At 43.1% G+C, this 142,124-nt stretch overlaps 4 protein-coding genes and 1 long non-coding RNA gene across 7 annotated transcripts; all 5 read left to right on the forward strand.

The window, feature by feature from the left end:
- The first annotated feature begins 3,331 nt into the window (after positions 1-3,331).
- LOC133275309 (uncharacterized) lies at positions 3,332-15,746 on the forward strand. The gene is made up of 3 exons (XR_009745463.1): positions 3,332-3,707; positions 11,924-12,055; positions 13,804-15,746. It is a non-coding gene; the product is annotated as an uncharacterized LOC133275309 (long non-coding RNA).
- An 8,940-nt stretch (positions 15,747-24,686) lies between these two features.
- Positions 24,687-76,404, forward strand: DDAH1 (dimethylarginine dimethylaminohydrolase 1). Its single transcript, XM_061465201.1, has 6 exons — positions 24,687-25,102; positions 60,528-60,627; positions 61,805-61,878; positions 62,449-62,568; positions 74,860-75,003; positions 75,393-76,404. Exons 1-6 carry the CDS (start codon positions 24,797-24,799, stop codon positions 75,507-75,509), a joined length of 861 nt encoding a protein of 286 aa, XP_061321185.1. The 5' UTR covers positions 24,687-24,796; the 3' UTR covers positions 75,510-76,404.
- A 6,606-nt stretch (positions 76,405-83,010) lies between these two features.
- On the forward strand, positions 83,011-87,811 carry BCL10 (BCL10 immune signaling adaptor). 2 transcript variants are annotated; one of them, XM_061465188.1, is made up of 3 exons: positions 83,011-83,089; positions 85,972-86,260; positions 87,314-87,811. In XM_061465188.1, the coding sequence occupies exons 1-3, from the start codon at positions 83,069-83,071 to the stop codon at positions 87,679-87,681; spliced, it is 678 nt and encodes a 225-aa protein (XP_061321172.1). In that variant the 5' UTR covers positions 83,011-83,068; the 3' UTR covers positions 87,682-87,811. The 2 variants fall into 2 exon arrangements, with proteins under 2 accessions (XP_061321172.1, XP_061321171.1); XM_061465187.1 differs by lacking the exon at positions 83,011-83,089 and adding an exon at positions 84,465-85,220.
- A 2,875-nt stretch (positions 87,812-90,686) lies between these two features.
- On the forward strand, positions 90,687-93,544 carry CUNH1orf52 (chromosome unknown C1orf52 homolog). Its single transcript, XM_061465189.1, has 3 exons — positions 90,687-91,133; positions 91,220-91,427; positions 92,977-93,544. The coding sequence occupies exons 1-3, from the start codon at positions 90,732-90,734 to the stop codon at positions 93,060-93,062; spliced, it is 696 nt and encodes a 231-aa protein (XP_061321173.1). The 5' UTR covers positions 90,687-90,731; the 3' UTR covers positions 93,063-93,544.
- An 18,666-nt stretch (positions 93,545-112,210) lies between these two features.
- SYDE2 (synapse defective Rho GTPase homolog 2) lies at positions 112,211-137,979 on the forward strand. 2 transcript variants are annotated; one of them, XM_061465192.1, is made up of 8 exons: positions 112,211-112,490; positions 116,073-116,798; positions 126,089-127,182; positions 129,796-129,922; positions 133,277-133,458; positions 134,167-134,398; positions 136,308-136,366; positions 136,949-137,083. In XM_061465192.1, exons 1-7 carry the CDS (start codon positions 112,385-112,387, stop codon positions 136,316-136,318), a joined length of 2,478 nt encoding a protein of 825 aa, XP_061321176.1. In that variant the 5' UTR covers positions 112,211-112,384; the 3' UTR covers positions 136,319-136,366; positions 136,949-137,083. The 2 variants fall into 2 exon arrangements, with proteins under 2 accessions (XP_061321176.1, XP_061321175.1); XM_061465191.1 differs by lacking the exon at positions 136,308-136,366 and having other exon boundaries at positions 112,213-112,490; positions 136,949-137,979.
- Positions 137,980-142,124: the final 4,145 nt, after the last annotated feature.

The raw sequence follows: 142,124 nt of genomic DNA on the forward strand, positions 1-142,124 counted from the left end.
TGGAGGCAGAGCCCAGGAAGGCGACTAGCTGAGGGGAGGAAGGATAGCCCGCTGATGCCCTAGGAGAGCTGGTGGCCTGAGCACAGCTCCAGTTAGAAGCCAGAGGAAGAATCCATGATGGGGAGGAAGAGGGAGAGGCTTTGAACACCCCGACCGCAGAAAGTGCCTCCTTGGTGCTCATACGGTCTTCAGGCACTGGAAAGTCCAACCGCAAGATACAAATTCATAGGAAACAAGGTCTCATTAATTCCGCTGCCCACAACTTGCTTATGGCTCCACCAGTGCTTCCAAGCGTTTGGTTTGGTCAAAGGGCTATTGGAAACTGGGTGGATGCCTTCCCTGAGTCACCCTGCCTTTCCACCTCCCCAAGGTGGAGGTGCTCCACAGGCCAGGGCGCTGGTAGAGGAAGAGATGTTCAGCTGTCAAGCATCATCCAACCTGCATCTAGTGTGCTCGAGCACTGAAATCCACCTTTATCTTCATGTTTTTGCCAGAGATTTTGCTAACTAGAAAAATGTGGCATTATAAGAAGGCTGTACCAGCTTGTTATTCATATCCTCTCCCTGGTGAGAAAGAGCCAGAGAGCATGTTTTAAATGTAGCCCATGGTCAGACGGTGCGGTGAGTGCTGGAAGCCTGGGATGGTCTGGCAGGAAAATAATTTCCCCTCTTAAAACCACTGAACAGCTCTTGTTCCTCCACACTCCACCTGGTTAGGTTGGCTGTGCAGCCTGGGCATGGAGATGTGGCCGGATACATTCCCAATGCCTCCCAGCATCCCTGGGTCAGCTCTTGCTGCACCTTTGCCACTGGAGGTGAGGGATGGACCCTGCTCTGCTTTTGGCTGCCAGAGAAGAGGGGATGGGGCAGGAGATCCAAAGGGATGTCCTTTCCTTTTCCCTTGCTGGCAGATTTACAGCCTGTTTGTGATGCAGAAGAAATGGTGAGGATGTTCGTGTTTTGGAGGGAGGGTTTGCGTTCACAATGGGAGCAGAGGCAGCAGAGATGGCCAGGGGAGAGGACCAGGGGTGCTGCCTGGGGTCAGTGCTGCCTTGGGGCTGGCCTGCTGTTGTGGGGTTTGCTGCCAATCCATCACGCTGCTCCGAGGGACATGATGGGAGATGGTAACGCAGTGCTTGGAGAGGCTGTGAGGAACAACCCCTGGTTTAAAGGAAAAATAGTCTTTTGAAAGCATCGCTAGGGAAAAATTACCTGAATCCTTGGCAGATGCCATTCGGTTACATGCAGCAGCTCAGATCTTGTGGAGCTTAAAGCACTACCAAGCCTTTTCCTCCTGCCTGTGTAACGCTGCACCTCCGCCTCCCATCTTCCCTCCCTGGATCACAACATCCCTGTGACACAGAGTTTTCCAAATGGGATACGTTTCTCTCAAATTGCCCTCAAATGTTCCTACCAAGAAACTGGGATACTCTTTTTGCCTCTGGCCCTGCACAATCACCAGCAGCATGGTGAGCTCAGCAGGGTTGTGGGTAAGGCCTGGCTTGGTCCCCATAAACACAGTGTCTTCCCCAAAGACGGGTTAGTGCTGGGGAGGTGCTACTGACACCCTTCCTGGTGCTGCCCAAGCCGTCCTCTCTGGCAGGCCTCCAAGCTGTGGTTTGGGTGCTGTGCCCAGCTGAAATGGACAGCTCAGTGGCCAGCTGCAGCCCAGAAAGGTCACATCTGGAAAGAGCATTTGAGCTGCTCCTGGGGATGAACCCATGTGAATCCTGTGGCTGAGCAGCTTTTCCCTGCTTGCGGGAGGGGTCCCTGTGCTTCCTGGGGCTGGGAGGGTTTGGGAGGCAGGCAGGCAGGGGTGACTGGAGTGAATCCACACAGCTTGGAGGAACTAAAGTGAAATGCCAACCACATTCTTTGCTTCTGCCCCTCATCCTTTCCTCCTGGCTCTATAAATAGGCTCCTTCTTAGATGGGAGGGGAAGGCAGCACTTCGATATCAACTCTAGTCCATTAAAAACAGAATATGGAGCAGTTTGCCTCCTCTGAGTCCACCTGTCAGTGTTTGCAGTTTTACTATCATATTTTCCAGCATCTTCCCAGTGTTTTCTCTGCTCTGTTGCTGTACACAGAAGCAGAGGAAACTTGACTGTGCAGAGGAAAAAGCGAAACAGTCTTTCTCAGATGTTCTCAAAAACAGCCTGAAAGAGCTTTACACATTGATCCCACGCCATTTTAGTCACCGGAGGTCTTATTTACAACTGAAGTGTGCTTAAAATAACCAACAATGCAGAAGCACTGCAGACCTTCTGCAAGTACAGATCACCTGGCTGCCTGAAGAAATGGTCTCTACAGAAAATTGTAAGTTCCAAAGAATATTGGTTTTGTTTGGGGGTGGTTTGTTGTTGTTTGGGTTTTTTTAACCTGAATGTTGTCTTTAGGAGGAGATGGTGCTGTTTAAAAATGCTAAATGAGTGTAACAGCCCTAGCAGCCTCTGCGTGTCTCCTGGCCTCATTCTGTGATGTTCATTAATATTTGAGCCCTTTGGTGCATTAATCCTTTACAGCAAAGCTGTTAGCCTGGGAAGGCTGCAGCTATCTGAAAACCCCTGGGATAGTCTGAGAGTTCACATGGAGGGATTTTAGGGGTTGATTTGTTTCTCTTTGCAGATGGGTTTGAGTGGAGGGGGATGAGCGGGATGCGCAGAAGGCAGCAGTGTGGTGGTGCTGGTAGGGTGTTGTGTAACTGCCTGCCCTTGCCAGGCTCTTGCACAGCTCTCCTGACACCTCTATAGCCTGCACATGGAGTTTCTTGTTTGCTTCCCTTGTTCAAGGGCAAAAACTAAACTGGCTTTGCCAGAGAGGACTGATGAGATGGGTTCTGATAGCCGCAGCAGCGGTGCAGCAGGGAGGATTGATTTGAAGCAGTGATAATAATTCTCCAAAGTATTCAAGCTATTAACAAATTGTAGGAGTTGCCATCCTGGAGTGTGCTGGAGTCCAGCCAAAACCTTCTTGTGTCCGGTGAGCTGCTGGCAGGTCCCTTGCTCGGTGATGGCGCAGAACATATGGGGTAGAGGATCACCCAGGGGTGGGCAGGGACACTGCTCATCTGCCTCAGCCACATCTGCTTGCCCCAAAACCCCCCCATGGGGAGGGTGACACGGGAATTTTTAGGAACAGTTTTGCTCCAGCTGGAGGAAACAGGAAAGGTCAGAAGGCAAATGGACAAAGGAATATAACATCTCTCTCAAAAAACAAGGTGAGAAGGTGAGGTGATTGCAACATGTTTGTAATCAGCTGTCACACTGAAAGGAGGCTCTGAGTTCATCTGGAGTACAGAGCAGCAGAATTACATGCGAGTGTTTAATTTCATTAGGCAAATTAGCATGTAATATGTGCGGGAAGTGGTAAAATTTATTTCCACAGAAGTCCCACTTCTTAAAATGCATTTTTTTGTTTGCCATTGTACACAGTGTGTTGGTTTAAGAGAAGTATTTAAGTCAAAGAAAACACGATGCAGAAGGTTCAGGGTGCCATTTGATAAACAATGGGCTGCAAGCTGTCAAAAAAAAACCCTAAAGTGGCAAATCTGGCACATGCTGAATCCATTCCTTTCTGTGCAGGAAGAAAAATAACAATCTATTTCACATCCAGCCAAACTCTTTCACAATCTGCATTGCTCAAAGCTGGAGTCATAGCCAGCAGCAGCAGGGATGTCCGTCTGTTGTGGCACTCTTTGCAAGCAAAGGTAAGTCTTGGTATGCTTCCAAGCTCCCAATGACCCTGTGGTTGATACAGTGAGTTAGAAGCAGTGTTGCCTGCATCTTGATACAGGGTTAACTAGCTTTCCCTGCCAAATAGCAGTGGGCAGCATCTGGAACACACTGAATGGTTTTTCAATTTGGGCCAGGTCTGTTCATGGTGGTGGTTTGGCTAATTTTGCCTCAGGAGGCTAAAATGAGTTGTTTTACAGCATTACCGATTACTGACTCAAGGTGGTGATGCAAACAGTGCGAAGTTTGGATCTCATCTCAACATCTTTGTGTTGGCTGACCAGTTAATCTTAAAATAGCAATTATCTAATGGGGAAAATCCCACAGATCTAGACAAGTGGATTATAAAAATAGCCACCATCATTGGTAAGAGTCCCAGAGTAATTTTTGAACCATGCTGTGGCTAAGGGCCATGGACATGTACCAGTTATCAAAAACAGGAGCAAAATGCTGGCAAGAATTCATCTTTCATCTCCCTGGCATCAGTAAATACCTGCAGGTCAGCAGAAGATGTATTTATAGTTGTAACCACATGAAGCAAGAAAGCCTTATACTTGCCCTGTATTTTTCCATGAAAGAGGTGAAGTATTCAGGGTTTGTGAATAGAGCACTGTTCTTGGACCTTCTTTTTTGACCGTGATTCCCTTTATATAACAGTCTTCTGTTCCTCCTGTGGATATGTTGGGTTTTTTTTGTCAGGAAAGTTATTTTTGGAATGATGGTTTATAACTGATGTTAAAGCCTGCTGTAAGGCTTTTATATGTATTGTGTGACACTTGTTTTATGTAATTGCCACCAAAATTCAGCACACTTGCTTTCAATTTTCTTTCCATGTTTACATCTGCTTTTGTTTCCTTCCCATTATTAAATTGTTCCAAACACATTGTCGGAAATCAAGGATTCCATTCAAAGTCCAAAACTGCAATAATATCTGTTCCATTTGTTCAAAAGTTGTAAGTTAATTGTCACATTTTGTCATCTACTTAGGCTTTTTCTATTCTGAGGGGGAAAGCTAGTGAGCTGTTTTAACATACTTATGTCCACTCAGAAAGACAAAGTTATGAATGAACGTATATTTAGCACCTATTCTGCTTCCCCTTAAACTCAAGAGGAGAGGGGTAGAGTAGGGAAAGAATCCTTTCTATTCAGTTTATGGAAACCTAAATCTGGCCTTCCTACAAATAAAGATCAACAATCCCAGTCATAAAACTACTTATGTACTGAAACAGCTGAAATTTTACCAGGTAGTGACATCATAGCATGAGGCTGCATCATTCCTACATAAGAGTGCTTTGGCTATCTGCATTTTGAGACGCAGGAATCAAAATGCATCCTGGCAGAATGATGTGGAGACTGGAAACTTTTGCTGGGAAGGTGCTGCTGAACAGAGGCATGTTTTCTTTACATCATTTTGCTCTTTCTTGGGATAAAAAAGAAATAAAAAGGCTAATTTTGATGAGGGAACAGATGCAAGATCTCCTTGCAAAGGTAGTTCTCTTTTTACTGTAAACCACACTAAGACTGGAATGCTTGCCAATATTATTATGCTCCTAAAATCTTGTTTAGGCATACAATCAGATTGGCCTTGCCTTTTGGAAGTATTGAGCATGCAGGTTTTCAAATTAATATGTGCTTCAGAAGCCTTAAAAATCTTTTCAATTCTAAGCTTCTGTTTAAATGCATTAAGTTCTGAGCCTGGAAAATAAATGCAAGGAAGACTCCACCTTACTCCTATTCAGAGGGATGCCTCTTTTGAACAAATTCAGGTTCCATAACCCACATTTGAATAAGCCCTGGAAGCTTGTGGTGTCAGTGACTCATCCCTGGGGGTGAAGAGTGCTGGGGCTCGTATTAGTCTTCTTTAAGGGATATTTTTACCCTTATTTTGTTTCTCAACTCAAGAGCTTTTTTATGAATGAGATAATATGTTATTTTCAAAACTACAACTAGGTACTTTTTAGATTGTTGATTTGATGCCATTTTTGGTACCCATTATGTCTTTCCTGTAACTCATTCCCAGATCTGAACAGATACTCTCCAACATGTGGTAAAGTAATTTTGTCTCTGAATTGTATATAGATCATTACAGACTGCATCCCAGAGCAGGTGTCCATGGATGGGGATGACCATTTTCCATCTGTTTGTTTTATACCCTGGCTTATTTGTCACTACTAAATGATTGCTGCAGTGACAGAACTCCCCAAGTATGCATTACTGAATTTCTATTTCAGCTGGGAAGGAAGATGATAGCCCTTTGGCATGCACACAGCCAAGGGAAGACAAATATGAGTAAAGTGGGGTTTTCAGTTCCCACATCTCTGTGAGACTGGGTTTTTAGAATAACCTTGTAAGGCTTAGTAATGGCTCAGCCGCAAAGCCAGCGAGGCCAGAAGGGAACTAAGTGGGAAGAGAGGTGGAACTGGGGTGCCCAGGAGAGCTCTGCAGGTGCCACCATGCCCAGGGACCAGACAGGGGATGGGCATAGTAGCTGCCTTCTGTGCTGCCAAGGTCCATTCCTGCCAGTGATCCATGCTTCAAAGAGAAGCTAGCTCCGTGCCTGCACCGGGGAAAGGCAGGGATTGTGAGCCGCATTCAAAGTCCAGGTGAAGGCAGTGAGCATGAGCTCAGACCAGTCAAGTTCAGCTCAGTGTGTTTATTAAGCTATACTGATGAGGGAAAATTTTATTACCAAACACTACTTTTTTCTTGGTTACCAGTACTGAGTCAGTTAATAGCATAAGCTGAACTTACAAAGTTTATTTTTATCCTATTGCTCAATTCCATTTAACTATAAATGTTCCACAGTCTTAAATAAATCCCATCATAAACTGAAGTTCTGCTATAAAAGCATGGCATTATTAGGGGTTCATCCTGATCCCTTGTCCGTAAAAGCATTTGGTACTCCCAGAGTGTAGGTAAGAAAGAAGAAAGTTACCAAAATACGTACCTGATTTAATGACCAAACCTTTCAATTAATGGTTTGACATGTTACTGAGATGATCTTTAAGGTCTCTTCCAATCCAAACCGTTCTATGATGGGGCTACAGGTTACAACAAGTCTAGGCAGGCCACTTGCCTGGCTGACAAAGCACTGCAGAAGCTGTGGCTCAGTGCAGCATTAGGGCCAGGAGATGAAGGAGTGCAGTGACTGAAGCCAGGCTGCTCTTAATTTTAGTTTCCTGACTCTGTGCAGCCTGGAATGATAAGGGCTGGGAGGTTTCCCACTGACAGCTACAGGCTCCCAGTGGAAACTACAAAGCAGCTAAGAGAAGCCTGAACTCTCTCCCATATCCCAGCACGCCTCTGGTGCTTAGAGTGATGGTGCTGGTGTAGCAGAGTGATGGGAGCTGGTTGCCTCTGACACCCATCTATAGCTCCCAGAGGTGTATTTCTGCTTCCAGAAGTGTGCTTTTAATAAAACTTAAATGTTTAGAAACTGCAGCATAAAGGTTGATCTCTGTGCAGCAGCCTTCTCTATGATGCTCTTCCATCCTAAGTGTGAAAGCTGATAGGGCATCAGGAGGGCTCTGGAGCTGGGAATGGGCACTGGGAGCAGCCATCTCATGCTGGTGTCCAGCACCTCTGCGAGGAGAGCAGGGAAATGAGGGAGCTGTGTGCTCTGGCATACCGTGTGTTGGAAATGAACAGCTGAAGGGAAAAATCACTGTAAAAGAAGGTGTTTGCACAAAACACCTAGAAGCCTTTCAGGCATTTTTTTGAGGTGGGTACAGGAAGGTATTGGGGAAAAAAACCCTGTGGGTTGGAAATGTATTTCCAACTATTTTTAAAGTAAACAAAATCCTTCTGAAGTTGTGGGCTTGTTGCATAAATTGTGCATTTGACAGAGTAAGTGGTGGGATGTTATGGTAATTACTAATGTCCCTTGAATATTTGGTTAACCACTGTATATAATCCCACATGCAGTAGCCTTTCCAGGGAGAATTTATATCTACCCTTTGGGCAGGATTAACTGTTACTCTCTTGTTTTAGTAACTTTTCAATTATTTGATTCTAACACATGGAGTTTTCCATTTTGGGAGGAAAAAATAAAAGGTGTCCTTTTGACATCTGACTTTAAAAAACAAGTTCCATCTTGTACCTGCGTGTGCTGAGCTGTGAGGTGACTGCCTGGGCACTGGGCAGGAGGGGTGGGAAAGCTGTCCCAGCTGAAGACCCTTGCTGTGTTGCAGAAGTGGATTTGACTTCTTTCTTGCCTAGACCCAGACACACAGAAAATGCATTAGAGCAGTGCTGAACCCTGTGTTTCAGGTCAGATTCTTGCAGGGTTATTAATGCTTGAGAAGGTACCTAGCCCTAACCTGCTTCTCCTGATGGCATCTGAAACATACCAATCCTGTCCCCGCAGTTTTGCTTCTGCTGGTTATTTTAACCTCACCTTCCTGCTCAGTTCTTTCCTAGGAAAATTCCCCTTGGTTCAGCACCAGGCTGTGTAGGCTCAAGGCAGAAAGGTGATCTGCTTTCCCTAAGATCAGTTTTCCTCTGTGGGGAATGACATGTCCTTGGGCTACCACCCTTGCTTTGCAACTTTGAAATTTGAAGATGCCAGCATATGCTCTTAGGTGATTGCCCAGATCAGAGTTTTCCTTTGGTGCATTAAAATACAAAGACCTATGCTTCCAGAAGAGTTTCTAGTCTGAATCAGCTTGCCTAGACTGGATGTCTAATAGTATCAGTACATCTCTGCTTAGCTTTACAGCATGTATTCAGCGCTTGTTATTCATTTTCAGCTCATTTATTGCCTGGTGGGGATGCTCGTCTTATTCCTCATTACTGAGGCCATACATGTCTTGCAGTATTCCAGCCAGAGCTACCCGATGGTGTGGCTTATGTGGATGGATGCTGAGCACTCTTCCTGCACTGCCTCACTCATCTTCTTCTGCTGATATTTCTTCCCCCATTTTCTCTCCTGATGACAATTTATCTCATAAACACACTCAGGCATCACCAGCACAGCTCCTCACTGCTGCTCTGGTACCAGAGGAGGAAACAGGCTGTGTAATTGCTGTCTTTGATGATACCTTGTTTTGCAAGACATTAACTCCAAATAGAATAACACATTACAGCCACATCGCAAAGAAATCCTTATAAGCAAGTTAAAGTAAGATCTTAGCTCATTGGAATACAATTTGAAGCTTAGGAAAACGTCAGCCATAAGCCTTTGCACTCTTCTGTATACAATAAGTCCAGGTCTAGTTTCCAAAAACGACTTTAAATACAAATGGAATACATATTTCACAGGGATAGGCCTTTTTATAATCTGCAGAAGTTACAAGGGCAAACTTTAACAAGCTCTCAAATGTGGAAATCATGACAATAGCTCTGGTGCATTTTTGGGTGTAGAAACAGGTTAGCAGTATGGTGCGAGGCATTTTGGTATTTAGATATCTGCAAGAGAAATTCAGTAGCCCAAATATTTTAAAATGTGTATAATTTCTTGTTTTAATTTCCATCTTCGTATGTTCACGTGAAGGCTTTGAGCTTTGGCTCTTTATATTGGTCCAAGAGTCAGTCAGCTAAAATGATACATATGCTAATCACGCTCTGCAGAGTTAACTGGGCATAGGAATAGTATCGTTCCTAATTGGTGCAAGTAAATATTTATCAAATGCCAGAAACAAATATTGCTAAATCCACTCATTTTCATACCACTTGGAAAAAGAAATGGCCTTACCTTTGGTAAACTGGCGGTGCCCAGAAATCTGCTTTAAGGGAAATTCTCTTATTGGAGATGGCACAAGTTTCCTGGACAGATTGCTTGATAATCCAAATTTAATCAAGGCTAACAGCTGATTGTTTCTGGCAGAAGAGGGGATGGAGAGCAGGGGCCAGACCACAGGCAGCAGCTCTGGGGTCTGGGCACTGTCTCTGGCTGGGGACCGTGGTGGCCATCATCTGAGCAGGGCAGATGGGGGAAGGTGTTTAGCTCCTCCTCAGGCTTTCCATATGTGCAGGAACCTGTCCTGTTGCCCCAGCCATCTCCTCTGGCAGCCCTGCCTGCATGTGCCCAGGAGATGGGTTAAGATCCCTTGCAGTGTGACATAATTTCTTGAGAAGCTAAAGCAAACAACAGGGCATTACTTTGTTTTCATTGTAAGCAGGCTGGCGAGAATGAGTTTGATGAGGGATTTAAAAGACAAGATGTGGTAAACTGAGCGGAATTAGCAAAACATTTCCTTATGGAGAGGTGGTGCATAGGAAAGGTATAAAAAAATCGGTCTGGCTGAGCCTGAAAGGAGCACCAGGGATGTGTGTGTTAGAGATGGTATTAGAGTCTGATGAGACCAGGGCTGGGTTTTCAAAGGAGGAGAATAGAGTAGATCTGCAGATGGTAAAAACGTTTATACCTAGGCCAGAGAGACCTAGGATGGTTCCCCCTGGCTTGCTGCAAGAAACCCAAATCTGATGAAGGAGCATAAGGAGCTACGGTTTTGAGGGATCCCAGAATTGGTCAACTTCAAAGCAACATTTTAAGGCAGTGAGGTGGGGTGGCTGTGTGCCAGAGTGACAGAAGGGACACCATGCATGACCAGGTCAGCCTAGACTTCTTAGAGTTGTAGAGAAAGAAATATTGGAGCCTAGATGTATTCTGGGAGGACAAAGGGGTAAGGAAATGAAGGAACTGAAAGTTATCCAGCTTTGAGTGCTTGATTGGAGGAAGAGGTGGGGAGGCTGCTGACATGGGCAAAGCAGGAGGAAGGGAGTTAGGAGGAACATGAGGATCCATTCGTTGCACATGAGTGCTCTGCACAGCTCAGCATTGCCTTCCTGCTCTCACTCGAAAGGCTGGAGACAATTTCTCTCCACTACTGCGTGTGTCAGCTGAGTGGACTTTGGTTTCTGCCTGTCAACCTTTAGCCTTTCATCAGCTCCAACTCCAGTCATAAAGTTTAAAATCTGTTATGGCTCTCATTCAGCACAACCCCATGACACTCTTTCTATGTATTTCTAACTTTTTCTAATTTTACTTTCATAAAAATAACAAGTTCACAGTGAATGCTGGAGTTCAGGTACATGTACAAGGGAGCTGTTCTCAACTAAGATGCACACAAAACCCAGCTGTGAAGGTGCTATATCATTTAGAGTAGACATCCACACTCTTTAATGGGAGACAATCCCCTGCACACCCAGACACCATACTCACAGCTCTGTGTTAGACTGCACTGGGTTCTTAAAAGTTATGATTACTCAACAGAAAATAGCACAACAGTTTCTAAGTAGCTCTGGATTTTGGGTTGGGTATGGGAAGCTCATTTACATTTAAATACCCTTAAGCCCCAGAAAGACTTTGAATTCTTCATTATCTTTGGAAAATAGTTTGTGTTTCTTTTCTATGTCTCAAATGTTATTCTCTTATTCACAGCTGGCTCTTGTGGTTTCACTGCAAGGCTTCTCATTCACAAGCTGATCCTTTGCATGTTGCTGCTTCTTTCCTAAGCTTACCTCCTGTTGCAGAAGTCAACCTATTCTTCCAATCATTTGTCAGGCATTTCTGTAAACTCTTTCACTGAGCTATGGTATGTGAAAAACATCACAGATTTTCCTAAACCTTTCCAAGACCACCTTATCTCCACCACCTTTTCCTGTTTTGGTGCTGCTCGTTGTAGCCTGTGGAGTAGCAGTCTGCAATTATGCAGTTATGGGTGGAGTGTTTACCATGGTGGGTTATTTGTGATATGTTTGGATTTGCCAGGATGGTTCTGTGTTAACATTTTTTTTTTCACAGCTGACCTTTAAAGTCCAAAGGCCATATTTATGAATGACTCAGCCTACTCTCAGTGTGGCTGAAGATTACAGTATGCCAACAAAAGCCAAAGCATAGCTCTCCCATGTAACGTTTTGAGAAAGTAGTATTTGCCCCTGGCATTCACCAAGGGACCTTTCCCTTTGTGTGCAGGAGGAAAATAGGGCAGGCTACAATAAAAGGCATTGTCGGTCCCAGCATGCAAAGAATGATGATCCAAGAACTGAAATAATAGAGAAGTGTCGCGAGGGAATTTAGTTCACAAACATGTCAGGATAGCCTTAGGCTTACTCAAGTTTTGATTCAAGCTTCTCATTCTTCTAAAATTCTTTCCAGGCCAAAATGGATTAAATAGTTGCAAATCTTCCATCATTCAGCTTTTCCCTGGGATCAGTGTTTGAGGATGGTCTTGCTGCGTTGCCATTTCAGCCGCCGGTTCCTCAATGACAGTAAACCCCGGGGAATCACAGGGTATGTACTCCTGTGCTATGATTAGGATCTGTCTCCTCAAATTCCATCCTTGAGGTCTCTGCAGGAGGGGGCTTTTTGCTTTGTGTCCTGGTGAGTATCTGTCACAATAGACAGCAAGTATGACCAAGTATCGCACCCAACATGTACATAGCAGGTTATAGGCTACTGTTTCTATGGATCTGGTTTCCAGACCAGAATATTGCCTGACAGCTGTGCTTACAAATCATTGCAAACAGGAGAAGAAAACTGGTCTTATTCTAACATACCTAGAGATATGCTGCCAGAAAAAAATGTTCAATGGTGTAGTTTTTCTTCTCTTGCTAGTCCTATTGGGATGTTGCCCAGCTGAACTGACAACAAAGTAATAGTGGTAGCAGTAGTAATAGTAGTAATAATAATAATACCCCCACATAGATATTGTTAATTTTTCCCCCTAAACCTCTTTTTTAAAAATAGTCTCTTTAAAAGATCAGACTATATCTCTTTTTCCCCCCTCTTTATCCCTACTAAAAGCTCCTAGGAGGTAATGCTAGGCAAGAATCTGTGGTAGCAGCTAAATGTAAAAACTGTGTAATTTATGTGCCGTGGCCCAATCAAATATAATTACAAACCATGTTCACAGCGCAGCAAATTACAGAGCGCTTCACCAGTGTGGGAGATGGCACATTGCCTATTGTGATAGATGATCCCACACCTAGAATTGACTGGCAGCTTTTATAAGATAGCAAGGCATCCCTTTTGTGCCTGGTTGATGAAGGACAGATGGTCTTTTTCACCTGTAAGGAAGATTCACATCAGGCTTTATTTGTGGTAGTCTATGTGCATATGAATTATTTGTATCAAAAGAAGAACATATATGGCATTTGTTGGTGAACTATACTGCATCTAGATGAAGAGAAATGTTTAACTATTTCTTGCATCAACAGTAGTACCAGCTGTTCAATAACTTCTCTTTCTTTGATGACAGTGATCATTTTCAGTAGCTCTAAGGTGCCCTTCTGCTTCTCTGGCCCTGTAAATTCATTTATACCTGCCTTTAAGGCCTCTCTGCCCTTCCAGAGCAGTGCAGCAGGGGCTGAGGATAAATAAGAATCAAAGTGCTATTAAAGAGACAGGGAAAAAAAAAGAGCATAACACAAGCTAATACTCTTCAATTTTCATAATATTCTTTTTAACCTTCCTCCTCCTTAGAAGTTCATGTGTAAATTGAAAGGTTATGGATGACTCAAGTGGAATGATGGATTCTGTCTTACCCTTTCTTTTCTCCCTTAGCCTATTTGTTCATTGGTGAATATAGATGGAGGCTGTTCAGCTTATCTTGTGGCTTGATTAAGATAATCTAACTATTTTGTGCAAGCAGAAGGTGATTTATACAGCACAATATTTGGGCATTGTGGTCTTGAGCTTTCAGGCTAAGTAGGATGCTATTTTACCTTTGTCTTTTGGAGGCCTTGCTCTTGGATCCACGGGTTCTTAATGGGTTTTCCCAATTTAATTCATAATAAAGTGATAATCATGATGATAAAATAAGAGGCCTGAGCTTTTAGTGGCTTTTTTCTTCACTATACTTTGCACGGCTTCACTAATTGCATTATATTCAGACCTGAATTATTAAAGGCTTCTGAAAAAAAAACACATATTTTGGTCAAGGACAATTAGGAGTTGTACCCGGAAACTGTTTGCACTGCTCAAGGTCTGCTGTCCATTAGTTACTCTTCTTTATGCTGCACCAAAAATGTGCCAGTAACATTAAGGAGATTATGAAGCTTTCTGATAAATTTTTGCTATATTGTCCCTTACAAGGGAAGTAAAATCTGTTCTTTCCTCTTAGAACCCAGGCCTGCTTCAGTTCACAAAGGATGGATGGATGAACACTGTATTGACAAAATACATTGAAGATAGGGTTTCATTTCCCATGGCTGGAGAGGATGTGGGGAAGTTTATTGCGAGTAAAAGAAACAAGTGGCTGAAGAACCGGTAGCAGGAGGCAATAATTAATGGAAAATGCCATGTGCAGGGCAGGGTGGGCAGAAAAATTCAGTGGGAGGTGGAAGAGGGAGAGGGGAGATGCTACTTGGAAGGGTCTTGTGAAAATCCCTGTGTGGCACAGGGGCTGGTGGCCATTGTGGAGCATCCATGAGGCATTGGGAGGATCACTCACTGGTGGAGCCAGGTGCCAGCAAGTGTTCGGGGTGGTGTGTTAAGAAAAATACCTGAGTTCCAGCAACAGCAGGAGGCCTGACTGTAATGAGCTTAATGAATGTGACGCAAGGGATGTTTCAGGTAGAAGGAGAAATGTGTGATTTCTTGTATGTGTAATTAGGACACTTGGCAGCTGGGTAAGCTTTAATTGCCATTCAAAGCTCCCAGTCTTGCCAAAGAATGAAGAGAGTGAAGAGAGCTATTGATTTCCATCTGGGCAAACAATTTACTTCTTAGTGCTCATCAGCCTGATGTGTATCTTCATTCCCTGTCACTGCTGTGTGCGAGCTAAAGCTGCTTTCATCGGCAGATTTCAGGTGGGGGCTCAGTTGAATATGTGGCTAGAATTGCAAGGCATTAATAGTAGAAACTGCCTCATTTACCACACTGGCAGTGCACAGTGTGCTCAGAGTCTTGGAAAATCTCCACATTTCTAGATCTTTATATAGAGCGTCTCTCTGCTGTAGAGTCCAGTTGCTTCCCAAAAATAAAATGGGCACAGAAGGATCCTTCTTCTTCCTCTACTAAATGGGAGCAAGGCAATGTTTGTTTTATATGATGCATGTTTGTCTATAAATGTAGCGTTACTGAGCAGAGAAGTGGATTTTGCATTTCACTTTGAAGACACAGATGTCCATAATCAATATGATCTCTTTTGGGGGCAGCTTCCAAATTTCGTGGGCTAAATGCCACATTTTTGCCCTGTTGTTGGCAGTTTCATTGTTTCAGAGGCATACAGCTAGTGCAGGTCATGATTTTGAAACGGAGGCAAAATGATAAAACTTATATGTAGACACAAAGTGTAGCAATTTAATTAGAAAAAAAAAGTTAAGTGGTATCTTGGGGGAAAAGGTTAAGAAGAGAGAAAGAGGAGGTAAAATTGCCTTTGCAAAGCTATAAAAAAACAGACTTGCTGCAATTTGCAATATGCAAAAGCATCATTAGGCAGAAACAGGTTTTTATACAACTAATCAATCTCACATTGTGCACGTAATGGGGATCGATGTGCCCATGCAGCATAGACATGTCTGTATGGTTTTGTGAACTGCAAAAAAAAAAAAAGGTTGGAATAATGATTTCCCTTCTGTTAAGGAATGGCTAATTAGCCAAATGGTAATATCCAGCAGATGCATGTAGGAAATTCCATCATATAGATCCCCAGGGGCACTGGGCACTACACAGTATAAAATAATCAATAGTCAATTGTAAAAATTTTTAGATGTACCCAGTTCTGACAAAATTATTTGTACACAAAATGGGAAGAAATATAAATGCACAAAGGGTTGGTTTTTGTTTTGCTCATGTTTTGGCATGGAGTGATTTCACTAGAATGACTCTGCGCTCACAGCAGTGACAGGGTGGAATTGGCCTTCAGTTATACATTAAGTGGGGCAAAGTTGAGTGATAGCCTGTAAACTAAAACGAAAGCAGTACCTGACTAATGTCTAAAAAGTATTAATCTAAAAATAATATTGTCTAATGTGTTTTATATTTTAAAAGTGTTTTTTTCTGATTTACAGGGGAAGAAATGCCTAACATGGGTTAATATGGTTATTGACTAGTTGTATCTTGATTTCTTTTTTTTTTGTTTAAGAAAGTTTTAACTTGATGTACTAAGACCAAAAAGAAAAAATAATCTTAGAAACAGTGATTTATTTCCTGTTGACTTCAATAACTAATCCTGTTAAAACAGCCTGTACTGGAAGGCAAGGCTTATGTGTGGATAAGATAGTAGAGATAAAAAAGGCAAGTTTTACATTCATACCTGCCAAATTTAAGAAAGGAAAATGATGCATTTTCTGTTGGTTGGGTAGATCTTGAATTCCATGTTGCGCTATTAAAGTATTTTTAAATCATGGTGTCACTGCTTCATTACTTTTGTATGTTGATATCTCCCTTTCTTATCAGGAGATGACAATATATGCAGCAAAAGTCATCTGGTACTTCAGACAGCTGTTAAAATATGACAGTTACTGATATATGCCCTTTGGTTTTCAGTGTTGGATTATACTCTTGTTTTATACACAGAGCAGTTCTCCTGTTTGTAACAAAACACTTCCCACATGACACTGTCTTGTCACCTTCACTGCTTCTGGAGAGATTGTGAGAAATGACTCATGGTGTGGTGTGCCCTACTTACAATACTTCAGATACTGCTATTTCCCAGGTGCTTCCCCAAGCTTTTCTCTTTCATATCTTGAAAGAAAAGTACCCATAGGTGGAAGTGACTGAAACCATTACTTATCTTGAAAAAGACATCTTTCTCTTGTGAAAAATAAATAAGATAATGCTTTTCCTCCTGCTGTTAAAAAAAAAAAAAATTGTTTTATATTGCTTGTAACTGAAAGGCATAAAAAAGTACAGAATTCCATTCCTGTCATTAACGCATCTGTTAAAGTGAGCAGATAATTATACTTTAGATCTATCTATGCTCTGAAGCTATGGCCATAGCCATTAAATAATTGTATTTTATCTACATGCACAATAGAATTTCTTCCATCTCCACTTACTGTGCTCATTACCTTGTGGTGTTTCTTCTCTGATCCTGAATGGAATAAGAATATGAGCATTTTGAGGTGCTAGTTAATCTATATATATTTATAGCAGTAAGAAACAGAAGTGCCAAAATGCATGAAATATACTTTTCTGTTACTGCTTCCAGAGAAATCAAGGACAGCTATCTGCTTTCAGTCCTGATTTTATCTTTGCAGTTATACTGTGAAAGGCACCCTCTTCAATTGATTTCACAAACACATTTCAAACAGAACTGAATTTATGTGGTCAGAAAAGGTATTGGCAAGCATATTCACTATGTGAATGGACTTCTCCTAGCAATGTATCAAGACAATGTTCATTCCTTTCCAGTAACGTGGCTGCCAGTGTTTCTTTGTCTTCCTAAAACCAAAGCAGTTGGATTTTCACAAAATAATAAATTGCTATCAAACGTAGAATGACAGAGATTTTGAAATATCAACAGATCAGACAGAAGTATGAGCATCGGTGCAGAACTGCTGCAGGACATAACAAATAGTAATTTACAGCTCATCAGAAGTCCTCAGGATTTTGGGGGGGAGAAGAGAGGGGAAAGAAGAGTTGTACCCACCAGTTTCAAGACAGCAGAGGAAAAGGTGGACAAGATCTTTTACTGGTGTAACTAGGCATAGTTTCCTGGAGCTGAATAGAGCTGTGTGATTCCCATAGAACTAAATGGGAGGAGCTACTTTTTGGTAGAATTCCTGCTAATCAGGGGAAAGGATAGAAGGGTTTGTGTTATGTGTAGAAGGTTGCTGTTGTTTTTAACGGCAGTAATTCAGTTTGATCTACCTTTTTGCTCTTTGTGCTTGGAATATGCTGAAGTGGTAATCTTCATTTTGAATCATGCTGATCTCTGGAAGAATTTAGACCAACCCGGTGAAACCTGAGCCCTGGGCTTCAGTGCAACTGAAGCAGCAACTCCATGAAGGTCAACAAGGAGAACTGCAGAGATTTGCAAATGTACAAACTCTACATATGTACGCATGAAATAGGAACCGACAAACTAGTTTCACAGTCTACAAATAATATATTGGGCTGCACTAGGATGATCATGGCCAGTAAATGGTAAGTAATTATTATCTTCCTCTAATGGATACTGGTGAGACCATACCTGGCATATTGTGTTCAGCCTGTGGCTCCCGGCTCAAGAGAGACATTGAGAAATTGGACATTGGGCTGCGAAGGATGACCAAGGTGATTAGGGGTCTGAAATACATGGCATGGAAGGGGGTTTAGGGAGCTAGGCTTGTTTGGTTTTGAAAAGAGAAGGCTAAGAAAGAGCTAATAACAACTTACGGGTACTTGAAAGGCAGTTACAAAATGGAGACAAATTCTTCTCATCAGGTGTTGAGGATAAATCAGTCAGAAGTTGCAGCTTGAGACGTTTGAAGTGGACATCAGGAACAGCTTTTGCACTACAAGGGTACATGATCCTAACAGCGGATACACAGGCTCTGGTCTTCTTATTGACGTTCAGAAAAGAGACATTGAATTCCCATAGAAGCTTCAGCTCAGCGTTCTCTCACCATCAACAGTTAGGTGGTATCAAGGGTGCTTCATCTCCTGCTGGTTTATCTGGCGAAGGCAGTGCCCTCTGTGCTGCCTCTGGTCCCCATTGTATGCGGTGGCACTACTTGTCAGTGAAATCGTGGGGAGTAGGAGTTCTGTCCCTTTCTAAACTGCACCTTAACTGCTCAATGTCTTCATTTGTTTTCAGCTGGTGCATTACAGGCATCCAGAAACCTTTCCGCTGAGTTATAAGGAACGGCGCAAGTTCAAATAGAACAAACCGATCACCCACTGCCTCCTCAAGCCTTCCAACTGGTGTCACTCCCTGTATACTACCTGTTTCCTGTGGAAGCGCCTACCCATTGTTCCCCTGTGGAGGGGCAAACAGCTTTTCTTTTGAAGAAAAAAAGATAATTTCGCATCTGTTCTGTGAGGAATGGCCACCAGCCTTGGAAACATCAATACTGAAGTAAATCTGTGTATCTTTTCATGTTTTATAGCTTCTTAACTCTGACACTTAGGACACCACATTAAGATACTCAGTAAAAAAGCCTAGCACAAATCTTTCACTTTCATAGCTTCATTTGTGATGTATTAATCTGTTTGTCTCTAGCACTAATCTTACTGCCAAGGAAGCTGGCAAAAGAGCTGCTTGCCCTTTGCTTGCATACAAGGGAAACCACAAAGTTGTTGACTCGTGTGCATACATAGACATACAGAGATATGCGTCTCTCCATAGTCTCTTTCTTGTGGATGTAAAAGCTAATTCCACTATAACAAGTTTCATATAAAGTTAACACCAAAAATGCATGAAGCATGTACAAATCAAGGCAACAGATGCCTAAGTGATAAGAAAAGCTGGGAATTCATTCTCAGGCAGCTGGGTCCTGGAAGAAATGGGAAATACAAACTAAGAAAGCAAGAAATGCTACAGCCAAATGTCATTGCCTCTCACTGCTGAGCTTGCAAGGGCTTTTGAGGCAATGAAAGACAAGGACAGCCTGCCATACCTGCGGGTGCTGCCAGCTGGTCAGCTGGCTCCATAGAAAAAGGGGAATGGAGACTTAGGATAAATATTAAAAAGCAACTCCTGTTACCCTGCAACAGGCTTGGGTTGTTTAGAAAATACTAACCTGCATCAAACCACGTTTTCAAAGCTTTTTTTTAGGGAATAAAAGTATAGTTTTGGTAAAAGACTTGAAGGGGAGAAAAAAAAACAGCACATGCATTATACCCTTTGTATCAATGCAAACCAATTTAACAGCTATCATTCACCAAAGACTTTATCCCACCCTTCCTTCAGGCAACCTTTTTATGCTGCCTATGGGAGCACCTGCAGCACCTCACAGCAGCTGGTTTTAGATCCATGAGACCCACTGAACAATAGCTGCGTAAGTGCAAATGGCATGAGCCATCCTCTCTTCTACTGCTGGAGCTGATGCTTTCTTGCCAAGCTGATAAAATAGCATACTTTATTAAAAACTCTGACTGATAGAAGGAAAAGTCTTATTGTCTAATTTTCCCAGGGCAGCCACAAAAAAAACAGTTTACAAAGCACTTATCCTAGCCCTGTCTCCCCTTTCTCTCCTGCCTGGCATACCATTTCTGGCATATTTCTGGGAACGATGTCCATCAGGGAAATAAATGGTGTCTTTCTATTCTTTACTGTAAGTGAGATGGCAGCTACTGTAGTTCAGCATAAATTTCCAGGCAGTACTAATCTGCCTGGGAAAAAAATAACAATTTTCAGTCATGGTCATCTGAACCTGTGGTAACCAATCCATGCTCCTTTTACAATTCAACAGGTGCCTTTTCCCCTGTAGAGAAGGAAGGGCAGAAGTGGATGTAAGTCATGGTGAAGATGAGGAGGTAGGAGCACATGAGGTAAATGGTAACAGTCCTGCAGCTCCCTCCCCAGTGATCTGTTTGCTCAGCCAAGTGAATCCAAACGTTGTTCTTGATTGTTCTAGTGCAACATATTGTAACAAAGCACGTGGGAAGACTACAAATGTGAGGAATGTCCTGCGCCTCTGCATGCTGTCCAGGCTCCTTGGTACCATGTCCCATGGCAACAATGCTGCCAAAGCTGGCTTTTAAAGAATCATCCTTTGACAGCTCGGTCTCCCAACAACTGCATAGCTGTCAGCTCATGGAAATTCCTCCTTCTCTGGAGGATGCAGAATGCTAGCTGAGAAAGCACCCTATCTATCATCCAGTAGAAGACAAAACAAATACTGTGTTCTCCTGAACTATATATAGGATTAATCTAACCCTAGCAAGACTCTATGAGATAGCTTGGGTCCCACTCAGGCAAGGGAAAATGCTGCTTCCCAAAAGGATTTCTCTACAGGCTGGCAGATGCACTCTTGATTTCTGCTATCCAGAAGAGGTTGGTCTCCTCTTCCATGAGTGATCTATTACCTAAAGGATAGATGGTGGGCAAAATCTGTTCAGCAATGCAAAAACACACCAGAGTTTGTCCATGCAGTAGAGTGAAGTGCCTTGCTGCCTAATGTCTTTAACTCCTCTAAATGAGGAGCCCAAACACTTGATTATTTAGTATAAATACTAATTCACTGAATCACTGTGGAGTTTTGTATTACAGTAGTAGAGCAGAAATTGAAAACTTCTGTCAACTACATGGGTGGAAAATTCTGAGTTGCTTTTTGTGTATCTAAAGCATTATTAAAGTAACGTTTTTCTTTTTTATGGCTGTAAGGCCTGATCCTATATCTTTACTGAGAGACTGACCCATTGATGATAATGGGAGCATTTCCTCCAGAGCAGTGTTTGCTTCTATTAATAATGGCATTTGGCTATGCAGTAGTTGCATGTTTTTTCATTGAGCTGAAGAAATCACTTAAACCCATATTCCTTTAAAAGGTGAAATTCAGTATATCCCCATCTTTCTGGTACAGATTCCCATTGCCATAGCAGGACGTACTGGTGATTGAATGGCTCAGTTGCTGTCTTGTCCTGGCTTTTCACTGTCTCAAGTTTCAAGTAGCATTTCATTAATAGTGTGAGACGTCCATTAAAGCTTCAGAGCCAGCAGTGGTGTTCCAGCACCTGCAAGTGATGGGAAGTGTGTTCAACCTTTGCAGCCAGATATTTCTCTAACTTCTTAAGAAGACCTGGTATAGAGGCCGCATGTTCTTCCCAGGCAGTCTTTTACTGTGCTGTTTATTGTTACACAGTTTTCCGTACTTCTGCTTGCTACAATTGAGGTCCCTTGCTTGCCCCCTTCCTTATGGAAATTACTCCCTTCATCTTTGTGGTGTTTTTTTACTTAGCTGCAGACTTTCTCAAGTCATAGGTGTAAGATAAAAATAAAGAGAATCTTACCAATATGCTGCTACTGACTGTTAAATGCATGAAGTTCCACTCAGTGTATCGGTGACTTCCATCATAACTTTTAAACCTTATCTCCAGTTTCAATGTCTATCCTTTTCTCCTGACAGTGAATGCGCTATTCACATATGCATCCTCAAGAGCATTTTGCAAGGCAATTTTCATCTCACTGTCACTGCCAGCAGATGACTCTGTGTAGTGTCAGTCACAAAACACCTGGATTTGCATCCTTTTCTGTATGAAGCATTTTATCCTTTCTATATACAGCTTTTTGTGATACTGCTGAAGTGTTCTGCAGTCCATTTTCTTTTACAGGCATAGTTTTCATTGCTCTTCATGAATTCCATAGCATGACACAGCTTTTCTTTTTTTTTTGCTGGGGGCAGCTGTGCCCTTTTACACGAGCCTTTCCAGCAGGACGAAATTACAGGAAAATACTGGCGGTAGAATCATAGAATGGTTTGGGTTGGAAAGGACCGTAAGATCATCCAGTTCCAACTCCCCTGACATGGGCAGGGATGCCTTGCACTAGACCATGTTGCCCGAGGCTCTGTCCAACAGGGCATTGAACTCCAGGGATGGAGCATTTATCACTTCTCTGGGCAACCTGTTCCAGTGCCTCACCACCCTCACAGTAAAGAACTTCCTTACATCTAACCTGAACTTCCCCTGTTTAAGCTTGAACCCATCACCTCTTGTCCTGTCACTACATTTCCTGATGAAGAGTCCCTCTCTAGCATCCACAGTAGACAAGCAATATAGAGCAAGGTAGACAATTAATACTATGTGGATAACTGTAGCTGACTCATTTTGTATTACTGCATATGATGAATTAAAATAGCATTCCTGCAAGACTGTGTGAGCACATTCCATTATGTAATGTTAATTTGTGAGTAAACTGGTATTTTATTAATTTTGGTTATTCTTACTATAAATACAATCTTCTTTTAGGTGCATCTTGTTCCTACATTGTTAATGACGCCTTTCTGTTTAACATAAATAATAGAACAATCACAGTCAGCAAACAGATCTTCATTTGAATTTAAACTGCACTAATTTATACATTTATGGAAATACAGATGACTTTTTTTTTTCTGTTACTGTACTCATTACTTCTGTAATCTTGTCTAAATAGCTGATGTTTTGTATTTCCAAAACACACTGTATTTGTAGCATACCATTATCTCATACCGCGGAATCTCATAAAGAAATCCTTCTTCTTCCAGCCTTATCTCCCACAATGCAGAAAGGTATTGGAAAGCTGTCAGAAGCAATACCTGACCAGCTCCCACGGAGCAGCCTTGGCCCCTGAAGTCAGCCTGAGCTGGTGGCAATGCCTCCAGGCAAACCCCACTGTTCCACTGTACCACATGAGTACAAGGTGACTGTGGCATTACTTCGGAACACATACTCTTGTAATCTCTGTGAGTTCTGAAAATTGCCACCACTTATACACTCATAAGGTATTTATAGATGGCAAGAAAATCCGTATTAACTAGAACTTTCTGATCCATTGGCTGCTAGAACAATTATTTTCAATGCCTTTTCAGATAGGAACCCTGGCAATTGTTTTTTAACTACAGAAAGATAGTGGCACTTTGTCTTCTGGCTAAAAGTCACTCTAACAAAAAGCAAACCAAAGTGTGCCAATGGCCATTTCTCAAATGTGTAGTTAGTTGAAATAGCCTTTAACGACTGTGGGAGGACTACGCATCATACCAGTCTAATAGCATTTGTAGTGGTTTCTCAAGGATTTGAAATGTCCTACGTGATAGCAACTCAATTATCTGTCCATTTGTTTAAGAGTAATATCTGCACATTATTGAGTGAATGACATTACTCAAATAACTGTGCTTATGCACCTTAAGTAAAGGCAGCCTTTACCAGATATTTGGAGAACTTGTGGAAAATGCAGGTGAAAATAGTCTGCTGCCATTTTGGAAACACATCTTGGTATTTCCTTTGTGTTATTCCCTAGCTATATTCCCACATGATGACAGTGTGCTGATGTCCGTGATAGCCAAAGGCAGCTGCCTGGGTTTTTTCTGAGCACTGAAGTGGGCACATGGAGCTGTGCGCTGCTGGCATCCTCCCGGTGACCAGGGCAGCATTTGGAAGAGCCCTGCTGGTGAAAGAAGAGCTGGAAGGAAAATGAATGCTCCTCCTCTCTCCCTGTCTGCTCCAGCGAGAAGAGACCTCAGAGGTACCTGGGAGAGCGCCCACAGCAGCGACCCGGGGCTGGTGCTGTCCGTGCATGTCTGCTGCCCAGAGCTTCACTTGCCTCCCGCCTGGAAGACAGATGTGTGCGCCGAAAGGGCTGGCCCTTGTGTGGGATGACTTCAAGTCAGGATAAAACCTGGGGAAAATGAGATAGGGAGAAATAAGGGTTTCTTTTAGGGGAAAGAGTGGAAAATGTTCATTGTTTCAGTCTCTGGAGCAAAATACTGCTGCCCCCTTTACCCCACATAGGTGGAAACTTTGGCAGGGTGAAAGAGGTGAACAAGCTGTGCCATGTAAGAAGCCATGACAAGAGATTGGGATGTGATTGGGCTTATCTCATTTGGATCTGTATTTGGAACTGCTTCCATAATGGGATGTTCTTTGGCCGCATGGATAGACAGCCGAGCTGTCTGCTCTGCCACTGGGAAGCCACAGGCAGCCAAGGCATCAAGCCTAAGGCACACCCAAGCAGGAAGGATGAGCAACCTCACCCCTGCTCGGACCGAGCTCGAATGAGCCTAGAAATGCTCATTCAAGGCAGGTGTTTGCACTGTGTGAGTGCAATTACGTGTTTATACACAGCTATGTGAAATTACTACGTGCAAACGCGCTGCCTCTCAAGCCGTGTTGTGGTACCGGAGCCCTGGGGCACGCATGGGCAGCCCCAGCGCCCTGCCCTGGGACAAGCGCCTCGACCTTCAGGTCGAGGTTCCACCGTCACTACGGGGCTCGCCCCCGTGCCGGGACTGAACCAGAAGTGCCACCGCTCCCGCCCGCCGCCCAGGTAAGCGGCTCCCTGAGGGAGGCTGCCAATGGCGCGGCCCGGCCGCCGCCGCCAGCCAATGGGAGCGCGCTTGGCGGCGGCCCCATGGAAATGTGCCTGGTGGGGAGCCAATGGGGCGCGGCCGGGCCGCGGGCGGCGCTTTATCAGCTGCCAGGGCCGGCGGCGGTTGTGACCGCTCGTCCCTTTCGCTATCCCTCCCTCCCTCCTTGCTCTGCGCCCCGCCGTGCAGCATGGCTGGGCTGGGCGGCGGCCCTGCAGCCTTCGGGCGCTGCACGCACGCCGTGGTACGGGCGCTGCCCGAGTCCTTATGCCGGCAGGCGCTGCGCAGGGCGGCGGGCCCGGAGGTGGACTTCGCCCGCGCGGAGCGGGAGCATCAGCTGTACGTGGGTGTGCTCCGGGGCAAGCTGGGGCTGCAGGTGCTGGAGCTGCCGGCCGATGAGAGCCTCCCCGACTGCGTCTTCGTGGAGGATGTGGCTGTGGTGTGCGAGGAGACCGCGCTCATCACCCGCCCAGGCGCGCCCAGCCGCAGGAAGGAGGTACGGTGCGGTCCGGTATGGCCCGGTCCGGCGGAGGCTACGGGAGCGGTCCTCGCACCGCGCAGGTGGGGTTGGGGCGGCCGCCCCGTCGGGTGTGTCCCCGGGCCCGCCCCAGAGCCCCGGCGGGAGCGGTGAAGGGAGGCAACAGCGGCAGCGGTCGGTGGCGGAGCGGCTGCTCTCAGCGGCGGGCCCCGGGCAGCGGCTCTTGCTGGCCTCCCGCTGCCGTCCCGGCCGACGGAGCCCGGCGGCGCTGGGGCTTGTCGGGGAGCGGTGCTGTGCTCCTAAGAGCAAGTGGTCAGTGAGCTGTGACTCATCCTTTCTGAGGGGCGGCTGGCTCGGTCCTGGGGGACGGATTGTCGGTGGACTGTGGGGGTCTGTGTGTCCCTGCTGCAGCACTGCCCCATCCAAGCCTCGTTTGCATTACATGAGCTGGGTTCCAGGCAGCGCGTTACTGGTACCTGAGCCAAGTGCACCTTGTCTGTGTGCAAGAGCTGGTGTCTGTTTTGGTGGACTTGGCGTTAGCATCAGTGCCCTTGAATTTGCTGTGGCCTTCCCTGGGCAGCCGCTGCAGGCCCCGTGGTGAGAGGTGTGGGTGTATGGGGGATGCAGGCTGCTTTGTTGGAGAAGGGTGTGAAGGGTGCACAGCCGTAGGAGTCCTACTTTAGGTATTCTTGGGGTTTCCTTAACATGCTCAGCCCATTTATAAGCTAGCTCAGGCAGTGTATGCGTTTAAGTGTCACCCAGTTTTCTGCTCAATGAGTTTTAAGTAGCAAATTTAACCTTACTCAGAAGCTGCGAGCTACTCCACTGGCAATCTGCCTTCCTTGTAAGCATGCTTTAACATAACCCTCTTTCAGTTCCCGTTTTCTCTGTGGTACCATAGCTCATCTTGTGATCCACAAGCACATACTGTGCCTGTGGGACAGAGTTGGGCTACAAGTTGTAGTATAGCAGTAGTTGTTGCTCTTGGCCATTGAGTGCAATGCACGAGTGTCTCTACTTGGTATTTTTGATATAGTGCTCTTCATGTAGCAATTACGAAGCTCACCTGAATTTTGCCCAACAGTGCAGGAGTCTGCGACTCTATACACATCCTGTACATGTGCATTTCTTTGTGTGTACCCATGTGTGTTTACCCTTTGAAGTACATCTGAGTGCTCTTAAAGGTGATGGCATCAGAGGAAAGTACGTTTGCCACATGCTACTCTCAGAAGCAGCTGTTTCTCAGCCAGAGTCCAAGTGAGTTTTCACTGGTCCTTCCCATGACTCACTGGTATATAGCTCTGGGACTCCTGCTGCTGTTTGCAGTTTGCCCTTTATGAGAGTAGATTTACCTCTTTCCATGGGTGACTTGTCCAAGCACAGTCATGAATCAAGAAAAGAGAAAAAGATTTGAAGTGTAATTTGAACCTCTTTAGTTTTCTTGGATAATGGAGCAAATCCCTCCCTTGAGTCTTCTGAAGTAGAAAAAGAAAAGTAATTGAACAAGTGTCCTCTTAAAGCTATAACAATGCACTGCAGTGTAGTGCTTGTCTGAACATGTTGTTCTTAATTATTTACAATTGGTTCTTCTGGGAACATCATTACAGCAGTGTCTTGCAGAGAGGGGGAGAAGGTGCACATTTGGGTGGGATGATGCCTGTCTGCTCCTAGTCCTTCTCCCCTTCAAGGCATCCCGTGGCATAGCCTCCCATCTCCAGCATGGTAACTGAGTCAGTTGTGTTTAGCTTGTGAGTCTGCTTTGTCTGAGTAGTGCCCAGAATGTCATTTTGAAGCCAGCAAGATAGTTAAGGCTTTAGAAAGCAGAAATACATACATGACTACTTTGTCTAGAGCTCTGCATGCCGTGGTGGAGGGCTTGGTGCGCGTCTTAGGCTTCTTGGTGAACATCTATGATGATTCTGCTGTCAGAAGGAGCCCCCCAAGAAGCAGCAGTGTTTCTTGTAGCTTCATAAGAGGGTGTTTTCTATTGCAGCCAGAGCTTCTCTGCTTTTGCTGTCTCCAGCCCTGGTTCTAGAGGTTCCAGCTGCAGGCAATTCAGCCACTTACTTAATCCTGTGGCCACCTAAGCTGAGGGAGTTCAGTGCCTGCCCCTGACCCTCCTGTTCATCCTGGTGGGTGTCTATCAGTAGCCTTTTCTGAGGCTTACGTTCAGTCTTTAAATTCCCTATGGGGATAATTCCTGTTCTCTGGTGGCAAGAGAAGTTGCTGTGGGGTCTGTTCTAGTATCTGCCCTGTTAAATGGCTTCACTAGAGACCTTTAGTGGAGGTGGAGGCATCTGTATAAAGCTGTGAACTGCCCCAGACAGGGGTGAGGGGGACAAGGGTGAGAGGTCCAGGCTGAAGGATGGGTCTGAACCGTGGGATCTTGTGGACTTAAACAGAGACAAATGCAAAGTCCTGCCTCAGGGAAGGAATGTTCCCTGGATGGGACTGAATGGGTGAGGGATAGAGCTGCAGAAAAAACCCTGGGTGAGGTCTGGTGGGCAGCACAGTGGCCATGAGCCAACAGTGCGTCCCTGTGGTAAAGAAAACCAATAGGACCCTGGGCTGTGTTAATGAGAGCAGGTCCAGTAGACTGAGGGAGGTGATTACTCCCTTTACTTAGCACTCACAGGCTGCATCTTACCAAGAGCGTGGAACCAGGCTCTTCAGCTGTTTGGCAGGAGGGCAAGGGACAACAGACCTGGATTGAAGTATGAGGTTTTAATGGGGTATAAGAAGAAGCCTTTTCATGGGGACAGCCAAGCCGTGGAACAAGGGTCTGGAGAAGCTGTGCATCCTTGGAGGTTTTCAAGACCCAGCTGGATAAAGCCCTGAGCAACCTGGTCTGTTCTTATAGCTGCCCTTGCCTTGAGTGGGAGGTTGGCCTAGAAATACCCTGAGGTCCCTTCCAATGTGATTTTTTCTGTGAGCAACTGTATGTTACGATATGTGGAGTCAGGCATATGTCAGTTGAACTGCCATGAAATCTCCACTGTCAAGAGAGCAGACAGTATTAAACCTAGATTGCTCCTGGCCTGATGGATCTGCTGCTAGAAAATCAGGATGAAGCTCTGTGAAACCAATTTCTTCATGCTGCCTCTGAAAAACTGCACTCCTATTTCAACTGCCTTTGTCAGCCTGGTATGAAAGTAAACCAAGGCTGTTGCAGTGCATTGTCACTTGCATGGTCAATTGGGTAACAGAAGGAAAGAGTGAATGCAGCCTACCTACAGCACTGGCTTCTCAAAGTGAAGTCTCGTTTTATGTAATGTGTAAGTGCAAAGCCATGAATATTTTAGCAGCACAGTTGGCACATGCCTGGATTAACCCAGTTAACATAAAGCCCAGCTCCTGAGCATGCACTCCTGACCTAAGCCTCCCTGTAAGGCAGGACCCAGCCAGGCTTGTCTTGCTGATTTCAACTGTGTAATGGATGTCTGTACAGAGCAGGCAGGAGCAGTTGAGGAAGCGGATGAGGAAAGCAGGGTTGTAGAGTATCATTTCTGCAGAGAATTAATAGAGGGAGGGATTGTGTCCAGGAAACATGTCACAAGGCATGCAGTAGGTCAGGCTCTGAAGTCTGATTAGGCAGTGAAAGTTGAAGGGCACAGAGGGGCTGCCAAGATGCATCCCAAAGACAACAACCTGGTTGAATGCACAGCTGGAGCTGTGCTGTTTCAGGTGTGTTATGCTGCCTTACAAACTGCCCCATGCATGAACTGTCTCCATCTCCCCTGTTTCATGCTCCTGAAAACCCATAATGCAATATTGAAGAACTGATGCAGTGTGTTCTTTCACTGACTAGACTCCTTGTTAAGAAGGCTTGTTGTCAATTACTATAACACGGTATGGAGCAGGCAGATTTCTGCAGTAGTTTGCAATAGCATTGATTGAGCTTTTGAGTTTGTGTAGATACTGTTTTTTACCCCTCCAGTACTATTGGATTTTTTTACTGATTGTCTGGAACAAACCAAAATAAAACCTGAAGTTCTGTCTGTTCTTGCTCCAAGTTATTGTAGGGAGAAAAAAAGAGTTGGATTAAATTTGGTCATGGTCAGTCAGTACTGGGAAAAAGCCCAGTATTTTTGTAGTAAAATAGAACCATTAGTCATGCATTTAATGATTTGCTTGCAAGAGTGAGACTTAGTCCAATGTATTATGTTTCTGTGTTAATCAACTTCTGAACTTACTTTAAAATTCATAGTTTCTTGAGTGTTGGGTTTAGCAGAAAGGTTAAAGGCTTTTGAAGTAAGCCAGAGGTAAACTGTTAATGTGGATAAGCTGGTGTTCTGTTGAGCTGTGTGCAGTCACCAGTATGCTTGATGCTCAAGTTGAGTAACTCCAATGGAAAGGTTGTGATCGCTGATAAGATTGCCAGTTCCAGCACCTTTTGTTCCAGCAGTATGTTCTCAATTGTTTATTCTCTAGTATAAACTCTTCACGTCACCTTCTGAGCACAATAGAGTTAGTTGCTGAGAAGAGCCCTCATCAGCACATTGCTCTTGTTGCCTAAGTTGTCTTTATGTGCTTGGGGTAGCACATAACAGCATTTCCACACTTTTGTGCTTATGCAGATAGATGGAAACCCAAAAGCTCAGCAAAATTCACCCACAGTGATCTGGCCTCTTCTCTGCTGCTGCAAAAGGAAGGGAGAATATCTGGTGCTCAGGAAGCTTCAGGAGCTGCTGCAGAAGAAATCAATGCAGTTTCTTCCTCTGTTATCAAGAGGAAAATTCCACCCAAGAGTATTGTTGTTTCCCATTCCCCCAGGACACACTGGGGACAACTGGCAAACATCTCTCATTTCCATGGAGGATTAACACTTTCTGATCATTAGAGGGGCAAGAGATTACACATTTTAATACCACTTTAAATAATTCATAGTTCTTAAAACTGTTACAACAAATTGTGTCAGTCTTGTACATTTGCACTGGCCCCTCTGCATGTCCTTATTGTGCTTTAGCCTTTAACTTTGGTGTTCTGCCTAGAAAACTCACGATAAAGCACAGAGGTCACTACTGTAGTGGTGCTTAGGGCTTAAATAGTGGCTGGGTAAATTTAAACAAAAACTTTGTGAAGGCTGGCAAAACTTAGCAATTGCACTAAGTACCTTTCCAACTTCTTGCCTGATTATGTTATGTTTCCTGTTATACACTGTGCCATACACATGCTCCTTCAGCCTATCCTTTTCAGCATCTTCTCAGTCTAACCTTACAACTGGAGTGAAAGCATGCAAGATATTGTCAATGTGTTGTTTTGTTATATTGAAAACAAGTTGAGAATTACCAGCCAGACATCAGATAAGATGTATACCCGAGTTTTAATGTGGGTTTTGATTGTCTTTGTGCAGAACCAGGTGTAATGATCTTCCACAAAGTGTGTCACTTGGAAGCTTTCTGCGGGAGCAAACGGGATGTTCATCATGGGTAGCAAAGTAACTCTTGTCAGCATCTGCATCAGTGTTTTCTATAATATATTTCATTGGCTTTCATTTTTGGTGGTTTTGTATTGGCATATAAATTAACTAAAAAGCTTGCAGTAGAGGAGCAAAGGTCCTCAAAAAAGTACTTAAGTTTGCTCTTAAACAGTATTGAGAAGTCTAAAAAAAACCCCAAATCATTTGGACATTATCAGGTAGACATATCAGGAGCCTATGTAATGGTAGTATTGGTAGACATGAGGAAGGATCTTTTGGCCTCCTGAAGCAGTCTGATTTCTTTCTGTGGCTCTGCTTTCCACCTCTTTTGCAGTTTAAGTGCTGCCTCTTGGTTTGGGTGGGTTGTTCTTTGGTCTTGAGGTTCACTGCTAATATAGCTCTGACCCTACATTAATAGGACTGCTCCTTGGGTGAATTGGTTACGCCAAGAGCTGTATTTTTTCATTTGCTATTTTGCTTCTGTGATCACAGATTTAATGAAAATGTTAGGAAGTAGCTTCTAGTCAGATCAATGAAAGTGGACTGTATTCATTGTAATTGATTTCTATCTATAGAACTGCAAAACAATCTTTAAGGACAGTCTAGGAGCAACTCGGATTTCATGCTTTTCTAGCAGAGGCAATATTTAGACTTTGTTATTAAATTGTGGTGTGAAGTTCCTCAAGGATATCCAATTTTCTGACCAGAAGGTTTAAAAAAAGGCAGAAGCCAAATTAAATGCCTGGTTTTTAATCTCCTGTGGACACTGATTATTACTGTGCAAGCCTGATGTTGGCTTTTGTACCTTGTTAATCACTGTTCTGTTAGCTGTGATAAGTAGCCCTTGGTGGGCTTATGGTTCAGTGCAAATGCTAAGTGGTTAAAGACTCCAAATAACCTTAAGCATTTCCTTAAGAAAGTGCAAAGAGCGTTTTCGGCTGCTCTGGCACACATGGCTTGGCGTTACCCTGCTCCTTCCCCAAGAGATTTCTGCCCAGGCTTTCAAATTGAACCTAAATCTTTGGTAGCATTGTAGACACTAGTTTATCACAGTCACTGCTAGAATTTTGGATTTGGGATCCAAAGGTGTGTTTGTAACATCCCCAGTGCAGGTTTCCTGATGGCTTTTGCATTTGTGTTTTTTAAACCCTATGCTTCGTACAAGCCTGCAGCTCCCTACGCTCTCTGCAGAAGAGAGGGCTGGTATGTAGACTGCAGTGCTGTCTTGCTAACTGTGGGATCTGACAGCATCTGGGGAGGGTGGTGGAGCAGAGAGGAGCAGAGCATTGTGATGCAGAAGAGCTGTGTGCTCTGCTTCTGCCTGGTGGCTTCTGAGATGCTCTGATATGGAGAGCGCAGCCCCCTGCGAGGTTTCCCATGCTGTACTGATGGCACAGGCCGCAGCTGCTCCCAGTGTTGTGCTAGGACACACACAGAAGCTTACATCTTCATTTTCCCTCTTCTGCTTCCCATGTGCTTCCACTTGCAAACTCTCCTTCAGTCCTGTGTCTCTCCATCTGGGCTGCTCCCTTGCCCTCCGTGTCTCCAGATTGGCCTCCCATAGCCCCTGTGTACTTGTCTCCCAAGCCAGGGTCCTGACATGTCCTGCCTGCCATGCTCCTACGCAGAGCCCAGGCTATAGTGCTGCTGGGCTGTACTGTACTTCCCATAGAAAGAACAGGAGCTGGGATGGCATCCCCAGTGGCAGGGCACACCTCTGCTCTTTGTGTAGCTATATATATAAGCCAGTGGGGTAGATAGTCCTTAATATTTGCAGGCCCTACTAGCAGGTGGCTTTATGAGGGTAGTACTTTCCACATTCTGATACCATGTTCATTGGGTTCACTTGTTGCCCTAATGCTACATCTTGCCAAGCATCCTCCAGTTTGAAGGTCCTAATTATTTTATGTAAAACCCCTAATACTTCATATAAAACCAGTGGGATTCCTTTGGTGCTAATTTAAGAATGTGAGTCTCTGCTCTAGCTGTAGACAGGCTTTTTCCTTCAGGAAAAATTAAATGACTTGTTTTATGGCTGAGATGTACCTGAGATGGGTTTTGCAGTCATCCAAGGCCGCAGTCAGTGGCCACACTGTAATGTACCAGTTCTACATCATTTTGAGTAAAAAATAAACCCAAACAAGTACTTAAGAAATAGCGTGCTCAAGACTTGGAGAATTCATTTTCATTTCAGTAGCGACTCAGTATTTGGCACTATCTTTAAAAAATAATTGTGATAACTTGTTTCTGGAAGGTTTATGTATGTTAATAATATAAGAACTGGCTATCCATTTCTGGCTCTGGATGCCAACCAGAGTTCTCTGGCAAGATGAAATCATCTGTCTCATCTCAGTCCCAGCTGGCCACAGAAGCAAACTGAAATAAGACTGCCACATAATTGGATGCTATTGGCAGTGTTGCAATTGATTTTGCATTTCTCTGTTCTTTTTCTAAGGCTTAATGTAAGAGCTGTCGGGGAAGCTGAATCCCATACCTCATTGAAAGAGCACTCCTACAGAGTAAGAATAATGCTTGTGCATATGTCTCTGCACTAAAGTGTGGTTAATGTCCTTTGAGTCAGAGAGTAGTGGCCATGGAAATAGTCATCTCCATGCAAACCCAAGCTAGAATACAAGGGCTTTAGAGACAGTTTTTGGCCTGTTCTCCAGAAATAGCAAGGTACGTGTTTTAAAATTCTTTACATGGTCAGCAGTACACTTCAGACCATGCGTCTCTGCAAAGTTGAGTCATTTACCAGCCCTACAGAGTTAATTTTGCAAACAGCACAAGTACGTTACAGAGTTTCACCTACCCAGATAGCCGAGTGTGCCTGTCATCACTGTGCTTAAAACAGTAAAAGTGATGAATGTCAATATTTAATGTTCTTCCAAGACTGTACAGAGAAGATGTGGTGTGGCTATTGCTAGTCATTAGGTATTCACTTAAGTTTAATGCAATACTTCATGGCTTTGTATCTGTTATAAGCCTCCGATGGGAATACTAGTGCCTGTGCAGCAATCTCTTATGACCCTTAAGGCAAGTGTTTGCTAATTCTCTGTGCTGGGATGTGACCTTATTGTGGCACTGTAAAACAGCCAGCTTGCCTTGGCCACAGGGCTCTGGGTTAGGGCAGTCCCCTTTAGGTGTCTGTTTCCAGAACTCCTAAATGCTGTATTCCTCCACTGTTGCTGAAAGGCCCTTTTTACTGATTATTCATCTGGACCTGAAATGCTGTGTGAGGTTCTGGTTACCCAATCTGGAAACGCAGTGTAAGCGGAAAAGTTGGAGGTGGATGAGAAGACCTTGCTGCAGTATAGGACTGCTGCAGTATGGAGTGGTGCTAATTAGGTAAATGCCTTCAGCTCAACATTATTTGGGGGAGTGGAGAAATAGGAGAGCTCTACAATATTTCAAATGGTGCAGAGAAAATTATTTGGGAGCAATAGTGTGAAACTTGATGATGTCCAGAGAAATAACGGCAGCTAATTCAAACAGAAGCAAGTACTTTTGTCATGCAGTGCACAACTGAACTGTCAGATTCATTGCCAGGATGTTTCAGGGGCCAGAAGTACAGCTGAGCATCAACTAATGAAAGAGAGATCCATCAGTAGTTGTTTAACACTTTGATGCAGATGCACAGTATCTGGCTTTGGAAATATGTACACTGCCTCTTACAATAAGCTGGGGAAAATACACTGGTGACAGCAGCACTCTATGCTAGTCCACTTTGTTATTCTTAAGCTGCCAGTACTGACTGCTGTTGGAGTCAGGCTGCTTGGATATACAAGTCTCTTAGATCCACTTAAGCTGTTCATGTGTTATAAATAAGCTGTAATACTGATAGCTGTTTAGTGTACTCATAATGAGTCACTTGCTGTGATCCTGAAGGTCACGAGTTCCCCAAAGAACCTTGCAGAGATCTTGCTGGTGTTTCCATCCCACCTGGCAAGGGGGACCTGTGTTCAGACTTTATCAGGATGCCTGATGGTGTAAGATGGGCCATCACTAGCATGAGATATAGCTGCTCTGAGGTCAGATATTGGTTTATTTTTTTTTCTTCCCTGCCACAGTAAATCTGTCTCAGTTGGCAGAAAACAAAGATTCCACCATGAAGACAGTCAGAGATATTTCATGTCAGTATTATAAAAGCATCCCCCCACCCTGCTCTTTAGCAAGTCAGATTGACCCTAAGAAACAGTGCACACTTTGTAAAGCAGAGATTTCTCATTGGGAAATGTTTTTTCTAGCTTTTCCACATCAGCTGTGAAAACATATTGCCATCCAAGCTTTGCAAAATTATTCATAGAAAGGCCTAGCAATGAATACTTGGCATACAGTGGTTTGATATATTGAGAGCCAGGCTTAATGTTATGGAATGGAGTGTCCTAGAAGAGCCTTTGCAGAATGGTGCCAAGGGAAGGACAGACTCCCATGAGCCCTGCTGTCTATGTTATGGGACAGTTGTTGGCAGCTGATAACGTGCCAGTTTGTGCTGTGGAGATGGACAGGCTTTTCCCAAATAGCCTGATAGAGATTGATTGAGCCTGAATATACCAGCATTGGTGATAGGAAATAGTAGCTCATTTTCAGAGTGCAAGGAGTCTTTTGGAAAAGGCACCACTCCTTTCTCTTTTCTGTCCCTATGCCCTGCTTAACAGCTAATAGCATCACTGAAAACTTGTGAAGTAGAACTGCTGGTCTTCTTTAAACTGCAAAAGGCAGAAATGGGACTGATGGGGGGGGGGGGGGGGGGGGCAGGTTTGAAATGGCAGGCTGCCAGGAGTGCATCCATCTTATCTGAGGTAATGCCATGAGCAGCCTGAAAACTGTTTCTGACAGGAGAGCATCAAACCAGCCATGCATTGCATAGGGCTGTCTGGAGAGCTTCAGAGGAGCAGGACTAGAAATGGTTTGGGCAGGGTTGGATGGTAAGCACTCTTTGGCCGCCACGTTTCCAAAAGTCTTCCCAGCCATCAGCCCTCTGCATGGAAGCCTGGTGTGGACCCATGGCATCAATGATGCGCTGATCAAATGGGCTATGGGAGTCTGGATGTGTAGGTGTTACATCCTGCTGGGGAGGGAGTGAGGGCTCTTGTGCCACATTTGTTTGCATTGGTGCTGGTCACTTGGCTGTAGTAACATTCCCAATGGGTTTGCCTGACCCGGTAGCTGGAGCCATGACTCCCCTGCTGCCTGGATGGCTGTGGCATTGTGTCCTTGCCATGCAGGATGACTGGGGAGTAGAAAAGGTAAATGCCAAGAGAGGTGAAACTAATACAAAGAAGGGTGACTGCAATGCATGGCTCTGACAAAGGCAGCTGGGTTTGTGGTCCTGGCAGGGAAATACTCCAGCAACTGTCCCCTCCGCTGGTTGCAAGCGTGTCCTGTCTCTGCTGGGACTTGCTGTTTCATGTCCTGGCTTTGATATTTCCTGAGCATGGCTTTATCTTTCTCATTTCTCCATCTTTAGGGTAACCTTGGCACAGATGTCAGCAGCCACCAGAAACCACCAAAACCTTTTGTGCGGTTGAAATGTGCTCTGTCTGTGCTTTGTCTTAAGGACTAAAAGCACTGCTTGTAATTCTGCACCAGGCTTCTCTGATTTTAACCTAGTTTCCACTCTGCTTAGTTCTCTTACCCTCTTTACAAGATTGCTGCACACAGCCAGAAGCTTAGTGGGAGCTCCTAGATGTCTAGCAGTCCTCCAAAGTGCAGCAGTATTCCTGAAACTTTGTGAGAAACAGGTTTGTATTTCTCCAGGGTGGAATGTAAACAAGGGACTGCTAATAAAACAGTGTGTAAGGTCTGATTCAGACATATAAATCCAGGGACCGAGTCTAAAAATAGTGCCTTGCTTTGCATTCCTGAAAGCAGATTCACTGCTTACCTACATCTGCCATGAAGCGCTATGATGGTAACAAACTGGACTTCTTGGGAGCAATATGAAAAGTGCTGAAAACCCATTTTAGTTTTATTATCCTTACAGAATACATATTGACAGTCATGTTAAATATTTAAACACATGGAATGGGCTACATCTCCCTGAGCTAATCTCATGATCATGTTTTTCAATAGCGGAAAGTCTGACATAATGTAACATTCATCAAGATGATATGATTTTAGTTTAAAGTGTTTCTTACCCTTTAATATTGACTAGGAGATTTTAGACTGTAGTGTGGTGCCTTTGAAAGTATGTGGCTAATAGCACAATAGAACTTGCATGCATAGTATTAAATACAGCAATATATTATATTAATATAATTAGCAATATTAAATATATCCCGCAATGAGTTTTAAGAACAAGCTAAATCCATGTGGAGCATGGATATTTAAAGAACACTTAATCTTTGCCTTGCTTTTTACATGCTCCTGCAGGGCTGGGAAAGCTCTCTCTTCATTGCTGATTCATAAAGCATCTGACAAGCCTCCCGTATACATTGACTGCACTAGTAATGAGATTTTCTGTAGGTTTGCCCCTTTATACCTAGTGGAAAATAGACGCATTCATTTAGCTTGTTGGGAAGGCACTCCAGAGGAGCAGAGGATGCGGAGGTGGCTTTATCAGTCCCAGCTTTCCTTTTCATGCGTACCCTATCTGGTGCAAGGTATTAACCCCATCCCTGCACAGACACCAGCATAGGTGATAATGCCTGTAGATAAGATCAGCAGCAGAATCTTCTCAAAGTGTTTTAACATGCCTGAATAACTGCTCACACTGTGGTATGCGTCCTCTGACCAAAGCCCTGAATGGGAAGTGCAAGCTTTCCTCCTGAGCCCAGGTTTGGTGGTTTAGGAGCCAAATGCAGCTATGAGCACTTGTACTGAGAAGTTTGGGCTTCTGTTTCTAAACTCATCCTTGAAAACTGAGCTGTCTGTACCCCTGGTTTTGGTGCTGTAAGAAAGCTAAGCATGAGGCATAAGGCAGGAGTGAGCCATTGCATGCAGGAAGTACAGAAAATGTGTGTTGGAAAGTATCTCAAGCTACAACTGCTGCTGTATCAGCATAGGCTGTAGGAGACTGCATTTCAGTGAACAACTAGAAGGTATGAGGGTGACCCCTCTTGAAAGGAGCTAGGACTCTCCACAGTGTCCAGCATGGTCCATCATGCCAGTGGCATGGGCATGTGTTCAGGTGAGACCTGGCATGAGAAGAGGGAATTTGTCTGAGTGCATCTGCATGTGGCCTAAGTCCTGAATTTCCAGCAAGGCTTTTTCCCAAGCTGATCTGTCAGTGGAAATTGCATTGACCCAGAAGTGATGCCTAGAAAGATGCTCCCTATGATGAAGCACAGGTGTGAACTGTAGCATCCTACAAGTATCTGAAGTATTTACTGCAAGACGTTAGTCATACTGAGAAATCGTCCAGATCAGCTGTAGTGTAGGCTTGCATGGTAGCTCAATCAATGAGACTAGAAAACATGGAAATACTTCATCCATCATGAATTGCACTCTTAGGAATATACCTGGAAGAACTTGGGTCTTGCCTGAGGTTCCTATGCGGAGTTTTCACCAGCTAGATTGCCTTGACAGAAATGCTTGCTGGAAGTACCTTGGGACTCGTGGAAAACCTAATTCAGTGTACTTGGAGGGTCAGTTGTTTGTTGTTTTCATAACACTTGCTTCTCTGGAGTAAACTGCTCCAGTGCCTTACTGTGGTGGTGCCTTACCAAGCGGTTTTTCTGGGAAGCAGATTTTTTGGTGGAACCTTCAGCACTGTACTTTCCAAATCCAGTTAATCTTGGTGGAAGCAGTCTTTTAGCATGGAAGCCAAGCAGACACCCACGGCAGCAGAGGGAAGAGCTATTTTAAAATGCTAGAAATTAAAAAGTGGGGTTTTTTTTCACTTGCATTCCTGGGTCTTGGCCTGAACAAGGAGTGGAGGTGCCAAACTACTGCAAGAGCGTCTGTTGTTGCAGTATGTCTGGCTGAACCAGAAGCAGGAAATTCTTGTGAGAGCCTGTCTCATGAGATTGCCAGCCAGCTCTGAGCCTTACAGGTTGCAAGTGTGAGCTGGAGGGGTGGGAATGTGCTGGAGAGAGAAATTTTTGATGTAAAATATTCATAAGGTAAAATAGTTCAATGGATGTGATAGCAGAGTGTATGTGTGAGGTGTGGGGGTGATTTTCTGCTCTGAACATAAAAGCAAGAAGTGAATACATGAAGCAAATGTGCATCACCCTCCTTCTAGAGGAGGAGTAATAAGGAAGACTCTGTCTGGGTTGAACACTGGTCTGCTGCAATGTGGTGCTCTGCATTTGGGTCTCCCTCTGGTTTGAAGGGGTCCAAATCCAGCCCCCTGGTTCATAACATCCTTCTTAAAAGCTGTAGATCAGGAGTTTTTTCTTGCCCTAGGCTAGACTCTGCTCTAAAACTTTCCATGTTGTCGTGTGCAGAGCTGCCTTGGCTAGAGCAGGGATGCAGGCGCTGCAGTCAGAGCCCTGGTGCTTTAACCCCCCTGTCCAGTAGACTTATTCCACCTTGGCTCCATTTCAAGACTATTTAAAAGTCTGTAACCAGTCTATGCTGCCGTTTTCAGCATTATTGCTCCTGGTGGAGCTGTAACAGTGGGAGACTTTAAAGGAAAAGAACATAATGGAAACTGATTAGAAAAGTGGAGAAAGTCTTGGGGTACAATAAAGCATTGCCTAAGGGGGAGGGGGGAGTGAGGTGAGGCCTTAAAAGGCATATATTCAATCACAGCAGGGCAGGAAATAGCTTTAGGAGCATTTTTTCTTTGGTCCATTCATAATGTGGCTTTTACCTCATTAACTTTCTGTTAACGCTTTCTTCTGAAATCCAGGGTAGCATATTCCCACTGAAGTCAATGTGAAGAGCTATTGAGTGCAGAGCACATGAATCCTCTTGTACAGATTAAACAAGAGAAGCTCCCAGTGTTGCTCTTATCCTAAAGGGATGAGACGCACGTTGAGGATGTGCTGATGATGCGTGCTTTATTTACTCCATTTCCGTTGAGCTACAGTAAGCTTCCCAGAGGTGCCTTTTCTAGAGCCCTTGCACTGATCTTCTGTAATTTGGGTGTGCTAATGACAGTCCCTGTGAAACAGGTTGTGCTCCTGTTAGTGGTTGCATTAACCCTGTTAGATTGTTAGAAGCTCTTGGTTTATGAAGGAATTGCCATAAAAGCTGCATGGCTTAAACTGTGCCTGATTGGTTAAGATCTTAGAGATTTTTCTCCTTCAGTCATTCCCTGCTTACCTAACAAATGAAAATTGTTGTTCTGTAGTGCTAAAATTGCGTTCCAGGTATTTTAAACTGTGCTTCATTATATCCTTTGTAATATAAAGGATATATTTTAAATATACAAGTTAAAATATAAGTATTTTAAACTTGTAAAGGATAAAATTATATCCTTTAAGAAAGACAGCTGGGGTTTTGTCTTGCTGATGAAGCCCAGTTTGAATGACTTTCCTCATCAAGCCCATTTAATTAAAGATTCATTACATTCTGTATAGTGTAATAGTGAAAAGGCAGAAGTGTCCCCTGGGCAGCCAGCTGCCGAAAGGGAGGGATTAACTATGAGAGGGGGTAAGAAGTTGTGGAAGTAAAACGCAGCAAGCAGGATACAGTTTTGATACTAGAGGAAAAGGGGCAGGATAGAGAGAAAAGTGGGGGGAAAAAAGAGGGAAAAGTGTTAGAATAGATTGCATGTGTGTCTGGGGGCTTTGCAGCCTGGAGAAAGGGTAGGTGTGCATCTGTGGGGCTCATTTACCCTGCCTGTGAGTAGGAAGGTAGACCTCTCACTGTCCTCTGCTGCCCTCTAAGAAGGTTTATTGTAGACAGCACAAAAGACAGAGGATGGACTCATGCAGCCTTTTAAAAACTGCTGTGGTTTGCAGTTATACCATCCTCACTAGGGAATTAGGAAGCAGCAACACAGAAGGAGAATGGAAATCCATGAAGTGATGCCTTGAGCTTGGAATGGGAGCACTGGTTTTACCCCAGCTGCTTGGCTTAGTTTTTGTCCCTGTATCACAGCTGTGTTGTATAGGGAAGGAATAGCTTCTCAAGTAGCTGCTCCTTAACAATCACTTCCACAGACACACTGAAAAACCTTTTGTGCCAGTGTCCTTAGTGGTGTTCAGGTCTGCACTGGAGAGATGCTTCATACAACTCTCCTCAAATGGTGCAGCGGTGCCACTGGAATATCCATACATGCCATTAAGTTGTAGATCAAACTTCTGCTTCAAGGTAGGGATGAAGAGCTGTGTATTGGGTTTTATTTGGAGGGGGTAGGGTTGGTTCTGCTTGAAATAAGAGAAGATTTAGTGGCTTATATTTGTATTTGAAAAGAGGACTAATTTGCATGGAGAGGGACATTTCGTGTAAGTCTCATGAGCCCAGAAAACATCCAGGCTACATTTAAAAACCTTGTTTGTACTCCTGAAGTGCCTGTTGATATTGTTTGCTCTGATTGAGAGGAAAAATCTTAAATGAAAAGCTAAGCCGTCTGAACGCCTGGCATGACAGACCAGACTTACTGTTCTGTGAGCAGCCTGCTGAAAACAGCACTAACTGCTTCTGGTCCCAGTTTTCCACATCTGTTCAGGTTTGCTTTTTGCTTAACTGGGTAGGGCTTCCTGTGTTCAGAGGAACAAAACAACCCATGCAGGTTCTTCTCTAACAGGAGTTTAGTGACTCTCACTTGATTCCTTAGTGTTTGGAGGCATTTTGGTTCTCTGCCTGCTGCAGCCACTGGTTGGTGGCTGGGCTTGGCCTCACCAGCTTTGCTCAAGCACAGCTGTGCCACCAGGGAGCTGGGCCCTGGCACTGCCATGCCATGTGCTGGGAACCCAGAGGCAAAGCTCCAAAGAGCACCCATAGCTTCCCTTGTCTGAGTGGCTGGGCAGGGATTTACCACTTTGTGTCTGTCCACAGCAGATCATGACCCACTTGAGCTGCAGAGGTGTGGGAAGGATTCCTTCATTTCTGTAAGAGCACTTGAAAGGTGTTGTTTTGTGTACCACGTGTCTGTTGATGTGAAACTAGGTTTCAGGGAATGGGGAGATGGAGTAACACCTTGGTTCTGTAACGTGGGCCTTCCATGGCTCTGTCAGAGTTCTGTCTCAGTATTTCCACATTTTTGGGAGGTGTACCTGCACATGAAACTGATTAGGTTGACCTGTCTGGTTTTGCAGTTAATCCAGAGGGGTCCCAAAGCACTGTAGTCTGGATGGTTTCCTGCACACCAGGGCTCGGCGTGGCATCACTCCCAGCTCTGCTGAGCCAGAGTGCATCCGAACGCATTCACAAACCTGAATATGACACAGTCTGTTTCTGCTGTCCTGTTACATTAGCAAAATTCCTTAGAAATAATCATGTGAAGGGATGATACAAGTGCTGAGCTCTTGCAATCCGAGTCCAAGTCCCCTTTGCAAGAGAGCTTGATGCACTGGGATTAAAGTGTACAAACCATGATGCAACACATGGAAATAGAAGTGCATTCTGGGTTTGAGTTTGCTTCCTGCTGGTTCCAAGCGAAAGTGTGCACAGGTTCTTCTGGGGCCTTAGCATATTTTGGAGACTGGTGGGTGACAGTGTTGCAGGTAGCCCAACATTACTTTTAATACTGCAAAAGTTGGTATCTGGGGTCTGATTTGCTCTACCACAAGCTCCAATAACTCTGATAGAGGGCAGAGACCATGAGCTTGTCCAAGCATAATTCTTTTTTTCAAGGAAAGCCTACGTACAACATGGAAAACAGTGTGCTGGAAAGCTTAACCCTCCATACATTTTAACTGAGATTTTCTTCATCTTATTTCTAAACAGATGCATGGAGGCTGCTGGTATCCCAGGCACAAGTGCTGTTCCGGGTGCCACCCCCAGTCAGAGGGGGGAGGTGGAAAACTGGGCATCTGAGACTTTTCAGGGCATGACCTGAACTTAGAAGTTTCAGTAAGAGGCAAGGGAAACACAAAAATAGTGTGTTTCTGTTGAAGGCCCTTGGTGTGGTACAGTGAGCCAGGTAAGTGTCATGAGGAGCATCTCTGCCAGCACAGGGTTATATCAGTTCTGCTCTGTCCTGGGCAGACCTTGCAGAGCAGTCTGTTCTGTGAGGTGGGAAATAGCTATTCCAGGAAATACTGAAGATTATGGCAGATGTCCCTTCGCTTTCAGCAGTTTGCTAAGCATCACTATCCCCAGCTGGGTCTCGTACCTATTTATGTGTGTAGATGTGAGTGTATAGATACATAGTGTGTGTAATTACGTGGTTGCTTGTTGATTGAGAATGATGCTACAGGAAACTGTAGTGTCTGCTGAGAGTTAAGTCCATTGTAGGTCTTCCTACTACTTCCTTCCAGAGGTAGGAAGAAGTGTCCTGAATGATGACCCTGGCTCAGTCTCCGAAATAGCATGGTGCTCTTGGTGATCACCTTTCTCTTTCATCCTTCTCCCCGACTCTGTTCCAGGACACAAGATGTCCTATTCCAGGACATATTGTGGACAAAAGAAAAGTAGTTTCCTTTAGAACTGGCTGTTTTTCTTCCTATGGATGTAGGGTTTTTTTTCTTCCCCCTCCTCTACTCTCAAGTTAAATGGGAAAACAAAGTATGCAGTATTTCTGCTGCAGAGTTAAATATTGATGAAGATTAAGATGCATTAAAAGACAAGGAAATCCATAGGACAGGAATAAAAATAAACAAAACCCAGAAAATTAAGAAAAGTTCAAGTGTATGAATAGCTCTTTATCTTCCCACCTTCCTGCATGACTTCCAGTATGCTTCAGCATCTTGATGCAAACATTCCAGTTTGACTGAGCTGGGGACAAGAAAGTGCTGTACAGTAATAGTTGGGGGGGGGGGATGATGATGTTCTGTGCTGTGTTGGTCTTGGACTTCTTTGGAGTATGGGAGTATTTTGATTCCAGATGTTAAACTGTTGTTTTTTTCAGTAGCTTTGTTAAGTTGCCAGAACGTTGGATTTTTTGAAGGATTTTCCGAACCCCAGCTGATTATCACAGCACGCAGGAATCCAAGCTCGGGCTTGGTTTTGCTGTGCTGCAGCAGCTGTAGAAAATCTGTGTGAAGGCACAGGTTTGCAGCACCATCATGGAATGCCCTTATAGGGTAAAACAGGGAGCGAGGGAATTCTGCTCTGCTGCCTCGTACAACACTGGGATTCACGTCAGCCACTGAGTAACATCGAGTTCCCCAAAGCAGAAATACCACCACACATGCTCTGTGGCTGAGCCAGTAGCTGAGCTCCTAAAAGAGCTGCAGCAGAGCAACTTGGGGGTGGAAAAATGACATCACATCTGCCCCCATCCAGGCACAGGATAGCTTGCTTGGAGCAGAGGCGAAATCAGTCCCTGGTGTGCTTTGTTTCTAGATATAACAGCCCTTTTTTTTTTTTTTGCTGGTGGAATGTGATGATGCCGGTAGTACATGGCACAGATCACACACTGCTGCTGGATTGAAGTCTACCACCAGATCCCCCTCCTGCCCAGGGCTCCCTCCCTGGCCAAGGCTCCTGTACCCCAGCTCCCTGCAGCTCTGCTGCTCACATTCTTTCAGCCCTTTGATCTAATCCTTATGGAAATAGATGGAAAAATCTCCGAAGCCCTGTTTTGTCTATTGAGTGTTGTCAATAGGATGCTTCTCTTTATGAAAGCAATAGATGCATGATCGCCTACTTTGAACACCTCCTCTCTTTACCTGCCTAACTTTTGTCTTTGTGCATTTACAGAAACTCAGCTGTGCTATTTTTGCACTTAATGCATCTTCCTAGCACTCACTGTGCCTCCCCTGCTGCTGCCCTTTTTGCTTTGAAGGGTTGTCAGCCCATAAGAGCAGAAACCTGTGACTATCCTAGTATTAAAACAGCATGGAGCTCAATGTGTTCAAATTCCTTTCCCTGACCACAGCCTTCTTTTCAGAGGTAAAGTCTGCCAATTGACTCGGGTGCCCCGCTCTCCCATGCCAAAGCAAGCTACTTATTTAGCCAAGGAAAAGGGCTGCTTGAGGCTGCTGGAGCAAGGCTGCTGCCTGCAACAGGAGTGATTCCCCAGGCTGCTGGTGGCTGGGATGCATCACCGAAATGGTAAATGGATTTAGCATGCTGCAGCTTTTCATTGTCTTGGGTCTGCACCTGGTCTCTAGGGACCATGGTGCTCTTTCCTGGGAGCAATGCGGAGTCAGAGTGCTTGTATGGGGCCTGGATGGAGCACCAAGTGTCACTGAGTTGTACCCAGATAGAGCTGGAGGACAAGACCTACTGAAAAGGTGGTTAGATGTCTATTTTTAAATGGGGTTTCATTCCACTGGGTACCAAGTGAGCAGCAGCTTGAGGCAGTTAAAGTAGAAAGGGCAACAGTGTCAGTTTTCTTCCACTGTGAAAATGGCTGTCTTGGAAGAGATGGTGAAAAATAGTCTAAAATGTGAGATATGAGCAGATGCAATAGATAAATCACTATAATATAGAGTGAGAGCTTTTCAGACCCTCAGAGCTGAAGTTAGTGCTGGAGTTCCAAAGGGATTCTTTACTGTAATCACATTAAGATGAGGCTGGGATGCTAGGGGAAGGCCATCCCTATCTCCTTGGACCAGACCCTGTTACTCATGAAGGGTTTCACTCTGGTGTCCAGTGTACCACAAGAAAAGCTTTGGTCATGATTCGTGGTTGTAGCTGAAAGGGAATGGTTTGTGACTTGTTCTCTGTCACTCAGTGCTCTTGCTGTGTGGGACTGACCCAGTACTGCTTTTCCAGTTTTGTTTATTTTTTCAATAGTATTTCACAAAGGGTTTGCTAGAGTCTGGCTTTGTGCAGGAAGATATCCATATGGAGAGCACAGAGGAAATTCTTCCGAAGCAAAACCTGAAGCTTGGAGTGAAACTGCTCAATAAAGGTGAAAATTTGGCAGCAGAAATACAAGCCATCTTGTGTCTTTTGTGGCAGCCTGGCCCTCAACTGGGCTTTGGAGGGTAATAAAGAGTATAGCAATGTGTTAGGGGGTATATTTGCACTCTCTCATGCTGCTTCCTGCTATTCCCCTCTGACTCACGGATTGTGCAGAGATATCTATTTTAAATGCCACTGGGCCCCACAGCAGTAGGTTGGGATTAAGCCCATCTTTTAATTGATGTGACTCTGGATAGACTCCTCCCATTAATATCCTCCAGACTCTTCCTTCCCCATTTCGGAGCAACGGAAACAGAAGAAGTCATCTCTTATTTATACAAACTGATGGATTTCAGCAGCTTCCCTTGAAAGGTACCATTATCCTAATTAAGTGAAAATAACCACTGAAAAGTCTCGGTTATCATAAAATTGAGATGTTGCAGTTCAATTGTATTTCCAGACTTGGGTGAGCTGCTGGAATGCATGCAGTTTAACTTTCCTCTATGATATAATAGTTTAAAAGAGATCAGGGTACATTTTACCATAGTGTCTAGCAATGTGAGTTTATTCAGACTTTTGGCAGGCAGTTCTGCACACTCTTGCTAAAACTGTGAATCATCCATTGTTGGCTGATTGCACCCTAGTTGCTAAGAGATCTGTCAAGTGCATACTGAGGCTTAATTCTACATTTGCTCTAAGAAGGGCTAAATGTATTAAATTGGAACATGTCACATCCTTCCTAAACAAGTAATTAAGGCACTGCTATGAGCCTGTCTGATGGAGAGAAGAGAAGGAGCTGGGAACAGCTGGAAGATTTAACGTGGGTCGAGGTTGGTCCCTTCTGTCTGGAAGTCTTATTGCATGTTGGGTTTTCACAACCTGATGCATAGTGGAAATAGAAAGGGGAGGGAGACATTAAACAAATAGAATTTGCAAAAGGACTTGTTTTTTGGTGTCCTTATATAAACCTCTTAAAATGATATAATGCCATTTCACAAAGTGTAATTTTTAGTAATGGAAAGACAATATGTCAGTGTTTCCCAAGTTGCCTTGTCCCCTGCCCCCTCCCAAGTGAACTCTGCTGCTCACACTGCTCCTTTCCAGTTATCCCATCGCTCCACGTGCTGCCGTATGTATTGCAGATGCCGTGTGCTTTCAGTCAAGATCATGCCGTTTAATGCTCCTTATTGCTAAGTACACCAGCAGAAGTGGTGAGGAAGCAATGCTGTGAGATATCTTTAACTGCCTTTTCTGTCCTAAATAGCCTCGAGCTTTTCCAGGGAGGCCTTTTACTACCTGCAAACTGAAAATGGATCCATTTGTCAGTAGTAAACGGAGTACGTCATCTGTTTCTGCGAGTGTCCTCCTGCCTGCATAGGGATGTGTGACAGCAATGCAACAGGGTAAAAGTGTAGTCAAGATTTTCAGACTCATCTGCTCCTCAAATTACATCATTTGCACTGGCATTAGCTGCTGTCTGAGAAGTGCCTTAGTTTCTCAGCAGGCTCTGTATCTTCTTCCCCTTTACTGAACAAGGAGAAGTTGTGAAGTTGCAGTTTTTCCATGTTCTCTGATGCCCAGACTAACAATAGGCTGCCAGGTTCAGCCTTTTGCCCTTCGTCTCCCAGACCCGTATTGTCTGCACTGGGGATGGGCTGCTTGCTGTGGAGCTGTGTGTGTCTTCCACTCGGGCTGCAAAAAAGGGAGAGTGTTTAACACAATCCTTGCTAAGTTGTGTAAATGATAAATTTCTTCCTTTCAAAAATAAAACCACTATCCCTGCATCAGCTGTGGCTCCTGGTTTGGATTCAGCTCCTAGGTGCTGTATTTTGTCAGAGTTTGTTACTGAATTTCTATTCCTTGAATAGGTCTTTGCAGACATGACTGTAGGCCTTTATAATCATGTCTTTTGATCAGCAGAACAGATTGAGCTCTGTGAATGCTACTTTGATTGAGGTTTTGGAAATGATGCCTTCCTCTTGGTGGCTCCTCTCCAAGCCCTTCGTGACTGTTGGATGTTCTCCATGTGGTGGATGTGGTGTACTGGAGAGCAGCTGTGGCAGTGTGTGAGCCAGGATGGTGGATCTCTGTCTCTACAGAGTGTTCCCCTGCTTGTCTCTCTTTGGTCAACAGGGTCATGGTTAGAGCCCACATGCAGATGATGCTCTGTGGTGGCTCAGTTTACAAAACTGAACAGATGGCCCATCCTCTGGCTATGGCCTGACGTCCTCATGACAGCTACTCGGCCTTCACGATGCCGTATGGCAGTGTGGGCTGGTCACTTGTCCCTCTAGTGCTGTCCTCCCTGCCTGTGACCTGGTTTGCTTGCAGTTTAATGCTCCTTTGGTTGCTGACCATTGATAGTGTACCTTGTGTGGAACTGGAGAAACTGCATCAATAGGTTTCTGTTTGAAACATACCTATTCAGCAATGATTTACATTCTCATTGCATGAAAACATTTTATTTGCATACCAGCAGCAGTGTCCACTTGTGCACATCTTAACCTGGTGCATCAGTGCTATTGCTGCTATTGACTGGAGTTATCCTTCATCCAAAGCTATATCAATCTAGATGAGACTGACTTTCTGTAAACTCATTCTGATTGCTATGCTTTTATCCTTTAATTTCTTACTACTCCTGTAGTCATTCTGCAGATTTTTGTGGCATGCCCATTAGGCTGTGAAAGACTATGAACACTACTGGATTTCTCCTTAGGTGGAAAGCATCCTGACCTGCTGTTCTAAAAGTGCTGTTTAATAACTGCTGCTTAACGTCCTCCTGTGTTACAGCTGGGATGAAAATTACTCTCCATAATACAAGCTGAATATTTAACTGGCTTTTTCCCCTATGCAGAGCAGAAATATTTATTTAGCACTTTTACCCTTTTGGTGTGAATATTGTAATTTTCACCCTTTTCATGTACTAATGAATTGGCACCTCTGTTGCTATTCCTGGTTTCCCCAAGGTAGGAAAGTAAAGAAAGCCCTCATGAATCTTGATTCTATCCAAAGGTTTTCACTACGTTCTCTTGCTTTTATAAGTCCTCTTTATTTCTGATATATTGCACTCAAACTTACTTGTTATAATTGTTTTGGCTTTTATATCTGATTTAATTTCCCCTCTATACCAGTTAACTTAGCCATTATCTTTGATCCGTAATCTAGTACAGCGTTCTTTCCCACATGTAAGAGTGAGCTTTCTGGGCATGTAATGACATTTTCTTAGAGCTGCTCCTGGGCATCACTTATTTTTAGCGGGCAAATTAGCTGCTTAATGATTTGATTCAGCTATTCCAGCTTTGTGAAAATAAAGCTTTTGAAAATTATTAATCCTGTGTTTGTTATGTAACTGCTTTTACTTATTAGGGGCATCCATTTTGTCTATGAAATCTGTCACTTGTTTGGTGCATTTTAGCTTCACCACTTTATCTGTAACTGAAGGAGCATGGAGTGTTATCTGTATTCTGAACAAGTCGTTATGCCTTTATAAATTAACATCTGCTAACCATGCATTAGGTTTTTCAGGAGCATCATCTTTCTGATCATTGTAGCAAGTGGTTTCTGAAGAAGCAGCTGTATTTCTTCCTTTAGAAACAAGTGAGCACTGAAAAGACTTGGTGTATTCCAGCGCATTGGAGATTTGCTTCCTACCTCGCCCTCTTTTCAGTGGAAGATGAATGTGGCACAGGCCAAACAAAATATAATATTCCTTCTGCTCTGACCTTGCCGGCTGTATTTGTTTCTGCAGAGTCGCTTCAATGTTGTGTAATTAAAGTTATAACTTTCTTTTGCCAGCCAGAACAGGTAGAAGAACAGGCTTTCTATCTTTCCCCTTGAGCGCTTACCACTTGTAGGGCATCAAAAGCATTCAGCAGTATTTAGCGTTGTTCTTAAAACTTGTCTCTAACATCTACAAAGAATATAGCAGTCATTATTTTCCCAGACTTCCACTTTGTTGCTTGACCACAGATCTGTAAGCATGTGCAATGTGAAGTTACACCAGATAGCAGATGATCCTTCCTACTGAAGAACCTAAAAACCTTGCTGTTTTTTAATCTAATATAACTAAAAAAATATATGCTTGTCTCTGGTGTTCCTAAGTGATTCTGAGGAATGAGTGAGGAACTCTTGAGCATCTTCCATACATGAGATGCATAACTTTAAGGGTATCCTTTTTTCCAGGATGCTTGCCGGAGATGCACTAATGGCTCAATGCCAGTCAAAGGTGGTTGTTCCATAGACTAGGTGCTCACAGCAATTTCCCTCATGCTTGCCACATGGTGCAGGTATTATTTTACTCCTCCCAGGCTGGATGACATGGCACATCCACAGCTGAGCCCTCTCCATAGGGCTGGAACTTGCTTGGCTGGGGCTGTGGTACTTGAGGGGGCTCAGCCACCCTATGCAGCAGTGACACCTTCTCCAGTGGGGCAGGAGCCCCCAGCTGCCAAAACCAAAAACAGCAGCCAAGGAAATACCACAGTCCAGCTTGTCAGTAGTAGGAATGCATTAAGTGATTTTTAATTAACATTCACGATTGACTGCTGCTGTAGCCTCAAGCTCACCTTTTGTTTGCAGTAGGTCCTGCAGGTGCTCACAGGCTCTTGCATCACCTTTGTCTGGGAGTGCTGCAGCTATAAGCTGTGTCAGGCTACTTCCACACCTCTGATATGTTGATAGCACCTGGTGAGGTAATAGTTTCCATTTAGTTACAATTTAGTATATTTCCATATTTCACGTTATTTCTGTATGGCAGTGAAGTTCTGTAGTACGGTGTGGAGAAAGGAAAAGACATTAGGTTGACTATAAAGTAATACCGGAGTCTGCTGTATTATCAACTCTTGGCTGTTATTCCAACAGACATGCTCTCTATTCCCACATGAGTCTGGAAGTGGGCTGTTGTTTTGCAAGGCAACTGTTGCCTTGCATCTGTCAGTCATGCCACTGCTGCTCACTCTGTGCAGTGGTGAGTTTGGGCCAGGCAGGTATCGCTCCAAACATGAGACATGTTGGGAGGGTCGTGATATCACTGCGTCCCCCAAAGCAGTGCCTCATGTACACCAGGGCAGGGCTCAGATGCTCTGATTCATAACCCCTTGGGAGCTTCGCTGCTGCTCTGTGAAGAGCACTGTCTTGGATGCAGTGAAACATGGGCATGTGCTTGCTGCCTCAGATTCAGAAGGCCTAATTGGAATTAAGAAATGTAGGGTATCAAATTAAATTAGCCCAGCCCTGTGTAGCTGGGAAGAGTTCTTACTGGATTTACTGCCCCTTCAGAGTAGCTCTTATTAAATAATACCTTAAGTGAAACTCTAATTTCTAAGTTATGTTTAAAAGCCTGCAGAGAGATATTTCCTTCCCATGTAACTGAAGATACTGAAGCAGAACACCTTGCTAAAGGTGCCAGTTGGATTAGGAGTCTGACATCTAGAGTCTTTCTACCAGAAGAGCTTTAGTTAAATGGAATCTTTGAACAGTTACTCTTTGCTTAGCTGTTATTTTGCAATCCTTCATTTTCCCCCTATCACTGTGTGTTACAAGTTTCCTTTTGTTTAAATCCACTGGTATCTTACGCATGTACAAGTGAAAGATACTTATTCAACAGCAAAATGCAGAGTAACTAAGTTGCAAACATGTCAAAGAAATTCATTTCTTTTGAAAACATAACAGCACACCCCCCATTTGACTCAATTCCTAGCTGAGCACAGTATGTAGCGCTATTGAAAGAATATGGTCTCAGGATATGTAAACGTGTGTAACAGCTTGTTAGGCAGGGAAAAGAGCAAAACAACCAACCACCTTGCATCTCTTAGTGCTCTTAAAATGCTTTTCTTCCAGGCATGCTGACATTTGTGTTTTTGCATTTATTGTGTAAAATATAAAGGGACGTTTGGATGGAGAGGATTCTCGTGTTGGTTGGGTCTGGATTTCATCTTCTGCCACCTGCCTAGAACAGGCTTAGGCCGTGTGTTCAGGTTTATCCTTCCTAATTCCGACCTGCAACTAAACGCTCTCCTGGCAAATGTGTGTGAAGTTGTGTTAATGATGCTTGCGGGTGACCAAAGCAACAGCATCCTCTGAGATATGAAACCATCATGACTTGAACTTAGAATAAGCACCTAAGCAATTCCTGGTGTAAAAAAAAAAAAAAAATATTTTAATACAGGTTTTGGTTTTAAAGTAGATGAGTTCTCATCCATCAAGTATTAAAAGGGTGTGTGTTGCTGTGCTGCATCTTTGTAAAAGGTTTTAAATTCTATATCCTTGCACCTATGTTGCAGAAACGGTTTGGAGGAGTGTGTAAATGTCAATGCACTGAAACCTGTGTAGTCTTCAAGGTAATTAAATGCCTTGAAGCATTGAGGGAGGCCTTAAAGGAGTTCCTCACTTTATTAATATTTGTTGCACAGATTTGTTTGTGTATAAGAGTTTGGATGTGTGCTGGTTTTGTCTGGGTGAAACATCACCCTGTGAAGGGCAGGTGGCTGTTACCTTTCTCCAAGCATTTAGGTGTCTGTCATAAACAAATTCACAATTTTTCAGGACTTTTGGTGGTGCATTCAAGGTTGGAGCTTGGTCACAAGGTGGATGAGTGCCTCTCACAGCACTTCTGGTGACAGGGGTTTGGGGTCGCTTTGGGGGGGAGGTGTTTGTGCTTCCACATCAGGGCTGAGAGCATGGTTCTGTATCTGCTGGGTCATTGTCCCCTTTTGGTCAGTAGTATTCATTGTTGTCACCTAGGAGGCTTTTGTCATCTTGCATTCAAGGAGCAATAGCCAGAGATGGAAAATGGCTTATGCTTACTGCATGATTTTCTTTAAAGTTGAAGAATTTATTAGAACCTATCAATACAGTATTAGATAGCTAAAGGCTATTTTCAGGTTCAAATGCATCCACCTAGCAGTGTGATGGCCAGTTTAATCAAATAGGTGACTCCCAGTTTGCTTATTTGTATCTAGGTGTATTTTTAGCTACTTAAAACTGTTGGTGTGTCTTCAAGGATTTAATCCCATGTTGTGTATATCAGCAAACTTCTGTAATCCTACTGGGATTTCTTACCCGGCAGTGGGGAAGCTTACTGGAACTAGTTGGGAGATGGAAAATGGTCAGAATTTGCATTTTCTGCCATCATTATTGTTGTATGTGTCTAGATGCTTCAGGGCACTCTCACAGGATGTGTTAGCATAGCTAGAATAAGACAGGTCAACTTCTCTGAGAGCATGAATGAAACCTATTATTAGAGGGGGGAAAAATGCTGGGTTAGTATAACCTCTGCCCGTGGGGCCCTTATTATAAAATAACACAGTAGCAACCGGATGTTCCTCAGTGAAAGGCCAGTTATTGAGAGAATTCAATGTGAAGGAAAATATTCTTTGCTGCCTGTAATGATGGTCATTGCTCCTTGAACTGATCTGGATCCAGGCAGCTCTGGGCAGGTGCCCACTGGACCAATTCCTTCTCCTTCATCCTTGGTATGTGGCAAGGGGGGGCCTCGTGATGACCTCTGGATCTTGTCTGTAGCTCCTCAGCAGACAGACTAGATGGATCAGATCTTTCTGATGATGACTCTTGGCCATTTGGACAGGTTGGTTCCCACACACCTTGGGGAGGTGATGGGAAGAGTTCAGAGCTAGGTGATGATGATGGTTCCCTGCTGGGATGGAGCTGGGTGGGAGATGGTTTTCAGCAGTATTGGGTTAGTTTAATATAAGATTAAAGCTTTCAAACCCCTTTCAAAAAGGAGACTGATGTGCTTTTCAGTATTAGAAATTACAAAATGTGGAGTCCTATTGGCACAATGACATGCGCACACAGCAAGATCAGAAGGCAGCAGCAGGCATACCAGCAGCTTGATGATTAACTGAGAGGAACTGAACAAAATCCATTTTAATACAAAACAAATGCTCTTGAAGGTTTTTTCCAGAAGGCTTTTTTATATATATATTTATTTTGGTTGATAAAACTAAGATTTGGTGGAGGGAGGAGGAAACAAGTTGCTGAACTGCAAACTCAAGTGAAAATTCAGACCAGATCAAGCTTGACTGGGTGCTAGGGAAGCAGAGAGTGCTCATGCGATTTACCACCATATTCAAATTCTAAACGTTTTATTCAAGAAGTCACAAAACTCCAAATATCCTGGTAGAGGTATAATTATTTTTCACTTCTTTAGCATAGATTTCCCCTGGAAAAGAGTCCCCTACCTTAAAGTAAGCAGAGTATTATCCTTGCCAAAGATCTTTCAGCCTGTTTAGAATAGGGCATTTAGATTACCGGGGACAAAGTGAGTATCTTGAATGCTCTGTGTCAAGGCACGAACAAACGGCACAGAAACAGTAGTACAGTACAGAGTGAAACCTGACAACTTGGTGTTAAAGGAAAGGAATGCTACTGTATGGTTTGATTGTGATCAACTTATCTTCAAGTGGGTTTATTAGCAATTTAATGGAATATTGGTTATTCAAGAGCCATAATAGCCCTGGTTGAAATGTCCCTTCTGCGCGGTTTTCCCATACCCTGTGGAATGAGCAGAATGTGACAGTCGAGCTTTCAGCAGGCTTCATGAATTTTAAATACTTTTCAGCTGTGAAATGGGGCACATGGCGTGTGGTCAAGGGTGGACAAGGAGCTGGCAGCCGCTGGGGGTATTATGGGATATTGAGTGTCTGGGAGATAATGAATGCTTGGCTTATCCAGGTGCATTCTTGGCCTGCTGTGCATGTCCAGGCAGAATGGAATATATTTCTCTGTCCAACACTTAACAATTGATCATTTTGTAATTGTAAGCAGAAAGTATTTAGAACATTACTTTCTCAGCATGCCTGCGTACGGCTTGAATTTCATGTCATCGTCTTTATCCGGCAAAATCTCCACTGTTCTTCTGTAACGACACATTCATGCCGCTTAAACTTTTCCACTAACCTGATTTTATGCTTAGTGGATCTTAGTGAGCCTTGTTTTCTACTTTCAATCTCCATCTTTTTAAGCATCCCTTTTTCTTCTGTGATGTTTTTTTATACCCAATTGAAATGATTTCCACTTGCTGTGGGTTGAAATTTCACCCCAACTTTTTGCAGCAAGTGAGCAGGTTGCTGGCTTCTGTTTTGTGGGAAACAGCATCCCTGTATTTTAAAGCCTAAGTGGTGGAAGAGAATAAGGGGAAACCCAGGCACGGTTTACTGCTGGTGAACCATGTAAAGCTGTTCTCATGTGCTTTGGTTCTGTCTAGCTATTAGAACACAATATGCTCCAAGGACATTCAGATTAATTGTGACTATTTTTTAATATTTTTCTTTTAACTGCATGTACCTGGAAGAGGAGATGACCTCCTGAGACCTGCCAGGCTCCTGCATGGCAGAAAAGCTTTCCTGGGACAAGCTCTGAACACCACATGCCACTTTCTGCTCCTTCTCTGTGTGCCAGTCCCTCTCTGTGCTGCCTGTGGTCAGCTCTTCCTATGCTTCCCCTTTCCCAGTTAATCTCTATGTTGCTGTCCAGGCCATGATCTTAGATCATTCTCGGGGCAGTGGACATTCAGCATTAAGTACATCAGCTCTAGTCACACACATTGCAACTGTTTCAGTAGTAGGGCAATAAGTGGATTTGGATCCATAACTACCAGTGTGTGGGCAATAACAAGTGGGGTAATTATCCATGTGTCTCTTTCTGAACACCACGGTTCATAAACTACCCAAACTTTGCCAAAAGCAGTGCCTGCTTGGTGCAAGGTTTGCCTAAGGAAGAAACTGTCTCAGAGCTGCAACCTGAAAGTGTAGGCATAGGATCTGTGTATCAGGACCAATTAACAAGTTATCTTCACCTTGAAAATATGGCTTGGGAGTACCTCAGTGTTGCTTCCCAGCCCTCCTTGTGGACTCCTTTAATGAAAAACAGTTGAGAATGAGCTATGCTGCATGCACACTGGATGGCACATCTGCCTGAGCAGATTGGAAGGAGCACCATATCTGCCAGTGGAGTGTGGTGCTGGCTGTGTGCTGATACTCTGACACAGCCACCGAAGCACTACAAGTCTGATTGATGCTACAGAGCAACTGCCCCACCAGTTGGCTGAGGACCTGGCCTTGGAGGTCTCTGTTGGCAGAGAGTGGCAAGGTGGGATCAACTGAAAGTCCCAGAAAGGGTTCTCTGTATGTTCTAAGTTTTCCACGTTGTGATGCACAGCTTAGTCTGAAGTCATCAGATCACTCTGAACTGAGCAGTATGGATGAAATCTGGATGCCCTTGGAGCAGCATGTCCACCCATATCCAGGAACACAAAACTTGAGCAGCTGGCCATTCTCTTCAGGCCCAGGCTGCTGCCACTCTTCACCTTCTCTCTCCTTCCTGGAAGAGGTGGTGGGATGAACACAAAGGCCCTGTGTGGCTGTAAAGGGGGATCTATTGCCAAAGCAAACTATGGTCTGTCAGCTGCAGGGGTGGGAATGCAGGAACGGGATGTCCTTACCAGGCTGTGCTGGTGGCTATTTGTGGGACAGAGCTGACCTTACTTGTCTTGCACTTAACACACTCCTACAGTGTGATCTGCTTTGAACAGCAGTGCTGGAGCATCTTGTTCTTCCACCATTTTCCTGCTGACCTCTTTAAAACCAGGGCCCTTTCTGGTATCAACACTGGGAGCCAGAGTTGAAAACTCTGCCATAACCCACATCCCACAAGTTTCTGAGATCAATATACACTAGGGTCTGTATCTGACCTACTTAAAGCAAGAAAATAACTAGTGGTTTTTCTTCTCAAATCTGTTACAGTGCTGCTTTATTTTCATTGAAGCCTCTGCAAGCCCAGAAGGGCAGTGCTTGTCATCAAGAGGAGACAGATTTTTCTCATCCTCAAATGGAGCATATTCAGACAAGAACCTGGATCATGACCAACACTGATATCTGGTTTTGCAAAACTGAAAGTCTACCCTTTACTGGCTCCAGATTGGTCCATCTCTATTTATAGCCTTTACTCAGAGCCTTGCTGAAAAATGCATTATATACTGACAGTGGCACTTTGTGAACTTGGAGCTAATGGCTCCAGAAATAGTCACATCAGAGATATCATAGTCTTAACTTCTGCATATATTAAGTCTGCCCACTCCTGGCACCTCAGGGGAAAAGCTGCCCTGCTTTTGGCAGGGGTGAGCCTGTGATTCATAAAAATCATTTTCTTGTTTCCTTGTTTCCACTGTCTTTCGAAAAGGTAATTTCATTCTTACTGTCAATAACATAAATCCTATAACACGGTTAGTACACAGAAGACCAGTAAATAATTTAGGATGAAGCCTCAGTTTAGAGTGCATCAAATACTAATATGGAGAAGGAAAAACTCCCGCACATCAGTTACAGTAATTGGTGGAAGGCACCAGTCCGGAGGGTAATGAGCTCCATTTTTAAAGCATGAGGAAATTAGATTCTTATAAATGTCAAATGTAGTTATTGTCCTCTTTCCTTGAAACAGAGCTGAGCTGGCTGGAGCCCATTGTCTCTCCATCAGCTTTGCTATGGATTAGACACATCCCGTCTCACACCAGGAATGTGCTTATTAGAAAAAAATATCAGTACACAAAGCATACAAGCTTTAACACTCAACCGCTGTACTAATGGGTACATGTACAATAAAACCCAATATCGTGTTACAAACCTTAAGCTGACCTGAGATAATAGGATACAGAGATCTTAAAAGGATACTGATGAGTGTTTTCTTTGTGTGCTACAATGGTGACTACCTGGGATTTTAGTTTTCAAATAAAGGAGATAAAGCAAGGGAAGGTGACTTTTCCTCTTGGCTGCTTATGAAAAAAAGCAAGCAGTAAGTCTTCTTCGTAGTGAATATGCTTGTGATCAGGTCATGTCCAAATGCTTTGTCTGTTTTACTGGTGTCTCCTGGGTAACTGTGGCTTCGTAGAGGCTTTTTCTCCATCTATGTTTTTTCATTTCTGTCTTGGGGAAGAAAAAAAGGAAAGAGGTGGTTATTTGTTCATACATCAAAGCTTGTGCTGTGAATTGGTCTTTCTTTCATTATAGAATTTCATCAGAATATCCTTAAGAAAAAGAGATTGTTTGGGAGAATCATGTGAGGAGGGGAAAGGGCTTTACAAAAATCAAATGCTGCATCCTTATTTTTAACTTCTTGCTTGAGAATAACAATCACTTCTCCCTCCTTGGCTAAAGATTCTATCTTGTTTTCCCTCTGGGGTAGGAGCTCTGTTGGAAAATGGCACAGTCCTTCTGATGTGAGATGGCTTAAGGAGAGAGCCAAGCTCTCTGTTTCCTTTTGCAATGATAAGATATAGGCTCAAGCTATTTGTGTGGACTTTACCATATACTAACCCAAACTCTGAATGACATAGTACACTGTTTCCAAGGTGATCACCTGTCAGACATGTATTGTGGATGTGCTATGTTGGAAACCCTGCTCAGGACTGCTGCAGGATGGCTTTAAAGATGATGTGGTGGAGGCAATGCAAGACTGCTATCCCCATGCAGGAAACTCTGCTATATGCAAAAGCAGATGGACTTCTCATTTCTGGTTTTGTTGAATCATGAATTTACAAGTTTGTTTTTTTTTCTAGTTGCCTTTTAATAGCATCAAGTCTTCCCTCTGCTCATCTCCATTTCAGTTTGTGGTCCATTTTTCATTTCTGCTTCTACTGAATAAAGTTCCTGATGTTACCTACAGAAACCAAACAGTAACTTAGGACTTCTATTTTACACAAGCAGAGGATATTGGAAGATATTCCTGGCATATGTCACTAGATGTGTAAACAGCACTTTCCAATTAAAACTCTAGGAATTTCTACTGGCTGCTTAAAACCCCTGCAAAACATTGAACTGTAGACTTGAATCCATTAACACCCATCACGGGGAAAAAAAGATGCAGCTATTTATATGGCAGTAATTTTATTTACTTAAATTTGGTTTCATAAGCTAAAATGAGCTCAACTGTTGGGGGAAAACATCTTGAGCATCTTATAAATATCTTCAAAGCCTGTAACAATCACAAAGCAAATTAAACTAGTTTTCTGTGGACAACTTTTAGTTCTGATAACTTTCCTTAATGTCTGTGCTACAGCTGCATCAAGCCCTCTAAATTAAATAAAGAAACAATTTGAGGCATCTCTGCCATAGCATGGTGGTTAAATGGTACTCAGCAGCTGGTGATTAAAACATCCATATGACTTGAATCACAAATCCAAAGTCAGCATTTACCTTCCACTATTCTCATTAGTTAGGCACTTTGCTTAATTGGTACTCTAGTGCAAGTGTTATTAATTGGCCATTCTGGCCTGGGGATGTGAAGTGCTGCTGCTTCCCTGCCTGTGTCTCCTGGGAAGCTCTGTGGCACCTTTCCTGGCTGTGTCAGAGTTGCTTCTCCAACAGTGCAAGCATTTTGCGTGGTTGCAATGCTCAGGTAAAAAGTCGGTTTTCCACCTGCTAGAGGGATCCTGCACCCAGCTTGGTGACTGGTGCTTGTTTGCTGTGGTCATGGGTAGATCTACCTTTGGGCTTTTGTACCCCCAACCTCTCACACATAGCCAAGATGCTGCTTTTCTCTTCACAGTAATATGCTGCCTTCTGACCATTAAGTTTATTAGGCCATTAACAGACACAGATTTTCTAGCCAGAGTGTCTATCTTGCTTGTAGTGCTTGTTGCACAGCTCCTGGGCCCATTAGGTCTGTAAAGAGCTTTGCGGCATGAGGTACTTCCATGTCTTCCCTGCAGGCTTCCTGGGTTTTACCCCTCTTTACTCTCTCAGATGTTCTTCTGTGGTCCAGAGAAGCTTTTGCTTTTGGCTCTCCCACAGAAAGCAAGAGGGGTACTCCTCTGTAGCATCCGCAGCAATATTGTTGCTCCTGGCTGGTGTGAACATGGTATGGGGGAGGAAGACAGAAGCAGCATGGGGAGTGGGTGCTCAGCAAGGGCAGCCACTGGCTTGGCTTCCTCTTCAAGCCCAAACCAATTCTGCTGGCAGCATCTGATCAGCAGCACGTCTCCTGAAAGGGCTTTCTCTTCTTGGTGTTTTGGTTTTGGAACCTGCTGGAGGAGGGTGAATTAACTGGAGATAGGTGACCACACAAGAGGCTGGGTGTTACTGTTTTCTCCTGTGGTTTGGCCTTCTGCCTTAAATATAATCATCAGATGAGTTATTTATTTATTCATTCATTCCAACTGTTTGTGGCTGGTGTACTCCTGTATCGGGGTGTCCCAGTCATGAGTTTGCTTGCATGCTTCGTGTCAGCACAAAACAGCAAGTCTTTGTGTTCTTGGATTCGGAACCTTATATAAAGCCTCAATGCTATTTCTCAGTATTAAGAAATTGTTTTCTTCTTTGGGGTCTTATGGCTCTTAAACACGTAGCACCTGGACAGTGAAAACCACTGGGCTTCACAGGCAAGAGAAAGCTTTGTGCTATCAGTACATGGATGTTATAAAACGTTGCTGTATTTGTACAACAGTCAGTTCTCCAATATTAATTCAGCTGTTTCCTATTTATTTTTAAAATTCTACACGGGTCTAGTCTTCCCTATAAGCCTAATTTGAAAGAACACTGGAGAAGGAGCAACAAGATTAAGAAAGATGAAGCATTACTATTGAGCCTGGAGACTCCTGAGTGCCAGGTTTCAGCCTGAAGTAATTTTAGCATCAAGTGAAAGATGAGCAAGAAGAAGTATTAATAATTGTAAAGGGCATGTTCAGGCTTGCTCCAGTCTGTGTGCCAAAGCCTTAGATGGGATTTTGCATGGGGAGGATGAGTCCTTTGGTCCCGGGAAGCTCCTGGATACAGTTCTGCATTGCAGCATTAACCCATCAGTGTTCTCCAGGTTGCACAAAGACCTGCCTTTGTCCCATTCAACTTTAAACTGAGGCACCTACTTTGACAGTGTGTCCGAGTCCAAGGCTTTTTCTGTAAAGTAGCTGGAGAACAAGGATGTGATAGAGAGAAAGAACCTCCAGAGAGCAGATCAGATGAGCTACCTGGTACTCCATCCCGTCCAGACCACGAAGGTCTCTGGAAAGTTGGGAAACTGCAATGGGCAGGGACACAAAGGACCCTGCCATCCATCTTGTTAACTTAAAGGACTTTAATTCTTATTAATGATATGTATTTCTGGTATTGTTTTTAAGTTTTTCAATGTTACAATATGTCTAAACTTTCTTTTAAACAGGTTGAATCCATGAAGAGAGCACTAGAAAGTCTCAACCTCAATATAGTAGAGATGGTGGATGAAAATGCTACCTTGGATGGTGGAGATGTCTTATTTACAGGTATAGCGGTAGTGACTTTGCTGCTTACCTATTCCAACTGCCTTGAAGACATATGTTCTCTGTTGTCTGCATTGTAAAATGTCATTTGTGTGGTTTATTAAATCAGTTGTTTACTACATGTCATGAAGGCAGCAGAGATGAATTTTCAATGAAACCCTCAATGTCCTACCTAATGCCTGACTAAATGAAGTAGCAGTACACGCAGTACAAAGAGCAGCACTGCGCATACAAATTTTACTTTAGCTTGTAAAGTACCGATAAGAAAAATGCTTTCGGTAGTCAACTGGCTGCAGTTGCTTCATATTCCCTTATTACAAGCAGCCAAGTTCACCAGGCTCAATTTCAGGGCTTGTAGAAGCTTGGTGCAGACAATTGTCATTAGGTAAAGGAATCAAATGTGAAAAATGCATTTTCAGTTTCTGGAGAAAGTGGTGGAGTTGCCTGCCAGATGTCATTTGCTAGATGACTTATATGCATGGTTGCCTTCAAAGATGAAGATACTGCCTGTGTTTTTTGTGTCATTAAACCCATTAGGCATTTTCTCACATCGGCTGCACACACGCTTGCTCCCCACCTGTGCTGGATGAGCCTGTCCATTTTGATCAGCATCACAGTAGACTAGCTGCTTGTCTTAGTTAACCAAGGGGAAAGAAGGGCCTCAAAAGAGGCAGACCAGGAAGGGAGGCCTTTCTAAAAGGGTGCATATCCAGCACTGATTTTCTTTGGAGCTGGAGGATACTGGTGGCTGCAGAGCTGCCTTTGAGACCAGAGGAAATCTCAGAGGGAGAGAGAAATGGTCAATCAGTGCTTTACTAATCCATCCCAGCTGTTCTCTTTCCTGACTCAATGACTGTTGCAGAGCTTTAGAGGAGGAAGCTATTTATGCTTCTGGTGAAATATGTCTTCTGGAAAAAGATAATTGCTTTAAATTATCAGCTCAGAATTGCAGGTTGCATTCTTCTGTGCTGAATTTTCAGTTTTGCTACTCAACTTGAGAAGGGAAAGATGGAAAATGACAATCCATGAAAGATTGCTTCAGAATGTCTGTAAAGCTGGACTGTTTTTAAAATGTGTGTGCTCTGATGCAGGGGCTCGTGTGATTTTTTTTTTTTTTTTTTTGGGGGGGTGGCTTTAAAAAAATGTTTTAATTGTTTTACCCTTCATTTTTTCATTCCAGGTAGAGAATTTTTTGTGGGTCTTTCCAGGCGAACAAATCAACGTGGTGCAGAAATTCTGGCTGACACATTTAAGGTTTGTAGATTCATTTCTGCCAGGGGAAATATAAGCTATCATCCACTGAATAAATGTAAATTTATACTGGCCAAGATGCTTGTCAGACTCAAGTGCTTTATTTAGGAATTACAGAAAAGTACAAGTAACTGAGAAGGTCTGAGCCTCCCATGAAGTGAGATGCTGAAGTTGAGTATGAAGAGTAAGATTACCGCACAAAAGTAACTTGGATAGTGGGCGCTGTTATCAACATTCATGTTCTTAGTCTTCTCATGTATTGCCAGTGTGTTCTTATTGCTGATCGCTGGACAGGTTTTACGTACGTACTGTTGAATTATGCTTTTAAATATATTTCTTTACAGTTGCAACAACAGTAATCTTTTAAACATGTTCGGGGTTTTACTCCATTGTACCAGACAAGGCAAGCTGGTCCAGAGGGGTATCTCTTACTTGAACAGTTGACACTGCCCTGGGATATGTGGCTATTGTCAATTTGCAGAGAGTAAAATTAATCATGGAATGTCTCAATATAATGATGGGCCTAGGACAATTTAAGAACATGTATAGCAACCATTCTTTGCTTCCGTACAGGATTATGCTGTCTCCACAGTCCCTGTTCATGATTCTTTGCATCTGAAGAGCTTTTGCAGCATGGCTGGACCAAACTTGATTGCTATTGGATCAAGTGAAGCTGCACAGAAAGCCCTTAAGGTACGGCATATCAGAGCAACAAACTTGTTGAGTTCTTTTCTTTTTAGTCTCAGCTCAAGAATACTGAATTTTAAAATAGATGTAGATCAGTGAAAGAGGTCTCTCATGTGCAAACCATAAAGAATGTTTATATCGGGCAAGAGAATGGTGATGTTAATTTAGCTTTAGCTATCCTCAGGAAATAAATGGATTGTACAGGTTATTACTTACAGCTTTGTTGACTAAAAAGGTGAAAATTTGGTGATAGGAGGGAGGAAGGAAATATCAGTGGTGTTGATATTTACTTCAGATGTTGCCATGTGGCTTTTAAAATTGCCAGAGGGGAAGTAAAAGTTTTGGCCTGAAGGAGGGAGAAGGGTCTGGTCCCTGTTGTGAAGATGACCTCTGAATGCATTTTCCAGTGTAGACTTCCTGGAAAAAAATCGGGAAGTAACTCCAGCCGCAGGGACCAGCATCCAAAACTCCCCATCCCTCCTTCCTCCATCACCTGGCTGCAAAGCTAAGTTCCTTCCTGGTTTTGCATTTTCTTCTCTGGTCCCAAGAGGGTCTCATAACAGCTTGGCTTCAACAGAAAGAAGTGTAGTCTTATCGCAGCCTGACCAATAATTTGAGTCTCTGAATGTTTTCCTCTAGCCTGGGAGGTGTGGGTTTGAACCGTGACACTAAGAGGCCTCATGAGTCTGGGTCTCTCTTTACTTAGCAGACTTGGAAACCAATAATCCATTGTGTAGCAGGTCAACACTGTCCTAACATCACCATCCCCAGTGGGAAATGTTTATTGCTGCTGTGGTTTGCACTGGGCTCAGTGGCTTTCCTCCCTGCTGGGTGTGTTCTGAGCAAATAGACCAAAATGAGCTTTTTTAGAGATGTTGGTGCAGAGACACCTGAAGCCGTGAATCTCATTAGGCATATAGGCAATGAGACATCTCACCTGAGAGATCAGCATCTCTGCTCCTGAATGGTAGTGCAGCCGTAGGCACCGATGCTTTGCAGCAGAAACTTTGGCTGGGGCACCAAACCAGCAAAGTGCAACTGAGATTTACCAGAAGTGAAACTAGAGGGAGTTTGTCCTTCTTGGTACATTAGGACCTACCATGCTGCCCACTTTGGTTGGAGATGCAGGTAAGCCAGAGCATGCCTGAAAGCATTACTGCTGCCTTGTGCGTTTTTCTCAAGACTTGCCTTGAAAGGTTAAACCAAAATTTACTTAAAGGTGATGGCAGCAAGTCCTAAATTTTCAGCTTATGATTATGCTGATTCTTTTGCCAAAAAAGAACCTAAGTGCAGGCTTTGCTCTTCGGCTGTACAGAAGCCTCCATGACACAACATGATTGCTAACTCACGAAGGAAGCCAGCTTTGCGTCCCTTATAATAAATGAGGAGTGGTGGAGATAGCTTTGCTGTACTACTGAAAAAGCCTCTGAAATCCGCTCAGTTTAAATGCAGCTTATGCAACCCAACTTGCATCTCTTGCCCTGATTCTAAAGTGTGAATTTAGAGCAGCACCGCTATCAGTGCCCAGGGCTACTGAACTGAATCTGTGCCAGGCAGAGCATTTACAGCAGAAATAATATGTAACTCTGAAAGCAACATCCCTGGCCCCCAAAGAGCTTAGGAGCCCATCCGGCATGTCTTGTATATCTCCTCAGCTTCAGTAAGCTAGTGATATTTATTACTATGAAACATCCTTAAATATTTGCAAGATGGAGGCCCAGGAGACTTCTTGTCCTTACTGCCATGCTGTGATAATTCATTGCACGTTTGCTTTTCAGAGCTTGCACGTTTTCCTCATGGGTATAATCCTAGGACTTTTCATTTCCCAGCAGCATCATTTTTACTATTAGAGCTCAGCAGCAAAGTTGGTTTGTTTTGGTTTTTTTTTAATCTATTTTTTTTAAATCTGATGGCAGTTTATTATTTAAAAGGTATCAGTCCCCAGCTATGATAAACCTAACATTTCAAATCTCCATCTCCCCTGCTGGAGATGGGTTGAATTATGGAGGCCAGGAAAGTGTATTCCTGGCTGCCTTAGACTTGCAGTCTGGCAGCAATAAATGGTAAAGCAGGATAGCAGCCCGATTGTTCTGCCTGAGCTCTTAAACAAGAGGGTGGTCCTTTGACTTCCCAGTTTGGAGTGGCTTTAAGTTTGCTCATTCATTTGAACAAGCTGTCAATGTTACTCTCCTATTAGAAATCACTACATGAAGCTCTGGGAGCACATTCCCAGATTATCACCCATGTCGTCTTCCCCAAGAAATGGCAAAAAGTTTTGGTTGTAGTAGTCTGATGTCCCTGATGCTGTTCAATTGATTTAGTCTGGGATGGGAAGTGCCCTGCATCTTTCCCTGTGAAATATGCACAATCCCAAATATTCAGTCTCAAACTCTAAACGCGTTGTGAGCAGCAGCCTGATGAACTTTGCAGATATCCAGACAGCCCTACACTTGTACAGAATGTTTATAAACATGAGCAAAATTCAAGTACTGGTTGCTCAGAGCTGCAATTTGAACTTGAGCCAGGACTAATCTGAGAACTCATCAGTTTGATTAAAGCCTTTTGCACAGCTCTGCTCGCTGTTGTAGTGCATCAATTCAGCTATCATAGCCAAAAATATATTTTGAATAAGCTGATTAAATGTTGGTGGTCAAGTAAACACCAGCATTAGTCAAGGTCTAGTAAAAAGCAGGTACATTTTTAAAAGAAGATGGTAATGAACAAGATAACCTAACAGCCTTTGATTGTTGGTGGGTATCTTTTAAAAAGAGATTAACTATGTCAGTTTTCAGTGTGTTTCTCTGCATCAGACATTCAGGAGCACATTTACGTGTGTGTGTGATGGTCATGTTTGCTCGCACCATTTGAGGTTAGGGACCACACCATTTGAGGTCATGCCAGTTGACGTTAGGGACTCCGGCCTGGAACAGCAGTGTTGTGCCACAGCATATGTCCTTATCCTAGCGAGCTAGCAGGTTACATCAGGCAACCATGTCCCAGTTAGAGCCACATACGAAGTTACCCAGAGTGTGTTTCTAGCTCAGTGTATTGGATCCGACTCCACTTTCATTCGGGCAAGCCTCTAGCTGTTCCTCCAGTCTAAATCTCCAGAGAAATTATTGGAAAACAAATAGGTAGAGCATCCATCTTGGAAACGATGGAGTTGGCAGTGCTGCTGATCAGGAACATTCTCTAACATCTGAATTCTTGCTTTATGACCTCAGCGATTTCTTTGTGTTTGTTCACTTGCCTCTGAAGAAAAAAAATGTCAGTTGGTAATCAGCTTCTTGCAGTCCTGTGGGAATGCAATTGCAAGAGGATCTCTGGGAGACTCTGGTACTCGGAATTAAAAGCTGCTCCCTGCATTTTAGTGGGGCAGCTGAGCTATAGCACTGCTGTCAGCTGTTCCCCTCGTTACCTATTGCGGTCTGTATGGCAGTACGGTCCCCTGACCTTCCACTGGGTCATTTGTCTGGCACGGCCCAGCATGTCCCTCCTTTATTGTGATAGCTTGTTATTTTAAACCTCTCCTTTGTTGTTGCCATTTTTCATGTCTGGAAATGCAGTCATACAAGCAAGATGATTAAGCTGTCTTTAACTATCTCTGGTTGAGTTGTTTTCATTCCGTAGAGTGTCTTGTTAGGCAGCAAGTGAACTGCTGCATCATGCAATGCTAACATTTCTTATTTAAAATAGAATTTATCTTCCTACTAACAGTCTTGTTTGAAAGAGAAATTTTCCTTCATTGTTCTTACTGGTGAAACTCATGTGTCCTTACTATACTTTAAAAATAGAAAAAGAAATTGCATCTGGTGCTCGCATATGGCAGAGTGCAATTGATCATGATTTTAGTGCAGTGTGTGTAATGTAAAGCACTGCAAGTGAGCTAGGAAATGAGTGCACAGAGTTTAGGATTATAGAGCACATGCTAGAAGCAGATAATAAATTAGAAGTGACATGTTAACTGCGAAATCCTCTTCAGGCTCTGGCAAGTACAGAATATTTATTTGGGCTGCAGCTGAAAAGTGGCACTTGAGGAAACCGAGTAAAAGAGAGAGACAAATGAACTGCAGAAAGTACCAGGGCCTGTAGTGGCTATTACGCTGAAATTTTAACTTCCCTCTGCTGTTTTCAGCATACATTTAATTCCTTTTTGTAGTTAAACCTGTTCATAATTCCATATGCGCAATTCCATAGTTGAACATTAGCCATGGCTGTTGAGCTGGTAAAGCCTGGGATTTTTCTGTTGCTCCAGTGAGGCCAGGATTTCCTCCAAGCATGTCAGATTTGGGCTCTGATCCTGCACTGTTGGAGTCACTGACCTTTACCATGAGCGTGAGTGAGGATGAATTTGGGTTGGGACAGTGTTCGCCCCAGTGCAGGATGGTGGTGAGGCAGCACTGCAGGAGAACGCTCTGCACGACGCTTAGTGCAATGAGGGACGCAGCCCTGGGGTCTTGCTGTGACAACAGAAGAGCAGAAACTGGCCCAGGGTGTAATCCAGTTCAGGTTCCAGCAGCAAAAGCAAGTGCTAGACAAGATGACAATGGGAACTGTGACACAGCATCTATTGCTGTACTCCCTCTATACTAAATCCTGAAAAGCCGTGTTTCTGTCCTTTGGTGCCTGTGTTGGTTGTACAGAGTACAGATCCCCTCTACTTTCTGTGACAAGTGAAGATTTGGACAGAAGCAGGTGATGGTGGTCACAGTCCTTGGTTTGAGCAGCTTTGTCCATGTTCAAACCATTCTGTGTCACCCTTTGGATAACTTGGTAACAATCCTAAAGGATCTGAGGGCTACACATGTTCTCAGCTTCGGCAAACTCAACCATGCCATTGCAAGCAGTATATATTGTATTTGTAGCAAGTGGCTGCTAAGGAAGTTGTATTCTCACCCATTGGGAAATTATGTTGTCCTTTGAATAGGCTCTAATGTTGGGCACTTTCCAAAGCACTAACAACATCGTCTTTCTGTGGGACTGGTAGAGAAAGCCTTGGTGTGGGTCCATTGCTCTGGGGTGATGCCAGATGCCTGGTGTTTGCTGATGGATCTCGGAAAGGAGCAGAGGACCTGGAAGGAAGGTAGGAAATCCAGCATGGTGCCTAGGAGTGAGGGCTGCAATGAGGAGAGCACTCATCCCACCATATGGCCTGAACTTAATCCCTGTGGCCAGCTGTGTCTGTGGTATTCCCTCTGGGATCTGGGATAATGGAGTCGCATTTGAAACGTCTGGGTTTTCAGAAGAACGCATGCTGATTGCAGAGGCAGCGTGGCTGTGGTGGATGTCAAGGCTGAGTTGCCAATATTGCCATGCAAGTTCAAGGCAGAGTAGGTAATGCAGCTAAGCTTGTAACCCCTCCTGTCCTCTGGAGCAGTGGTGACATCTGCACTTCTGAGCTTGTCCTTGGTAACCCAGGCTCTGACCTCATTAGTCAATGGGATTTCATTGTGGACAGGAGTGTATTGGAATATGTGCAGTAGTGCAGTACCATGACTTCAGTGAATACACCCACCCCCTCCATCCGCTTTTGATAAAAGTTTGGACTGCCTTGTTCTTAACTCTCCCATTCAGTATCTTCTATTGGGAGTGGAGCTGTTCATTCATCCCCTAAATTATTCCCTAAAGGATGCTATTGCAAATGCAGCTGTTCTGACAGAGGTCAGGGGAGGTTTATCGAAACCACATCATAAGGATAAAATAGAAAGGAGTCTCTTTTGCGCAACTAGACCCTTGGTCTGTATCCAAAGCTCTGGTCAGAGCAATGCTTTTAAAGACTTGGGTGCTAGGAGTTGTTCTAGCATTGGCAGTTGCCCCCATTTCTGTGATTAAATGCCTTTTGTTCTTGTTCCATTTTGTATGACTGAAGTCTCTGCAGTGTGCCAGCTTTAAAAAGCGGAGGACTGTTCCCCTGCATGAGAGAAGGGTTATAGTGCCTGCATAAAGCTGAGGGGTTCCCAGCTCTACCACAGAAGTGCCTCAGAAGGGGCAACAAAGGGAAAACTTCAACTATCTGGTGTTCTTAGAAAGCAGCCTGTACCTCCAGCTAAATCTGCTCTTCCGATTGTCTGTGTAGTGTCTGTCTTTTCTAGTAATGCACAAGTTTACATGAAAACATTAGCTCTTCTTCCTTAAAAATTCATCATTTGTGCCTCTGCTTATTCCCCGCATGAAGTCATAATCCTCTGTTTACGATATCACAATGGGTTGCTGTGGAAATGATTACTGATATTAATAACCCAAAGAGGATGACATCAGGTGGGGAATTAGCAGCAAGTGCAGATGAATGATGACTTTCCTGTAATGCAGCAGCAAAGAAGGGGTAGTGAAATCCAGAGAACAATTGACAACTTGCCCCCAAATTTAAAAAAATGTGAATTTGCTGTTCTCAGCATTGCAATAGGAAAATATAGAAATTCTGTGCATATTCCTTTTAGCTCCTTCTGGTTTTCTATTACTCGATTTATCAGGAGTGTGCAGCATCTCAGGTCTTCACTGAGTACCAGATGACCTGTTACTTTAAAAAGGCAACTAGTTGTGGTTTTCTTTTAATTAGAAGTTCTTTTGATTAAAAGCTAGATGTTATAATAAACACACTGTGAGTGTCAGTGCTGTTCAGTTGTATACATGCAGAAGTTAGTCTTTTGGAAGTTACAGAATCAAAAGTATATATAGAAGAGAGGCTGTTGGATTAATCTATTTTGGTTTATTTTCCTTTTCAAAGGGCAAGGAAAGTGTCCCTTTCAATACGTATTTGTCGTCACCAGTAAGGCTGTCAGTCACAGGAGCTGGGTCAGAGGCTGACTGAGAAGATGTCATTTGACTTGCGTAAATGGGGACTCATGTTTCTATTCCTTTGCTGCTTTATTTTCCTGTGACTATTCTCTCCCTGGGTTCCTGTTCCAAAAGACAGGATGTTCGTCCTCTCACCTTCTTGACTGAGCACAACAGCACATGTAAGCCACTTCCTTTTCCCCTCCTCAGGTTGTGGTTTTCATTTGGTTTCCATTTGTGGTTTCTTTGGGTAGAGCTGGCAGGCAGGTGACAGCATGGACATGATGTAATGTGGTTCAGAGGGGCAGAGCAGCACAGGTATGCACGTGAATAGCACTTGGGACCCATCACATCAGCAGTGATGCAAAAGGTCTCCTGCGCCAGGAAAAGACGAGGAGCAGGGTGGGAGACATTGCTTAAAGAGCTCTGTGTTCTGGAAAACATGACTGAGAGGGTGCAGCAGGGAGGAAAAGCCCAAAGTCCAGCTGCTGAGAGTGTGGGTGGTAGGTGGAAATTAGAGTAATGATCTGGCTGTGCATGGGCTAAGAAATTTAGCACATTGACCATGGCAGACTGGGGCATTGCTGTTTTCAAATAGATTTCAAACGCAGTTTGCATCCATAGGCTCTATGCTATCCTATCCTCTATCTGTAGTAGACTTTTCAGTACCTGACAAGAAGCTTTAGATAATTCCACTGTGATTTATGCTGCTCAAAGTGGCTGTCTTGTCCCCTTCCTACTGAGTTTGTCCGCTGTTGTCTCTCCTGCCTGTCTGTGTTTCGGGGGTGACACTCCTCATAGATCTTGACATTCAAGCAAGATCACTGGCTTTTCCAGCTCTGCTCTTCTGTCTCTTCTGGTCAGGCTGGCCAACTGTTTATGGTCACTGTTGCACTTGAAGGAAACTCTTGAGAAGCTGTTGAGTAGCATGGTTGGTATGGCAGGCTGAGTCCCTCCACCAGGCGAGCAGCACTGTGGCATAGCTTGCCACTCCCACTCTGTCCTGCACTTTCTTGTGTTGAACCCTAAGGCTGCTGTTTTCTTTCTCCAGTGCCAATTGTTTCTTCAAATATGAAGAAGTGAGGAAGGAACTTAGTAGACAGAGATGGGGCAATAAGACAGCGAATGGAATTCAGTGTAGATAAGCGTAAAGTGATGTGCAGCAGGGGCAGAGAGAATGACAATGTGAACATCACATATGAAATAATGTGCTCTGACTTGTCATTACTACAGAAGTAAGATGCTGGGCTTGTTGAAATTACCAGCTCAGCTGAAAACGAAATCATAGAATGGTTACATATAACTTTAATGAATAACATCATTATGCCGCTAATTAAAGCTGTGGTGCATCTGCATGTTGGCTGTTGTGTGTACTTGGCATGCACTGTACCTTTGTTCCAAAAAAAGGCAGAGTAGAACCGGAAGGACTCAGAAAAGTGAAACAAGGATAGACAGATACCTGGAACAGCTTGTCTAAGGAAACTAAGGCAGCTATGACTCGAACCTGAAAAAGCAACAACTAATGGGATAATAGGTGCCTATAAAATAGGGAATGATGTGGAAAAGGCAACCGAGGATCAATTGCTCACAGTCTCTTTTAGTGCAAGAAGCAGGGGAGCTGTAAATCCAAGGAGCAAGTTCAGAAAAAAAAAAAAGGAAAAGAAATGCTTGCTTGCACAGTGTGTGTCTGAATTCTGAAGCTACCTTGGACAGGTTCAAAAGCGAGCTGTAGCTAGGATCACTCTATATGACGGCTAATGAACTGAGGTTCCAGAGAGCCACTTCCAGTCCTTGTCTTAGAATTCAGAAGTGGGATATCATAACCTCTCACATGGGTCTGAAGACCCCCATTTATGCAGCACTAAGGAAGCTCTGCCAGGTTCTGCAAGCATTTAAAAGAAATGGCAGGTTTGGTAACCAGCACTATTTTCTGTACCCCAGGCACAAATGCTACATAAGCATCAGTGTAAAACACGCCAAACTTTAATGTACTTGGAAAGAAAGAGAAAGGATGGGATGAAAAGAATATCTTAAATATTTTTAAGTGAATAGTTTTCTTTGAAGAATACTGTGACTTGAAGGATTTAGGAAAGGGTAGCTGAAAGCTGGCATGGTCTTGTAGGTGTAAAGGTACATGCATTTGACTTAGGCTTAGGTTTGATTTTTCTTTTAAGTGTTGGGGGCCAGGGGATAATCAAACTTAAAGTCAGGCCCTGAAAATCTGCACTTCAGCTCCTCTGTGTCCTGGTTTCAGCTCTGTCACTGTGACATGGGTGTTTTTAAGTGCAATGTTCATTGCCATGCTGGCAGAGGAATATTCACTATATGTTTGGGTTTGCTCGTGGGGTGTTGGAGATAAAGGCACGTTGCAGGTGTGGTGGTGAGTTTGGTTGCTCTCTGGCCAGCAGCAGTGTGGATGCTGGGTGGCAGCAGGGCTCAGGCTGGGTCCTTCTCCATGGAAAAGGAAAATCTGTAACTAGGCTTGGCCTGTTTTAAAAGTGCATGTGTTCATCTTAACTCTGTCAGTGATAATAGGCCCTAAATGCACACGCATTTTTCCTTCATGCATAATGCTGCTTCATATTTAGGATTATTGAGCTATCCATTACCTCAGTTGTCTGAGGACGCACTAAAAAAAACTATAGAAAAGGCACTTTATGCGATGTGAATGACTTCAATGCAAGGAAAGCATGACTAAGGGCTGAGAGAATGCGCAGTGAGAATTACCCTCTTCAGGCAGGAGAAAATTCCCAGAGAAACTAGGCATGCGGGAAATGCCTGGCTCTTCACGTAGCTGGCTGTACAGTTTGTGGGCAGAAAGCCAGCACTCTGCAGGCGTGTTGTGTGAGCGCTAGTCTTTGTAAACTTGTCATTTCCCCACAACCATGTATTTTTGGGGTGTATTTGATAGAACATGAAATCAAAGGACCTTGATTCTATCTTTCTTTCTGTCCTGGAGACCTATCTGGCCAGGTACATGTGCCCAGTGACTTTACATAGTAGAAATACGGGAAACCCAATGGATCTTTAAAATGACACTGTATTGGTGTATTTCTGCTGCATCCAGAGCTTGCCTGCGGGTCAGGCTTGGGGTGTTATTCCCTGGGTACTCTCAGCACCGTGCTTTTTGGAATTTCACTTTACCATGTAGACATAGTTGTAACAGCAATTAAAGCTTGCAAATGCCATTTTCCTCTCATCTTAAGAGACAGGGAGGAGGGTAATCTTGTATTGTCAACCCCCCAGTTGCTAATAATGCTTTCTTGTGGTGTTGTTCAAGCTAGCAGAGATGCCTTTCCCACTCCTGCAGCTGTATACTCAAACTCCTATGCTGCTTCATCTCAATTTACCACTCATGTTTTTCCTCATTTGTTTCTGAAATAATTCAGCCACCACTTCTGCACTTTTCACTCTTGAAAGCAACCCTCCTAACATGCCCTTGCCACTGCCTCCCAGGCTCCCCAAAGTTGGCTGCTGAGGCACAGTCAGAACCCTGTCACTTGTTCTTCAGTTCTGCTTGCAGCTGGTGTTCTCACTTCAGCGTTTTGCGAAGTGAAAGAATGGGAGATGTGTTCATACCCTTCTGCTTAAGAATTCGTTCATAATTTTCATATGGAAACGTTTCACAGTGATTCACAATGTATTTCTGAGGAATGAGCTGTTCCTACAGAAAAGTTACAATATTGGGATTCTGTTTCCAACAGGGACTGGAGAAAGCTCAAGTGTTTGGGAGCTGAGGGAAATCCAGGCGGGGTGGCTTTTCCTCTACTGATACATGTATTTTAGTGCAGATTTAGTAAATACATTTCTTTAATCAAGACTTAAAAAGATTATATAGGGAAGAAAAAAGAAGCTGCAGGTAGAAGATGAGTCTGCTGGCCCTGATCACCAGGGAGAAAAAGTCACACTGGGTGCAGGCACGTCGCCTGCTGATAGATGTCTGCAGCATCAAGGGAAGCGTAATAAAGTACATCTTGGCAACATAATAGAAACAAAATGCTAAATAGGAAAGCCAACCACGATAAGCACAGTAATAAAAATGCATCCGGTGAAGTAAAGGTGCAAGGATTTTTTCCCCAGAAAAACACATTAACCTTTTATGGAGGTAGATGTGACCTTGGGAACTCGGGAGAGTTTCATAACTTCAGAAGGAACAAGAAATGACAATCTGATAAAGCTTCCCCAAGAATGCCTGGCATTCTTCACTGTGAGTTTCATGATCTCCGTGGGATGTGGATGACTCAGGCTACAGCATGAAAAATGTATCCAGACCTATAAAGGAATTACTTACTGTAGGTGTATGCAGGCTGGAGTTGATGTGTTGCTTCCCAGTATATTGAAGATCCTCAGTATAATTCAGTTCTATATAGTATTCTTTTTATGAATGAGTAGTAGTACAAATGAATGACCTCCAAATGGGTTAATGCTAAACTTAGCTGTGCCTAAAATTAAAGTCTGCTCTCTGTTGTGCACTGCACATCTGTGGGGTTTCCCTGAGAAGGGAATTGAAAAATTTTGGTAACAGAATAACAGTTTATTTTTAGGAAAACTTTAGTGTATTTTTAAGCCAAAAAGAGGAAGAAAGAAAAAAAAGCCTTTTCTCCTTTTCTTCCTGTTTGCATCTTTGCAATATGTGTGGTGACATTGCAGGGCTAGGAGAGAAACTGGAACACTAGCATTTGCTTAGCCTTTTAGTAAGACTGAAATTCTGACTTTGAGCTTTGTTCACTTCTGTCTTAGTCTCAGTCTCTGTCAGGGTAAAGCTGGAATGGTACAATGGGGAAAAGGCTTTTCCCATCCATATTAAAAAGCTGAGCCTGATCCAAAACATGGTATCTTATACCTCTTGCCTGCTGAGAGTCTCTGTCTCTCCAGCCAGGATCCAAATTTGTGTATGAGCCCTATATTTATAAACTAAGCCTCTGAAACCCACCAGCTCTACTGTTCTGATGAGGTTATTGTGTTGTCCCCTTGGGAATGAGGATTAGTGGAGACGTGCCTTCTCGCTCCCCATCACAGGTGCTTAGTGAAAGAGTAACTGCTTGGAAAGCAGAAAGGAGGTCCTTGAAAAGAATTAAGATTGGGCTGATATCCAAGCTGGGAACTGTTCCTGTCCTGTTTGTGTTAATTCACGCTAGTTTTATACTGAATGATGGCTGCTTTATTTTTTGAAGGTGCTGAGTACCTATAGTGTCCATCAGTGTGTGCAGGAGTTTTGCATACTTAATGTGTATTCCTTGAGGAAAAAAAAACACAGAGGATGCTTACTGCATGCCCTGCTTAATCCTGCTGCTTGCAGGAGTCATTCACAAAGGTTTTCTACTGCTCATTTCAATTAGGGTTAGTAGATTATTCCTTGAAGGGCAGAGATGAAAAGAGGTCTTCTTAGTTGCTGCATAATAAAATGGCCCTTGGCTGACTTAGCAATCACAGTGAGCTATTTTTTTAAGGCTGTGTTCTCCCAGTTGTTTAGGGCTGCTAATGTGCTTGGTCTAAATAGCTGTGTTTTGTGTCTTCTGGCAGACCATGCAACAGATGAGTGACCACCGCTATGACAAGCTGACAGTGCCCGACGATGCTGCTGCTAACTGCATCTACTTAAACATTCCTAGCAAAGGTCACGTCCTTCTGCACCGAGCCCCTGAGGAGTACCCAGAGAGTGCAAAGGTGAGAGGTGCCTGGGAGACCCCCAGCATCCTGGCCTTGCTGGGAAGTCATTGGGAATTGAAGTCGGGTACTTTCCAGAATGGGCTGTTGTATCCAGTCATGGAAATACCAGATGGCAAAAGGTGGGAGGCCTGGGCTCTGTTCTCGTCTCCACTACTGATTTAATTACTTTGTCTCCTGTGCCCAGCAGTTTCCCTCACTGCAGGATGGATGTGTGTGAATCCCATAGCCAGAATGCTGCGTACACTGTAAATGTTAGTGTTGATTACAGATGATGAGATGGCTTAGCCCCTGCTGATAAATCCTGTTCATTCTGTAAATCCTTAGAGAAAAGGGAAAGCAGAGGTGTAAAGTGTAATGACTGCTCTTCCATTTTCTTTCCTGAACAGGTATTTGAAAAACTGAAGGACCACATGCTGATCCCAATAGCCAACACGGAACTGGAGAAAATAGATGGGTCACTTACCTGTTGCTCTGTGCTTATTAACAAAACTCCAGAATTATGAGTTTACAGAGTCCCTCCCTTGTAACTGGCAATAATGTTACACACAAGGTAGACGAATCTGTATCCACACTTTTATTGGTTTTATTGACAATCTACTGTACCACTGTGCTACTAACCCTTGTTTACAAATTTTTTGCTTTGTGTATTTTTATGATGTCCTTGCAGATGGTATTTAAGGTGGCTGTACGGTTTGTTGGGGGCACATAACTCTGAAGCATGTTAGTCCCATGGGCTAGCAGAAGACAATTATAGTGGCTAACCCTCAGCTGTAGTGATTTAACATATCTGTGGAAATTTTATGAAAACCCAACTAATTCTCAGCATTTCAAGCACCTCTGTTGTCTTTACACTGTTCCCTTCTCCTGTCTTTTTTTCTCTCGCTTCCTTGCTGCTTTTTTTTCCTTCCTTGGTCCTCTTTACTTTCAGTGATGCAAGGTATCAGGGGGGAGCTGAAGAGAACTCTGTGGGCTCATGAACTTGGTATCGTGTGTGGTAGAGAAGCTTTCCATACACTAGCTGGAACAGTGGGCAGTGGCCTGTGCTCACTGTCTTGGCCATATCATGTCGATGCTGCTGGGTAGAGTTGTGGCTGGAATCAGTTTCAGATGCCAGGTAGCAACTTTGGAAAAAGCTCCCTCCAATGGGAGTGTTCAAGTGCAATGTCTGCCTGGGAAACTTGAACGATAGAGTAGTGCAGCCACACAAGATACATCCCGAAAGTTCAGGTCCTAGTTTGCTGCTAATGCCATGACTTTCAATTTGGTGAGAATGGAAGAGGAGTTTTTAAAAGGGCCAGATTCTTAAGGAGAACCCAGACCACAAAAATGAAAGACTGAGATGCTAATGGAAAAATTAAATCTGAAAAAGTAATCTAAAATATAAGGGGTTTAATTATCTTTCTTTGCTTTTTTATTTTTATCTCTCTGTTTTCTCCTCTTGAAGGCTACTCAGTATCAAAATTCAAAATAAAAGGGTGATAAAAGGAGTTGAAGGACAGTGATTCCTGGATTATACATATGAATAAGGGAAGCTATTTTTTTCCTGAAAGATTGGCATTTGTACTTTATCTGTCCTTGGGGCAGTTTTTCTTGGAACAATGACGATCTTTTTTTTTTTTAATTGCATGAATATTTACTGTGGTATTCAGTTAAAATAAATATGTTTTTTGTAGCAAATTCCACAACATGTTTTACCCACTGAGTCATACTTTATTTTCACCACAGTAAAGTGAAGCATACACCATTGTATTCACATGCTTCTTGCTAAATCATTTATAAACTAAGGATGGAGAAATTTGCCAACAGAGGCAGTAGTGGGAATTCTCCAGAGACTGACAAATAGTCTGAACATGTTATCTATCAACTTCCTAGATATCTCCTCCACCTTTCCTGAGCCACTTGTGTATTGCTAAGGTACAGTAGGAAGCGAGCATGGGGGGCTCAGGCAATGTGATCCGCAGGAAAGCAAACCGAGCGCACATTTGGATATCCTTTGGAAACCTGCGTGCTTTTTTGTGCAGTCATAAGGGAGGAAACACAAGTACTCATATCCGTAGGTACTTCTCAGTGTATCTCTCAATTAATCTTGGTGTCTAATGAGGAGGAAATCTCCTGGCAGTTGCCCAAATATATCTGATGCTTTGTGGGTATGCTGTATGTTGTGATGACACCAGGTATCACAAGCGAGAGAGCAATGATGAGCAAATACAATGTATGTGAAAAGACAGCATGTCCAAAAGGAAGTATTTAGCTAGCCAAAGGGCAAGTGCTGTTTTTATGACTGCATGCTGTTCCAAAGAGTTCTTCTAATGTTTCTCCTTTTCCATTCCCAAGCACCATCATTTATGCCTGACCCAGGTGATCAGGCTCTAGTGATGTAAACACTGTAGTGGGGAATCTCTTTACCTTCCCTTAGTGCGTTTTAGAATTACTTGATGTTAAAGATTTTGTGCCAAAAAGTGACCCTGCAGTATTTAACTGTGACCTTCTAGGAACAAGCTGTACTCCGTTAAAAACCTATGCAGCCATGGGAGCTGTCATACAAAGCTGGAACAGAATCCTCCCTGACCTTTCCATGCACCTCCTGGGGCCTCATCACCTTCTATGTCCTTCAGTCCTCTTCCCTCCTCTCACTAGAGAGCCAGAGCATCCAGCTACACTGGGACAGTGTTAAGCTGTGGGATTTCTATTCAATTTACTTTTGTTGTGCTTTTGTTTTGTTTTTTTTCTTCCACCCTTTTATCCGTCTCTCTCTTCCTCAGATTCCAATTTTAGTTTATACCATGATGAGCACTTTTTCAACCCCAAGTGATTTTGCCTTCTGCTGTCTCAGTTATTCTACTTGAGTCTTCCTTTTCTGTACTCCTCCCTCTTTGCTGTTCAATGTATCTCAACCCCCAGTGGACTACCCTAAACTCATTCCCTCCTTGAGTAGGTGCCTAGAGGAGGGAGAAGCTGAGGGGACCACTTTGGTTTCAAGTGACTTGTTTTGAGCTGGAAGAATGACTGTCAACAGGAGGTATAGATCCAGAGAGTGACAAGGGTGACTCCTCTTCTTGAGGATTACTCCAAAAAAGAGAAACATTTGTGGTGGATGTTGTTGATGTCTTCTGTCCCTGAAAGCATAATATAGGTAATAATGAATAATAGGTAATAATGAATTCCCCTGGCTCCCCATGGGAGGGAGAAGGGGAGTCAGGGTCTCTGAGCTGAGAAACATCTGTATTGACAGAGAGATTGGTCTTTCACCTATTGCTATTTAGATTTCCTTGCCTTCAAGTCTGCATTTGGTATACAGAAAGAGCCAGGGAGTGGATGAGGGATTTCTGAATTCCTTCAGGTGATGATTTCAAGTTGTATTCAAACTGTCTAACTTCAGGCACAGAATTTAGGTGCTCTAAATCACACCAGATTTCTCTCTGTTGGTCTCATTAGGTATAATAGCTTCCTAACATAAACACTCTGGATTACATCCTAGCCTGATGCCCAAAGTTACCTAAGCTGCTTAGTAGGATTGCCCTCACCTCTCTGCTTTTAGCGTTAAACTTTTCTGGCATTATAAAGTAAAAACATTAAGAGCACTGCAGTTTGTGTATTTGCAGTATGGTACTGAAAACTAAAATCATGCCAAGTGCTTCTTGTTCTTGCTGTTTACTATTTTTATTGTTGCCCAAAGAAAGAATTCAGTTGTGAGGACATTTCTACTGCGATACATATGCATGTAATGGGCATCCTGTACAACTTGTCACCAGAACTTTTCTTGGATGCCTGATATAAATCATCATCCTTGATTAACATAAATAATAAAATCCCAAACCAAAAAAGGAGATGAGACACTGAACACTAATAGCTGCCCACATAAAGCACTCAGTGATAACTGTCAGGCTGTATGACGTAGCAGGCCAGTGCAGAAGTTACTGTGGTGGTTAATAGCTCAGAAATGGGACTTGAATTACTCATCAAAGGTATTTGGGTTTGGTTTTTTTGTTTTGTTGTTTTTTATTTTCCTTTGTTCAGTCAGTTCAGTTCAAATTAAAGAGCTACAATGTGCATTATAGATCTTTTATGGGTGTTATCTTTGCTAAGAGTTTAGGGAGAGCTGTGATATGTGGGTATCTCCACCAGAATGTGAATACAGTGTCTCTCTCTGCAATGAAAATGTGAATGCATACTGTATCTTTTAATGTAGACTTGAATTCTTCCATTTCAGCATTTTTGTCTTTTCCATGCTAATACAACTCCTATTTGGTATTCAATAGATGACACTGTATGAAGCTAAGCTCTGCTTTTTTTTGGTGATTTCCGCGTGATAGGTACAGAGTTCATAGGCAACACTATGTCCAGTTTTAAAACCAAAAAGTCAGTGCACAGAATGCTCTTTGTTCACAGCAAACTGGGCACGAACTGACTTTTGACTTCATTCAGCTTCTTATACATTATATCAATGAGGTCAGAGCCAAATTGCTTTGATAAACAACATCAGCATTCACATGGAACCGTGTGAGGAAAATAATTTACTATTAAGATTCTCTATTTTTGCTTTTATCAATAAGGAAGCTGAAAAGATAAGACTGCTTAAAGAATGGTATTTGTTCAGTGATTGTGAATAAAGTATTGTTGGACCTCACGTGTATTTTCAGAGAAGTTTTAACTGGACGTGTGATGTAACTTGAATAGAGTTGCATGTGAATCGTGTTAGTCACTGTTCTATGTTGTATTGTTCTGCAGTGCACAAATATGACTACTGAACATAGAAGTGTTACATTTCATTAACCTTAAAACCTTGTTGCAGTATATATTCCCCCACTTTTTGTGCCAAAACCATCAATACATTCCATAATCTGTTCTAATAGAAGTTTGCACTTTGATTTTTTTTTTGTGACTCTTGCAGTTTCAGTATTATATATCCCCATCATGAAGGAATAAAGTGTCAGTTGTACTGTGCACTGTGTAGTTTTTGCCTCTTGTTTTGAAACTGAAAGCGTATGCATTTAATTTAATACTGTTTCATGCCATCTTTTTGTGTAAGCTTGTTACATGCCTAGAAATAAAGCCAATTATAGACACTAGTGCTAAAATCTTTAAGTTTGTTAGAAGACCTCTTGACTCTTTAGAAACAAATAATGATTTTAGACTCTACATTTAAGAATAAAAGAGAGAGGGGATATTGCCTATGTGTTCTAGATACAATGGCTGTGAGTCAATTTCATTACTGTCCAAGATAACTAAACAGATGTTACTGTAGTGTGGTATCTTCTCTGTAGTCCCTGTATTTACAGTCAGTTACAAAAGGTGAAACTACAAAGGGTTAGCGGCATGACTGTTATGGTTGAATTATTCACGTACCTCTTGTCTTTTCTCCCCCAGGATGTCAGTAGAGGTGGCTACATTTCAGACATTGCTTTGTGGTAACATGATAAGTGGTCGCATGTTTTATATCTAAGTACTGCTTGTTGTGTGCTACAATACCGCACGTAGGGCTAAATCTCTGTTTGTTCACTTGTGCTCTAATATCATTAGGTTATGATACTATGATTAAGGATCTCGGGAGACAATGCAGTTACTCCAAGCTCCATGGACACGTGTGGAAGTGCTAATGAGCCTCCAGTGCCATCTTGTGGCAATGCAGGATTGTTCAAGGCCTCAATATTGTTGCTTCAACCTTTTAAGAAACCCAAATTAAATTAACGGTATTGTAGCAAAAGAATGACATCATTTTCAGACTGTACAGCTTTGATAGTACTAGGGCTTTAAGCAAACCATAATCTAATACTCTTCTTGCTGGAGAAGCAGGGCTGATGAAAGGTTTTGTCAGGGCTGATCTAAATGCAGCCTTTGTACTGATTTAGAATCATAGAACCAACTAGGTTGGAAAAGACCTTTAAGATCATGGAGCCCAACCCTTACCCCAGGACTGTCAAGCCCACCACTAACCAATGTCACCAAGGGTGAACTGATCTCCCCTCATGGCTGCTCCTCGTGACTTCCAGTCACAGCCACCCCTCCTGCCCCTTCATAGTGGCCCACACTATATAGCTGCCAGCCCTCACAACTGCCCCTGCTCTCCCATCATGATCTCCCCTCACAGCCACCCCTCCTGTCCCCTCATGATCTTCCCTCATGGCCACCCCCGCTCTCCCCTCACAGTCTCAAAAAAAAAACTTGCCATTGGTAGCTGTAGATACCCATTCAGTCTGGGCAAGGCCCTCGATCCTGATTTGGATCTGTAACTGAACCAACCTGTCCCTTCTCCCTGCCTGGCAGCTTTCTTCCTCCTCCCTAAGGAATTGTGGGTGCAGAGCCCTGCTGCCTGCACAGGGGTCAGGGGGTCCTAAGGCAGGACCCAGACCCCTGGGGAAGGACCGGGAAGCAGAATGGGATGGAAACACAGGAGGCACTGAGGTGGAGGCCCCTGGTCTCAAGGACAGGCTCCCTGGAGAGGGGGTGATCAATGAGGGCAGAGGGGGAAGAAATCCTGGAGCCAGTCACTGCTCTGAAAAGCCAGCCAAGCTCTTCTCACAAAAACTGTGCTGGCAGCATTATACCTCTTCTAGGACCAATAACATGCAAGATTTGAACAGCTCTGAGGTGTAAGCAGTTTCCAAATCTCACTTGGAAATTTGCTCTAGAAATGTAGTCTAGATGGACATTTACATTATGTACACACTTGTGAAACCAATGCGGTGTCCAAAATCTTCCCTGCTCCCTTGAAAGAAATTATCTCCAACTTGCTCTTCATTGAGTTTCACTTCTTAATACTGGACTGATGTTAACCTCCTGAAATGAGTTTCATGTTGAGAGCAGTCTTCTTCCAGCTGCCTGGACCATTAAATCCTGTTAGGGTTTATTGGCATTAAGTCTGCTAAAATATATTCTGTTCCTGTATTCTCTATTCACGTGCTCTTTTCCCAATGGCTGAAGTGAATTCATTTTAGTTTGTCCCATGTGTGGCTCAGGAATCCAGAAGCCTAACCCTCCAGACATCACGTGTCTTTGAACTGCACCTCTCACTGAGCACAGTTATAAAATACACTAAATCCAGAATGCACGATGACTGTTTTCATCAGCAGTATTGAACAGAGCCAGCAATGTCTACAGTATATTAGGCACCTTGAAGATGAGGACTTGTAAAGCATTTCGTTAAATGAGCAAGGATGGGAGCTGGGAAGATGCCTGTCTCTCTCTCAGACGTGCTGCAAGCAGCTCACTGGAATCATCAGGGAATTTGAAACCTTTCCACATATGTGGGTGCCTAGCACAGGTTAGGGAAAATTAGCATAGGCACTTGGGCTTGCAAACACCAGCCTGCCCTGCAGCCCTGTGAGCAGCAAAACAGGAGACAAGCACTCGTTTACTTTGTACTTCGGATGTTTAATCCAGAGATACAGAGACAGCTTTGAGCAATTCAAATGCACTACAGCAAATAGAGGCAGCAATTCCCGATAAGGTGGGAGTAACGCCACGGAAGAACTTGGGTTGTGAGCAGCGGCGTGCTGCCACACCGCCAGCAACCAGGGCTGGTGTGGGTGAGCCAGAGGTAGCTCTTGGTGAGCAGCAGCAGCAGGGAACGGAGCCGCTCGGGTCCTTGCTGGCAGCCAGCCCGGAGCCTGGCTGTGCTTTATGACAGCCGGTTCTGCAGAAGTCAGCCCCGCCACCGGGCACAGTCATTACCGTCCTGTCCTTTATAGCTCTAGGCAGCCCCTTCGCTATCCAGTGTGGTTACTGAAGAGCTGACAACGCCCTGTGCATGGCCCACAGAAAGGCAGCCCTTGACGGGAAGAACCCCCACCCGCCTCAGGCCCCTCGCCTCAGCCGCCGCAGAAGCGCAGGCACCGCCCTTTCGCGCACGCGCCGCTGGGCGGGACTACGTGCCCCCCTCCCCCCCACCTCCGACGGCCCATTGGTAGACAGGAGGAGGAGGGGGCGGGGCTCTGCCCGGAAGCGCGACTCTGACGGGTTTTCCGCGGCGGCGGCGGAGGGTTCCGCTATGGAGGGGTTGGGACTGGGGCTGGCCCCGGCCCCGGGTCCGGGTGCTGCGGGGCGGCTGCTGACGGAGGACGAGATGGCCGAGGTGAAGAAGGATGTAAGTGGTGGCTGCGCCCAGAGGCCGCAGTGCCCGGCGTCAGGGCGCGGGGCGGCGGGGCACGGCACGGGCGGGGGCAGCGGAAGCCGCGTCGGAGCAGGAGCCCGAGCGGGGGAGGCCGGCGCGGAGGCGGGAGTGCAGCAGCAGGGCCGGGCCGGGCCGGGCCGGGCCGGGCTGGGCCGAGCCGAGCTGCGCCGCGCGGGGTTCCTCGCCTCTCCCCGGAGGTGGGACATCGGCAGTTTATCAGTTACTGCTAGCTATGCATCTTTTTGTAAATTTAGGGTCCTATGTTTGACTTATTCACGGTTTTAAGTGCTTTTTAAAGAACAATAAAGAATGTTTGGAGTTTGGGTTTAGGTTTTTTACTGGTTTTATCCATACATAATTTTCTTTAAATGCTTTGTCATGGATTTGTGAGGCATGTTTTTCAAGTTACTACTTGCTTCTGTGGACCTGCAAGGTAATACTGGAATACTTAGCATCTAGTTGTTACACCAAAAAAATCATATATAGGACCAAGATAAATCAAGCATATGTATAAACGTGATACGTGTGAATACATGAACATGATATATATATAGGGAGGAAATTCTTTCCTGTTAGGGTGGTGTGGCACTGGAATGGGTTGCCCAGGGAGGTTGTGAATGCTCCATCCCTGCCGGTGTTCAAAGCCAGGTTGAACGAAGCCTTGGGTGGCATGGTTTAGTGTGAGGTGTCCCTGCCCATGGCAGGGGGGTTGGAACTAGATGATCTTAAGGTCCTTTCCAACCCTAACTATTCTATGATTCTATGTCAGTGTGTCAGTGACTGAATTCACAGCTGCATCTTACAGAAGGTCATGTATACTTAATCTTACAGAGTATCCCATAGTAATTGGAACTTGATGGAAGCCTCGTTTGTAGAAATAAATAACATTGATTTTATCATCAAAATACAGTCCAGTGAATCTGACTTCAGAGCTGCTTCTCTCATATTTTAGATGTTGCAGTTTCATGATACAAAGTGCTGGTTCAGTGTAAACATTCACTTTGCTGTTTCAGAGCCGTTCATGTGCCTCTGGTAGCATCACTTCAAACACCAGTGCTGCGTTATCAGACATACCGTGTGCATTATGTGACAGCATACCTCAGAAAGGTGACTTACATGGATAACTGGGTCTGGCTAAGCTTGTGTAGAGGAGGAGTTGTAAAGGCTGGAGTCTTATGTGGGAAGGAGGCAGTGAGCCATGCAAAATCATTGATACAAAGCCAAGTACATTTAAATCTTCTGGTTTAATATATTTACTCTTTCTGTCCCTCATAAACTGTTAACTTGAGGGCAGTGTAGAGGGGAATTCAGAGCATACACACTTCATAGAGTGAAAGACTCATTACTGGAAGATGTTAGTGAGAACACAGTAGTCTTTCTATTCAGTGACAACTCTATTCTTTTAATGTTGAAGCGTTGACTGACTTACATTTCAGAGTTTGTTGACTGACCCTTCTGGTGATAGGATGACATTTCCATGGGAGCCAAAGAAATCTGTATTGCCTTTTACATTTGCAACCATTCAGTCATGGGATTGTTGGAATTGGACACTTCCAGAGCTGCCTAAATTGATATAAGCTGTACTGTTGCACTCTTCTGCTCTTATTGTAGTTGTTACGCCACCAGTAATGCTAGTCTGACTGCACATTCAGCTGTATTGGGTAACAAATCTGGCTGTGGGAGAGGGGGGAAAAAAGCCCCGATTCAGTTTCTTGACTGGATCCTCTCATCCACCAGTACACGGGAAAGGGTGGGAACCCACAACTTCTGTGCAGGGGGGAGTGCTTCTTGCACTTAAATGGTCCACCATGGAGCTGCACTTTTCATTTTTGGGCTTACAATTTAGTGGTGATAGTCTATGACAGGAAGTCTTCCTTTATCTTCCATGCATGCTCACCTGATGTTTTTTTTAACAGCTGTGGCTCTTTAACCACAGGCTGTTAGCTTGGTATTTGCTGGGTCCTAAAGAGCAACTAGAACACATTTAACCTCTGCTATACTTAGTGGAGCAGTACAGGAAGTTTTTTCTTTAAGAGTTATTGGTGCTTTCCCTAGCACCAGTATGCCAGGCAGGATTTTGCTGTTTGAAATAATTTGTCTTAAAGTAAGTCTTTAGCTTTTCTTCTGCTTCTGTTTACTGAGCTAGTAAATGGCTATAAGGCAATGATTTAAAAACTGTTAATTTTTAAATGCTGCTGTTATGGAATCTAATCTCAAAAAGTAGGAGGTTATTTGAATACTTCTTTCAGGAAAGATTTGTTTCTTTCCATCTCTTCTCATGGCTTTATGTAAAGGTGCTTTTCCTTCTGGTGCTCAAGTTTTTGTGGTTTTGGGGATTTTTTTGATTCTTCTAAATCAATTGATACTGGGGGTGTTGTTTTATATTTTCACACTGGTAATAATCAGCTCATGGGTATCTGACTTGTATAATTCTGCGCAGTGAAAAATGTTGGCAGGAGAAACTGACAATTTTTGTGGTATCCTATGAAACAAGAGCTTGTTTTTCAAACACAGAGATGTCATTTGTGACTCTTATCTTTATAGAACAGTAGATACTGAAACCAGAGAGTTGTGAACATGCATTAATTCTGTTCCAGTGTTGGCATCAAGCAGGTTTGTTAATGTACAGCTCAAAATTAGTAGAATTTACATCCTGGTGACGTTCTTATATGCACCCTCTGAACAATGTGGTCGAAGAATATTTTTGTTTTGATGACTACAAATAAGTCGGTCAGTATAGGAGGGGATGCTTTAACAATTGTTTCCTTAACCTGTATCAGAATCATACAGGTTTCAAATACAGGCTTCTAAATAAATGGAGAGACTGGCTAATACTAGTTTATTTTGTTTTTCAGGCATTAGAAAGGATGCGTCCTTACCTATGTGATAAAATCATAGCTGAGAGACACTTTGATTACCTACGTTCAAGGAAAATACTCACTAGAGAGGACACAGAAGAAATTTCTTCTCGATCTTCCAGTAGGAAGAAAACTGGGAAGTTATTGGACTACTTGGCAGAAAACCCAAAGGGACTAGATGCTTTGGTTGAATCTATCAGACGGGAAAGAACACAAAACTTCCTGTTACAAAGGATAACTGATGTAGTTTTGAAGGTCAAAAATGAAAAACTTGAAGCTCTCAAAGGTAAGACGTTTATAATAATATTTTCTAAGACATAAGTTTTATTTTGAGGGTTTGCAAAATTAATCTCCAACAGTTACTGAGATCACGTTTCTTAGTACAGATGGGGTTGGTTGGTTGGTTTGGTTTTTTTTTCCCCCTTCTATGTTTGGGGGGACAATCTTGGAAATATCACTGGTTTCTTTGGGTGTAAGATCGTAGGGCACATGTTCTGGCTCTGCCTTTTTACTATCCGAACGCATCATAAATAATAAATTGCAAAAACAAACAACCCAAAACCTAGCATGTGTTGTTATGATATCTTCCTTCACATTTCAGTTTTGTTTTCTGTGAGGAACTCAAAATAGGTGGTTCTTGCATTTCTTTTGAAGCCATTTGCTGCAGTGGCAGGATGCTCTGGTTTTGTTAAGTTCTGCGCCTCATGAGAAGATAAGCCAGCAAATGCAACCTGAGGGGAATTCCCCCGTGTGCGTTCAGTGCCAGAACTTAGAATTAGATGCTCTAAGTGTATGCAGGTGTTGTTTGAAACAGACAGATTTTGTTGACACACAAAGTTTGAAGTGACTATATGTACTCATATTTTAAGGCAGATAAAGTATAAGCCCTTTAAACCAAAACCCTTACTTTCCCTTCCACACCCATCAGAAGAGAAATAAAGGAAGAAGTACATTCTAACCCTAGTTTCAGGTAAAACAGCCTTTAAATGCGGTCCACTTTGGAGCAGAACCATGTAGCTGAAGCTTTTAGAAGTTTGAAGAACGCAGTGAGAAAAATCTATCAAAAGATGCGTTTAAGGTCTATAGTGACTTCCTAAAATGAAGCTTAAATTATGGTGTGTTTTTGTTACGGCTGATCCAGAGAAATCATTCACATCATCCTGGATAACCTGCATGTTTTAAATTTGTTAATAATATTGGGATGTCACAGGTGAGATGAAGAGATTTATATGTTAAAATTACAGACAATTGATCTCTGACAATCTGATACTAAATCAGAGCAGAGTTTTAAAAGTGCACCACCACACTGTAATTAACTCCAGTCTGTTTTTTGTCATAGGTCTAAGCTGCAGCACCTGTATGACTTCACTGTACGGAGGAACAAATAATCTTTCTAGATCATATTCTGATGAATCTAATTTTTTTGATAAAACAAAAGACAAAGAATCTACCCAGATACATCACCCAGAAGAAGATTACAGCACTGCCGCATTTGTGTCTGCTGTCTCTCTTCACTCAATGAATTTACCTATCACAGAGATGGGAAACGCAGAGAGTGCTGTTTTCTCAGCCACCCTTCCAGGGCCTGGAGACCCCGGTGCTCCCCCACTCCCCCCAGAGCTCCAGGCAGAGCAGCAAGAACCATGTAGTAGTTTAAGTGAAAATTGTTTTCTGCCTTTAAGATCACGTTCTGTTCAACCACAGTGAACGTAGTGACTTTTGTCTGTTCATCCAGATGGTACTGAAACTCTGAGTGATGGCTCGTAAAGGTTAAAGCAATATTTTCAAACTGCTAACTAGCAAAATCGGAGGTAACAATCCATTTACTGGTTTTAAGAAGTAACGGTTTGGTTTGGTTTGGGGGATTTTTTTGGTGTTTTTTTTTTGTTGTTTTTTTTTTTTTAATAATTTGGTGACTGGAGCTGCTAGATTTAATGTTCTCTGGGAGCTGTTTTCCAAAAGATCATGGTATTAGTATTATATGAGCAAAGGGTTATTTTTTAAACCAGTGTATTTAATATTTCAGTTAGCTGCAGATCCATAATATAAGCAGGTTTTTTTTCTTCCTCCAGAAACTAAAAATCTACTTTTTTAAATGTTTTCATGACGGGTAAATTGGGAAACATGGTTAGGAAAGACACCGAGTATTGAAAAATAACTTCCTGAACTAAAAGCTTAAGCTTACTTACCAAAAAGCTTGAACTCATTTACTGAATTAAAATTTATCTTACAGAGAAACATTTGCCTTCTATGTAGGTGTGGGCAGCTCCACTTGCGAAACAAAATCCAAACTGAAAACCCAAATCTGTAGTTACACTTGCAAGAGGTCTTTTAATTGTCTCAGCTTTATCCTACTAGTCAATCAAAAGGCACTCGGTATCACAGTGATTTGAGTTAGCAAATGTACTTCCACAAGTCTTAGCATATTATTCTTGTGTATTAGTGACAGATTTCCGATTTGATGTACACTTTAAATATAAATTCTCAGTGCTGGAAGAGGAATGTAAACTGCTGTAACAGTATCATGTGGGCTATAAGAAAATGTTATTGTATAAGGCTATTAAGGAGCAAAGCTTGTATGTTTTGTCCCAGTAGGTAAGTAGAGGAGTCCTGTAGCAAGAACATATCCATACCTGAAGGACTCTTGGAAATGTTGCACTTCAGATACTTACTCTTCAAAGCAAATAGATGGGTTTACATTTCAAATTGTTTAGAGTCAAATGCATTTTAAACTATTTCAACATGGGAAGGTTCTCATTTCTTAACACAGTGTAACATGCTTTATTCCTCTCACACTCTACTCTTGTCATCTTGTTTCAAAGTTGGCCTATAATAACTTTAAAATTACTTGGCAAAGACAAACTCATATGTGGAAATGGGTACGGTTGCATTCTGCATTACACTTTAAAGTCATGGGATGTTTTGAGCATATCAAAGGGTAGGTTTCTATTTAAGGCTTTAAATTACTTTGGCTCTCAGGCAGGGTTATAGCTGTGTAATTCTATTCAAATTCAAACCCAGGTGGTATTCCTAAGCTGTGTTCTGTTGTGGAGACAGACCATCTGCACGACCCCAGTGCAGCCTCTATTTTTTTTCTTCATAATGTTTACTCTGGTTTTGGAAGTAGGTTAAAATAAAGTGCAATGTTCAGCTACCCTCCATACGTAGTATATGAATAGCTTACATTCAGTAGAGGTGTGGGCTTCTGCTCAGTGTTTATAAAAATCCTTGATTTTCTTCTATACCTCTAAGTCATGAGACTGCCTGGATGGTAAAAATGCTCTTTAACAAAAGTGCTTGGTTCAGAAGGTACTCTGGGAGTTAAGTACCTAAATATATAAGCAAAATTTTGCCTTCTTAACATGAGATTAAGGGAAGGCTTACATCACCCTTTCCCATTAACTTGAACTGTAGTTGCATGTACTTGAGATGTCTAGAATTTGATTTGTCTAAATACCCACTGTAACCACTTGAAGAGCTGTGCTCAGGTTTGGGTCCCTCCTTGGGTTCTTGTCAGTGGAGGACAGTGATCAAGCTTGGCCTTAACTGAAACAGCATTAGCTCTGGGTGAAGACTGCCGTGCAGATTGAAATCCAACCATCAGGGCCCTATACAGGGATCGCTCCTGCACGCATCCTGTAAACCTGTGGCTTTGGATGAATGTATTATCTTTCCAAATGGTTGTTAACATGCTTTTTTAAAAATGGAAATATTTTTATCACAACTTTTGGAATAAATTCTTTTGTATAACTGTCTGTTTTCCTGTCTGCCTTCCTCATTATCAACATGCACAGGGTGTAAGAACAGTTCATGCCAGTGTCTGGATGTGTGGGTTTGGGTTGGTGTGTGCAGGCAGCTTTTGTTCTCGTTGGCTCGTTAGAGAGGTTTGTCTTTGGTGCAAAGGCTGACTTAATGTGAAACAACCTTTGCCTGTGGTGCTGCATTCAGGCACAGTGTATAGGGAAAACGTATGTAAAATGAAGGCTCTGCTGCTTAATTACACTTTCTGTGGTTAATGACTAGTATTGCTAACCTGCGTCTTGCTTGTCTTTTTTCCAAATGCTTCAACTGTTGAAGCTATGAGAAGTGCTGCTTCCAGCCATGCATATATTGACTTAATTCTTAAAGTAAGATTTGTTTTATTAATAGGGAAGGAGAAAGAAAACAGTTGAGTGATGAGGAGAACGATTGAGAAAAGGATCTGCAAATGTTGCAGACTCTACTGTGTGGTTGCTTTCATCAAACTTTGTGTATAGGGTTTCTGTCAAACTAACCATCATAGTATAGGCTATGAGAGATAAGCTGTTTTATCCTTACAGTAAAGGAATTAATCCTATAGAACCAAAGCCCATTCTTTGGGCCTTACTTTGCTTTTGTGGTACCAGGTGACCTGACAGTCCTTGTAGGTGAATTTTAGCTGATGTAGATAATATGGACCTTGTTTACAAGGGAAGCCCAGTACAGGCTTTTTCCACCAGGTTTGAGAAGCCTTGTTTGGGTAAGGACAGCCCGAGTGTCTGGTTCAGCACCGGGAGGTGATGGTTGTGGCTTCATCTGCTCTGTTCTGGCCGGCGTTCGAACACAAGGAAACCGTGTTTTCCTCTCCACGTCGCCGTGCAGGTGTATAAAAGGAGACACGGGGGTTGTCTCGATTTCACGTCTGGTTTTCTGTCTCTGCCCATAGAGCGGAGAAACTCCGGGGCGCACGGAGCGGGCGCGGAGAGCCCCGCTTTTCCCTCCTCCGGATTCATTTCGTCATGTGCAGACCGGGGCCCTCCCACACGGACACACGCGTGGGGTTGGCCCCTAGGGCCCGGCTGGGGTTGCGGCGGCGGCAGGCGGAACCTTCGTCGCGGGCCCTGTTTCCGTGCGGTTGGTGTCGCGGCGGCAGCCCCGCCATGGCGGCGGACGGAGGGGACCCGCTGGGGTATTTCGCGGCCTACGGCAGCTCCAGCTCGGACTCAGAGGCCGAGGAGCCGCAACCCGACGAACGGCAGGCGGAGTCCGGGGCGACGGCGGGGGGCAGCCCGGGGAGGCGGGCGCGGCTGCCGTCACCCGACGAGCTGTTCCGTAGGGTGTCGCAGCCGCCCGCCTTCCTCTACAACCCGCTCAACAAGCAGATCGACTGGGAGAGCCGCGTCCTGCGGGCGCCCGAGGAGGTGAGGGCACGGATGGGGCCGGGCGCTGCCGCCGCCCCGGGTCCGCGGCCTGGTGTGACGGGACGGGTCTGTGCTCTCTCCTGCAGCCCCCCAAGGAGTTCAAGGTGTGGAAGAACAACGCCGTGCCCCCGCCCGAGAGCTACACCCCGCCCGAGAAGAAGCCCCCTCCGCCCCCTGGCCTGGACATGGCCATAAAGTGGTCCAATATCTATGAGGACAACGGTGAGGACGCGCCGCGGCAAACGGGCAGAGCCAAGTTCCTGCCGGAGGAGGAGCAGGAGCACCTCGAGTCGGGTGAGGGCCCGGCGCAGGGCAGCGGTGCCTGCACGGAACGCGTGTTTACCGGTTGTGTGCGCGGAGCCCACCCTCCACGGAGCTGGGCGACATGGTCTAGTGTGAGGTGTCCCTGCCTGTGGCAGGCGGTTGGAACTGGGTGAGCTTTAAGGTCCTCTCCAACCCAAACCAGGCTGTGATTCTATGCAGTGCTGCCGGCAGCGCCAGTGGCTATAGGCATGGTGACTGTAGAGGTATCTACTGGTGTGCCCAGAGCACAACCTCCTTGTGCCCCGGCCATTGTCATTAGCCGAAGCAGGTCTTTGCCTGTATCTTGACTTCGTGTCTCAACACCACTGGGACAGCAAGGACTCCTCAGCTATAGAGTCTTTCCCTGTATTGGAGGAAGTGTTTTCTGGGCATGGTAACTAGAGGAAAATGGAATTGTTCTGCAGTGATCATCTAGTTTAAATGGTGGGCTGGACAATGGACATCAGCTGATGGTGGACACAGGCTTGGTAGAGTCAGTGGAAATCCAGTGCTGTGCAGGGCTTTACTTCAGTGTTGGTCTATAAGAGCATCCTGCAGGGTGCATGTTTTGGGAAGAAAGGGTGATACAAACTCGGCAGCATTATGTTTACAGTTGGACTCAATGATATTAAGGTCTTTTCCAACCTAAATGATTCTGTGATTCAAGAGTCTTTAGAGCTGTATTTATATGAAATAGGCTCAGTTATAGTACTGCTAAAACAAAGTGGTGTGAGGGCTTCCTTAAGCACTGCTGTCTTGGCTCTGGGTGTAGATGTAGGTCTGATTGTTTTTATAACGTTTGTAAAACCTGGGGGCCAAGAGTGTAGTTAAATGTCCATGTGACAGATTACTGTCCTTGTCACTCTTCATGCTGGTACAAGCTGTAGTGGTAATCTCAGAAGTAAAGGAATAGTTGACAGGAGGGAGATATTTTTAATTTATCTTTTTTAATTGCTGGAGAAAGAGACTAGGCAGCAACAATCAGAACAAAACCAGAAACAGAAATTCTGGGCTTTCAGAACACATAACAGTGTTTTGGTTCACCAGTAAAGTTGTCAGCAAAGGAAGGTTTTATTGCTCTCTTGCTCCTTTTGTTGTTGGGGGTGTTCCTTCCCCAGGGCAGTTATTCTGTCTTTGTCTCACTCCACTTCTGGATGCTTTTTAGTGTTTTCTCCTAGACATTTCTCTTAGCCTTCATCTAGAGATGAAGAAGATAATCTGCTAATTTACCTGGACATTACTTCTAAAATGTAATTTTCTAACATTTTATCTTATCTGTTCAAATAATAAGGGTTGTTTTTTAGAACGGGTACTGTACAGTAGCATAGCAAAGCCTCTTGTTAGTTATCCTCAATGGCCTGTGGTAGGAATAGCAAGTAATCATTCTATTCTGTCCACATGCTGTCCACATTCCATGAGTGAGGATATTGTCAGTTAATACTACTGTGTCTTTTTTCCAGGCATCTCAGGTGTGGCTAAGCCAGTTGTTTTGACGCAAGGATCATTTGCTGACTTGATTAACTCTGTCTTTTATTTAAAGATGGTGAAAATGATGATGAACCAGCTTCTGCCAAGAAACGTAAACTGGACTCTGGGGAGCAGACAAAGAAGAAGAAGAAGTTATGATCAGGGTGTGTTGGATCTTGCCATAATGAGAATTTCAGTGAACTAGGATTCCTCTGCTGGAATGGGAGACAAATCCATGTTTACCGAGCTTCCCTGTCCTATTTGGTAGGGAATTTTATTTCTGTAGTATGCTTGCCTTTTGGAAAGCACAAAGTTAAATGTAAAGTGTCGTAATAGAAACTTGTCTACTGAACAACATTGTAAACTTGTCTATTTAAAAGAGAGATTTAGAAGAGGGATCCATTGTGATGGATACTTATGCTCATGCAGGTTACAGGGCTTAATGGAATTTTGTTTATCAAGAAACCTGGTAATGTGAGTTTTTTCTGGACTGACTTTTCCATTGTGTCAAAACCTTTTATAAAGGAGTATTATACTAAAGAGTTTTTAAGTATTGTCCTGTGATATGTTTGCATACTGTTGTTTTGAAATGTGTGTAAAGACTGCAAATAGATCACTGGAATAAAACTACATTTGAAGACCGCTCTGGTGTGTAAATACTGCATTGCATGCTTGGTGAATAGGAGGGATGAATTCTGTAGGTGTTCCAGCAATGTATTTCTTATGACTCAACACATTTCTCAGAGTATTTGTAGTAAATATACAACTGCAAACTGAAAAAAAGAAATGACTTAATAATGGAGTTTAATATTTGATAATGGGATCTGCATCCATGAAACATGAGACTGAGTTTTGCAGGAAGGAGTTAATGTATTCTTCCTAAAATTGAAAATAGAACCTATTTATTCATGTGGAAAATTATGACAAAGCTGTGATAGAGTCTTTTTACTGCTGAATTGTATTTATTTCAGTACAAACAGCTGGTCAGGTGCTAGTCAGGATGTGTTGTGGTTTTGATAGGCTGCTTTATGGGTCTGTATATGAAAAAGTATCAGCAAAACTGTGTGTGGATGGTTCTCTAAGTTTATTTTCAAGTAAAGCTTCTGTGTCTTAAGTCTGCAGCGAGATTGAGCATACTAATAGAAGTTTATGTACTTAAACCATTAATCTAAATATAAATTAGCAGGGAGCAGAGCACAGCTGGGCTCCGAGATGCAAGGAGAAACCTTAATGATGACCCTGCTGAATTCCAGTTGGGATAAAGACCTCTTCACAGGTCAAATACGACTGCTTGCTGAAATTGAGCTTTTACTAGATGGACCGCTAATGCAGAATATCAATTCAGGAACTGTGGACATTGCATTTTGTCGAGTGAGTATAATGACCCTTACTGCACTTCATCTAGAATGTTCATGTAAATTCTCCCTCATTCTAGTAACAGTGTGTGAAACTTTCACTAAAAGTTGTCAAATGCAGTGGGATCTCTTTCAGGAATAGCTGTCTCCATGCAGGTGATGCAGCCTTACATCCTCCACTTCAGGATGTGGATTGTCACAGACAATTCAGGTAATTGGTCCCTAGGTCCTGGTCCTCTGAGATCAAATGGTTTCCGTGAGTTTTGCGTACAAAGAAGAGAGGGATGTTTTGCTTGAGCTGCTGAAAGTGAAGTCTCTAAATGGAAAGGTTCACTAACCTGTTGGATTTATTTCCCCCAGTATCTATGGTCCTAATGTAGCTAGGTTAAAGGTGCTACTCTTCAGAGAATGTGGTGGGAAAAAGACTGCTTGTGATCCCTTTTTTTTTAACAGAAATATGTTTGTACTGTAGCTGGCTTAGAGAGCTGAAGGTAGGGAATAGCAGCGAGCTCCTGCTCAGATATGAAAATGGGATGTTTGCTCAGTTTCCCAAAGGTTTGGTTTGCATCCAGGCAGCAAGTTGCAGATCTTAGTATGTCTAGGAAGCACTTTTTAGCTATCTACCTCTGTTATCCTATACAAAATTTATCCCAGGGTTATGTTGGATGAGTGAAATTTAATTGAATTTGAAGGATTTGACATGAACTACATGGTGCAGCAGACTGCCTGGTAAGCCTTATAATAGTTATCTTTGCTACTGAAACGCTCCTTGAAGAGGGTTATAACTGAAGGTTAACGTCCCCAGCTCTGGCAATAGATGCGTTCACACAACTGCTGTGACGAAAGAGGCTTTTGTCCTTTTGTTGTTTACTCTGCTATTCTACAAGGCAGCCCAGGAAGTTACCATGCCAACTGCTCCCTTTATTTTCAGATTGTATGATGCATGTAGTATGCAGTTGTCTTGAGGGTAAAACCATCTGATGCTCAATTTCCAACAAGAAAACCAGTGTATCTAATCTGGGAGAAAAATGCTTAGTAGTATTATTTACAGGTTGAAGAAATCTTCGTTGTAAGCAGTGACAATGGCTGCTTCCCTATTCAGAAGAAATAGCAAAACCAACTGTGCTTTTTCTTAAGTAAGACATCTCAAACAAGGCTGTGAGAGCCTGTCTGAGGCTAGGTTACCTGGGTGGCTTGGTTCTGCTGCTAGATGGTTGTTTTTTGGTAGAGATGCTCTACCATTTCGTAGGGATACTGGATCAGAAGCTGTGAAATGTGTGAGTGAACACTTACTAAACTTAAACTGATAGCTCAGCTGTTTAAAAAATCTCATAACTAAAGAACAGTTTATCCTGGGTTGTCTTTCAAGAGGAGATAGTGACAGCGAACATACACCCCCACTGACAAGTGGGGAAAACTGCTCCTCAAAATTAGCCTTCTATTAACTCATAATTGCACTGTTTTTACAATGAATCAAATCTGATGATCATCATCATGTGTAACAGGGATAAAAAAAAGCAGTAAAAGACATAGAGGTTTGATTTGAGAAAATTCTCTTTAAAAATTAAAGATTAAAAAAATAGTAGCTGGAAGGCAGTTAATTTGCAGTTAACCCGTTGTGTTGCCTCCAGATGCTAGCACAGCAGCAGCTGTAAAGCCAGGATGATCAGGAAAATAAGTATTCACATCAGAATAGTAGTGCAGCTGTGGAGGATAATGGCTTTCATGGCAGGCAGTGGTTTCTACCAGAAATGCTAGTGGAGGTTGTTTTAAGGCATCCCTCCAGTGGGACAGCTTGATATATATTAACACTATTGAGGAACTGGTTCGTTTACAGATGGCTGCCAATCTGGAAGTGAATCCAGGGAAATGCGGTGTGTTCCACACAGAGTGAGTTTATTGTGAACCTGGAATCTGCCTGGGAGGAGGATTTTTTATCAGCAGAGAGAAGCAGAAGCTGTGTGGTGCTGGCTGACTTTCTCTGGGGACAGGAAACTCACCTGCCAGTTTGCTAATGTTGCAAAATCATGGCAGAATGTAGGTGAAAAGGTGTAACTCTCAGTCACTAGTAGGATGGTACAATTTGGGTTTTCTTTTCAGTCTGGAAAGAGTCTTGTGCCTGTTTCCATCTTAGCTTGCTTCTGTTTCCAAACCCCTTTGACTTCTGGTCACAGATGCTTTTGCTGTGGGTGTGGGGTTAATGTGAGAACAACACAGGACAGTTTTAAAACTGTGGAAGCTGATTACATCTGAAGTGTAAGTTTTTAAAGGATAAATGGCTGCACCAGTTGAAAGAGACCCCTGGCAGTGGCTACAGCTGTGCTGTATTTCCATTTGAAAGAAAATGTTTAAGAACACCCACAATTACTCAATAGCCTGGAAAAATCTGAAAGCTTGGTTTCCAAATACCTGGAAAAATCCCAGCACCATCAGGCCCGGGCAAAACATGGTTGTACTGGTGCCCTATGGAGACGAGCTTGTTGACAGGCTGGTTGCTGTAGCAACAGCAGAGTGGGAATGGCTGCTCAGGCATGCTCAGGAGGGAACACGGGCTCCTCTAATTCACAGGAGGGCAAATGTGACAGGGGAAAAAGCTTCTCAAAAAGACTAGCATGAGATGTGTTTAGAAAACCCTTGGGCAAATGGGGCACCTTGCTAAGAAATCTGATTCCATTGGTGCCAAAGGCGTTTTCTGGATGCATTGACTAAGGTGAACAGCAATGAGAGGCAGCTATTATCTGGGCAGTCTGCAGTTGTCTCAGAATGTCCAGACTGAAACAAAAGCAGGATTTCTGCAGAGTAAAATGCTGGCAGAATACAGAAAATTACTGAAAGAAATACAGTGTTTTCATTGCACAGGATGTTTCCTGTGGGACACAGGAATCTCAGGGAATGGTTCTGTTCCGGAGACAAATGTGTTGGTGATAGTGGACTGCTTTCTAAAAGCTTCTAAGTCATATAATTAGGAACTAGGAAATAATGGGAGTAACAGAGGGACAGAGATTCCTGTGAGCTAATTCTTTATGCATAGATTCTCACAGACAAAAGGGAGCAACATCCACTTTGGAAGAGTCTACAGAATTTGTATCGTTGATAGAAATGCGCAAACATCAGTTGGACCTGGAAGGCATAGTCACACCAGAGACTGGAATGGGTTTGCACTGCTGGTTCCTTTGAACTATTTTCTTCAGGGCACTTCTTAAAAAGCAGGAATTTTCAGGAAAGCCAGGACCTGTGGAGCTGGATTGACAGAAGAATGCAATGAATTCAGTGAATGGAGATAAGCATTTTTGGACTTTATCAAATAATTTTATCAGTGCTCTTCATTTAGAAGTTGAAGTCCTCTTCATCTTTAGAATTCTTTTAGTCTTGGTAGCTTCAAAAGGTAAATCACATCTTGGCTTTGCTGTAGGGGTGAGCAGCAACGTAACTTACTTTTTGGAGCAAACATCGATTTCCCATTCCTTCACTTAACTTCTCCCATCGTCTGTTTCTAGCTGTAGATGGACTGATATGAAAACAAACACAGGATTAATACAGGGTAACCTCAGGAAAGTGTAATGGGGAATTACACCTAAACCACAGGTCTCACCAGGAGACGATTAACACACTTTCCTCAGACCAGCCCAATCAAACAACATCTCCCCTCAGGCAGTGGGTTCCCAGTAAAAATAATTGGACAGCCTTTTTGTTGGGAAGCAGCTGGGTCCCACAGAGGGCTATGAAGATTATAAAGAGATTGGAGCACCCCTTTTATGAGGAAAGGCTGAGAGAACTTGGCCTGTTTAAACTGTAGGAGATGACTGAGAGGGCATCTTATCAATGCATACAAATATCTCAAGGGCAGGTATCAAGAGGATGGGGCCGGACTCCAGTTGAGCCCAGCAACAAGATAAGGGACAACAGGCACAAACTGAAATACAGGGAGTTCTGTCTGAATATGAGAAAATGCTTACTGGGAGAACTGTTGAGACAGTAAAGTATCACGTAGCTGGCAGAAAGATGCACTGCTCCATCGGCAAAATCATCCAGCAGACCACTGGGCATTCGAAGCCCTGCAATAATTTAGCTCTTATTTTCTATATCTGCTACCTTTATAGCTGTGCTACTCCAGTGGAGGGTGGTTTTATTTTGAATTTTCAAACAGGAAAATGCCTGTTTGAATTTCCAGCGCTACTTTAAACTATAGACCCTAATTTTCTTCTAATTTCCTTGATTAAGTGTCTCTTGAAACTACACATCTATTTTGGTTGCTTTCTTGATGTCTTGCTCTAGATTTTCTTAGTACTAAAAAATCACGATAAATTTCACATCATTTTTGAACGCTGTCTGGAGAGTTACTGTAATCTTTCCTCTTTCAAAAATACATCCATTAACAAAAATTACATCCATGGATCACAATGAAAGAATTATTGGCAAACACAGTTTTAGTCAAGTACCTTTGTCTGCATCAAAGCAGTGAAAACCAATATAACAATAATGAATGATTAAATGTCATGCTAAGATTCCATTTCAGACAAAGTTTTTAGTTACAGTTTCTAACTTAGTAGAGCAAAGCCTGAGAACATGGGCTTTGTCATCTTGCGATTGACAGAATAATGTATTCTGTCATATTCAATAATATTCAGAACACTTACACACACCTGTTATTTCTGCAAAATAAGAAACTAGGGAAGAATTAGTTTTCAAAAGTTGCATTTATCTGATTTCCTATGGATTCATAAGCTTCTTTCATAGAGCACTACCAAAATAAGGCTGGAATGTGCCTTCCCCAAGGTGACCCAGCCCATTGTCTGCCACAGGCCAGCCAGCCAGACCCACGCCATTCCTGGCAGAGTCCTCAGCTTCAAAACAATGCTCAAAGTGAGGACAGCGATGCAGTGAGCACCACTAGCCCTTCTTCCACTGTGGGCAAATTGGTACATTAATGAATCAGTAACAATCAGCAAAAACATGCAGCTGAAGAGAGTTTGTAACTTTCCTCTCTGTTTTGGGGAAGCATATAGCCCTCTCAAGCAGCTCTGCCTTTCATAGGTTTGTGTTCATACAGAGCAGATGTGTTGTAAGCACAGTGTAAATGGCTCACAGTAATGTATTTGGAGTTGTAAAATGTGATTTATCTCAGGTTTTTCTTTGGGTCTTTGGCTGTGGCACAACCATGGGGAAAAAAAGCATTTTATGTAACAACAACAACAACAACAAAAAAAAAAAACAACAAACCAAACTAATTCTAAGCTAAATGACAGAATTATAGCAAAAAACACCATTTCTGAGGGCAGTTTGTCTGCTCATAGAACTTGCTCCAGCGCACTGTGTCCAGATTTCCTTGGAGCAGACTTCTGCCTGAGGATTGTGTGGCTGCTGTACTGGGGTAGCTACAGACAGGATTTAACAGTCAGGCCCTGCAGTTATCTCAGAAGTTAAATCAGCCCTTAAAAACAACTTTTGCCTCAGCATTCTTTAGAAGGAATGAAAAGAAGCTATTATATTTGAGAGAAGAATTGGGGATCCTGGAGATGAGCTGACCCACTGTATGTGGTTAGGCTTTTATTTGAAGACCTCATTTAATGTGTCACGGGATTTTGGCAACATAAAAAGCTGACAGTTAATGGTCTTTTTTTTTTTTTTTTTTTTTTTTTTGCTTTGGGAATACCTAATGTGATTTACTTAAAGGGCAAATGTTGCCCGGGGCTGAACATGCCCCATGGTAGGTAGAAATTTCACCTGTGGCTTGCTTTGGCTACAGTGAAACAGTAACAGTGGGGGCTACACAGTTGCTTTCATGGATTGCTCTGAAATTCAGAGTATAGTGAGCAACGTGAAGGGGCATAAATGAAGTGGTCATTTTATGTCGGGACTATTTTGAAAACCTTGATTTTTCTTTTTCCTTCTCATTTTGCTAAAGTCCCATAGATTTTAATAGCATTCTGCAGAAATTAACCTGAAAAACTATCACATTTTATAACAGCACTAATTCCTGGGAAACTCCACAGGATTTTCCATCAGAGCTGTGTTTGTGTTTATATTTCAGAATATGCATACACATTTGAGCATTAAGAACCAGAAATATAAGCAGTTGGGAAATTGGTTCTCCCAGTGCTTGGGAAATAATCCACTTCAGAAGGTCAGTTCCATCTTGAAAATCTTTGTTTTTCTCCATGGAATATGGCTTTTGTTTGATAAATAGGGAGCTCTTCTACTTTTGTAAGAATAAGCAGGTTTACTGACTATTTCTAATAATTTATTCACTGGTTCTTATATTAAATTCAAGAGCTGGTAGAGAATGAGAGAAAGAGTACATTGCAACACTCATCATTGCTTATCTGTTCCCAGACCAGTAACATTTTTCTTTAGAGCTGCAGCATCCATTCCTGCAAGAACCTGTTATGTGTGTATGAAATTCAGCTATGTATGAATCCCACTGTAGGTAATGGAAACAAAGCTAACCACACACATGAATTTACACTGCCAGGAGCCACAGCATTGGGCCTTTGATTCTTGTTAGGGGCTGAAGCCTTCTTGTGCCCCTAGCAGTAGAATAAGGAAAGTGATTTGTGGTTCTTTACTCCTAGAAAGAATGGATCCCTCTCCCTTCTCTATGCTTTCTTCTCAGGAAAACTTAACTAGTGTCTGAATTCAGTTAGCTTACAAAAGCATTTTGTTAATTTCAATATAGATGTCTTAAAAAGATTAATTTCTCCCTGGGGATGTTTAGGCAAGGTGGAGAGAGAGACTGATAATTTCCAGATGCTCTTTGCTGGCAGGCAAAGAAAAATTCTGCTTCGGGTTAACATTTGTGAGTGTATTTATCAAAAATGTATTGTGTATGCAAATATGACAGGGAGAGCACAAACCAGTCCACCAGACATCTTTAAAGTGCCTCAGTTTGCATAGATTTGCATTGTCATAGCTGCATTAGTAAGATGGGACTCACATCTGCTGACTGGGCTAAAAGCCTTTAGCTCTTCCCTCTCTGTATCTCCTATGGACAAGCAGAGGAGGTGGATGTATTTTTCAGACAGAAACACAGAGGCCACATCCAAGATGCTTTGCAGTAGACAATTGACTCAACAATGCTTGCTGGATCAGGCATGTAAAGAGACATCATTCACCTTCTCTCTGATAGCTGCATGCATTTCCTAATGGGATTCCTAAGCATTGCACACTAAGTGCTGGCAAGACTTGGGCACAGTGAATGACAAGTAGTTTGACTCTGGGCTTTTGGGGGCTACCCTGAATTAGAGAAGCAGGGAGAGCTGATGTCTTATATGTTGTCTGAGAAGGGAGCTAGTTGAACAAAGCAACTGTGCATTGGCATCCTGCTCATCATGCACTCTGCTTTCTTCCCCACAGAGCACGAGCAGCCCTCCAGCCTCAGAGCTGTGGTTACTACCACTTTTGCACCTGCAGAAGAAATCAGTGCTTACTTCGATATAGGATGTCTTGCCTGGCCGTAATGACTGCAACGTGAGGACTTCTTAATGGTGAAAGCCAAGCATCAACCTATTCTGTCAGAGACTCTGCTTCCTGGGAAGAGTGTATTCTTCTTTAGTTGGTGCTTATCTCTAAGGCAACAGCAGCTGCAGCATTGAGCATGGGAAGTAAACAGGGCTCATGCCTGTCAGCAGCAAAGGAAATTCCTCTTGGAGAAGCAGTCCTTCCAATGTCCATCCATAACAACTGTTGTCCTTCTCAAATGATGTGTGGAACCAGCAGCACCACTGGAGACCAGAATACTTTTGTGAGTCACAAGCTGTTCTTTTCACTGGGTGGGTAGAGGAGGTTGGGGCAGTCAGTGGGGCAGTCAGTGGAGCAGCCATGTGTGCAGCCTGCTGGTGCACATGGAATCCTGGAGACACAGGGTTCTGTTGAAATGATAGTAAACCTGTCACCATTCAGAGGCTGCTGACTGTTAAAACTGTCTTAAGTAGCTGACTGTCAAAAAGACTGATTGAACACATTTCAGCTATCTAGAGAGGGCCCTGCTCCTGCACGTGGCAAAGCTCAGGGCCCCTGGGAGTGATACATGCAAAGCTCTTCCAGGGCCAAAGGAAGAGGTGTGTGAGAGTTGCAGTAGATATGAGGTCTAGAGATGGCAAAGTCCCACTTTGGGAAATTAATCGCCTATGGAGCTGTGTCATGGCACTTGACCCAAAACCCTGCAGTAAGCTCAGCTGTGACAGAGTAAGCGAGGGTCGGGAAGAGAGGAAGTAGAACTGGAGGTATTGTTCTTTGGAGCAGGTAAATAACTAAGGGTCTTCATTAAGCCCATTTGCTGTTTAGAAAGGAAAAGCAAATGCTGGCTTAGAGCATTAATTAATTTCTTGTGTTTCAGAAACAGGAAAAGTAGAGGGGGAAGATGACCCTAAGTGAACTTTTTGGAGTGTTTTCTATGAGAGCAGGATGCTGGTAGGAGGAAGGGGCAGGACTGGGGAAGGAAAAGAAACATACAGTTCTTGTCCATAAAGAAGGAAAACATACTGTGTAGAAGACAGTGTTGAATCCTAAGGCAAGGTGTTAATGATATCTAGATATTAAAGCTCTGAGACTTGATGCTGCAGGTAACAAAGCATCAGCTTTTCTGCATCAGTAGTGTTGCTGAAACAAACTGCCAATTTTGGGGTTGTTTGTAGAGCAATGCAGGAGGCAGTCTTTGCTGTTTGTTCTGGTTTCCTTTTTTCCCCTAAATAACTAGTAGTGAACATGTATGAAGATCTGCAGAAACACATTCTCTGTATGTGTCTCTGTGTCCCCAGGGTTTTCCATTCACAGCCTGCAGGCTTTGACCTGCCAACAAATAGTTGCTCAGACAGGGTCCCGTCTGTCACACAAGTGCACAGCAATATTTCAGAGAGGCTGCAAACTTGTAATGGGGTCTTTGTGCAAAATTTAGCCATAATATGTGATAACTGTATGCTTGATTATAATGGGCTGCTTAAGGATACATCTTCTGATTAAGGAACTTTAACATTGGCAGCTTTTTGACTAGGTATTTCTTTGTGTCTGGTTGTAAAGAAAGAAGCTAAAATACACAGTTAAAATCTGTTTTGTTGTGTTTGGTTGGTGGAGTTTTATTTTGAGAAGGAGATGGATAATTTTAGTCCTTCAGAACTAAAAATTATCCTGGCAGCTGTTCAAGATAAATGAGGAACCTTGCAATAACAGGGTTGCTGTTGCCTTGGAAGCACAATCTGAAAAAGCCAGTTGGAGTAATTTTAGTTTCAGCCTTCCCTCTGCCCTTCTCCTTCCCATGCAAATTCTGTTTTTATACTCAGTATATCCGGTTTAGCTGTGTCTCTTTTCCATAGAGACAAGAGGGGAATTTCCCAGACAAAAGTGGAAGAACACTGAAAATTACCTCGTTTCAGAGCAGAAACCAGTGTTTGGAAACACACAAAGTTAAACCCATCCAAAAGTAGATTTAAAAAAACAGTAATTTTAGGTCTTAAAGCTCAATGTAAAAAATAAAGCAAACCCAAACCAAATAGTAGTTTAAGTTTAAGGACTTTGTTTTTACATACTATTGAATCTTTTTATTCTGGAGAAGAATATAGCATTTAGGTAGCAAGTTTTAGCAATGGGAAGGAAGGTTTGAATATTTAAACAGGGAATAATCTACTTAGAAAAATTGATGTAATCTAATAAATATACATGGTCTTTCAGAATCACCCTGTTGTGATATCCCTCTGAAATTTGCTGTATTAAAATGCTGTGGGTCTTTGCTGTGGTTGTCACACAGATTATGCTGTCGCATGGCTGGAAACTCAAGTAATTAGAGAAGAGATTAGGATAAAGTAGTGCTTCTATCCACTAAAGAATGTAAATATTTTGAATATTTTCAATAGCTCACACTTCTCAGTAACAGGTCTCACCTGAAGAGTGCCCTTATTGTGAGGGCCCACTAGAGAAAGCATAGAAGCCATTGTAGACTTTCCTTCCTGCTTGGAATCAGCTGAGGTACACGGACTTGCCACCATTCCCACTCGGAAAATATTTCACTATGAAAAGTAAATTGATTTTCAATTATTACAAAGATTCAATTGCATTTAAATATATATTTTATTGTCCTGGAAACTCAAGAGGAACCCATGCAGGGCTGGTGGACAGTCCCTGTGCCAGGTTTTGGTGTCACTTCTGCTTGTTGGGCTGCTACGGGCTGTGTGGTCTGTTAGGCTGGGTAGGAAGAGATGCCACCTAGGACCATGTGCCACAGACTGAGCAGCCTCAGAAGGTTAGCATGATGTTACACTAAAACATCATGTGGGATGTGACTAGATAGAATACCTAACAGTTGGGTTAAAAATTTGGACGTGCTTCCTAACCACATGACTGGTGAGACTGTTGGGATAACAGTAGGACCACATAGCTTGAGATATTTAAGATTAGGCTGGTCTGAATACGAGCGAACGAGATGTGTGGTGAAAGGAGCGCAAATGAGATTAGAAATCTATGTTTTTACCTCTATTTTCTTGGATTCTGTTGTGTCTCTGAGGGGTGAGTTGATGTTATGCTGGACACTAATAACTAAAAGAAGCTTGACCATGCTTGACCTTCCTGTCAGCTGCTGCACTTTTGTCTCTCCTTGTTATCACAGGAGCGACTTCTTGGGAGCAAGCTGTCAGCAGATGGTAGGCAGCAACCCTGGCAAGTTTGCAAATGAGGGATTTTCCCTGCTGCAGCAGGATCAAGTACTAGTCTTCTCCTTGCTGCATTGCTCTTTACAAGTCAGAAAAGCTCATCAGGTCAAAACATGCACTTGATAGTGCCTGATCTAAGCACCCTTTTTTCTCTAGTGAAACCCAGTTTCATTCTGTTCTGCCTAATAGCTGCACTCCAGGAGATGCAAAAACCGCTCCAGGGCTCGCCCATGTAGCTCTACAAGAATGCTTTTCTAGTTTTCAGCCACTGCACTGAAGCAGTGTTATTCAGATTCTGCAAACCAGCTGGGGATGAGCACGCTAATGTATGCACAGAATTCACTGTCATAGTTTCTTACCATTAACTTCTCTGATTGCTCTGTTTGACACACACACACCAGAAAGAAAGAAGAGAATATTTCACATATGAAATTCCACAGATCTCTCAGCAGCCTGAGAGGATATGGTGGGTTTCTTTGTCTTTCCCTTCCACCCTTTTCTTTTGGCTTTGCAACATACAGCATGACTATCATTAAATGATCATATATGCACACATATATAGTTGTTTGAGTAACAAAATTATTTAGCTTACGTAAAAGAGAAAAATAGACTAGATTCTTTCAACATGTGAAAGTCACTGGTAGATTTTGCCTACAGAAACAACATCTGTTGCTTAAAATTTAACATTTTAAGAACACATCTTCAAGGCATCCTGATGATTATCTTAAGTACTTTGAGCACAACACACTGTATTCAGTTCTTTAAAAGGATCAGTCTTCTAATTTAAGTACCTTCCCACTGCTCTTTTTAAATGCTGCCTTTCCTGTTACACCATTTAGAAGTCCTCTATGCTTTGCTCTAACTCAAAACCCAAAAGTTTTGAGGCTGATGATTTTAAATTAAAAAAAAAAAAAAAATAAAATAGCTATTTCTAATGGTAGGAGTGGAAGAAAAGAACTTTAACAAAGTGGATTCCCCTAAGAATGGTTCATTAAATGTGTTCCTCATTCTGGCATTTTCTTGGCTGTTGGTATGTAACTGGAAGCCATTCAAGATATTCTTCTTATATTGTTTAAGTTTTGCAGGGTTTTTAATAAGTTTTTCATAGGCAGCAGGTTTTAGGACCCTGTTGCATAATGGGATTTATGGTAGATGTACTTTGCAACAGCTCCTGGACTATGTTGTGTGGTCTGGCAGACCCCTGGCTCTGCTGAGGAGAAGGGCGGACCATGGGCAGACGTGGCTGAGAGCTCTGCTTCTCTGCCCACAAATGTGGTTCTGGCCTAAAGAGATAGGACAAAGTAGATAGAGAAATGCTTATTTAGTGTTTTCAGTTCCTTCAGAGGATCTCCTAATATTTTGAGCATGAATCTGAATCTGTTTTTCTTTTGCTCAAACAAACTATACACTTTGTTTATTTTTTCTTCAAAAAAGGTGGAGTGTCACCCATGTGCTGGTTTTGTCTCCATGTTAGGAGAAGGTAATAATGATGATGGTCATGGTACCAACTATTTTTACTACATGGGTAATGCTTTGCCTTCTTTGTATCCAAAATACTTTGGTATTTTTAGCATATCTTCAGTGAGACTGGCATCCTACCATAGCACTGGCATGCTGTAAGATTGCAGTCAGAGGTGGTAATGACAGCCCTGAAGTTCAATGTCATGTTTTGAAAAGCTCATAGGGATGTTAGCTTGCATTCCCTCAAAAGGCAAATGCCAATTCAAAAAATATAAGTGCAAACACTAAAAGGAGCATGAATTACTTTCTTATTTCTGTTCAAACAAAACACAGAAGGCAGAGCCGTGAACGCTTCTGCTGCTTAACTTAGCTGATAGCTATGAACAAAAGTATTTCCATCACAATGCTCATTTCTAGGTTAACCTTACATGGCTCTTAAAATGCTTTCCTGTTTAATTTTAGTCACACCTTAATACAACAAGTAGACCATGCCACTGGGAGAAATGGGCTCAACAGTTTGCATACAGGCAGGGTAGCCACCATCCTGATGCTACAAGTCACATCACCAGAGTCAGGTGTCCTATGCCACAGGAGTCAGAGAGGAACTGATGGTGGCAGTGGCTTCTCAGGGGTCTGGTACCTCCTTCGGAGAAAGCACCAAGTTTTGTTGGACACAGCCAAACAAGAGCAATGCAGGTGTGGTGCAGTGGGTATCACATCTCAATAGCAGTGGAGCAGTTTTGTATTAAGGAGGTTCCTGGCAAGGATGCACTCTAGAAGGGAGTCAGTGGTCTAAGACCTGACTGCTCTTGGAATTTCTCAGTTTTGCTTTTTAAAAGTGCAACTCCATTTGCAAATGGTTCCAGTCACCAGGAAGCAAATGGTGGAGCCATTTTGATAATGAACACCTTCAGCTTTGGTCAGCCTGTCGTCTAGCAGCCTCCTCAGGTTTAGAATATAAATGTTTCATTCTCCCATAGGTTTGTTTTCCTAAGAAGATAAGCAGCTGTATTCTGGACCCACTGGGCCCCTCGGGTGCCTTGGCTGGCCAGCTCAAAATAGGGTCTGGGGGTAACAAAGGTATGGATGACTGTAGTGGTGTCTGCATCTGAAAGAGATCAGTCTTTTGGCAGGCTGGAGATAATGCACGCAGCTATTAGCTGCTGATAGAGTTTCACAGGACTCTTATTTCAGTCCATTTTGATGTCAGGAAGGCAGACACTTTCAATAAAAAGAGTGCTCATAGATTTTATTGTGGCATTCAAGTGCTTCCAGTTCCCATCTGTCAGCAGCTCCACTTTGGTCATGTAATTGTCACTTTATCCTCCTGTCTGCGATAGGTGTTGAGAGAAGAAAGATACCAATTTGCTAAGCTTTAATGAAAAGGAGACTCATTCACCTTTCCAAACACTTTTAGTTTTACTCGCACAAATTAATCCCATTGAAGTACAATAAAGTATGTCTTTGCACAGTTGCATCATAAATTAATATGTAACTTTTATTTCAGGTACATCTGAGGACATCCATCTGATGCTGTGACAGATGGAATTTTCCTAGGTCAGACTGGAGCAGTTCAGAACCAGCCCTTGAAAGTGTACAGAAATGAAAGCCTGTGTACTTAGGAAAGTACAGCTTCTTTGACACTATCTGCTGAATTGGAGCTGATCTCTGACACTGTCAGCAAGGCTGTGAAGCACATTTGTGAGTCTTTTATTAGGATCTATTTATCTCTGTACTTATCTGTGTAATTTTGTAATTCAGCTCAGTCAGTGCCCAAGCACTGCCACCTGTGCATCAGCTTCTTCACCAGAGATAGCCTTCTTATCAAAGCTTTTATTTTTCCTCCAACTGAAGTTTGCGCAGTCATTTACAATCCTCATGTCATCAACTCAGAAAAGATTAAGTAATTGGCCAAATCTCAGTCTGTTAATAAAAAAAACCCTTTCATAACATTTCTCTTTGTACCTTCAGAAGAATACTACTGCTTTCTATTTGCTTAAAGTCACACTGTTTAACCAGTCCTGAATATTTGCCAGTCTCCTAATAAGAAGCCTCTTCAAGCTGATGCAAGCTCTAGTCCCATCCTCTTAAAGTTGCTTCTGCTTTTTGTAGAAGGCTGAGTAAAAAGACTTGTGTTCAGCACAGTGTGATTTGCAGCTCCTGAATGAAATAGGCTGAGCTGAAAACAAAAGCTCAGCTTTGACTCTTACTCCACTGCCTCAAGTTAGTTCCAGCCAGATCCTTATTTTATCTGAAGGTTGTTTTTTTTTTTTTTTTTTTGGTGTGTGATCAATGCCAACTCTGTTGGGCAAATACAGGATGCATAGGGATTTAAAAAAAATCCATCTGCCAACAAGAAAAAGTGCTTTGTAACCACAGGTTGGAATGGAAACAAATTTCCAAGATACAGATCAAACTGTGTTTATAGGCTCAACTATTGGCAGCTTTTCACTGAGCTATTTCCTGTGTGCCTATTGCATAGAGGAATAATCTAAATGCTTAAACTAACATTTAAAACCATACAGAACATGAAGAAAACACTGTGTGAAACAGCATGGAAAATACAATGATGTTGATTTTTCTTTTCTTTCCATAGCTAATAGTCATGGGAGAAGGCAGTACTGAATACCAAACAGCAGTGCCCCAGTTCTTTGCAGGATTTGTTCCTTACTCTGACTAGTACCTATTTTCTACTAATATTGTTCTAATTGCCAAAAGGAAATACCCAAGTAACAAAAATTTCAAAAAATGTCACCTAAATAAAGAGAAATTTGCTAAAAGTTACATACAGTTCTTTGAAGTGCAGCAAGTTGTTACTCATTAAGGAACTAATTCAGACAAGCTATGGCACAGGTAGGCAGGAGGAATCTGATTTCTCACTAGAACAGGATGGAAATCTGCAGGTGTGAAGATGACAGCCAAGGTAGGTGTAGACTTCTGTTTGCTCAATTTGAAATGGTTGCCACAACTATTTCTAGCTGAGAAAGCTTGGAGTTCATCTACTGCCTATTTTGAATCTTTTCAGTGTTTTTTGGTAGGGTAGATCTCCTCTTCCAGACTTCAAACACACGCCCTTTGTCTCAGGCATACATATGGTGGTGGCACAGCTAACCTCCTGATAGCATCAGTAAGGTCAGTGCATTTGAGCTGTGGTGCCCATGCAGAATTTTACCAGGGATTTTGTCACTGGTGTTCTGCTCGGCTGGACTTCATTCGTGTTATCCAAGCCATCTCTCAGCTAGGGAGGGTGGCAGCTCCAGTATGAGGAAAAGTTTTGAGCTGGGAGAGTAATTTAGGTTGGATGGAACTGCTGGAGGTCAGAAGCCACATAGGTTTGCTTGGCCAGGGTCAGCCGAATTTTCAATGTCCCCAGAATGTATTTTTGATAGCTTTTCTGGGCAACCTGTTTCAGCATCCAACTATGAAATGAATAACAACAAAAAAAGTGCCATCAAATGTGTTTATACCTTTCTTCTTTGACTGTGTCTTTACAGACAAGGATCACAGTTCTGGAAGGTATCATTAAAGTCTTAGTTTTGCTTACCGATTCCAGACTAGAAATCAAAGTGTTTGTTGGGAATGAGAGCTTAACCACTCAGATGAGAGTAGGTTAGAGGAGGTGGCATTACCCCTCCTGGGAGGTGTCCCATAAGTTATGAAGAAACTGTAATTGTGAATTAATCTGTGGAGATAAATTCATTAACTGTGCACAGGAATGCACTGCCAGAAAAGCACTGATAGGTTTTGTTTTACGTATTTCTTGCATGCTACTTTGCCCGAGATGCTGCTTCTAACCCAGGCCATGGGTGCTGTGATACAACTATCAGAGGGGGCAGGATGTGATCCCTGCAGGGACAGAGGCCTGAGGATCCACAGCTCCTTGCCTGCACAGCAGTGAGCATTGAGACAATCCCAGCCACCACCATCTCATCTATGCTTTGTCCCAACCAAAGGCATTCTGTTACGGTTTTACGTCTTGCTCTGAAACTCATGCAGAGATGTTTCCCAATACGTGTATTTAAAGAAATGCAAATGGTTTCAAAGGACATAATGTCAAAATGGCATTTCAAGTTGTTGCAATATGACACATGATAAATATCCTGAGATCTGGTTTAGATTAAATCACAACTATTCTGTAATGTTTTGGCTTGGGTTTTGGTTTGCATTGTGGAGATACGGGTATTACTGTGTTACTGCTGTTGGGTGAATCTAAAGATTCAACATTTAAAATTTGTTCATCATGAAGATTTGGTTTCAAATGATCAAATTACTACTCCTCCCTTCAGAATCTGGTAAAAGAGGAAATTGTGAATGCGTGTGATGTTCTTGGGCTGTGGTTGGTTCCTCCAGAACTTAATGAGCCCTTCCTTTGGCCCTGTTTCTGGGCATTCATTATGTTTCAAGGCAGTGCTGTGCTTGGCATGTGGAACACGTGGAATGCCCGCCTGCTCCCGGCTGCCTTCTGCAGAGAGGTGACATGCAAAACACCGCTAAAGGGTAGGAGATGGCAACAGCTCCTCTGCTCTCACCCACAAGACAGGTGTGTCATACATCGTTCATAAGGTATGTAGTGTAAAAAGCTGCAAAATATATTCCTGAAGCTGTTTACAGTGAAATGAAATGTGGGAGACATAAACCCACATAGATGTTAACCAATGAAAGCTGTCCCAGTAGTTTATCTTGGTAAAAAATCAGTGCCACATCATTTCCCAAGATAGGTTTTGAAGGGCTGTGTGCTTGTGTTAACATTGCACGATGTAGCTGAGCAACACATACACCAAGACCAGATTTTTGCTCACTTCAATAGCCTCAGTACATTGTTTGCTCTGTCCAAATGCCGCTTGTCTTATACCTATGTGGCATTTTGGCTGGAATACTAAAGGCCCCTGACATTGAGGCCAGCTTCATCCCTGCATTGCTGTTGTTAACTGCACTGAGAAGGGCACAAAGACTTTTCATGAGAGTGAGAGGGCAGGTAAACAGTCTGAAAACCTGTCAGGGACTGAGAACTGCCACATGCACAGAAAATAAGTTTGCAGCTTACTTTGAATCCTGTGTTCAGTTCTGCGCCCCTCATTACAAGAGAGACAATTGAGGTGCTGCAGCGGGTCCAGAAAAGGGCAACGGAGCTGGTGAAGGGTCTGGAGCACAAATGTGATGAGGAATGGCTGAGGGACCTGGGGTTGTTTAGTCTGGAGAAGGCTCAGGGGGGACTTCATCACTCTCTACAGCTACCTGAAAGGAGGTTGTAGTGAGGTGAGATCGGTCTCTCCTCCCAAGTAACAAGCGATAGGGCAAGAAGTAACAGCTTCAAGCTGTGCAAGCGGAGGTTTAGATTGGATGTTTGGAGAAGTTTCTTCACCAAAAGGGTTGTCAGGCATTGGAACAGGCTGTCCAGGGCAGTGGTGGAATTACTGTCCCTGGAAGTGTTCAAATACTCTGTAGATAAGGCTCATAGGAACATGGCTAAGTGGTGTACTTGGCCGTCCTGGGGTAACGGCTGATCTTGATAATCTTAAAGGTTTTTATGATGCTATGAAGTATTTGAAACATGCTGTGGACCGTTTGGCAAGGAATGCCATGCACATGGCTAACGCAGGTGACGATACCCCTCTCTGTAGTCTGACAGACTATGCGTACAACTCGGGGTATTGCTGAGAAGTCCGTGCCCGGGCGGGGCAGACCCCGGGCCGCCTGCCATAGCCCCGGGAGCCCCAGTCCCCTCCGGCAAGCACCAAAGGGTCCTCCTCCCCTCGGGCCGACCAGGGCAGTGGAAGGGGGATCAGCCGTGGCCCCTCACGGGCGGGGCGGGGCGGGCCGGGCCGGGCATGCGCACTGCGGACGCCCTCTCACCCCGCTCAGCTATGCGAGGTATGTGCGCGGCGGAGCCGGGGCCGCGCTCGCGGAGGCACGCCGCCATGGGGCAGCGCGGCCCAGCGCTCCCGCTCCTGCCGCGCAGCGGGGCTGTCGGGTCCCGCGGGCCGGGGCGTAGCGCCCGCTGAAGGCGTCGGGGACGCAGCAGCTAGGCATGGCTGACCCGCTCCGTAGGACGCTCTCTAAGCTGCGGGGCAGGAGGTCTCAGCGAGGGACAGCGGGCGCCGGGCACCGCCACGGCGGGGTGTGCGCCCCGCAGGGTGAGTGTCTGAGGGACGGGGCTCCTCCACCTGAGACGGCAGGGAGGAGCGGGACGTGAGGGACGGGGAACGGTCTGGGGTTGAGGTCTGGAGTCAGTCCGCCGCGGTAGCATCGTCCCGTCAGTGATTTCTGCTCCTGTCGGGAATAAAGATTCCTCGTTAATGTGAGGGGCTCTCGGGTTTAGAGCAGTGCTTCTTCGCCGTGCTGCTCTCTGTCACTCCTTGGCTTGGGTTTGCTGCTTGGCTTTGTGGTGGTTTGGGTTTAAGGTCGCGTTGAAAGCTTGCAAATCAATTTTGCTGTTGTTTCGTCTAAATTCGTAGCTATTATACTTTGTAGCTGCGTTAAGAAATGTAATGAAAGAAAGAGTGTTTAAGGAGCAGCCAGGAGAACTATAGATTGATCCGTATATGGAGAGGCTGGAAAAGCTGTTCCCCTCTTCCTTACGCTTGGAAAAGCAGTGCACAGCATCATGTTGAAATATTTATATGTCTGCGTAGTAGGCTGAATATCAGTTTTGACCTCAGTTGAGCTGAAATGTTGAAGTTCTTTGGCTTTGCTCATATATGAGCATGTATGTGTTGTTACCATAATGGCTTAACTTTAAATACTGATCTGTTTATTTTCTTGTATATAAAGTGGAATGTGAAGGAAAATCCTGCGTTTTTTTCACTTTACTTTTCTCCCTTAAACACCTTTTGAGAGCAACCACTGACATGTTCTGTATCTGTTTGGAGGCCTGGTCTGGTTTTACATTAAAAGTATTAAAGTTCTGCACGCACATTAAATATATGAAAGTGCTAACAGAGAGCAGGCAGCATTCTTCTGAATGGAACTTTGCTCTGGAACAAAAAGTATGTGCCTGGCCTGTCTATGTCTGAGTGCTTTGTATTTATTTAAAACCAGCTCGTTACTATAACAGTTAACAACACTGAAAACTTGCTCTGTGATATTGAACCACTGGTTGTGCAGATACTTGCATGGGAGACTGTTTCTAAAATAAACACAGGCATAAGGGCTTTCAGGAGCATGGCCAAGTTCGAATAAAGGGGAAGCAGTGGTTGCAGGTACTGCACAGTTGGAAGATGTGCATGTAAGTGTATGTTTTGGATGGGATTCAGTGAACATTTGCGATCGATGACCCCTGGCAGTGTGCTGGCTCGTTCAGAGATGGGGTGGCTGTGAATAGGTGTGATAGGTGCAGTGTCTCTGCCAGCAGCAGGGTTGTTGGATGTGCCTGGTTAGTAATCAGGTTTTTGCAGTAAGCTTTTGCACAGGGTTTGTAACTGAAATGTGTGCATGGATGTTGGAAACAAAGCTGAGTTTGCTCTGTGCGGTCACTGCTGCTGGGACCGAAGGGCAGCTTGAGGCTGGTGCCAGATGTGTTGCTGGGTGTATATTTAGGCACATTGTACCTCATAGGAGCCTACTGGTTTGGGAATTGTGGGCTGCCTTAACTGGTGCAGATGGGCCTGTGTTCCTACAGTGGAGCAGGAAGTAGCAGATACTTTTTTTGTGTGGAAGTACAGTTCTCAGATACTCCATCTATTTATGTCACTGGAGCAGAGATGTCTCCTTGCGCTGTCCATGCAGAAGTAGAGGGCTTTGAGATAGGAGGGTGCCTGCCTGAGAAGTACCTGATCCAACCTGGCTTCTTGGAAATGCAGGCCTAGCCCTGTGCCCTCTGCAGATTAGTTCCCTGTCCTTCTGGTTATTCTTGAAATAGTAGTGAAATTTGTGTAAAGGGGAATGTTTGCCATGGCACATTTAAATCTTGAGGCTGTGGGTGGGGGAAGGAATACAGTTGCTGCCAAATCACTGAAACTTTGCCCAGAGATCTGCTCCCTCAGCCCTGCTTTCTTATTTTCCTCATATTCTGTTAATGGACTGACTTAGACCCCAGTGTAGCGAAGCACTTCAGTGGAGGTGTGCACAGGCTTCAAAATGAGCATGGTTAATTCTGTTACTTCTTTGAACCAAGTTAATTCTTCAGATCACAAGCTGTTCATATTGCAGTTTAGCTAAACAAGTAAACCTCACCTTAAAAAAAAAGAATCACCAACTGATGAATCTTTCATCAAATGGTGTATCAGATCTTATTGAGGATCTCTTCTGTCATTAAAGTACAAACCGAAAAAGAGGGTAGAAGGGAAGATGTTAAAGTGACAGTCTTTTTCCTGTCTCACTGTCTGCAGTGAACGTAGCTAGATTTGCAGAGCTGCTCCTTGAATTCTCCAGAGACATGTCCCTATTTTGACGTCTGTGATTGGTGTTCAAATATTTTTTTTTTCTGAGAATAACGTTCAAGCAGTATCAAATAGCTGCTCCCATATGGAATTTCAAACTGCGGAGGGCTTCCCATGAAAACAAGTTGTCTGTTTTAGGAAACCCAGTTATCCCCATTCAGTCTCAGTAGCTGAGCAAACCCTGTCTGGGTTGTTCTGTGCAGAGGAGCGTGAGGGTTATCTGTCCTCCATTCCCTGTTTATCATTTGAATGTATTTGCAGCTTTCCTTCCAGTCCTAGTGACAGGACTGGTGCTTGCCTGGATGTGCTGCTGCATTTGGTGCCATGCAGCCTGCCACTGCTGGTGAGTGGGCTGCTTGGATGTGCTCTGACAAGGACCTTGAGTGCAGGTGACTTTTTGGATGCATAATTAAATGTTTGGTGATTGCTTTAAGGAAATAGTGTCAAGTCTTGGGAGCAGTCAGTGGAATCTGATCAGGTGTTGCACTAAATTTTTGGTGTGTCATTAGATATTTTAAAACTTTTTTACGTTTAGGTTAGACATGAGGAAGAAGTTCTTCCCTGTGAGGGTGGTGGGGCAACGGCACAGGTTGCTCAGAGAAGCTGTTCATGGAAGGTTAGATGGAGCTTAGAGCAGCTTGGTCTAGTGGAAGGTGTTCCTGTCCATGACAGGGGGTTGGAATTGGGTGATCTTTAAGGTCCCTTCCAACCCAAACCATTCTGTGATTCTATGAGCTCTTCATTCTCCTTCCTTCCTGTTGTGATGGTTTTATTCCTTACAAATCAGGCTTGCGTCTGTCTTAATTATAGGATAAAGCTGAAAAGACAGTCCTTTCTGGAGGTTGTTATGCAAGAGATATCATCACCTTTATTTATATAAAAATCTAGAAGTGAATCTATGTGGGTTTCTTGTAGCCGTTTTAGTAGTACATTATACCAAAAGTAAGGTCTGTTTCTTCATTGGCTAAGTAAACTGGAGAAAAACCACATAGCAACTTCTCAAACCAATTGTACCTGAACTTGGCAGAAAAACCCCAGCCATTTCTGTGTAAGTATGCATGACCTTTCAGCAGAGCTATCTTGGTGCCATTTATCTAAATTACATGGTGTTAAAAACACAGGCAAACAAGTCTGAGTCTTTATTAATTATGTGCACATTCTGCTTTGACAGGCCGAAATCTAATTTTATAATTGCATCAACTTGTCTTTTGTCCTTTCACATGAGGTTTAATATAGATGTCATATGGCAGCTTGTGTGTTCATCTGTTGAAAGCAAAATGATATTCTAAACATTTATGTTTCCATCTTTTTTTTTTTTCCCTTTCTTTCTGGGAACAGATCTAATCGAAAATGTTTACATAGCTTCGAGAAGCAGGAAAGAGCCTGGGTCCCCCCAGGCCAGTGCAGTCCTTGAGCCCAGGCTGCCGATGAACAGCATCACTGTTTCTAAGAAACGCAGCTGGCTGCAGCAGAGCATGCACCGACCTCCTCCTCCTTCTCTGGAAGAAGAAAATGCCTGTAAGGAAATGCACAGGGCTGTTACCCCGGTACGCAAATCTCCTATCCCGCTGCCTGAACCCGCAGTGCCACGGGTTCCTTCCGTGTCACCGGTGGGGCGGGAGCGCCCCATACAAGGCTGCGCTCCTGTCGGTGGCACTGCAAGCCCTGCCGTGCCAAGAAGCCCTGCTTTGGACTTGGGTGAGGATAATGATGCAGATGATGAAGGAGAAATATGGTACAACCCAATCCCTGAAGATGATGAGCCTGACTTGCCGAGGGTGCACCTTTCTGCTGTGAATAGCCCTGTTGCTGTGGGCTCCCTGGCTATTCAGTACAAATCCCTCCCTGGAGGTGACTCTGGGATGTCTGTGGGTCCCTGTGAGGGTCCCCCATGCTCCACGGAGAGCCCAGGAAACAGTCATACAGCTCAGCCCAGCGAAGTGAGTCAGGCCGATGCTGCACATCCTGGGGAGCAAATGCAGCAGCATCGGCAGAGGTTTGCCTGCAAGGCTCCCAGTGTGCCAGCAGCAGAGGACAATCCTACCTTTAAGTGCCTTTCAACAGGTAAGAGGGTTCAGGAACATTAAAGTGTTTATGTCCTCTGTTTTCTTTTAGAGGAATAATAAACCCTTCCGATATCTCTCTTTTCTCTTTCTCCTTCCTTTATCTTAATCAAGCAAATTTCTGCTGGAAATGCTTGTCAAGTTCATAAAATATGACTCAATTTGTGAGACTGATGTCTACTAGGTGTAGAGCTGCACAGTCTTTTCTCAGTCAGTTTGTCCATGGTATGTCCAACTGTGGTTGTTCTCTGTGCTTTTGGGCCCTCACCTTGCTGAAGGCAAAGGTTTTACAAAGCAAACTTGCTAAAGCGTGGGTAATGTGAGGACGTAGTGGTGGGGTTTCCTTTGTTAGCTAGTGCCTAACCCTGGCCTAAAGCTACTTAATGTCTGCAGAACTTTAACTTGCTGTCTGGGTCTTTTTAATAAAGTTTTTTTGGAAGACCATATAAATGCTATTCATCACATCCTTTTCCATAATTGCTGTCTTGTTGACTGTCTCAGGCTAATCTAATAGACTGGAGAGGAATGGTTTTCACTTTCAGAACCTAGTCTCTTTGGTCCTTGTTATCTTTGGCTGAGTGATTGATGGTCTCATTTCTATAATACCATTACTACATGAATTCAGCATCTTACTAAATATTTTTCCCAGTCTATTAAAAAAGCCCAAACAAAAATAAAACCACAGCAAAAAAAGTAAGCAGAAAAAAAACCCCAAGCCTTTCCAAAAGGTATTATTTTAATTAGTGATGTGTCTTACATTATCTTGAGCTTAACACTAGTATCCTGTTGAGAGTTAGAAATAGCATAAAGCTCAGGAGACAGGGAATTCCAGGTTCCCCTCTTTAGAGAAGGCTCCTGTTGTCTTTGCACACTTTTGCTCTTTGTAAGAGCTTGTATTTCTGCCTGCCTCAGCAGAGAGGACCTGAACACCGGCATTGTGTCCAGAGGAGGACCCCCATCTGTCTTGCCCTGCTCGCCATCCTGGCAGGCTTCTGCCCTCACAACCTCACGTGTCCAGAGTTGCTGTGCCTGGGTTCCCAGTGTGGAGACTGCTTCTGGGAACAGGGCTTGTTTTCAAAGGCACCAGAACAACTGCTATAAACAGCAGAAATAAAAACCACTTGGTCTTCTGGGAGCTCATGTTTTGTTCTTTTTGTGGGAATGCTGCAGACACAAGCATATTTTTAGTGGCAAAGTTACTGGACATTCATTTAGAAATAACTCACTTTATAGGTGCATTAAATACTTGGACCAGTTATATTTGCTTGCAAGATAACTGAAATACCATGTTCTTAAGTAGATTTTTGTCATCGTTGGAGCTCTAGGTGCTTTGGAGAGGTCAGTAAGCATGGTTATTTAGGGAAGCCATGTGTGTCCTGCAAACTGTTTGACCCTCACTTAGGGGGTTCATCTCCCAATATACAAGTGACTATTTAATTTTAAGAAAAATAAATCCCTTAATGTGGGAGAAGGGAAAAATCCAAATCGTCTTCATACTGAAGAAACATTAATTTCTCAGAGAAAAATTGTCTATTTAAAAATACATCTTATGAAACCGGGAGAAAAGTTTTTACCTGATTGGTTTGTTATGCATTGAGTTAATTGAGGTACTTTAGATGCAGCTCTCATTTTGCATGTATTGAACAGTGATCACGCTGAATAGATTAATTAATGATGAAGTGGATCCCTGCTGCTCAGTAATCGGCTTGATTATGGAGAAGTGACTTAGTAGTTGTTTTTAATCCAGTTAAGGTATCTACAGTTATTTTCAGTGAAATTTAAAACGACAGCTCATCCATAAGGAATTACTGCATGAAGGGCAACATGGCCAATTTAGCTTTATTTGTGTTAGGACCTTACTTGAATTATACAGCTGCTATGAAACAGATGTCTATATACTTAGCAAGCTGGGTACGTTCAGCAGTAACTCCTGACAAATAAGTGATTACAGCTTTGGGGAAAAGTCTGCTTACCTTACTTAATGATATTATGTAATATATGTCAATATTGGTTAGAGTCTAAAGTATAAGATTTTGAGAAGCATAGACGGATTAAAGGGGGTTCTATAAAAGCCAACAAAATATACAGTCCATTTTGTCGTTTGCTGCTTTCTTCTGTGGATAATGGAATCAATTTTATCTTTAAAACTTTAAATGTTGCCTTATTTGGGTTTCCAACTTTGTAGATAGAAAAGGGTTGTGAATTTGTTTCTTTTTGCTATTTTTTTTTGGAAGAGACCTTGTTAGACAGAAGTTTAAGAAAAAATAAATTATAGAATTCAGTTATTTAGAGTCTTTCCAAACACAACAGCAGATAGATATTCCCTGTAAATGTTATCAGTAAAATGGATCCTAGTTGTAGAGGTGCTAATTTGCCCCATAGTCTTAATTTGCACCATTAGTTCCTGGTATTAATCTGGTTACTTTCTACACTAAATGACATTTGTTAATAGGATTTGTCAGGTAATTCCTTGGTGCGTAATTCTGGCCACACTGGCTTTTAAAAGGAACTGATTAGACATAAGGTGCCCCTTGGTGTTCTCAGTAACAAGTGATTTCCTTCAGGGGTTGGCGTTGGGACTAGTCCTGTTCAACATCTTTGTCAGTGACATGGACAGTGGGATTGAGTGTGCCCTAAGCAAGTTTGCTGATTCTACCAAGCTGTGTGGTTCGGTTGACACGCTGGAGGGAAGGGATGTCATCCAGAGGCACCTTGACGTGTTTGAGAGGTGGGACAATGCCAGCCACATGAAGTTCAGCCAAGCCAAGTGCAAGGTCCTACACTTGACTCAGGGCAATCCCAGGTGCAGCTAAAGCCTCGGCGGCAAAGAGATTCAGAGCAGCAGCCCTGAGGAGAAAGACTTGAGGGTGTTGGCTGATGAGAAACTGAACAGGAGCCAGCTTCAGTGTGCGCTTGCAGCCCAGAAAGCCAACCGTATCCTGGGCTGCATCAAAAGGAGTGTGACCAGCAGGTCGAAGGAGGTGGTCCTGCCCCTCTACTCTACTTTCATGAGACCCTACTTGGAGTACTTTGTGCAGATCTGGTGTCCTTGCCATAAGAAGGACATGGAGCTGTTTGAGCAAGTCCAGAGAAGGGCCACGAGGACGATAAGTGTGCTGGAACACCTGTACAAAGACAGGCTGAGAGAATTGAGACTGTTCAGCCTGGAGAAGAGAAGACTACGTGGAGACCTCACAGCAGCCTTCCAGTATCTGAAGTGGACCTACAAGATGCTGGAGAGGGACTCTTCATTAGGGACTGTACTGATAGGACAAGGGGTAATGGGTTCAAACTTAAACAAGGGAAGTTCAGGTTAGATATAAGGAAGAAGTTCTTTACTGTGAGGGTGGTGAGGCACTGGAACAGGTTGCCCAAAGAAGTGATAAATGCTTCATCACTGGCAGTGTTCAAAGCCAAGCTGGATGGAGCCTTGGGCTACATAGTATAGTGTGAGGTGTTCCTGCCCATGGCAGGGGGGTTGGAACTGGATGATCTTAAGGTCCTTTCCAACCCAAACCATTCTATGATTTTATTGCAGAACTTAGGAGAATAATGTGGTTTGTTTGTAACAAGTACACAAGAGATTGGAGTAAGAAGATAACTTGGTTCTACATTCATAATATAGAAACAGGGCCTCCTTGTGCTCTTAAGTCTGTGGGAGAATAGTTTTAGGAGGAAAGCACCCTGGAGGTTGTTTTTAATTTAATGTCTCCTTGTGCAGATAAAATGATTGGATTTTTTTTTTTTTTTGTTATAAATGCAGTATGAAGAATTCTACATATAGGTTTTTTTTTGCCTATATAAAATGTTAGATTTTGTTTACAGCTGTTTAGGATTGAATTCTACGTGTATATTTTTATAGATGTGTGTATCACCTGCAAAATGTTGAATTAAAACACCTCTTTACAATACCACCTCCTGTAATAGATTTACACTGTGGTGCCTTCTGAAGAATTTGTATTATTTTTGCTTTTGGGTAGGATTACTGTTGTTATTAGTGTCTGCCTAATGAGTAGAATCATCTCACACGTGTGTGTATCTCGGACATCCTGATAGGACTTGATGCATTGTAGGTTGCCAGGATCTGGACGGTGCTTTTGCTGTGGAAAATGTATATGTGTTAGCTGCCTGGGTGGAAGATCCTGGGAGGAATCACCATAAGCAGATTTCATTTCAGCATAGTAGGAAGTGAAGGTTGAGGTCCCTTCCAACCTGGTGTTCTGTGGTACCATGTTCACACTTGACCTCAGTGTATGCCCGATAGAGGTTGCCTTAAATCGCTTTAAAGCTACAGTGTTCTTTCACAACTTAGACCATGACCACTATCCTAGTTTCCAAATACACCTTTTGGGGCCAATGCAAACAAATATTTTTTGTGCTTAGATGTTGCAGATAGCTTCCAGCAACATACAGAGTATACTGTGCAGCCAGTTCTATGTACCAGTTTCATTCCACATATTGCAGATACTATTTGCGTAATTTTTGTTTTTCCAGATGGAAGATGCTTTGTGATTAAACTGTTCTCCAAGTGCAAGAAGCTTTGGGTTCATGAGGCAGAAAAGCATTCACGTGAAATATTTGCATAATATTTGAGATAACAGAATGGTTTGGCATATGGCAGAAAAGTTCTTCTGCTCCCTTTTACTCCTGCAGAGCTGAAGCCAGTTTTTTGGTGGGCTTATGAGCAGCTTGTGCCCATGCTTTTGTGTCTTTGATCTATGGGATGACAATGCCGTAAAGACCTGCTGGTAGAAGAGGCAAAAGGATGTAGCAGCTGCGGAGTGGGAGCAGTTCATTTAAAATAGCCATTGCCTGTTCCAGTGTGATTTGTACTGAACTGTAACTGTTCATATTCTCTGATTGGGGAAATAGGGGCAAAACTGCTTTTCATGTCATGAAAGACACACTGAGGGGAGGAAATCTATGAAAGCAGCCCAAACAGGCAGTGCTTGGCATCAGGTGCAGTACTGCCGCTTGTGTCTTGGTGTGATGCCAGCACATGAACAGAGCCCTCTGCAATTTATGTGCATTGCAGAATCATTGAGACTTAAAATATCTGCAACTAACTCATGCTTATTTGTAGATACTGAACTCTTTAAGTGTGGTGAGAGATCTAAAGTGCTGTTACACATGCTTGTTCCTCTCTCTAATGAGATACCACTTGTAAAGGATGCTCTGAGGGTCGCCACTGTGATGGAGAACACGCAGTGAGCGGTTAGCCCCTTCACCTCTCAGTGTGCATGAGCCTTGGGGGGGTTCTGCTGTAATCACTTCCTGTTTTAATTAATGGGCTATTGAAAGCAATTAATTTTATATCTTTTGCTCTAGGGATCAGGTGATCCCTGTGTTGATGGGTTTATCACAGCTTAATTAATGTCCATGTGCATAGAATTTGAAAAAAGCAGACTATCTTTACCAGATTCATAGAGAGGTTTTTGTCTGTTTGATTGGGTTTTTTGTTTGGGTTTTTTTACCATTTTAATAATTTTTCCATTCCTTCACACTGAAACATTATGTGGGATAGAACTCAGACTGCATTGGTCAAAGTAGTAGTTTTCTAGGGGTAAAAAAGGACTTTTTTTACAGGTTAAAACAGGAGATTCTTCCATTTATTTAGATAATTAAGATGTTACATAGAAGTAATTCCATTCTATTTCATTTTTTAAAAGTTCTTTTTTTAGTGTATGTCCTACCCCGAGTTGCTGATATGAGTAGAAATTATGCTTTCTTTGTATCCTAATTGAAATTGCTTGATTTTGATACCGCATGAATTCTTCTCTCAATGCTATTTACAGTTCTCTTTTGAAGTTTTGTATCAGAGCAGATCTGGAACTATCTGAAGATGAAAAAACCTAAGTTGCCTGCAGCTGTGTAAGCTAACAGCCCTTGACATCAGTAGAGTTGTGCCATTTGTGTCAGTTGATCATCCAGATCAGTATTTCTTGTAATCTAGCACAGAAGAACAGTAGTCCATTTTCACTCACCCATTGTTTGCTACGAGAACGATTTTGAGATATTTGAGCTTTTCTGTTTTGATTTTCTGTTTTTTCATTTTTAACACATCTTCCCCAAAAGTCCTTGGGTTGTTTTTGTAAATAATACTACTAAAAAGGCATGAAAAACATAGGCAGAAGGGGGCTTTGGTTTTGAAAGTTACAACCACTTTGTGTAAACTGTGTTCGGTTGTTTTTTTTTTTCCTCTTTTCAAAATGAAATGGGTTAGATCTTCAGTACTAATGCCGTTATTCTAGAGAAAAGCTTTCAGTGTTAGATTGTGGTTTACTTATTAAGTATGTCTGGAGAATGGTTGGAAAAATTAAATTACCTTTCAGGTTTAGTTTGGTGAGAGCTCAGCATTTCCATTAGTTGAGAGAGTGGCCGTTTGATACTTCAGTAGCTTGCTGTAATAAGGAACTAATAGTTTTCTGACTTATTCACTCACCTTAGCTTGTTGCCCCCAAAATAAATTACAGGTTTTCTGATGAACTTTAAAATAACTCAGAAACCCTACCTTAGGATAATCAAATGTGCCTGTAAAATAACATGCCTTGCTGGCAGCAGGTATGACAGTGATATATGTGCCCAAGCACATGTAAACAGTGTTAAACAGGGTCAGACAAGCATCTTTACTGTGCTGAATCACTGCATATGTCTGGCAGGGGCTGTGTTGTAAGTGCTTTAAGATGGTTTGAGTTCTCTCTTCCCTTGGGGCAGTGTTGTGTAGGCGTATGGTCCATGCGTGCCAGCCTGCTCGATCAAGGGGACAGTGGCAATTGCCTTGTGGACATCTGGCCACATGGGGAGAAAAAGGGGGGGTAAGGGTTCATAAGGCACTGTGGGCTGGTTGTGTCTCTCCAGTTGTGTCCCTTTGGTTGTATAAAAGGTTTCATCCTTTCACATAGCCATATCACTGAGAAAAGTAAAAGGCAGCTTTACTAGTCAAGCTGATGGAAGGAGTCACTTATGATGTCAAGTCACTTTTATTTGGCTTGTGTTGGCCTTCAAAAGCTGGTTTGTTTTGTTTTTTTTTTTCTTGTGTTGCTCATAATGCTAAATCTTCAGGAAAGCATAAGGTGTATGTAGGAAAGACGGTAGAACAGCCTAGGTTGGAAAGTACCGCAGATGTCTGGTCCACCCTTTGGTGGGAAGGAGAGCCTCGATGAGATCACCTAGCACCCTGTCCAGTTGTGTCTCAAAAACCTGCAGTGATGGAGACTCTACTGTGTCCTAGGGGAGCTTGTTCCACTGATTGAGTGTTCTCACTGTAAGAAAGACATCAATTTATATATATACACATAAATATATTGTCAGCTGCATACACAAAACTGACCATCCCCTTGCTGCCCTGGTAGTCATTTACTCAACAGGTGCCTCTTATGTTTCATCTTCTTCCTTCCTTCCTCCACCATCCTTTTGTAAGGGTATTTTTAAAGCTTAGCTGCTGAGATGGGATGTGGGATGTGTAGTGGCTGAGTGAGTAGGGGCAGGGACAGTGAGAAGCCTGTTTCCAGCAAGCCTTGTACTTTGGTAAAGGAATGAGGAACAGCTCAGTTGCTCTGGCACCCCTGTGGGAAAGCTGTGTCAGATGGGGAAGGCTTGGAAGTGAAGTGTTACCAAACTAAGCTACAGCTCCTTTTGCAGCTTGTTCAGAGTTGTGTCATGTACACTCTTTAAAATGGCGTGCATACCTCAGCACATTGCTGGCTTTAGTGGAACAACATGTGGCTCAATGCTGATGGGAATACCATCCTGCATAATACTCGACTGTTAAGTTTCTTCCAGCCACATATTTCATTTTAACTGTTTGCTGCTGAACGCAGCAGAAGTTGGACACATAAAAGTCAGGGTGTTAGATTGACCCTTCAGTTTCAAAGAGCTGGGAAGGGGGGGAAGTTTAATTTGCTGGCCTGTTTTTCCAGGCCCATGCCAGAGACTTGACAGAAAGGGAAGATTAATGTTAGCAGTCTGCAGTGTGGCACTGATTGCTGTGGAGCACTCCAGGCCAGCCCACCAGTGGGACTGTGCTGTGATTTGCAGTACAAGGAAAGTCTTTGTCCACTTTTATCGAACACTACATTTCTAGCTAGCTGCTTTCCAGAAAAACACAGCAGGCATGCTAGAAATAGCCCTTCCCCTGCAAGGGGGCTAATACCATGAGATGCAGGGCCAAATGAATTTTCCTCTGTTGCTCTGGAAAACATATTCTAGGCGTTGTTTTTCATAACTGAGACTTTTACACAGATATTCTTTCAAGCAACTGTCTGCAAAAGTTATTAAAGCCAGATTTCTGTTGGGACTGCAACTGGTCTTTGTAGGGGAATTTTTGGGAGAAAACCAAAACTACAACAAATCACCTTGACCAAAGACCAGATCACCTGATTAACTGTTTAAACTAAGTGAAGTATTTAAAGTTATAATTAAAGGGTGAAAATTAATCTGGCTGGACAAGGGACTTGTAAAAGTCACTAGCTCTATGGTGATTTGGATTTAAGGTGATTAGTTCAGAATTGAAAGTGGTAAGCCTTTAAGAAATCTGCAAGATCTCTCTAAAGTATGATTTGCTGAGTATCTCATGAAAACAACACTTCAGGAATGAGGCGGTGTAGGAAGGAATAAATTCTTGTTGTACTCCTCTTTGTCCTGCAGTGGGAAGGAGGAGCTGAGAGAAATGATGGAAGAAAAGGTGTGAGATGTTCACTGTGTCTACACAGGAGTGATTTAGGTCTCTTTGGTGTAATAGAAGGACATGCAGAAGAGTACAGTCATAATCTTTTCTAGAGATGAGTGTCTTTCCTCTAGACCTGAGAGGAGTGGGCAGTGCTGATGTGTTGGCTATGTAGCTAAATGTTGGCTTTGTAGACAGGGGTGCGTTTGCAATATTCCAGTGTTTTCTCATTTAAGACTGGTTTCATTGCATCTGTGCCCCAGGAATTCAGCCACGTCTGCTTCTACAGGGGATACAGCACAAATAGCTTGAGCTGAATGTCATGGCTGAGATAGCTCGTTTGTTTTTACGTAGTTTCTGGCCCTTTCATCTCCATAAAGCAGAACAAATCTAGCTTTTGACTATGAACTGCCAAACTTGGCTGAACGAGCCAGCAGAGCACAGCTTTCCAAATGCTCATGAACATCTGCCTGATGAATGAATGATGGTTGTCTGAATGAATTGTGTGTATCAGGTTATGACAAATCAACATGTTTCCCTCTAGCTCAATGTTTGTCTTTTCATTGCTGAGAACAGCAGTTACTGAGTGGTTTGAATATGATTATTCCTTCTGTTTTCTTCTAAAGGGTCTGGAGGTATACTTGCACACAAGGCTGATAGTCCCTCAACAGAGGTTTCTCCTCCAAGTCCCAGTCCTCTGAAAAAAAGCGGATCAATCAACTGGCCATTCCCTGATAGAATTAAATCTCCCAGAACTGTGAGGAAGCTTTCCATGAAAATGAAAAAGCTGCCAGAGCTGAGCAGGAAGCTGAGTGTCAAGGGAACTTCAAGCCATACTAGTTCAGATAATCCTCCTTCCCTGCTGAAAGCCAGGGATACAAGCCATACAGTATCTTTGCCATCTTCTGGAAACTCAACCACAGCTGCCAGCAGGAATGTCATAAGTCGTTACCACCTGGACAGTAGCGTGTTGTCACAACACACCCCCAAAAAGAAAAGGTCGAGGAGCTCCAAATCCTTCAGCAAAGGTGGTTACCTCAGTGATGGCGACTCTCCTGAACTTATAACAAAATCAGGTAAACATGGGCATGAAACCAAGTGTGGGAAAGGAAAGGAGAGCCTTCCAAGTAACGGTGGTAAAACTGAAATAGATATTGATGCCTTCAAACACTACAACTTTTCTGATCAACCCAAGTGCTCTCAGTACCTCTCTGGACTCATGAGCATTCACTTTTATGGTGCTGAAGACTTAAAACCACCAAGAATAGACTCAAAAGATGTCTTTTGTGCAATACAGGTTGACTCGGTAAACAAAGCAAGAACAGCCTTGCTTACGTGTAGGACAACATTCCTAGATATGGACCACACGTTCAACATAGAAATCGAAAACGCTCAGCACTTGAAGCTGGTGGTGTTCAGCTGGGAGCCCACCCCGCGGAAGAACCGTGTGTGCTGCCATGGAACCGTGGCTCTTCCCACTCTCTTCCGAGTGGCAAAGACGCATCAGCTGGCTGTCAAACTGGAACCCAGGGGGCTTATTTACGTCAAGCTGACACTCATGGAGCAGTGGGAGAACTCTCTTGATGGCCTTGGTGCAGATCGGGAGCCTGTGATGTTTGGGGTAGATGCTCGGAAAGTTGTAGAGAAGGAAAACGCAGGCTTGATGGTGCCACTTTTAATGCAGAAATGCATCCTGGAGATTGAAAGGAGAGGCTGTCAGGTACTGTGCATATTTTAATTTGTTCTGTTAATACTTCTGTGTTAGGGTAACTGTTGTCACAGAGTGTATGCAGTGAGTTGGAAAGGGGAAATGAAAAACACCTTTACATGTCAGTTTTTGTTTTCTTTTGCTGTGCTGCTCCTGTTTGGTAAGCACTAGTCACTGTAATGTAGGAAGAATAACAGAACTGTGTGAAATCAGTGCTTCCAATTTGGCCTTTGCAGGGGAGATGTACTCAAAATAGTGCTTTAGGACTGGGATAGTGAAATGAATGTGGAACCCCCAGCATGTAGTCACCCTCAGAATGCAGAGTTGGGAACTTGAAAATGCTTGATTCCTGAGACATGGATCATTCCATAAGGACATGTATCTAAATGCAAAAATGAGTATAATGTTCCCTCCTCCCCAAAACTGAGGCATCCTGTGCAGTGACACAAAGTGATGAGGACAGGTCTTTTGACAAGATTTTACTTAGATGTGTTCAGTCTCAAACCAACATGCCAAAGACTTGGCTCTGGCACACTGGTGATGATGGAGACCCCAAGGGGCTGAATTAATTGTTTCCCCATGCTGCTGCCCCTGGCCTTTCTTTAGGTTGTTCTCAAAATCAGGACAGGAGATGAATGCTGTAAAGCAGCAGTGCCCAGTTTCTTCTCTTCATCTTAATACAGTTTTTTGGTTGATGCAAGGTAATGGACAAAAATATGTTTGAGGAATGAGGTATGAAAACAAATAACCAGTTATGGATGTTAGACAAGAAGGAATAGGAAGGACTATTCACAGTCCTATGGTCGGATGGTGGGAGGACTCTTGCATGCTATTCCACAGCATGTGTGAGCCCTTGGTTTCTTGTACACCTGTTCTTGCTCAGGTGAAATACCACTGTTTCTATTTTAAATTGCTGACAGGTTGGATATAGTTCCAGGTGTTAAGAGATTAACTCTGCCATTTATAACCTAGGTCATAAAATACAGAGAAATCTTACTTCTGTGTAATTACTTTGCTGAAAGTCACTGCTGATAACAACTGTATGATTCTTATTGTGAATGCTTCCATTGTTACGAAAAGCAGTGGAAAAGAGAAGTTTTATTCTTACCAGTGTATGTGTCCCATGGTTTCAGCATTTTATTTTGGGCTTATTAGCACCTAGTCATGCAAATGACATTGGGTAATCAAGGCAACACTGGTAATGAAGCGATTGGGATCTGAATTGTCTGAATTTACCTGGTGCTTTTTAGCATGAAATCTGTTTTTTGTGTTTGCACAAGGAGAACCAAAAATGAGAAATCTACTGTTAGCTTTTTCTTAACCACGTGCTTGCCTGGCATTTATATTTACTATATACTGCAGACTGCTGTCATGGTGTGTTACATGCACCTGAATCCAGGTCTGGCATTAGAAAAGTTTAAATTATCTTAGGCAAATACTAGATTGTGATCAGTCTTGGGAAGAGTGGGTACAAGTTCAGTTGGGTAACTTTCTATTTATTTAAATAGGAATTAATATATGGCCAGACAAATACTCTTGCTTGCAAACTGAGATTTGTATGGTCTTAAGTCAGTACAGTCTAAGCCAGGGTTTGTTTTTTGTTTGGGTTTTCCTGTGTGTGTGTTTTATTTGTTTTTTTTTGTGTGTGTGTGTTTGTTTGTCCTTGGGTATTTTTTTGTCTTTTGAGTCCCTGGGAGTTTTGGACTAACCATTTACTGCTCAGTACAGCTGCCTATGAAGTTCATTAAAATAAAATTAATATGTTTAAGATTTAGTTCCTTAAGATGATAGGAGTGCTTTGCGTAAATGGTGTTGATGAAAAGTAAATAATGATAAAATGCAAGATTTGAGTGCATGAAAGTACATGATTTAACCAGTAGTTCAGTCCAAGAGTGTTGTGGGTTTCATTCCTGTCACTTTGAGCAAATTAAATAACCTCTGTTTTGCATAAAACTTTTAATATGATTTGAAACACATGTAGGTCAGCATCTTGTAATCTTTAAAATAGCATATTGTAGGTGTAATAATAGAGTATGGTTTATTTTGTTGCTTGTTGCTTGTTTCTTTTTAATTGCTTGTAACATTTCTTATTTTACTAGGTAGTTGTATGACTGCTTTTTCTGCTTAATGATTAATAACCTTAATTCGGTATATATATAAAATGTATGTGATTTTAAATACATAAAGCTCAAACCACTTCTTCTCCTAATTTCTTTCTGCCAAAGTTCCATTTCTGCCTTCTATAGTTAAACTAGGAAAAATAATGGTGATCTAAATAAATAGGATAAGAATAGATGTTTCATCAGTATTTCGTTTCCTTAGTTGGCATAGAAGCAAAGCACTAAATTATTCCAATTTGAAACTCCTGTCAACAAAATACTTCTCAGGATGTTCACCATTATGGAAAACATGAGTGTTATTCAGCACTTCACAGACCCAACTGTGTGTCTTGTGAAATGTTTGATACTATATGTGACCATTTGATTTGCACTGATTGAATTTCTTTAATATATATTTCCAAACAGTTGATTTAGTTGCACTTCCTGGATGAGACAACACATGATGCCAGTTATTAGTCCCCTCTGCAGGGAAATGACTGATACAGGCTATTGTTTTTGCTTCTAGGTGGTAGGCCTGTATCGGTTATGTGGCTCAGCAGCAGTTAAGAAAGAACTTCGAGAGGCATTTGAAAAGGACAGCAAGGCTGTTACCCTCTGTGAAAGCCAGTACCCGGATATTAATGTCATAACAGGTAACAGATTTACTTGCTTTCTTATAGTATGGACTTGTGCCATGTTCTTAAAGTACCTTTAGAAGGTGAAGTTTTGCTCTGAACTAGTTTTCTGTTGTTATTTAGCAGGCTGTTAACTGTTGCTTTGTATTGATAAAAGTTAGGTGAGGGTGAGTGCAGTGGGGATATATAAGTATGAAGCAGTGGTGATTTAGAGGGAGGGTATGGAAGGAGCTGCTTTTAGTAACTGCTCTACCAGTTACAGAGGGAAGTCTGAAAGGAGCTGAGGTTCCCTGAGCCAGTTTAAGCTCTGCTGTTGGTTTGTATTGGAGTGGATCACTTGGCTGTGATCAGGCACATCAGCTGCGCTAGCAACTCTACGACGTGATTCCAAGGGCCGTCTTGGATAAACCCCCTGTCCTCCCTTTATGTTGTAGATTGCAGGACTTTTGGAAACCCATCATCTTGCTTAAGCTGGTTAGAACTGCAGGAAAGAGCCTTCATTTGGTCATTGCTTCTTCTAAAGCATAATTAAATAGCAACTTTCTTCTGCTCACTGGAGCGGCCATTGGCTTGCTGTCATGCAGCAAGCTCCTGGCAAAGGTGGGAAGGACTGGGAGTGCAGGAGCAGGAGGTCTGCATCTGCATCAGCTCTTTACATGTGTGCCTTCACAGGAGTTGCATAACTGAAGTAAGCTGTTGAGGTTGTTTTTCTTTGCCTAAAAGCGGAACAGTTTTATGAGTATTGACACTTGTTATGTGAGCCAAAGTTACTTTAATTTCAGGTACCAGTGAGTAAACCAGTTGCTCTGGTTTACTGTTGTTACATTATCCAGGAATGGAAAATGTAACAACAGTAGCCAGGGTATAAATTCCCTGTGCCAAAGCCCTTTCTGTAGCTTTCAGCATCCAGCTGTATGGGACAGTTCTACCCTGTTTAGTGGTTTATTTCATTTCAGTGTATTGGGAATTAATTTTGTTCATTACACTTTAGTCTTCTGACACTACTTTATGTAATTATACTACTACTTGGTGACATTTACTGGGTTAAATAAACCCTTTGATTCAGAACGTACAGTCTAGTCTGTTCGCCTGACTTGCCTTGGCAGATTTTTGCTGTTGGGTTCAGTGTTGCTCTGAAGTACAAGCATTCTCACGGCAGAAACCTGTGTTTCTGTTGGTGTACACAGATGGTATATACCCTTTATAAAGGATCTTTTAAACTGAATAAATTTCTTCTCTTTACAAATAAATTAATGAGGAAAAAATGGTGATAACTTCTAAGATCAGATTGTCCCATGGATTATTGAAGCCCTGTTTTTTCCAAATCAGTTCAGAATGGGGGGAATAAAAACCCTCTGGTGCTTTGCCAAACAGCAGAAACTGCCTGATGTTAGCTTGTAAGCAGACAAATGGTCTGGATTGAAAGGGGAACCTGCAGTTTCTGCTGACAGACCTAGGTACCCACTGTGCTTAGTGCTAGCAATAAAAGAGCCCACAAAACCTCTCTTGAATTTCCTTAGGGAGTTGGGTTGTGGGGGAATGTTTTCCCTGGTGTTTTACTGCTATATTTGCAGTGCTGAGGCTGATGCACACAATTCAGACTTTTATCAGCCAAAACATGTGTTCCATAAAATATGAATCCTCAGCACAAATCTTGGCTGATTTGGAGAGAAACGCTGCCTCGTGTCCCTCTGAAATGTGAGTAGCTCTCCTTTGTGAAGAGATTAAAAGGATTTTTTTGGTTTTGACAGGTCTCCAAAGACTAAAGAATGAACATTTAATGACTAAATCCTGACTGAGAAATGCTCTTGGGGTTGGCAGAGGCTTACACACAAATTAAGTCCGGTTGTGGCTCAAGTTGGAGTGTGCAGCCCAATTTTGGAACTGACCAGGAGTCATGTTGTTGTACTGTGTCTGTTCGCATCCACGTGAATTCATATCTCTGCATAAAGCATGCAATGCTATTAACAGCTCAGTGGGCCAGAAAAATGAGGAATTAATGAAGTGGATGGCAGTTTGTGCTTGCTGTCTAAATTTGTTGTGTGTGGTTGTGTCAAGGCAAATGTGCTAGTGGGCTGGCAACAGTGGGAAGTGTAGATTCATGACAAGAAATAGCAACAGCCTCTTACAAGGCTAATTTAGCTGAATGAATAGCAAAAGGATTTAGAAAGGTCAGGGGGCATTAAACTGTCCTGTTATTCAGGGCTGAACAGGAGAAAGTCCTTTGACAGGTGGTAGTCCTATGACTGTGGATGCTATTACAGAATTTTCTACTAAATGATTTTTAATGGACAGTTGTGAGTTTTTCAGTAGTATGAAGGGATTTGGTTACGACAGACCAGTTCCTACTGTAAGCTGATTCTTATGTCAGCCTCCACCTCCAAAAAAAAGCACAGCTGAAGCAAAGATCCTGGTAAAAGTCAGCATCTTTTGCTACTGTTTTGCTTATGGAAAAAGGAAAGTATCCGAAACCATGCTGTACAGCACCAGCCTCTGCCACATTTGTCTCTGAAATATTTTAACCAGCATGGAATGTGGGCCTCTAAAATCCAGGGAAGATATAAAATTTGGTGGGCAGAGATGAATATAGTTAAGTTGTTAAACAAAAACTAGCCCCTTAAGTGGAGCTGTAACAGAAGTGGCATATTCTTCATAAAACAAACAAAATACACCAAAACATATTCCAGATGAATATGGCAGGCAGGCCGGAGCTGGTGTTTCTCTCTCAAGGACATCTGTGTGGTTTTTGCTTTGGTAGGTGAGGAAATGTTTGTGCTTCACCAAACATGCTGCTGGCACTGGGGTGTTTGCTTATCATTTTATAGCTGCAAATAAACTGAACAGACAAATTGGCTGCTGTTGCACATAAAGGAGGAGGTGTCACGGAGCTGAAGACTTTGGTGTTTGTAAAAGCTCCTTTCCTTGGACAGGGTGTGGGATTGCTAAGAGCCCTTTCCTTGCCTCTCTGTCACCCTAATGAGGAGAGGTGCCCACTCTGTGCCTGGTGTACCCGCTCCTGCACACACCTCTGGAGGCAGTGCACCTTCCTATCCTGGCTTCACTCCTTTCTTTGTGATGAGCTGCCTTGTGTGAGTTGGAGAAGCTGCTGAGATTGCAGGAATGGGGTGCTGGTGGCCCTAGCCTTATGGGGAGGTTGCAGAGATACCCCTTGCCTCTTCGCTGAGTCCATGGTTCACTGTGCCATGTTACTGTCATCCTCTCACCTTTGGCTCACAAGTGTAAGGAGTGTCACTGACACAAAGGATTTTCTCATGGTTCAGATGAAGCTGATGTCCCTCAGTGGTCCCAAAAAGTGCTGGAAAGTGAATCTGCACCTTGTTAAAGGCAACTGTTCTTGTGTCTCTTGTGAAGGTGTCCTAAAGGATTACCTGCGAGAGCTACCCTCTCCCCTGATAACCAAGCAGCTCTATGAAGCAGTGTTGGATGCCATGGTGAAAAATCCCTTGAAAATGACAGCAAGTGGCTGTGAGAATGACCCAACTGACTCTGAGCACACAGCAGCCCTTCTGGATTGTCTGCCAGATGTTGAGAAGGTGAGTGGTGCTAGCAGGGGCAAGTAAATTGCATGCTTCAGAAAATAAGGGACATTTTCACTCTGTAAATAAAACATGTCAAAATGTGTACACCCATTTCCTGACTTAACCGTCCACTTGGATTTCTGATGCCCCACATCTTTGAAAATACTTCCATGCTGTGATTAATTGGAGGCTCTGCATTACTGGGTTTATTCTGGGTTGCGTTTTATATTGTCTCTGTAAAACTGAATGAAAAGCTGTGACCATTACTTTTACACTGTTAGATTGAAGATTATTCTCCTGTGGTATCCTGCTCCATTTCTGTGGAGCTCTCTGATCTGTATGTCGTAATCACAAGGGCAAATGCATTCGCCTTCTTAAGTATGTTCAATAAAGTGTTTACTACTGTGCAGTGTAATAGTGGTGTGTGCTGACACCTTCCAAATGTAGGAAACCATAGTTAGCCTGTTTCTTGGGGGGACATAGGAAGTGAGTGGCTTGCACAGTACCTGGAAGGTTACCTGGAAGCTTGTTCTGATGCTGGGGTCATACTGAATATTTCTTTATTTTCTAATGTACCTGGATCATCACTACTGCTTCTGCAGCTTCTCTCCCCTCTCCTCCTGTCCCCTTTCCACTGTGAGAAAACTCATAAATGTAAAACTGAGATCAGGTAAGAAACAAGCTGTATTTTACCAGAAAATCTGTCTTAATTTGTTCTTTTAGGCTACCCTGAAGATGCTGTTGGATCACCTGAAACTAGTGGCTTCTTACCATGAAGTAAATAAGATGACATGCCAGAATTTAGCTGTATGTTTTGGGCCTGTGTTACTGAGCCAGAGGCAGGAGACCACCAACCATAACAACAGAGTCTTCATTGACTCGGAGGAGCTTGCTAGTGCCCTAGACTTCAAAAAGCACATAGAGGTTCTTCACTATTTACTCCAGCTGTGGCCAGGTACCGTTTCATGAACCACTGTTGTGCGGTTGTACTGCGTAACAGTGTATGTTAATCCACAGGATGATTGAGCAGCATTGTAGTTCCTAAAACACAAGGTATTATGTTGTCACCTGGTAATCTAAAGAAATCTTGACAATTTTGTAATCTACTCTTTATATTTGATCACTTTGTTTAATAGGAAATGTGTTGTTTTGATTGCTTTCCTGCCAGATGGCAGAGTTTAATGTCAGAAATGGTGGAGAGTGATTTATGTGATTAAAGACATGAGAAAAAACAAACCTAGTAACAGTGAGGCTTCAGCATCTGAATTAAGGGGTTTTGGAAATGGTTTTTTGTTTGTTGTTTGGGTTTTTTGGGGTGTTTTTTGGATTGTTTGGGGGTTTTATGGGGGCTTTGTTTGATTGTTTTTTTCCCCCACTTGCTCTCCTGCTTTGACCATTCAGGATTAACCGTGTATGGAATTCATTAGTTGTTTGGTCCCATAAATGACCCAAAGGGCTGCTTTATTTCTTCCCTTGTAACTTGGCAGAGTTGGGAACATCCTGACAGCCTGATTGATAACAGTTTGCTTGCATTAGGCAGTGCTAGCCACTCTGCCCCATTTCCAGCTGAGCAGGTGAGTGGCTTTCCGTCAGCTCAGATGCGGGTGCTGGAAGGATATCACTGCAAGAGCTGCTTGTGGATGATGCTCTTCACATTATTTCCATACTCTGGTGACCTGGTGGTGGCTGTGGCTGTGCCCTGGAGTCACCTCCTGTGACAGCCAACCCTGTGGCTGTAACAAGCGCACACTGACCATGCTCTGGGTCAGCGCAGCAGGGAAACTGCTGGCTGTTGGCTCTGCCTGAAGATAAGAGCAAGAGGAGAGTTAGTTTGACAAATGGTGCATCTTCATGATGGGATTGAGATGGTTGAGGACACTTCTGCTCCATTGCGAGCTGCAGCTGGGCAGTCCTAAGCTGCTGACCACCAAAACTGAAAACAGGTTATCAGTTGGTGGGCCCGCACAGAAGAGAAACATGGGTGGAGGAAGAGGGAGACTGAGGGCTTTTGGGGCAGCAGATGCTGTGCAGGAGCTAATTATGAAACCCTGGGGATGTCTTATTGCATAGCAGCTGTGGAAAACAAGTAGGTAGATGCAGCTCTGCCCATAGGAGTGTGTATTGCTGTAAAGGGGACAGGAGTAGGGTCAGTAGTGGAGTTTTCCTTCACCTTGAAGAGTACAGCCGAACGTTGACCCTTGGATTGCAAGAACTGAACATTGTGCTAAAAGGGTGGTAAAACATGAACAGAGACGTGAGCAGGTGTATACCTGGCAGTGTAAACAGAACAGTTGGACCCGACGGAAGGATCCCAGCCTCGTCCCTTACATTTAATCTTCTGTAGATTGAAACAGCTTGATAATCAACATGTTGTGCAATACTTCAATTTCCGTATTTTTCCAACTGAAAACAAATAGTCCTTGTTCAGTTAGATCATATAATACTGGCAAGTTATTGTTAAGCCACGGCCCTTCCTCTTAATGGAGCATAGCCTAAACAGAAGGGCTTTTGTTATAGTAAGGGAGGGCAGGGGGGAGAAGCAGTGATAGTTATTGCATGTTACTGTGCAGGATGCAAAGTAAGACTAAAATCCCCTGGAGAGACCTGTAATGCAGACCTAGAAAGAAAAGCATTGGGCACATCTCGGGACTGAGCCTTTGTGCTTGTGGGTGAGGAGTCCAATGAGAGAGACTGTGAGACTGTGAACTGCAAGGGTTTATGTGCATCACGTTTTCTGTTCTGTGGGAATAGAAAGTCTCTGCTGCTAATTCCAAGAGGTGGTCTGTGTAAAAGCAGAAATTTTGCAGCTCAGATGCTTAATGGGCTTAATAGGTCGGTAAAAATATTTGTGCTGTTTACCATAGGAAGCCGGTAACAGTGGAGGAGACTGTTAGTAACTTATGCTGTAGAATCGTGAGCTCAGGTAACACTGCTATCAAACCTGTTTGAGTGTACATCTGACATGGGGTTGTGGCTGCTTAGGCAAATTAATGCAAATGAGCTGCTTTAATAGTGCAGAACGTTAGGGTAGAGGAGAAGTGCAAGAGTTCGGCTCTTCAGCTTCTCTAGGTGTTTCTCAGCAGTGGGGTTTTTGTTGCGTTTTAACCTCTTTTGCTGTGCCTGCTTTCTGTTACTCCTGTAGCCTGAGCCAAGTGTGTGAGCTGAGCTGTTTGCTTTCCTTTGACCTGGAGCCCGATGGTGATTAACTCATGCTATGAATTTAATCGGTGCTCTTGGAGTTTCTACTTTTTAGATAGGCTTTTTTCTCTGTTGCAATTTGAATCTGGCATGAATCTTCAAAACTGAGCTTTGACAGTAGTTTTCTAATTATTTCGTATCATTCAGTGGTGGAAAACGTAATAGTGGAATGTGTTGGCTGTAAGCTTGCATGTATTCATGCATGCTCTTAGCGTGTGACATCAAGGGAGGAAAGTCAGCATCTGTTGTCGACTTTCCTTGTTTCAGCATGGATTCACTCCTGACTGGTGTAACTTCTCTCTTCTAGTACACCATTCACCTGCCAAAGAGCCAGCACATCTGAATGCCTTTCCCGAGCACCCATCCTCCCTGAATTACCTGAGACCCAAGAGGCAGAGGCCTCAGATGCTGAATCTGAGCGGTACCGAGATATCTGGGGTACTCAGACCAAGGCCAGCAGGTCTAAACAGCCCGTCAAGCAACCGCTATGCTGGAGACTGGAGTAGCTGTGGGGAGAACTACTTCTTAAACTCAAAAGACTGTCTGACTGAAGCAGACTATGATGATGTCCCTTCGGAGGACTCAGAGAGCGGGGATGACAGCAGCAAAGCTGAGGAGCTGGATGCCCTGGCAGGACACCCCCAGTCCATCCCCAGAGAGCACACGTTTCAGAGCTATTTGACAATGCAAGCGATAGACTCCACGGTGGATCACAAAGCAAACCTCAAAGACCTGCAGGAAAGCATCGATACTCTGATAGGAAACCTGGAAAGGGAACTCAACAAAAATAAACTAAATATGAGTTACTAAACCCTGTCCTGCACGACGCCTCCTCCTTGCCCCTCACTTGCCCCCTCACACCTCATGATAAGGCCATGGCTACCTGACGTTAACAGACTTTAAGCCATTCCGTTATGTTTCTGCCGTTTTGTTAGAAGGTGTTGGCCTGATTCAGCTGTTGGAGACAAGCTTAAAGACTGTGAGGTGATTCCACATAGTGGCATTTCTCCCTAAAAACACTATGCACTTACGTGGTGTGGGCAATACCTGGTACAAGATAAAGCGGCGGCTTTACTGGAGGAGCAGAACTCCTCAATCTTGAAATCCTGGCTCCGGTACAGATGCTCCTCTCAGAAGAGGATGGATGCTGCTTGGCCTCAGTTTGCAGCATAGACTTCACAGACTTGTTCTACTATATATGCAATGGCTGCTATGAAAAATGCTTTATATATATATAATATTTATATATAAAGTTTTAATTGTACAAATATTAATGTATTCCTGTATTAACACTTTCCAGTAATTATTTAAACAAGCAAAAATTAAATATTTTTCTAACCTTGTTTGTATATCTATGTATAAATGTGCATGTGTCTGTAGCCACCTTTGAAGAGGAGAGGTCTCAAAATGATGCAGCGTCCCCATGTTGAGGAGGACGTGTTCAGTGATGCCGGGAGGAGGTTATCCCTTGGGTAACACAGTGTTTGTTTTATGCACAGAGATATGGCCAGGGGGAAGGCAAGGGAATGATTAACGTTAATGACCTTGTGTTCTCCCTCACACACCACCTGCTTTCCCTGTTTTTTTTAATTCCTTTTGTTCAGGTTTTTTCTCTGCATCTTTTTTTTCATTTCCCCTCCATATATAAGGAAGGTCTGGAAGGTATTTGCCTTTCCAAAAACACTTCTGGTTTGTCCTTGTAACCTGTTACATTATTGTGGAGTTTCACATGTTTCTGTTGTGGTACCTTTGTCTGGCTGCTGTAGTTAGACGTGTTTGAGCCCACTCTGAAGGCTCTGGAGATGCAAGACTCAAGTTCAAAGGCAGTTACTTCTTTTCTGAGTCTTTATTTCAATGAATCTCCCCAAAATGGAAACCTGAGTTGTTACATGAGGTAGAATGGGTTGAGTGATGTTACTCCTGGGGAGTTTGGGTGGGATTGCAGTTCACTGTGACCTGATTAGATAGAGCTGTTTCCATCTTCTCCTCAGATCATTTTTTATCTTTAGGTATTTATGGTGAGCAATTACACATTTCACATTTTGGAAATGCATTCTTGGTTTAATTAAAAATAGTTACCAGATCACATACGGATGTTTTGATAGTCCCTGTAACCAAAAGGAGATGAAGAGTCATTCCTTGTCCTTTACACCACCACCACCACCACCACCACCCCCACCCCCCCCCCCCCCCGTGAGGAAGGGGGGAATTGGGTGGGTGAGGGTAAGAGAGTTTTGTGTTTTGAGAGGTCAAAGTTGCTGTCAGGGTAGAAGTTAATTCCCTTCATGTTCTTGGTACAATGTTGGTATCCCACCACGGCTTCCTGTTCACCCTGTAAGTGCTGTTCTGCTAACCTTGTACTGCTTAATGGAAGAGTTATTTATTTACAGTAGCAAGGAATTTAGAATTACTATGGCAAAATTCACCCCTCTTTTCTAAGGAATTATTCTAGCATGGTTTCAAGTGATTTATCCAATCCCGTTAATTTATTTTTTATAAGTGTTAAAAGATGCAAGACAATTATTGCAATATAATGATAATGTATGAAAATGTAAATTTAACCTGAAGCATTTATCAATAAATCGATGTATTTTTTTAAACTTTTATACCTACAGAATGTGCATACTTTTTGAACTATAAATTTAAATTCTAAATAAAATTTGAATTAAGAACAAAATCTGACTAAGCCTAGTTAGTGATTATTTAAAACTGTTGAAGCTGATGCTGTCCATTTGCACTGGCTGCACATGTGAATTAGTTCCATGAAGACATTTAGCTTTTCAAAAGATGTTTTGTTCTGTTGTCATTTCTAGATTGACTCAATATTTCAATTACATAATTGAAGAGAAAACCAAACCACTACTCAATTTAAATCCAAAAGGAATAATACTCTTAAGGAACCTGCCAAACCAGTGTTGCAGCAGCATTTCTTCTTCTGTTCAGGATTCTGATGCTTTTGAGAATAGCGTGGCTTCTGCACTGGGTGTGTACATGTATGAGCACAGGTTGAAAGATGTTTGCCTTAAAAGTTATTTGGTAAAGGATATATCAAGTTGTCATTGTCTGTGATAATCCAGATGTTGTAAGTGAGCACCTTTTGAATAAGTGTAAGCCTTTTCTCCAGGAGGGTTCTGTAACTCAGTGCAGCAGTGTCCTGCTCTGTCAACTTTAATGTTTTAACTTTGTAATGGGGAAATGAATGACTTGACAAACTGTATTAATGTTAATCTAATTAATTAAAATACAGTATTCAAAGGAAACATTTGTTGTTAATCTAGTTATAACAACTTGTAGATCGTGTTTTGCATCTTAGAAATCCTTTTTTAATGAGACATTTGCAAAGTGATATTTTTCTTTCATGTTGTCCCTTACATATATTCTTACAGATATTATTATGATTGTTACAGATGCCTGAAGAACAGGATTAGTGTGGAAATTGCCCTAATCCTGAAACACTAAACTGGGAGAGGGAAACAACCTGCTTCTAGCAAAGCAGTGATGAACATTTTTTGTATACAGAAGAGCTGTGTGTGGTTTGCAGGGTAGGGCTCCTGTTGAACCCAAGGGGCACAGACAGGAACTTCTCTTCCACATGAGCTATCCACACATGTTCTAAAAATAGAGGGGAAACATCCATCAGAAGTACGTATTCAGGGGTTTTACATAATAAATCTATAAATCTGATAAGCCAGAGACACATCTGGTATCTCTGCTGCCAGATCTTAACCCCTTCATCTTCCTTCCCATCCCAAGGTATAGGTTTTCTTAGAGTGAAAAAAGTATTTGATATAAGAAGTCTTTATCTCAAATTCTGGAGCTAGCAACAGTTGGGAGATGGTAATTTGGGGTGTGGGGAGGACTGGAGTTACACTTTGGTGTAACAATGATGGACTTGTTTCAAAATGTCATCTCTCATGCTGAATTAACTGTTTTCATTCTGTTTGACTTTTTAGAGCCATGCAGGAAACCCTGGAATTTGTCTTAACAGCACCATTTGTTAGGCGAAACTAACCTGTGGAACAGTCTGCCATGAGGTAAAGTCTTCCCTACAGGTATTTGAAAGTCTAGGATTGCATTAGAGTGGATAAAAGATTGTGATGGGATGTGTAATGTCACATCTCTGGTTTTATTTTGAATAGAGATGAGAAGTTAAATGGCTCTCAAGAATTCTACTCCCTTTCCACTGGGGGATTCCTCCAGCTTCCTAGACTGCTCTGCCCTGGGGAGGGAAGGGGGCTGATGAGCAGAGCCGTGATGCACTGCCTCCTTGTTTCACTCTTAGAAATTCGGCTGTTTTTTTGAATATTTCTCAATCAAAATACCAACATCTCCAGAGTGCCTCTGTGGTGGAGAACAAGGCTCTGAATACATTGATGCTGCCTCTTCTGGGTTGTAGTGACAAACTGCAGTGGGAGGGAGACGTTGGGCTTTCCAGGTGAACCAGGACCATGTGGTTGACTTCAATGTACATGTAGTTTGTAGCCCCATTAATCAAAATTCTGTGAAGATGATCTGAGGTGGTGTTCTAACGAAGTCCAGGCCTGATAACAGAGCTGAGCTCTTTAATGTCAGTTGTGAGATATTTACATATCTGTCTGGAGCAGGCTGTTAGTTCAATACTGATTTAGCAGAGGAGCTGTATTCTCTTCCTGTTTGAGCTGACTGCACACACCATGCTGCAGCTGGTGGGGACAGGCTTGCTGAGTTTTCCTTTAATTTAGAAGCAGTTTAGTATGAAGGGCAAGGAATAATATTTAAACTTCAAGAAACAAAATACTGTTTTTCAAACCAAGTGCTATCTGGTGGCACCAAACCTTGCTTAAATCTGACCAAATCTTCCAGCAAAGTGGTAAAAGTATGTGATGGAGAAATCGTGGCTGTAGAAAAATTGAAGTGGCATATTTTCAGCACTGCCCAAACCCAATTTGCAGTGTTTATTTCAGGATGCAGGAGGCTCATGCTGCTCCAGTTTCGTATTTGGCTTCACTGTTTCATTGTGATGAAGCAGAGCACCGAGGCTAGTTATCGCTCGTCACCCAAAGATCCTCTCTACAAATCCCCTTGTGTCACCTGCGTTTTGTGCTTTAGTGTCTACTGTGACCATATGGACATTTGTTTGACAGGAGCCTGTGACCCTCAAACAGCTTGGTGAGTCATGGAAAGAGTGAACTCACCCGTATAGAGTTTAATCTGTCCTCTGATAGAGCTGATTTCTGCTTGACAGGCTCTGCTCAGTTACATGGTGTCTGACCTGGCTATTGAAACCAAGCTAACAGCAGAATACAGCTTGCAAAAGAGCTGTCTCTGAGAATGGAGGGGGAACATGAACATTCATGAGCTGTTACTCATTTAGGCTGGTAAATACTAAAACTTCTGTATATCACTGTTCAATCTCTCAAGAATAACTGTCTTTTGACAGAGATGTGCACACTCCACAGCTACAGTGTGCTTGGTAAAGCTGACTGTTCTAAATAATGCTGATT

This window comes from Pezoporus flaviventris, unplaced genomic scaffold, assembly GCF_033815535.1.
Source record: "Pezoporus flaviventris isolate CSIRO_AGI_PZ_B2104156 unplaced genomic scaffold, CSIRO_AGI_Pfla_v1 ptg000040l, whole genome shotgun sequence".
In the NCBI taxonomy this organism is placed as follows: domain Eukaryota; kingdom Metazoa; phylum Chordata; class Aves; order Psittaciformes; family Psittacidae; genus Pezoporus; species Pezoporus flaviventris.

Coding starts and splice junctions, on each gene's coding strand:
- BCL10 (XM_061465187.1), top strand. CDS start 85,179: ATGCCAGGCAGGATTTTGCTGTTTGAAATAATTTGTCTTAAA. Junction 85,221..85,971: donor TTGAAATAATTTGTCTTAAA/GTAAGTCTTTAG, acceptor TTTGTTTTTCAG/GCATTAGAAAGGATGCGTCC. Junction 86,261..87,313: donor AAAACTTGAAGCTCTCAAAG/GTAAGACGTTTA, acceptor TTTTTGTCATAG/GTCTAAGCTGCAGCACCTGT.
- DDAH1 (XM_061465201.1), top strand. CDS start 24,797: ATGGCTGGGCTGGGCGGCGGCCCTGCAGCCTTCGGGCGCTGCACGCAC. Junction 61,879..62,448: donor TTCTGGCTGACACATTTAAG/GTTTGTAGATTC, acceptor GCTTCCGTACAG/GATTATGCTGTCTCCACAGT. Junction 75,004..75,392: donor AGTACCCAGAGAGTGCAAAG/GTGAGAGGTGCC, acceptor TTTCCTGAACAG/GTATTTGAAAAACTGAAGGA.
- SYDE2 (XM_061465191.1), top strand. CDS start 112,385: ATGGCTGACCCGCTCCGTAGGACGCTCTCTAAGCTGCGGGGCAGGAGG. Junction 127,183..129,795: donor TTGAAAGGAGAGGCTGTCAG/GTACTGTGCATA, acceptor TTTTGCTTCTAG/GTGGTAGGCCTGTATCGGTT. Junction 133,459..134,166: donor GTCTGCCAGATGTTGAGAAG/GTGAGTGGTGCT, acceptor TTGTTCTTTTAG/GCTACCCTGAAGATGCTGTT.
- CUNH1orf52 (XM_061465189.1), top strand. CDS start 90,732: ATGTGCAGACCGGGGCCCTCCCACACGGACACACGCGTGGGGTTGGCC. Junction 91,134..91,219: donor TCCTGCGGGCGCCCGAGGAG/GTGAGGGCACGG, acceptor TCTCTCCTGCAG/CCCCCCAAGGAGTTCAAGGT. Junction 91,428..92,976: donor GCAGGAGCACCTCGAGTCGG/GTGAGGGCCCGG, acceptor TTTTATTTAAAG/ATGGTGAAAATGATGATGAA.